At 41.9% G+C, this 139799-nt stretch overlaps 1 protein-coding gene, 1 long non-coding RNA gene and 1 other non-coding gene across 4 annotated transcripts; 1 reads left to right on the top strand and 2 right to left on the bottom strand.

The window, feature by feature from the left end:
• The first annotated feature begins 423 nt into the window (after window positions 1-423).
• LOC135967549 (uncharacterized) lies at window positions 424-23526 on the top strand. Its single transcript, XR_010581723.1, has 4 exons — window positions 424-569; window positions 15963-16070; window positions 19084-19200; window positions 23225-23526. It is a non-coding gene; the product is annotated as an uncharacterized lncRNA (long non-coding RNA).
• Window positions 23527-35482: 11956 nt separating this feature from the next.
• Window positions 35483-74761, bottom strand: UGCG (UDP-glucose ceramide glucosyltransferase). 2 transcript variants are annotated; one of them, XM_005581067.4, is made up of 9 exons: window positions 74249-74761; window positions 56221-56362; window positions 48299-48401; window positions 46369-46470; window positions 44389-44501; window positions 41215-41393; window positions 39521-39607; window positions 38525-38714; window positions 35483-38059 (listed from the first exon to the last, which is right to left on the bottom strand). In XM_005581067.4, exons 1-9 carry the CDS (start codon window positions 74344-74346, stop codon window positions 37889-37891), a joined length of 1185 nt encoding a protein of 394 aa, XP_005581124.1. In that variant the 5' UTR covers window positions 74347-74761; the 3' UTR covers window positions 35483-37888. The 2 variants fall into 2 exon arrangements, 1 of the variants encoding a protein (XP_005581124.1); XR_012424469.1 differs by having other exon boundaries at window positions 37719-38059; window positions 38804-39607.
• A 55124-nt stretch (window positions 74762-129885) lies between these two features.
• LOC123569335 (U6 spliceosomal RNA) lies at window positions 129886-129990 on the bottom strand. Its single transcript, XR_006692963.1, has one exon. It is a non-coding gene; the product is annotated as a U6 spliceosomal RNA (small nuclear RNA).
• Between the last annotated feature and the right edge of the window lie 9809 nt (window positions 129991-139799).

Consider the following 139799-nt stretch of genomic DNA (forward strand, 5'->3'; position numbering starts at 1 on the left):
AAAAGAAGGACGGGAGGCTGTGAAGGGCCCAGGTGCCCTGCTGACTGAGGTTTGATCACGACCCAGTGGGCCTGCATTTCCTATGGAGGGTAAAAAACTAAAGATTCAATATCTCAGCCTTCTTAGAAGGATACAGGTCTTCTTCTGACATGAAAACATGTTGAAATTAAGAAAAATCAAGTTGCAGAGATGTATAGAAAAAATGGTGTGTGTGTGTGTGTGTGTGTGTGTGTGTGTGTGTGTGTGTAAGAGAGGCTGAACTGTGCCTTGGCCCACCCCCGACCAATTTGTATGTTGAAGCCCTAATCCTCAGCCTCTCAGGATGTGACTGTATTTGGAAACAGCCTTCAAAGAGGTAATTAAGGTTAAATGAGGTCATTAGAGTGGGCCCTAATCTAACAGGCCTGGTGTCTTTATAAGAAAAGGAGATTAGGACACAGCCTCACACAGAGGGAAGACCATGTGAGGACACAGGGAGAGGGCGTGGCTACCCAAAAGCCAAGGAGAGAGGCCTGAGAAGAAACCAGCCGTCTCAACACCGCGATCCTGCACTGCCAGCCTCCACAACTGTGAGAAAATAAATCCTGTTTTTGGAGTAACTGGTCTGGGGTATTTTGTTAAGGCAGCCCTAGCAAACAGGATGTAATAAAATAAAACTTGAAGAGAATACGTAATTTTTAAAATTTTTTTAAGAGATGGGGGTCTCACCATATTGCTCAGATGGGTCTGGAACTCCTGGACTCAAGCAATCCTCCTGCCTCAGCCTCCTTAATAGCTGGGACTGCAAGCGTGAGCCACCTGGCCCAGCTTAAAACTGGAAGAAAATTCATCATTCTCTAGCTAAGGTTACTTCTGAATGGGTGGCTATATAAGGGACTTTTAACTTTTTTTTTTTTTTTTTAAAGTCAGGATCTCTCTCTGTTCCCAGGCTGGAGTGCAGTGGCACAATCAAAGCTCACTACAACCTCCGCCTCCTGGGCTCAAGGGATTTTCCCATCTCAGCCTCCTAAAGGACGACAGGCATGTGCTACCATGCCTGACTAATTTTTGTGTTTTTTGTAGAGATGAGGTCTTGCCATCTTCCCCAGGCTGGTCTCAAACTCCTGGGCTCAAGCGATTTGCCTGCCTTGGCCTCCCAAAATGCTGGGATTATAGGCATAAACCACCATGCCCAGCCTTAATTTTTATTTTTGTTTTTTGTTTGTTCGTTTGTTTGTTTAGAGATGGTATCTCGCTCTGTCACCAAGGCTGGAGTGCAGCGGTGAAATTTTGGCTCACTGCAGCCTCCGCCTCCCAGGTTCAAGTGTTTCTCCTGCCTCAGCCTCCCGAGTAGCTGGGATTATAGGCATGCGCCACTATGCCCGGCTAATTTTTTGTTTTTGTTTTTGTTTTTTGTTTTTTGAGACAGAGTCTTGCTCTGTAGCCCAGGCTGGAGTACAGTGGCACAATCTTGGCTCACTACAACCACCGCCTCCTGGGTTCAAACAATTCTTGTGCCTCAGCCTCCCGAGTAGCTGGGATTACAGGCACACACCACCACACCCGGCTAATTTTTGTATTTTTAGTAGATACAGGATTATGCCATGTTGGCCAGGCTGGTTTCGAACTCCTGACCTCAGGTGATCCACTCGCCTCGGCCTCCCAAAATCGTGGGATTACAGGCGTGAGCCACCATGCCCAGCTTAACTTTTAAATTATACATTTTTGTTTGAACATATTATACTAAGCATAATTTCTTTTTAATGGAAATAAGGAATCTTTTTAAATTAGCTAAGATAAAAGAAAGTTAAAATGCAGAGTAACTGACGCCTCTCTCATGTGGTCACACTTTTGCCTCTGAGCTGCCAATAATGCAACTTACACAAGCACATCCTGTTGGTTACGGTTCACTGTGTCTGTGGGAAGACGGCCTGGACCACTATTAGGAGATACCCACAGCTGGGCACAGTGACTCATGCCTGTAATCCCAACACTTTGGGAGGCTGAGGCAGGCAGATCACCTGAGGTCAGAAGTTCGAGACCACCCTGGCCAACATGGTGAAATCCTGTCTCTACTAAAAATATTAAAAAAAAAAAATCAGCCAGGCATGGCGGTGGGCACCTGTAATCCCACCTATTTGGGAGGCTGAGGCAGGAGAATTGCTTGAACCCAGGAGACAGAGGTTGCAGTGAGCCGATACGGTACCACTGCACTCCAGCCCAGGCAACAGAGTGAGACTCTGTCTCAAAAAAAAAAAAAAAAAAAAGATACCCACCTAGTGTTAATAATGGCATCAAACAACAATGCTCTCTGCTTTGAGGAAAACCAAAGGAGTGATACCTTTGACCAGCTCTAGGGAAACCTAATATCTACTTAGTAGTTTGCTCTGGGGAAAAGAACTGGGACTGGGAGGTCTTTATTGCAGAAGGTAGAGAAAAGTAATTAGGCTTTTTTTTCACTAACATGTATTGAGCTCTTATTATATGCAATCATTACGTTAAGTGATTTTCATTTATTATTTCATTTAATTGGAAAACAGTGCTTTGGGAGGTTGAGGCTGGAGGATCACTTGAGCCCGGGAGTTCAAGACCAGACTGGGCAACACAGTGAGACCCCATCTCTATCAAATTTTTAAAAAATTAGCCAGCCACGGTGCCATGCGCCTATAATCCCAGCTACTCCGGAGGCTGAGGTAGGAGGATTACTTGAGTCCAGGGCGCCAAGGCTGCAGTCAGCCATGGTCGTGCCATTGCACTCCAGCCTGGGTGACAGAGCAAGACCCTGTCTCAAGAAACAAACAAACAAAATAAAAATAAAAAAATAAAAGGGCAGCTGAATCTGAAAGAGGTTAATGAAATTGGTCAAACCTCTCAGCCAACAGAGAAGCAGTCAGGATTTGGACCCATGTAGTCTGGCTTAAGGCTAATGCTCTCTTAACCTACATCTTGTGTAAGAAGGCCTGGCATCAAGTTTTACTGCAGCTACTTGCTAGATAAATGACCTTGGGAAAATCCCTCCCTATCCGTAGTCCTAACTTCCCTCTTTAGTAGAGAGAGGGCTTCACCTAGATACCCTCTGAGGACCTCTTGGCAGGCCTGGCCCTATTCCATCATTTTGGCAAATGGTCTGGGTGGAGGAATCCAACAGACGGGGCCTCGGTTCCAGCACAAGATTTGCCTTAGCTTTGAAGAGGCAGCTGTGTCCTGGAAGATAGACATTGTCACCAGGAAAGAGATGATGCCTTGTCTGCAGGATCTGCTGCGGGAGGTAGGGGGACTCACTCATAGCCAGGCTGTGGTGCAAGACCTTGGGGATCTCCCTACCGCTCCTTCCCTTCTGAGCCCTACTTCTGCCTCTACTCTTGGCTCCACTGCCATTTTCTCAGCTCTGTCTTGCCCATCAGTGGTGATAAGTGATGCCAAGATCAAGCTGCTGGCAGTTTTTTGTTTGTTTGTTTGAGATGCAGTATTGCTCTGTTGCTCAGGCTGGAGTGCAGTGGCGCGATCTTGGCTCACTGAAACCTCCGCCTCCTGCGTCCAAGTGATTCTCCTGCCTCAGCCTCCCAGTAGCTGGGACTACAGGCATGCACCACCACACCTGGCTAGTTTTTGTGTTTTTAGTAGAGATGGGGTTTCACCATGTTGGCCAAGCTGGTCTCTAACTCCTGACCCCAAGTGATCTGCCCACCCCAGCCTCCCAAAGTGCTGGGATTTCAGGCTTGAGCCACCGCGCCCAGCTGCTGCTAGCAGTTTTTAAAATGTTTCGGTAGAGATGGGGTCTCACTATGTTGCCCAGTCTGGCAGTCCAACATCAAGGAGCTGCACTTCCAAACCAGTCAGATCTGCCCCAGGCCCATCTGCAACTCCAGGTATTGAGACCAGGGAATCTGTGAGGGGCAGAATGCCAATTCAAGGGCCATTCTTCGGTGCTGCTTCCATCCAAAACATAACCTCATTCCCACCCCACTCCACACTTCACAGCTTTACACAACACAGTGAATTCGGTGGAGCCACGCTTTCTCTAAAAGTCACTTTCTAAACAGTGCTCTGGGATAGGTCTTCCTTGGAGAGAGTTTTTGTCTTTGAGTTTCTTCAAGGTTTTTCCACCCCAGCATCACTCCCACCTGAGACATCCTCCAATGCACGCCAAAATCTACCTGGAAAGGGCAACAGAATTAAGGGGACTATGGTTGGTATTCTCTCTATCCAGAGATCTGGGTACAGCATTTTAGGACAGGAGAAGCTCCAGACATGAGGAAAGAATGGTGGAATGCGTTCATTTCATGCCCATGCTGGGGGCAGCAGCAGAGGGGCTAAGCCACCTCAAAAGGAAACAGAATAGAGTTCCCTGAACTTTCCATGCCTAAGGTGGTTAGGACCCTGAGAGGCCGCCTTGATGGGCCCCCCTCAGTGTTCAGATGGGAAACTGGGACCTGGAAAAGGGAAGGGATCTGTGAGTCAATGACAGAGGGAACAGTACAATCTGGGCTCCCAAATGCCATTCCAAGGCCATTTCCATGGCAGCCCTCGTCGTATTTGAGAGCTGCCTCCTCCTGTTCATCTCCTCTGATTGCACCGCTGTGAAAAGGTCAGTGCCTGGTGGAGCTGGGTAACATTTTTGTTTCTAGCCTCAGTTTTCCCTGGGATAGGCTTAGGTAGGGCCTTTCAGCACCTATGTCACCATTTTTTTGCTTGCCCCCTATTAACTTGGAAATTTTGTTTACAAGTTTCTTTTTTTTGAAAGAGAGAAAGAGATCAGAAGTTAGATGACAACCCACACCATTTGGTTAAATCATCGAATACTGGCTTTCTTTCTTAAAGTTAGTGGTTATTACACATTTGAAAAACAGATGACTTTTCTCCTTGCCCACCAAACTTCTAAGACTGTCAATGACCTCAGCGGAAAGGCAAGTCCTGTATGCTGACTTTATAACCCTCCAGGGTCTGGCCCCACAGAACGTTCTAGTCTTATCTCACAGTAGTCCCACCACCATCACCCCTACACACCAGCCTGTGCCTATCCACGCTGAACTTCATTCTTCTCCATGGACACACCAGCCTTATCACACCTCTGCACATTTCACACACATAACAGTCTCCTCTGCCTGCAATGATACCCACCCCTTTCTTCATATCTTTAAGCTTTTTGTTTGTTTGTTTTGAGACAAGTCTGGCTCTGTCACACAGGCTGCAGTGCAGTGGTGCGATCTTGGTTCACTGCAACCTCTGCCTCCCGGGTTCAAGCAATTCTCCTGGCTTAACCACCCGAATAGCTGGGATGACAGGTGTGCACCACCACACCAGCTTGTTTATTTATTTATTGAGACAGAGTCTTGCTCTGTCACCAGACTGGAGTGCAGTGGCGCGATCTCAGCTCACCTTAACCTCCGACTCCCTGGTTCAAGCTATTCTCCTGCCTCAGCCTCCTGAGTAGCTGGGATTACAAACATGCACCACCACACCCAGCTAATTTTTGTATTTTTAGTAGAGATGGGGTTTCACCAGGATGGTCTCAAGCTCCTGACCTCAAGTGATCCACCCGCCTTGGTCTCCCAAAGTGCTGGGATTAATTACAGCGTGAGCCACCACGCCTCGCCATCTTTTAAGTTGTTTTATACTTCTGCGGGTCTGGCTTAGAAGTCCCTCCTCCTTGAGGTCTGTCTTTAAATTGGAAGTGCCCTCTGTCCCCCTCTGATTGCCCATTGCATTTTATCAATCCCTTTCTTTGAGCAGGCACTACTTTTTCTCCTAGTGGTTAAATAGTCATCTCTCAACTGGACTGTGAACCACAAGGCAGGATTCCTGTCACATGAAGCATCTTGGATTTCCCCATGGCACCTAGAACATATTAATGAGTAACAAACATTGTGTACCTAAGTTCAGAGCATGAGTAACAAACTGAGTGACCTCAGTTGCGGAGACTCGGAGGCATGACACTTAAGAATGGAACACAGAGACGGAAGAGAACAGAACCCTTCAAGGGAACATTTATGGTGGATGGAAATCAATCACCTTGAGCTAGAGACACAGAGGGCATATAGATAAGGCTAAAAGGAAGAACAGCACAAGTACTGTCCTGGTGAACAAGAAATGCAGTCTCTGCTGGGCGAGGTGGCTCAAGCCTGTAATCCCAGCACTTTGGGAGGCCGAGGCGGGCAGATCACAAGGTCAGGAGTTTGAGACAAGCCTGGCCAACATAGTGAAACTCTGTCTCTACTAAAAATACAAAAAGTAGCCGGGTGACTCTTGCCTCGATCACCTAAGTAGCTGGGGTTACAGGCATACGCCACCACACCCGGCTAATTTTGTAATTTTGGTAGAGATGGGGTTTCACCATGTTGGTCAGGCTGGTCTCGAACTCCTGACCTCAGGTGATCCACCCCTCTCAGCCTCTCAAAGTGCTGGGATTACAGGTGTGAGCCACTACCCCCGGCAGAAACACTAATTTTGAGCCAGAAATCGTGGTGAATCTTGGAATTGGGATACGATGGGACTTCTGCTCTCAGGGGCTAGGACACTGAGATGGTAGGGAAAGGGAGTTACAGGTAAAATGTATGGCTATGTTTGGAAATATGTCCGCATGTAGCACTCTAGCCCTATACGAAGACACCTTGGGAAGAGGCTGTGTCCATGTGTCACCTACAGATAGAGCTGTGTGGCCAGAAATTTCTCACACTAGATGTGGCTGCAGCTGAGCATAACACTATAGAGGAGAAGCATTATCTTCTCCTCTGCCACTGGGTGTGTCTTGACAGCTAAAGCTTTGGTCAAGGTCCTCTGGATTTCCAGCACACCATATGTTGATGAAAGTGGTATCTGGGTGACCATCATGTGGACTTGGAAAACACAGACCTGCTGACACGGAAATAATTAGGCTCTCCAGCTTCTAGAGTGGAAGACAGAAAGGGAGGAGGTCTGGAATGGGTTTGTGTATGAGTTTTCTATTGCTGCTGTATCAAATCACCACAAACTTGGTAGCTTAAAAACACAAATGTGTGATCTTACAATCCTGGAGGTCAGAAGTCTAAAATGGGCCTCACTGGGCTAAAATCAAGGAGTCAACAGGGCTGCCTTCCTTCTGTTTTTTGTTTATTTGGTTTTTTTGTTTGTTTTTGTGGTTTTTTTTTTTTTTTTTTTTTTTGAGATGGAGTCTTGCACTGTCGCTCAGGCTGGAGTGCAATGGTACAGTCTCGGCTCACTGCAAAATCTGCCTCCCGGGTTCAAGCGATTCTCCTGCCTCAGCCTCCTGAGTAGCTGGGATTACAGGCACCTGCCACCATACCTGGCTAACTTTTTGTAGTTTTGGGTTGGCCAGGTTTGGTCTCGAACTCCTAACCTTGTGATCTGTCCACCTCGGCCTCCCAGAGTGCTGGGATTACAGGCGTGAGCCACTGCAGCCGGCCTGTTTTGTTTTTTTTTTTTTTTTGAGACAGGGTGTCACTCTGTTGCCCAGACTGGGGTGCAGTGGTATGATCACTGCTCACTGCAGCCTCCACCTCTCTGGGCTCAGTTATTCTCATGCCTCAGCCTCCTGAGTAGCTGGGACTGCCAGCACGTGCCACCATGCCGGGCAAATTTTTGTGTTTTTTGTAGAGATGGGGTTTTGTCATGTTGCCCAGGCTGGTCTCGAATTCCTAGGCTCAAGCGATCCACCCGCCTTGACCTCCCAAAGTGTTGGATTACAGGCATGAGCCGCCGTGCCTGGCCTTGCATTCCTTCCAGAGGCTCTAGAAGAGAAGTCATGTTCTTGCCTTTTTAGCTTCTAGGGTCTGCCTGCATTCCTCCTGTCTTGGCCCCTTCTTCCATCTTCAAAGTCAGCAGCATAGCATCTTTACATCTTTTCTTCTTCCCTGTTCTACATTCAAGGGATCTTTGTGGTTAAATTGGGCTCATTTGGAGAGTCCAGTGTGACCTTCTTATCTTAAGGTCTGCTGTTTAGCAAGCTTAATACCATGTACAACCTTAATTCCTTCTCACTGTGTAACATAAAATAGTCTCATGTCACATAACATATCACTCCTGACCAGGAGATCAGGACATGGACATCTTCAGGGTGCCATCATTCTTACTGTTACAGTTAACAAAGATTTTGTGCCATGGCAACATGAAGAAACAAACCCTTATCCTTATTTTCCTTCAGTCTTTCTCATCATGTAGAAAAATCTTTGGATCCAAAAGAGAAGACTCTACATTGTTAGACTCAAAGCTCAAAATAGGTGAAGAGGGAAGTACATTAACTCGCCACATGAATGAGTGCTGGGCTTCAGTATTGGAACAGAATTTGCCATGAGATACTGAAAGAATTTAGGATTGAGATTTCCCAGTTGCTCATACAGAGCTTTGAGAATGTATGGAGAATAGCCAAAGTGTTAGAAGACTAGAAATGGGCAAACAGTGTACAGTTTTTTGAAGGGAGGAGGAGGTAGAACCTCTAAACTATAGGTGAATGAGACTGACATTGCTTCTAGTCTCCCAGGCTGGAGTGCAATGGTGCAATCTCAGCTCACTGCAACCTCTGCCTCGCAGGTTCAAACGATTCTCCTGCCTCAGCCTCCCGAGTAGCTGAGATTACAGGCGCCAGCCACCACACCTGGCTAATTTTTGTATTTTTAGTACAGAAGGAGTTTTGCCATGTTGGCCAGGCTGGCCTCGAACTTCTGATCTCAGGTGATCCACCCACCTCAGCCTCCCAAAGTGCTAGTATGACAGGCGTGAGCCACCGTGCCCGGCCTGAAAATAATTTCGAATGAAATATGAAAGGAATGGTTCCCAAGCACCTAAAAGAATCCTTTGCAATTATGAAACAATATAGGTGCTCTGAGAACAAATCATGTCAGACAAATGTTATTTCCTCCTTTGACATGGTTTCTCCATGGTAGATTTAGAGGAGAGATGGACTCTGTGCATCACCACATTCTAAGAAACTCATGGAGCTTTCCTAAGGCAGAGACCATAGGTGGCTCATCTGTAAATTAACAGTGGTGTGCTGGGACTGCCTCATGCTGGCTCACAAGAGCTGTTTATGCAAATACATCTCTTTCCAACTCTATGTTCAATGACATCACCTTGGTAGTTTGAAATCTGCCATGGTAGGAAGTAGTTACGCCATGGAAATCAGCAAACATTACAAACTAGGGCTTTTTTTTCTTCTGGGTAGTCAGCTGTTAAAACACTCACAGCCACAACACGGCGTCCACGGCAAGTATCTGGTACAAGACACAGCAGGTGCCCAATGAATGTTGGCTGAATAAATAAATAACTTGACCAAAAAACTAAACAAAGTCTCCCGTAATAAAATTGGGGTCAAGATAGAGACATCTTAGCTACATGCCAGTGCAATGAAAATTTTAAAAACAAACAAACAAAAGGAAAAGAAAAGAAAGAAGAAGAAAACGAATCAATGTCAAGTTGGAGGGAATTTTCTAAGACTGGGAAAAAAAAAAAAAAAAAAACAAACTTCTGCCCTTGGTCTGCGAGTCTTGAGTAATCTTTGCCAATGTAAAGTCCTGTTCTTGGATTAAATGAAAACTAAAATAACAAAACAAATTATAAAATACAGGGTGGAGTAGAGGTAGGAGAACATAGCAGCATGAGGTATGAAAAGTGAATCTCACTATTCCCAACTGGCCGGAAGATGATGAATGCATTGTGCCCGGATCCAGGTGTCACACAGTTGAACATTCAGAGAAGAGTCACTAGGGTGATGGAAAACCAAAACTTGCCAGATGAGGCATGACAGAAGGAATTATGAGTGTTTTCATTGGAGAAAACTCAAATGAGTGTGAGGTTGTCACCAAATATTTGAATGATTATCACACTGATAGGGCCATCACACTGCCCAACTCCAGGGACACTGTTTACATACTAGTCTACGTGAAAAGCAGCAGATGCCCACAGCTGAGCAACGTGCAGTCTGTACAACCGGAAGCACTTGTCCTGCATATGACAAGGTGTCACTATTTCAAGTAGTAGGAGCCCCTGAGAATTACATTTCAGCTCAATTTCGGTAAGACCCTCAGAACTGCTGAAAAGGATCCCTCGTGCCTTGGATGGAATCTAAGCAGAGGCTGAATGGCCCATGTCTTAGAGGTGGCATAGGGGATTCTGACAACAGAAAATCTGAAGGAGGGATTTTGGTTTGGTTTGGTTTTGGGTTTGGGTCTTTTTTTTGGTTTTTGTTCGTTCGTTTGTTTTGTTTTGCTTTTTTTGACACAAAGTCTCACTGTGTTGCGCAGGCTGGAGTGCAGCGACGCAATCTTGGCTCACTGCAACCTCCGCCTCCCAGGTTCAAGCCATTCTCTTGCCTCAGCCTCCTGAGTAGCTGGGACTGCAGACATGTGCCACCACGCCCGGCTTATTGAAGGAGGGTTTTCTTTTTCTTTTCTTTTTTTTTTTTTTTTTGAGACGGAGTCTCGCTATGTCGCCCAGGGTGGAGTGCAGTGGCCGGATCTCAGCTCACTGCAAGCTCCGCCTCCCGGGTTTTTACGCCATTCTCCTGCCTCAGCCTCCCGAGTAGCCGGGGCTACAGGCGCCCGCCACCTCGCCCGGCTAGTTTTTTGTATTTTTTAGTAGAGACGGGGTTTCACCGTGTTAGCCAGGATGGTCTCGAACTCCTGACCTCGTGATCCGCGCCGTCTCGGCCTCCCAAAGTGCTGGGATTACAGGCTTGAGCCACCGCGCCCGGCCTGAAGGAGGGTTTTCTTGGATGACTTTTTACATTTTTCTAACTCTGAGATTCACTAATCCCAGAGATAGAAACTCTATCATTTATGGAGCTTCTACTTGCACTAGGTACTGGGTTGGGTGCTTTATGTACCTGATTTAATGTGATATTCAGAACAACCCTACAATGTGGATATTATATTTACAGATAAGAAATTGAGACTCAGATATTTATTCTTTGTCTGCACTCATTCAATGATTAAGAAATTTAGCCAGGATTTAAAGCTGAGAATATGTGATTCCTTTATTCTTCCTGAAACACTGGGGATTGGAAAGAAAGTTCACCACCCCCCAACCCCCCATCCCAGAACTTTTGGTTGGCAGCGTGACAAGTCTCAACAGTGGTGGTCATGTCTTATAGGCAAGACTTCATACATTGCCTGAACTGATGACTCAGGCTGAAGACCTCCTCTCCTAGCCTTAGGATGCCTAGTCTGTGGGACCAGACTCTTGCTTTGCTTCTTCCCTTGGGCTGTCATCGCAAATTCACAATGCCCTGAAGAAAAGGAAGATGCTCAGGAAAACATAGCCTCTGAGTTTTCCTCTCTAGATTAAAGGTTGCGAGTCAGATGTCTCTTTATCCTGCCTCTCCACCTACTCCACTGAAACTCAGGTCTTGACAGTGACTCTGTGGCTCACAATCAGCCCCAGGATTGCTTGCTTGCATGGAGCCAGTGACAGACTGGAGCCAGTCCCTGGGAGCTACCAAGTAGCTGACAAACTGGGAAGCGTGATCTTTGACTCATTCATCCATTACCCAACTAATCAGCACTGCATAGCTTGGGTGTTCACAGTGTGTCATCGTGCATGAGAGCCACACCTCTCCATGGCTAGAATAGCTTGCCTGGCTGGCTCCTGAAGCATTTAGAGGATGTTTGTTGACTGGGAAGAACCAGTGCCTTGACTATTACCTAATGAGTTGTATCCACCAGTCATGTAACTCTCCAGTGTGAGAATTTGGTTGTGGGCTGATGTTGTGTCTTAGGCAATTACTTTGGATTTATTTGGAGCCACCCCTGTTGACAGTGGCTAGCACTCACACCTAGGATTAAAGTCTATTTATTATCAGAGGGCAAAAACCTGTCCTCACAGTGAACACAGCTACAATTACAGTCAGGGATTCATATCTCATTCTCTTTCAGCCTCTCAAGGGCACAATTTATTTTTGGCCTTGCTATTTTTCTGTCTGAATTATTTCCTGCTATCCAGGCACTCCAGACCCCAACATTATTCTGTTCCATCCCACCACCACCATTGTCTGTAAATACACCATAGAACCATGTCTGTAAATACACCATAGAACCATGAACATTGGTGCTACAGACAAGACAAAGCACAGAAGGCTTGTCCAACATAAAACAGAAAGTACCATGATGTTTCAACTCAATATCATACCCTCCCCCACCTTAAATGAAGAGCTGTTGTAATGTGTGGCACAAACAATGGTAAAGAAATTGGTAAAAGGTAGTGCATATCTTTACTTTTCTAGAAGATTCTAACATTGTCTTGGAATTCACCAACCTCAGAACTTTGTAAAGACATCATAATGAAATGCTGAGAGTGACTGAAAAAGGTCTGTACTACACACTAGTTAAAAACCCACAATGAGGCCGGGCACAGTGGCTTACGTCTGTAATCTCAGCACTTTGGGAGGCTGAGGCTGGCGGATCATCAGTGGAAAGGAGTTCGAGACCAGCCTGGTCAACATGCTGAAACCCCATCTCTACCAAAAATACAAAAATTAGCCGGGCATGATGGCAGGAGCCTGTAATCTCAGCTGCTTAGAAGGCTGAGGCAGGAGAATCACTTGAACCCAGGAAGCGCAGGTTGCAGTGAGCCGAGATTATGACACTGCACTCCAGCCTGGGCAACAAGAGTGAAATTCTGTCTCAAAAAGCAAAAAAAACTTAAAAAAACCCACAGTGGGTTCTGATGTCCAACTCCTGCTCCTCTTCAGATGATGCCAGTGATGACCCTAAACCAGAGGGGCAGGTTGGGTCTAATTATTTGTAGGCAGCCGATGTCTCCTGGTCTCACACAGGACACCCTGCACTGGGATGTCTGCCTCTTTCTATAGGATCCTATTACTCAGCATCATCTTTCTGCACAAGCTGAAGCTGCAGTGTTTGGATGCTGAGTCTGAGAATAGCTGAGTGAGGCTGAATGCTCTGAATCTCTAACCCAAGGGCTGTGAGCATGTAATCTGCTGGGAACTTTCTCCTCTAGTGACTGTATTCATATATGTTGTGGCCAAGAAAAGGAGGTTTAAAGCCCCTCTGTCTGGAGGAGTTCCTTCCTGCTTGAGATCGGAACTGAAAACGACTTCTCCATTTGCACAATGCTCTGGCATTTACTGGGCAACAGTGTTACGTGCCTCTGCAGCGAGAGTAACTTGAGATACTGCTTTTTAATCACTTCTTGCCCAATATCTCATATTACACAGTCATAATCCTCTCATACTTATTAATCAGAAAGCAGAACAGTTGGTGAATAGCTTGAGTTCTTCAACTGCAATCTGTAAGGGATATAGTGAAGTGCTGTTTGTGTCGTTCTATTGGAGAAATCAGGGGAAGGTTTGATGGGGGAAATGTCACCTACCTATATCATTTTCTTTCTCTTTTTTTTTTTTTTTTTTGAGATGGAGTCTCGCTCTGTCACCCAGGCTGGAGTGCAGTGGCACAATCTCAGTGCACTGCAACCTCTACCTACCAGGTTCAAGTGATTTTCCTGACTCAGCCTCCCAGGTAGCTGAGATTACAGGCATGCGCCACCACATCAGCTAATTTTTATATTTTCAGTGGAGACAGAGTTTCACCATGTTGGCCGGGCTGGTCTTGAACTCTTGGCTTTAAGTGATCCAAGCACCTCGGCCTCCCAAAGTGCTGGATTACAGGCGTGAGCCACCTTGCCCAGTCATTGACTGCAACAGTAGACATTTCGTATTGTGGGCTGCAGAGAATTCCAAAGAATGCTACTTTCTCATTAGAGCCATCTTTAATGGATATTCCCTGAAAGAAAAAGATTAAAATTCAGTTTGCTACATGTACATCTGTAGAATGAATTCCCAGAAGTAGAACTGTTATATCAAAAGGCATGTGTATTTATTTATTATTATTATTTTTGAGACGAAGTCTTACTCTGTCGCCCAGGCTGGAGTGCAGTGGCACGAACTCGGCTTACTGCAAGCTCCGCCTCCCGGGTTCAAACCATTCTCCTGCCTCAGCCTCCCAAGTAGCTGGGACTACAGGCGCCCACCACCTGTATTTTTAGTAGAGACGGGGTTTCACCCTGTTAGTCAGGATGGTCTCGATCTCCTGACCTCGTGATCCGCCCGCCTCGGCCTCCCAAAGTAGGCATGTGTATTTATAATTTTCATATAGAGTTTGTACCAATTTCTGCTTCCACCAGCAAGTGTATGAGAGTGCTTATTTCCCCACATTTTTGTAAATAAAATGGGCTTTCAAACTTTGCCAATTTCATAGGTGAAAAAATACATTTGTGCCTCACTGTGAAAAAATTCATCTTTTTGTCACTGGAGACTTTTTGAAAGAGAGGATTGGGTCCTGCCAATGTTTCCTTGGGGTTTACTCATACCACCCAGGATCCTGAAGAAAAATGGAGTGGGCCATGTGCAGTGGCTCATATTTTGTACTTAAAGCTTGCATCGGGTGCTTTCCCAAGCATCCAGGCCCAGGAATGACACTGTATTGGGAAATGAGCTAATTAACCACATCCCTTCTTCCGAAGCCAACTCCAGGGCAACTGCAACATTATCATAGAAGTTGCACAGGTCAATGGCCAGGTGCAGTGGCTCATGCCTCTGATCTCAGCACTTTGGGAGGCCGAGGTGGGTGGATCACTCGAGATCAGGAGTTCAAGACCAGTCTGGCAAACATGGCGAAAACCCATCTGTACTAAAAATACATAAATTAGTCGGGCATGGTGGTGGGCGCCTGTAATCCCAGCTACTGGGGAGGCTGAGGCATGAGGATCACTTGAACCTGGGAGGTGGAGGTTGCAGTGAGCCAAGATTGTGCCACTGCACTCCAGCCTGGGCAACAGAGCAAGACTCCATCTCCAAAAAAAAAAAAAAAAAAAAAAAGAAAGAAAAGAAAAGAAAAGAAAAATGGGGGTAGAAGAGAGGAAGGAGATCAGGCAGAAGGAGAGAGGAGTAGTAGACAGCAGAAAAGGGATGGGGAGCTGGGCGCGGTGGCTCATGCCTATAATCCCAGCACTTTGGTAGGCTGAGGCAGGTGGATCACGAGGTCAGGAGTTCAAGACCAGCCTGACCAACATAGGGAAGCCCCGTCTCTACTAAAAATACAAAAGTCAGCCGGGCATGTTGGCGTGCACCTGTAATCCCAGTTACTCAGTAGGCTGAGGCAGGAGAATCACTTGAACCTGGGAGGCAGAGGTTGCAGTGAGCCAAGATCATACCACTGTAATCCAGCCTGGGTGACAGAGTAAGACTCCGTCTCAAAAGAAAAAAGAAAAGAAAAGAAAAGAAAAGAAAAGAAAAGAAAAGAAAAGAAAAGAAAAGAAAAGAAAAGAAAAGAAAAGAAAGGAAAGGAAAGGAAAAGAAAAAAGAAAAGAAAAGGGGTGAGGAGGGTGAGGAAGTAGAGTAGCAGTAGGTTGGGGTACTCAGAGTGTAGCTAGAGGTTATAGTTCCCAGCTAATCAGGTATGTTCTTGTTTTCTCTCCATTTGACCGATCGCCACCCATCAACACACCCATTTTCTACCCAGGTGCTTTACTTCCTGTGAGCAGGGAGTTGTGTTGTAGGTGCTAACTCATCTTGACTGCTCATGACATTCTCAGATTTCAAGACAGACACTAGACGTGGATGCACCTACTGCCCAAGAAGTTCTTTCTAGGAGGGCCAGGGGGGAAAAAAAGTGGAGGGAGTTGTTAGGGTAAACAGTGAGGTTTCTAATGCTACATCACTGATTATTTGGGATGGGAGAAATGACCACAGTGAATTCTGGGCTAATCAAAAAGACCTCAGGTCTTACTACCGGGAGATAAAAACCAGTGGATCAAAAGTTTTAGTACTAATTTATACGGTTTGTGCAGAGTGCAATTGCCAGAGGAAAAGCTAATCTGTTAGGCTCTTTGGGCTGTAAGGTACAAAGACGTTTATCCAGATTGCCTTGAATGTTGATGGTTTATGAAGCTATATGTATAAGACAGAGTGCTGACCATACAGCCAGGTCTCTAGTGAACTTTTTGCAGCTAAACAACTATCCTTTCCCATCCCCCAGGCCTAGAACATAGTTTGATAATGGGAAGATTATACAGCAGGAGTCCCCAACCAGTAACAATCTATGGCCTGTTAGGAACTGCGCAGCACAGGAGGAGGTGAGCAGCAGGTGAGCAAATGAAGTTTCATCTGTATTTACATCCCTGCTCCATCACTCACATTACCACCTGAGCTCTGCCTTCTGTCAGATCAGCGGCGGCATTAGATTCTCATAGGAGCGCAAACCCTATTGTGAACTGCGCGTGTGAGAGATCTAAGTTGAGCCCCTCTTGGGAATCTAACACCTGATGATCTGCCACTCTTTCCCATCACCCCCAGATGGGACCGTCTAGTTGTAGGAAAACAAGCTCAGGGATCCCACTGAGTCTATATTATGGTGAGTTGTACAATTATTTCATTATATATGACAATGTCATAATAATAGAAATAAAGGCTGGGCACAGTGGCTCACACTTGTAATCCTAGCACTTTGGGAGGCCGAGGCAGGTGGATCTCCTGAGGTCAGGAATTCGAGACCAGCCTGACCAACATGGTAAAAACCCATCTCTACTAAAAATACATAAATTAGTCGGGCATGGTGGTGGGCGCCTGAAATCCCAGCTACTTGGGAGGCTGCAGTAGGAGAATCACTTGAACCCAGGACGTGGAGGTTGCAGTGAGCCTAGATCATGTCACTGCACTCCAACTTGGATGACAGAGACTCTGTCTCACTAAAAAAAAAAAAAGAAAGAAAGAAAGAAAGAAAGAAAGAAAGAAAGAAAGAAAGAAAGAAAGAAAAAAGTGCACAATAAACAGAATGCCTTGAATCTTCCTGAAACCATGCCCCAACTCATGATCCCATCTGTGGAAAAATTGTCTTCCATGAAACTGGTCACTGGTGCCAACAAGGTTGAGGATGGCTGTTATACAGGATTCAGTGTGGGTCTAGCAACTGGGTGATACTGCCCTTCCCTCAGCAGCAGGAGGAGCCAATGGCTGCTTTAGCACCTTACCATCCTTTTGATTCAGCTTCTCCATCTTTTCCTCTGCTGTTCACATCTTTACCTGCAAAATGTTCTTTTTTTTTTTTTTGAGACAGAGTCTTACTCTGTCATCCAGGCTGGAGTGTGGTGGAGTGATCTTGGTTCGCTGCAACCTCCACCTCCCTGGCTCAAGTGATCTTCCCACCTCAGCCTCACAAATAGCTGGGACCACGGGCACACACCACCTTGCCTGGCTAATTTTTTGTATTTTTTGTAGAGACAGGGTTTTGCCACGTTGCCCACAATCTCAAACTCCTGAGCTCAAGCCATCTGCCCGTCTCAGCCTCCCAGATTGCTGGGATTATAGGCATGAGCCACTGAGCCCAGCTGCAAAATGCTCTTTACTCTCCATCTGACCCTTTAGTGTCTGCTCACTCATAGGTTCAGGTCATATCTTCTTACTACCTCTTCTGTGTGTCTTTCACCTTTCGCTCCTCTTACCAATTGCTCAATGCCTGGTGTCTTCTATTTTAAAATTCTCAGATGATCACTGGGGTCCTTTGTGGCTCTGCTGATCTAACTTCATTCTGCCAGTCCCCAAATACCATATCTGCTCTTCCAGGCTACTGGTCTTCCCTCCTATATGATTGCCATGTTACCTACTATTCTAGAGAAGACAGCAAAGACCATTGTCAGTCAACTATGATGTTTAAAGGGAAAAAAGGTCGCTTTTATCCCATTTCTCATCAGAATGGATTGCATTGCCGAATCAGCTGATGGCTCCTGATAGACTCAGAGGATGTTGCAATGTGAAAGGCAGTGTGGAGAGGGAAGAAAGCTTGTTCCCCGTTCTTCATACTGTCATGGAGAAGGGGAGAAAGTATGGGCAGACATGTTCACCCCCATTTTCCTCTTTTCCTTCACACAGTCTTCCAGAGGGAGGAAGAGTGACTAACTGGAAGAGTGAGGTTGGGCCGGTTCTCAGCCTACTCTCAGCAAACTCAGATTCTGTGTTTCTCCATGCAAAGAACTTACCAGAACATGGTCTCACTTTCAGAAAAGGAGGACTACGATTTTGGCAATAAACAGTAGGAAGCCTGGAGGGGTCAAGCCATGGTTTCTTTTCTCAGTCTTTTGATCTTGATCTGTGCAACTTCTTTTTTTTTTTTTTTTTTTGAGACGGAGTCTTGCTCTGTCCTGTCGCCCAGGCTGGAGTGCAGTGGTGTGATCTCGGCTCTCGGCTCACGGCTCACTGCAACCTCCACCTTCTGGGTTCCAGTGATTCTTCTGCCTCAGACTCCTGAGTAGCTGGGATTACAGGCATGCGCCACCATGCCCAACTAATTTTTTTTTTAGATGGAGTCTTGCTCTGTCACCCAGGCTGGAGTGCAATAGCACAATCTCGGCTCACTGCAAGCTCCGCCTCCCAAGTTCAGGCCATTCTCCTGCCTCAGTCTCCTGAGTAGCTGGGACTATAGGCACCTGCCACCACGCCTGGCTAATTTTTTGTATTTTTAGTAGAGATGGGATTTCACCATGTTGGCCAGGCTGGTCTCGAATGCCTGACCTCGTGATCTGCCTGTCTTGGCCTCCCAAAATGCTGGGATTACAGGCATGAGCCACTGCACCTGGCCATTGACCTGTGCAACTTCTATGATAATGTTGCAGTTGCCCTGGAGTTGGCTTAGGAAGAAGCGATGTGGTTAATTAGCTCATTTCCCAATACAGTGTCATTCCTGGGCCTGGATGCTTGGGAAAGCACCCGATGCAAGCTTTAAGTACAAAATAGGGTGGTTTGCTTTAAGAGTCCTAAAGCAACCTGAGGAACAACGCAAGATATCCTGCATGGATATCAGCCTCCTACAAGGGAGTCCCAGGTCCATGACTCTATCCAGAAAGATTCTCCATTCCTCATTTTCCTCTATGGCTACCAGTCAATTCCTGAGGTTTGACTGAAAGAATTATCAACTTCAAATCTGCCCAGATGTCAGTGCTATCATTTTCGTGTCTCCTGATGGAAACATTCTTTGATTGGTTACTAAGACCTCTAAACCAGCAGAGCCCATAGTTGAGGAAATGAGAATGAAAAACTATCTAAGTGGGTTATTAGATGTAATAAAGAACGATGTTAACACTGATTTCTTTTCTTTTTTGAAACAGGGTCTTGCTCTGTCACCCAAGCTGGAGTGCAATCATAGCTCACTGCAACCTCAACTCCTGGGCTCAACTCTCACTTCAGGCACACATGTGTCTTACCCAAGGCATCAAAAATACCTGGTACATCTGGCCTCCAAGTCCTGTTAGGTTTTTTTTTTTTGAGACCTAGTCTTGCTCTGTCACCCAGGCTGGAGTGCAGTAGTGTGATCTTGGCTCACTGCAGCCTTGAACTTCCAGGTTCAAGCAATTCTCATGTCTTAGCCTCCCTAGTAGCTGGGACTACAGGCATATGCCACCACACCTGGCTAATTTTTATAGTTTTAGTAGAGATGGGATTTTGACGTGTTGGCCGGACTGGTCTCAAACTCCTGGCCTCAAGTGATCTGCTTGCCTCGGCCTCCCAAAGTACTGGGATTACAGGTGTGAGCCACCACGCCTGGATGATATTTTGAAGACTTCATATAAAAATAAGTACCTCAATAAGTTTTATATTGACTACATATTGAAATGATACTATTTTGGATATCATGGGTTCAGTAAACTGTGCTTTTAAAATTAATTTCACCTGTTTCTTTTAACTTTTTAAAAATGCAGCTACTAGAAAATTTGAAATTAGACATCTGGGTCACATTATATTTCTGTTGGACAGTGCTGCTGTAAAGGCTTAATTTGCTTTTCTTACCACAATAGCCCTCATGACTTGGGTTAGAGGGTCAACTTGGAAATTATGCCAATTGCTGAACTTATTTATTCCAATTGTACACTCAACCGTGAGATGAGTTTGGGGTCTTATTAGAGCCCAATGTGAGGCTTACTGGAATCAAAGCTTTATAATCTTATCATGAGGCTGCCACTGACTGGTAATCCATGACAGTGTTCTAGTCTCCCATTATTTCAAAGCCGAAGTTTTAGATATTTTCCTTCCTTGGGTGTACACCTACCCCTATGAATAGCTGTCTATTTGGAGAGGTTGAGGGGGAAGAGGCTGAGTATATCCTTGTCATGTTATCACAGCCTTTTTTTTGAGGGTATGCACCTTTCCTTTTATTTAAGGGGCTCATAGTCTCTGAAATTAATCAGACCTGGGGATTGAGTGAGGAGACAGGATTCTATGGTGGTGGTTCAGGTAAGGCCTCTTATCACCAAACCTGGAGTTTTTTGGTTTCATACCTCAAATAAAACCTTGTGGTGGGCTACCCATCTGTTTCAATTCTGGATCTTCTGTTTAGGTAATTAGGTATCACCAAAGAGTCAGACTATTCAGATGACTACATAAGTATCTTTGGCAGTTATGACAACTGTAGATTCCATGCCTTCGAAATGAAATGCTGATGCTTGGCCTCACTTGTGTGTTCTACTCCCAATTCCATCACCCTGATTGGAATTAGGGAGACTGTGTCATCCCATAAGGAGTGCAGTTCATCCCATTTGCATCCATGGCCTACAACTGCTTTACAGAGATTCTAGCTCTCCTTGCACTAATGCATTTCTCAATGGATTGGTGATATGAGTATATTGTTAGTCTTTACTGGAGGGGCATGATTTTTTTTTTTTTTTTTTTGAGATGGAGTCTTGCTTTGTAGCCCAGGCTGGAGTGCAGTGGCATAATCTTGGCTCACTGCAACCTCTCTCTCCCAGGTTCGAGCGATTCTCCTGCCTCAGCCTGTGGAGTAGCTGGGATTACAGGTGCCCGCCACCACGCCTGGCTAATTTTTGTAATTTTAGTAGAGACGGAGTTTTGCCATGTTGGCCAGGCTGGTCTCAAACTTCCAACCTCAGGTGATCCGCCCACCTCAGTCTCCCAAAATGTTGGGATTACAGGCATGAACCACTACGCCCAGCCTAAAAGGACATAATTTTGAGGTGGGTGAATCACATATGATAAATCCACTCCCAAGTCCCCATCTTCCTGCCTTTGCATTCCTTCCTCTACATCGTAGGCAGAAATTTCTGTCCTGTTGGCTTCATTTGGTGTAGTCTATCTATGAATCACAGTTTCCTGTCAGTCAACTGAGAAAAATCGCTCCTAGATGCTGGAGCTGGCATTTTCATCCAAAATCTCTGGAAAGAATACCATATTAAAAAAATTACCCTAACCTGACAGATGTGGTGGCTCACGCCTATAATCCTAGAACTTTGGGAGGCTGAGACAGGTGGATCACCAGAGGTCAGGAGTTTGAGACCAGCCTGGCCAAGATGGCAAAACCCCATCTTTACTAAAAATACAAAAATTAGTCTGGCGTGGTGGTGTGCGCCTATAGTCCCAGCTACTTAGGAGGCTGAAGCAGGAGGATAGCTTGAACACCGGGAGGCGGAGGTTGCAGTGAGCTGAGATCGCGCCACTGCACTCCAGCCTGGGTGACAGAGCAAGACTTCCTCTCAAAAAAAAAAAAAAAAAAAGTTTAGCCTCACCTTTATCTATGTCCCTCTTTACTTGGTCCAGCCCTTATGCTCACAGGCATTCTCCAGGGTTTTGCTAATAAAAATGAGCAAATGCTTAACATCCTTCTGATGTTTTAGCTTCCTTTTTCGTTCTGGATCCTCAAGGTCATGCTGGCTATCATATGAAGGCAATCAGAGATGGTAAGAATGCCCAGTATAAAGAGAATTGGCAAAGGCAACTCCCTCTAGCAAGGTGGGCTCCCTGACAGAAGAGAAAAAGGAGGGAGAGCTGCATTTACTGGCAAGAGAGGCTCACTGTGACTTGGGATACTCTGAGTCACATGAATTCCCCCAAACCAATTCTTCTAGGCCGACTTCTTCTTTCTGATAAATGCCATAACTTTTGCAATAGACCTGATGAGGCTATGAACTCAACTAATGTTTTAATTCAACATACTACAGAATGAAACTTTGAGTGTTAGGAAGCAGCAGGGAATACCAAGCTGGTCATCAAATCTAAGTGAGTGGGAAACTGGAGCAGGGAGATAAAGTCAGTCGGACTGAGTCAGTCATATGCAGGAACAGATTGGAGAGCAGCGTTCTGGAGGAGTCAAGTGAAGGCGGGAAGTCAGATGAAGTGGGCTGTGATCCTGACATGGACTTTTTTTTTTTTTTGAGACAGAGTCTTGCTCTGTCACCTAGACTGGAGTACAGTGGCATGATCTCGGCTCACTGCAACCTCTACCTCCTGGGTTCAAGTGATTCTCCTGCCTCAGCCTCCTCAGTAGCTGTGATTACAGACATGCACCACCACACCCAGCTAATTTTTTGTACTTTTGGTAGAGATGGGCTTTCGCCGTATTGGCCAGGCTGGTCTTGAACTCCTGACCTTAAGTGATCCACCTGCCTCAGCTTCCTGAAGTGCTGAGATTACAGGCGTGAGCCACTGAGCCAGGACTGGACTTTTCTTAGGTGTCAGCCTCCTGGGACTTTGGGCAATCTGCCCCTCCTAAAGAAGGCTTAGGATTGGTATGAAACATTAAAGAGTTCCCATTATAGAAAGTGAGCAGTTTGTGAGTGGTACATTCCCATCTGACCTGTACAAAACTAAAAAGAAAATGTTTCAGCCACATTTAGGTCATAGGAATGGGGAAGAAAGAGAATTCCTCACAAGGATTAGAGCAACAACCTTCCTGCTGGGTGTCTTCAAGCTTGTTCTCTCTAATCCATCCTCCACATAGCAGCCAGAGAAATCTTTCTAACACACTAAACCTTCAATTACTTCCTACTGCCTTCACGACAAAGCCTAGAACTGGACGTTGAAGGCTCTGCATGCCCCGGAGCTGCACAGAACCTAAGTTCACAATCTGTAGTTAATTTTCCCTGTGTAAAAAGTGAGATGAATATGGGTAAGAACAGAAAAAGGGGGAGGAGCTTGGAAGGTAGGGAAAGGAAACTTTGAGACCAAAGAGAGAGAGAAAGGATACTACTGCCAATTAGAAATCCTTAATGGAAGAACAGATCAAGGATTTTTAGGACAGTCATGTCTAAGGAGCAACTTTTTTTTTTTTTTTTGAGGCAGACTCTCACTCCGTCTCCCAGGCTGGAGTGCAGGGGTACGATCTAGGCTCACTGCAACCTCTGCCTCCGGGTTCAAGCAATTCTCCTGCCTCAGCCTCCCAAGTAGCTGGGATTACAGGCACGCACCACAACGCGTGGCTAATTTTTGGTTTTTTGTTTGTTTGTTTGTTTGTTTCAGTAGAGATGGCATTTCACCATGTTGTCCAGGCTGGTCTCGAGCTACAGGATTCAAGCAATCTGCCCACTGGCTTCCCAAAGTGCTGGGATTACAGGTGTGAGCCACCGGCCCCAGCCAGGAGCAACTGAAAAGTTGTTTGTTGTGCACTGTAGAATGGCGTTGCAGCCCTTCCCTCACAATTCATAAACCTCAACAAAGCTTGAAAGCACTTTTACTTCCCCACTTTCTTCTTTCACACCCCTACTCCTGTGTTTTGAGATAATTTAGAATTTTAGCCAAGGCTATTAAATTTTCTTCCATAATAAGTGTCATCTGATTTAAAATTCTCATTATTCCATGTCACATTAGCATCTATTTAGAATATGACAATTACAAGGTTCTTGTATTGTTTGTCTTTCCCTGTTGCTGAGTTGTTTTTTTTTGTTTTTGTTTTTTTTAACTATTATTTTAGGCTGGGCACAGTAGCTCACCCTTGTAATCCCAGCACCTTGGGAGGCCAAGGCGGGTGGATCTCCTGAGGTCAGAAGTTCAAAACCAGCCTGGCCAACATGGCGAAAACCTGTCTCTTCTAAAAATACGAAAATAAGCCAGGTGTGGTGGTGTATGCCTGTAATCCCAGCTACTTGGGAGGCTGAGGCAGGAGAACTGCTTGATCCTGGGAGGTGTAGGTTTAAATGAGCCAAGATCATGCCAGTGCACTCCAGCCTGGGTGACAGAGCGAGACTCCATCTAAAAAAAAATAAATTATTATTTTAAATTGACAAACAATAATTGTATATATTCATGGGGTACAAAGTGATGTTTTTATATATATAATGTAAAGTGATCAGATCAGGGTAATTAGCATATCCATCCTGTCAAACATTTATCATTTCTTCATGTTGGAGACATTTAATATCCTCCTTCTAGCTATTTGAAACTGTGTAATATATTATTGTTAACTATAGGGATCCGATAGAACACTAGAACTATAGGAACTATGAATTCTATAGAACACTAGAACTTATTCTTCTTATCTGGCTATGATTTTGCATCCTTATTTTCTTTCTTTCTTTCTTTTTTTTTTTTTGAGATAGAGTTTCGCTCTTGTTGCCGAGGCTGGGGTAAAATGACACAATTTCGGCTCACTGCAACCTCTGCCTCCTGGGTTCAAGCGATTCTCCTGCCTCATCCTCCTGAATAGCTGTGCTTACAGTCACCTGCCATCATGCTCAGCTAATTTTTTTTTTTTTTTTGTACTTTTGTAGAGAGAGGGTTTTACCATGTTAGCTAGGCTGGTCTAGAACTCCTTACCTCAGGTGACCTGCCCGCCTCGGCCTCTCAAAGTGCTGGGATTACAGGTGTGAGCCACTGTGCCTGGCCTCCTTGCATCCTTATTTTCTTAAGTACTTTCTTAACTAATTTCCTCAGGTTGAGTACATGGGTAGTATACTTTCTGAGGTCCTACATGCCCATAAATACCTTATTTTTGCCCTCATATAATAAGATTTTGGCTGGATATAGGATTTTCCTGTCACACTTCCCCCCAGTAACCTTCAGTATTGCTGATAGTTCAGCGATGGTCTAACTACCTTTCCTTTGTCAGTAACTTGTTCTTTCTGGCTGATGACCATTAAATTTATTCTTTGGGTTAAAAAATTTAACCCTATTTAATTTTTCCCCATTTTCTCCTTTTAGGACACTTCTTTGTCTGCAGATGTGTCTTCTCATTTTACCCACCTGGGACTAGGAAGTCGTTTAAATCTAAAGAAGCAAGTCTTTGGTTTTCTTCTATCTCTTCCTTTTTCCTTCTGGAAATCCTATTATTCGACAATTTAAGTCTCCACCTAAATGGTCCTCTCTGTCTTGTATCTGTGTATTTCTCTTAGTATTTAGTATATTTTGTTTTGTTTTGCTCTGAGTCGTGGGGATCCCACTAAACACTATTTTGATTTTTGGAAGTAATCATTCTCTTTAATATCTACATTGAATTTCTAAATTTAGAAATCATACTTTTCAGTTCCACAATTTCATTTTTTATGCTCTAATTGTATCTTCTTAAATGTCCTCATTACGTTTCTCCTCCTCATTAGGTTTTAACTGAAGTTTACCTCTCTTTCTCTTATTAATTCTGCCTCTATGTTAGCCGTATTTTCTGGTCATGCAATTTGGTCTATCTCTGGGAAATTGCATGTTTCCTTTGCAAGTCAGCTGTTGGAATTCTTCAAGCCATAGTGAACTGACTGCCACTGGATGGGCCAGCAGTAATGAGACAGGCAGCTGGGACTTTCTGTTGAGGTTTTTGGGGGTGTGGTCTCTGTTCTCACATGCAAGAAGTGAAACCTTTTTTTCTGGTGCCACTGACTTCAATGGAATTGATCAGTTTCTCCCAGATGATGGTCATAGCAAGGGAGTAAGGCAACCAGATTTGGATCCTCATCTCTAGATACCAGACTATGAGCTCTGAGGTGTATCTGCACTCTTCATTCGGTGGTTGAATTGTCCTACATGGGAGGGACTGAAAATCAAAAGTGACCAGCCAATACAGGTTGTCATTTTCCCAGAACTTCCCAAGGATGGGCGAATACAGCACTGTTGGCCCGAATCAGTGGGACTCTGCAGGACAGACAGTGTTCTCTAGCTCCACTCGGCAGCTTTGGCTCAGTCTCAGTAGTCAGAGCAGATGGTACTCCTCCATTCATTTTTTGCCCCTTGGGCTAATCCATGAAAATAAAGTAAAAATTTTAAGTTCCACCCACCCTAGTGACAAAATTCAAAATCCCAGTTTTTGGGAGAAAAAATATGAAAAGAAAACCTTCTGTTAACTTTTCAACAAGTTTTCCTCTGCCTTACTTTCTCTATCTGCTACTAGATCTCTTACTTGTCAGTCAACATCTGCTGTTCCATGTGGCCTGGCTTGTAGAGTCCTGTGTGTTGTAACCTCTGGTGATTACAGGTCTATTACGCTTTGCCTAGAGATCAACAGAGTGACATTCTAGGGTCTGAGCCTCAACCCTCCAGGCCGCAAGGCTCCCACCTCCACTCCACCATCCTTGACTTGTGGAACATGCATCCCCCTGGGGATAAACCTCTACCGAGATGTTCCTGTAAGAGTGGCTGGAAGTGCCTCCATCAGAACCTCAGGAAAGCTGATAAAGTTGCAGAGTCCTTGCTTTCCTCACGTGGGAGGGGCGCTGCTGCTGGCATTTAAGATGATTCTGATTCATGCTAGTTTAACAACCTACAAAGCCACATGGAAGAAAACTCTCTTCCACATGGTCAGTTCTGCAGAGACCTAAGCACCCCTGTGCTCACTGCTCTCAGTGCTCAGAGAAGAGAACACCTGGGAAATTGCCTTTGAATTATGGAGAACCAGTTGTCCACTAAATGAACAACAGCTGGAAGCATTCCAACCTGGTAAAACCCCTTGAATGTTGCCTATGATGTGGGCACATCTGATTCCAGGTCATATGTGCAGTGCTCTGCTGCGGACACTTCAGCTTTCAGATTTTGTGGGCTATTCTTATAGGAACACAGGTCTATGCAATGAGGTCTTGCAGTTGCTTCCTAAGCTTTGCACGTCAATCCATTAGCTCTAACATTCTGGACAGTATTATTGCTGGCTACAATAGCACTGTTTATAATAGTTCAAATGAATCAGATTGATTTTCTCCTTGAACACTAAAATGTTTACTCTGAATCATCAAGGGCAAAAGGTCAATTCCCCTCAAAAAGATCATGCAACCCTCTCCATCAGAGGATAAACAATTCTTCAAGTATTGAGGAAAGAAAAATGACTTTGGGCCAGGTGTGGTGGCTCACACCTGTAATCCCAGCACTTTGGGAGGCCGAGGAGGGAGGCTTCACTTGAGGTCAGGAGATCGAGACCAGCCTGGGCAATATGGTGAAACCCCATCTCTACTGAAAACACAAAAATTAGCTGGGCCTGGTGGCAGGTGCCTGTAATCCCAGCGACTCGGGAGGCTGAGGCAGGAGAATCACTTGAACCCAGGAAGTGGAGGTTGCAGTGAGCCGCGATTGCACCATTGCACTCCAGCCTGGGTGACAGAGCGAGACTCCATCTCAAAAAAAAAAAAAAAAAAAATGGAAAAGAAAAGTGACTTTGTCCACTGGGTAGTCAAGCTTTCATTTTGCTTAGTGACAGAGTCTAGTACTTGAGATCCATATCATAGCAACACAAAACTTCTATTGAGGATGTAGCTTTTCATATGCATCATTCCATTAACTTCTGACATTGGTGCCCACTTAGAGACGTGGTACAAGATACAAACGGTGATGCTGGAAAGTGAACCTAAGTCTGGCTGTACAATCTACATACCTCACCACTGTGTGATCAGCCTGGGCAATAGTAGGCTTAATACTAGTGAGACAGGCATGCTTACCTGTATTTGTTCATTGATTTGTTCAATAAAAAGGACTTTGCATAAGGTCCTACATCAGGTGCTTGGGACACAAAGTCAAGTAATTTATGAACCCTCCCTGCCCTTGCCATTTCCAATCTAATGACAAACACAAAGAACTAAAGGGGCAATTAAAATGATTAGTGTAAGTGCTAGAGCAGAAAAAGGGTGAGGCTGGGGAGGCGCAGACACAGGGTGCATAACCACGTGAGTGTCAGTCGGAAAGCCCTCTTGGGGGAGTTGGCTTCTGAGTTGAGTGCCAAGGACCGAGCAGGGCTTACTTAGAGGAATTGGGGAACCCAGGTGAAAGCAACAGGCACCAAGGCCCAGAGCGGGGAAGGCCAGGCATCAGGAAACTGGAGGAAGTTTACTTTGAGGAGGGTTTAGATGAATAGGTTAGGAAAAGAGTTGAGAGACAAGCAGGAGGGGTTGGCTGGGGCCTAACCTAAAATGGCCTCTCTGCTGTGAGAAAAGCTTGGGCTTTATCCTGATGGCAACATCAAGTGTTTTAAGAGGAGGAGTAAGGGGGTCAGGTTTTCTTCACAGTAGGAAGCCGCTGATAGACACGGGAGGGATGATCTTGCCTGCAGCTCTGCTCTTAGATCACGGAGGTCCAAGTTCACCTGGCACGGGGGCTGCAAACCTCCTGCTCAACAGCATGTATGACCAGAAAAAGAAAACGTCTGAAGAGAATTATGAACATGCTATGTGCGTCTCCAAAGTATACGTGACTAAAACTGACTTTACAAACGCAGAACAGATTATTATCAATGAAATAAATTGAAAATATTATCAAAATGCCAGGCCCATAAAGTTTAATATAAATATAATATAAAATACATTCTTTCAAACTTTTTTTTTTTTTGAGACAGTGTCTTGCTCTGTTGCCCAGACTGGAGTGCAGTGGCATGACCTCTGCTCACTGAAACCTCTGCCTCGTGGGCTCAAGCGATTTTGCTGTCTCAGCCTCCTGATAGCTGGGATTACAGGCACTCACCACCACACCCGGCTAATTTTTGTATTTTTAGTAGAGACAGAGTTTCACCATGTTAGCCAGGCTGGTCTCGAACTCCTGACCTCAGGTGATCCGCCTGCCTCGGCCTCCCAAAGTGCTGAGATTATAGGCATGAGCCTCTGCGCCTGGCCTCTTTCAAACTTTTAAAGAACAGATAATTCTTAGCTATGTAATTTTTTTCTGGAGCATAGGAATAAAAATGGCCCAACTGACTTTGCACAGTTAGCATATTCTAACTCTGAAGACTAGAAAACACAATATAAAATAATAACAAATGAAGTTCAGGAATGTATCTAACAAACAGTACCCAAAGGCCAAATCAGCTTTATTTCACAAACACAGACTCTGAAAATATTGTTACTTCAAAGCTGAAAATGGTTTTATTTGAAAAGAGGGAGGGAAAGCAAATTTGGGAAGACTAATCTTTGATCTGGACAACTTCCATGGGCCATTTAGTTGCACAAATGCTAATTGATTATTTCCGTGCCTATTCTATCTTACCTTGAGGAAACACCTTCCTAAATGCAAAGGTTGTAGAAGAGTGAAGGGCTCAGCTTGGCAATATAAAAGCTATTTTATATTGCTAAAAGGAAAAGATGTGGAGCAAGCAATAAGAAAACATTTGGATCCTCATTTAAATAAGATTAAAGCCTGTAATCCCAGCACTTTGGGAAGCCAAGGCAGGCAGATCACCCGAGGTCAGGAGTTCAAGAACAGCCTGGCCAACATGGTGAAACCCCATCTCTACTAAAAGTACAAAAATTAGGCATGGTAGTGAGCGCCTGTAATCCCAGCTACTTGGGAAACTGAGGCAAGAGAATTGCTTGAACCTGGGAAGCGAAGGTTGCAGTCAGCTGAGATCATGCCACTGCACCCCACAATGGGCGACAGGGTGAGACTCGGTCTCAAAATAAATGAATGAATGAGTGAATAAATAAATAAATAAGATTAAGAAATGGAAGAAAATCCAATGGCTAAAAAATCATACATACAAAAATACTCAATCTTACCAGTCATTAAAAAGCCACATATTTAAAGAATGATGTACATTTTCATCTGTCAAATTTAGAAAGATTTAGAAAATAGCTATTCTGACTCCTAGCAAGGATGACAAGTAATGAGAAACGCACACACCTTCTCTGGAAAGCACTTTAGCAGTATGTGCCAGGATGTGGGAAGGAAATAATACATTGAGAGTGATATTTATTTTTTTCCTTTGCAAACATTCTTATTACCCCAAAAGAAACTCTGTTAGTAATGACTACTGTTAGTAGTCATGCCTCATTCCTCCCATCTCCTAGCCCACGGCAACCACTAATCTACTTCCTGTCTCTATGGATTTGCCTGGTCTAGACATTTCATACAAACGCAATCATACACTATGAGGCCTTTTGTATCCGGCTTCCTTCACTTAGCATAACATTTCCAAGGTTCATCCATGTTGTGGCATGCATCAATACTTCCTTTCTTTTTCTTATTCTTTTTCTTTTTTGAGACAGAGTCTCACTCTGTTGCCCAGGCTGGAGTGCAGTGGGGTGATCTCAGCTCACTGCAACCTCCGCCTCCCGGGTTCCAACGGTTCTCGTGCCTCAGCCTCCTGAGTAGCTGGGATCACAGGTGTGTGCCACTACTCCATCTAATTTTTGTGTTTTTAGTAGAGACAGGGTTTTAACCATGTTGGCCAGATTAGTCTCAAACTCCTGACTTCAAGTGATCTGCCCGCCTTGGCCTCCCAAAATATTGGGATTACATGCGTGAGCCACTGCGCCTGGCCCTTCATTTGTTTTTTAGGGATAAATAATATCCCATTGTCTGTATATGATCAAGTTTTGTTTGTCCATTCATCAGTTGATGGACATTTGAGTTGTTTCCACCTTTTGGCTATTATGAATAATGCTGCTATGAATATTCAAGTTTTTATGTGGACATGTTTTATTTCAAGTTCTCTTGAGTAGCTACCTAGAAGTACTTTTGTTTATTTCTTATGTTTCATGTTTATAGTAAATATGTACTATTTTTATAATCCAAAACCAACATGTGACTTGAAAATAAAACACAACAAGAATCAGTGGGCTTGTAGGATGTTGATGAGATAGATTTGACAGGGTCACCTCTTGATTCCTTCCCAAAACTGCTAGCTTCTCAAAGTTTAAGAAAAACAAAAAAACAAAAAAAAAACGAGGCCGGGTGCAGTGGCTCAGGCCTGTAATCCCAGCACTTTGGGAAGTCAAGGCGGGCAGATCACAAGGTCACAAGTTCGAGACCAGCGTGACCAACATGGCGAAACCCCGTCTCTACTAAAAATGTGAAAATTAGGCATGGTGGTGGGTGCCTGTAATCCCAGCTACTCAGGAGGCTGAGGCAGGAGAATTGTTTGAACCCGGTAGGCGGAGGTTGCAGTGAGCTGAGATCACGCCACTGCACTCCAGCCTGGGCGACAGAGGCAGACTCTGTCTCAAAAAACAAAAAACAAACAAAAACAACAAAAACCCAAAACCAGAACTAGAAGATTCCATAAGGGGAAAACAAAATTTTAGTATTTTACTCATGTGTAGAGAAATCTTTTAGTCAAGTAGAGTGAGCGTGGGGGTTTGGGAGCATGAAATAGCAAACGCCTTACTAACACAATGAGAGGGTGAAAAGGTTATTAAATGACATTGGTGCCAGAATTAATGTTTTGATTCTGGCTTGACTGTCAACAATAGACCTTTCCTGAGTGACTATTACATGAATGCACTGGAGGGAAGGGAAGGGTACAAAGAGAAAAAAAGCACAAAAAAGGACAACTAAGATATGCAAAGTCCAGGCCCCTGAAAACTAGAAATGACCTGCAGACACCTAAGTGAAATGCCTGACAAAATGAAAGGGACAAAATGTGGGCACACACCACTCTGGAAAGGTCCTGAATTGAATGTGAGTTGAGGTTTAAAGGAGGAGAGTATCTTGACTGGGCGTGGTGATGGCTCACGCCTGTAATCCCAGCACTTTGGGAGGCCGAGGCAGGGGAATCACATGAGGACAGGAGTTTGAGACCAACCTGGTCAACATGGTGTGAAACCCCTTAAAAATACAAAAATTAGCTGGGTGTAGTGGTGCACACCTGTAATCCCGGCTACTCAGGAGGCTGAGGCACGCTTGAACACAGGAAGTGGAAGTTGCAGTGAGCCCAGATTGCACCACTGCACTCAAGCCTGGGTGTCAGAGTGACACTCTGTCTCAAAAAACCAAAAAACCACAACAACAAAAAACCCCCCAAAACAACAAAAAACCAACAATAAAGAAGGAGAGTATCCCCATAGGCAGGGAAAGTGAGGATGAAGGGAGAGAAACTTTCAGGGCAAGGAAACAGCATGGGAGCAAGGAAGCTCTGGTTCCACATGGAAAAGAGTCAGCTGTTGAGAGTGAGCCATTGGGTTGGGGACGGAGAGCTCAGGCTGGAGATGGTGATGTGAAATGAGAATAGAAAATTAAGGACCACCTTTTCCTGGGCTTTGAGTAAGGCTGAGGAACATGGGGTCAGAGAAAGAAGCTGAAGTCAGAAGTCAAGCTCCAAGTCAATGTAGAGACAAAGCAGGAAGTAAAACAAGCAATATAACCAAAAACAAGTGAATCAGAACAAAATGAAAAAGGACAGACTGGGCAGGGCTAGGGTGCCCACAGCTGCTTCCGGGATGCTGATTATGCTGTTGGGAGACGGTCTAGGATAAAGTCAGGACACTGGAAGATGGGGATGGGCAATTCCCCTTCATCATCTCTTACTGACCCAACTTCTTAGGACATTTCTCGCAAATTCAAGTCGGGCTGTTTTTTGTCTTAGTATTACGGGGACCTTGGGTGGAAATGCATCGTTGTTGCAGTTTCCAAATATCTGTGCCCATAGCTTTCATGTCTTTCTCACATGCAGCCAAACCTAAAGCCTCTTGACTTCTGCTTCTTCCACTCTGATGAACTGGCTTCCTGGGAGCTGCCTTTCTTAAAACGTTTCCTTGGCATCAGAGTCATACGGGTGCTCTCAGGGTCAGGAGCAATTTCTGGCTTTGAAAGTCCCACCCCTTTGTCTCTCACTGTAGAAAATGTATCATTGTGTAAAACAAGAAAAATCATTCATAAAGAAGCTGTATTACTCCCACACAGATACTTCATCTATCAACATCTGAGACAATTCACTATGGCGGAGACCTACGCTGGTAACTCTACGGGGAGTTTCCTGCCCCGGAGTTTACCAGCCTCTTCCCATCCTTTACAGTCAACGGTTCCTCCCGTGACCACTTCCTTCTTGAAATCTCTCTTTCCAAGGTTACTGTGGCACTCCTTTTACTCTTTCTTTCTTCTTTTGGAGGGAAAAGGCACTAACTGCCCCTATGCTTATGTACATGACCTGGTCGAATCATCTCTACCACCTCAGAAGGTGCTGTAATATCTCCATTCTACATGGTAAGACAGCTTGGCTCAGAAAGATGAAGGAAGCTTCCCAAAGTCCCATAGCTACCAAAAAGCTCATTTGAACACCAGGTCTGGCAGCCTCTTTTCCTAGATGTTTTTATTCCATTGTCTCTCTAAATAGGTCCCCAAGATTCTGTCCTTAGTTGTCAACCGCTGACACTTTGACTTTGGTTATAGTCACTGTCTCAGCCATCACCTCTAGGGAAATTACTCCCAAGTCACCACTTCTAACCCATTCCTTTCCCCTGCTCCAGAGCTGCACAATAAATAGTCTGCTGGATTTCTCCAGCATGTTCCTTAGGCTGGCCTGGTGTTGGTCAGTCATGAGGGGAAATGATAGAGGTTTCATGGCTGGTGACAAGGGTTGGGAAACAAAGGTGGCATGACCGCAATGGGAGGTGTGCACGCAGCAGGGGAGGGGCGCAGACACTCTCAGTCCTATAGAGAAATAAATGATATCCCTAAATTGTTTAAATTAGATAATTACAAGTCCATGCTATTAGCATGGATGTCTAAATGATGATTAGTCTAAACAGCACCACCACATGAAACCATTCCAGACACCCACAGTCTCTGCCAATTTCTCCCGGAACTGAGGAGGGGCCATGTGAAAGGCTTAGCACATTTTGGTTCTTAGGCAACTAGCTGCTTAGGGATCCCTTAAAGATATGTATTTTTGTTTTTAGAAAATACTAAGATAGTGACTTTAAACTTTCTTCTAGGTATCCATCTTTTTAAAGCAAATTATCCAACTAAACACATATCCTTGCAGCTTTGCAGAGATAGGTGCTCACCATTTTGTGATGTTTGCTTTCTTTTCACCGAAATGAAGTTGATGTGGTCATAAACTATAACTTAAATGAATAAATGAATAATTCAAGTACTAGATCGTGATAAACTTCAGAAGGAAAGGTCTGAACTATTTTCATTCTCATGAACACAGTCTTGTGGTATGTATTAATCTTCTCTATCAATCATGTATGTAAAGCATTTCACTTTAAATGAGCTTTATAGTAATTTACATTCTTGTTCTACAGGTTTGAATCTGGTTCTCTAGAACAATTTTTGAGAGTTAGGATACAGATGGTTATTAAAACCGTGATATTCTTTCCCCCTTAAGGTCTAGGTAAATTTTAAAGCTAGTGTAGGCATAAATTTAAACAATGTGATCCAGTGGAGAAATATGCCACATTGAGACCAGATAGAGGGGCTACTCCCAGCTCTGCCACCAGCGCCATGTCTACCTAACCCTATGATCACAGCTCTCATCGTGGGTGTCTCAGCTTCATTCTAAAATAAGGGTGAGGGATCTTCAATATCCACCTAGCTATGAAATTCTAATACTGATCAACTTTTGTGTTGATCATTTCTTAAACTGTAGGGTTAGAAGTACACAAATGAGAAGGAATCAGTTTGTTTACTGGGCCAGATCCCTTTTAGATTGTGTCTTAGTTTCTTATGGCTCCTGTAACAGAATACCATAGACTGGAAAGTTTAAGATCAAGGCCCTGGCAGATTCAGTGGCTAGTAAAAGCGGACTTCCCGGTTCATAGCTGTTCACCTTTTTGCTGTATCCTCACGTGGCGGAAGAGGCAAGTAAGCTCTCTGGGGTTTCCTTTATAAGCATCAATCCTGAGGGCTCTGATCACCTTGAAAGACCCTCCTCACATTGGGGATTAGGTTTCAACATATGAGCTATGGAGAGACTAAGATATTCAGCTGATAGCAGATTCTTTCTACCCCAGATCTGTTCTCCAGTTAAGAACATTCTTTTCTCATGGGATGGTGGTAAAACAGGCCTGTGAAGGCCTCCAGCTTGGGAGGGACCTGGCCTTGGAAAGCACGTAAGGTTCATCTCCCATCTGGGTCTCAAGTAATAATGCCATTCCATTCCTTCCTTTGGATTTACCTTTCCTAGCCATTAGAGTGGTAAGATCTAAAAGGCTGAGTTCAAGTTGTGAGCCTGGGGAAGAGGGGCCCAAAGGACCACTGGCTCTTTTCTGAAGGTCATTACAAGCCAGCCATTCTCACAGTAGAATCACAGGTAGAAGAGCTCAGGCCTCACCCAGAATGATTACACCAAAATCTATGTGGGCAGGGCCCAGGGTGTGTGTGTGCGTGTGTCTGTGGTGTACAGGGTCCAGGGTGTATGTGTATGTGTGTATATATATATATTTTTACAAGTTCTCCAGGTGATTTTAACAGCCAACCAAGGTAGAAAAGACATACTTAAGTCACAGGACTGCCTATGTCCTTATTCATTTTACCTATGGCTCAAGTGAAAGGAAGATTTCAAAAGGAATACTTGACAGAACTCTTCTAATACTTCTGATGTGAATGCTGGAACATGCTATTTATAAAAATATAGAAGAAAAGAACAAAAAAAATATACTACTGCTAACGTTTTGATTGTATTCAAATTTTTATTTTTTGAACAAACATTTAAGACAATGATTTTAAATAATAAAACATGGTATATATTCTAGACAATGTTTTTTTTTTAAAGATTATTTATTAAATTTAGACTCCTATAGTTCTGTTGTGATGCTTTCTTCAACATTTATATTATTTCTTACCATTTTATCATCACTCCAAGCTTGCTAAACAAAGAACCACTCTGCTTAAGTGAAGCTTTACATTAAGGAAATACTCCACTAGCACACTGAACAAACCTACAGAACTGTCCTATTTTATATTTACAAAACACAAGAAGTCTGTCCAGCCATTTTGGTTTTGTTGTTACACTGTCCATAATGAGATCAGCAGAAAGCTAAGTAATACACAAGTTTACACTTCGGCAGTGCAAAGGATGGCATCAACCAAACTTCATTAAACAGACCAACAAGTACAAACATGGTGAGCAAAGTTCAACTCAGGTCATAGTGATTAAAAACAAAACATGTAGTGGGTCACAACCAGACTGGTTTTAACTGTGCAACTTTCCTCAGGGAACAATTCCCATTCACAGAAAGAAAGGAATATGCATCCAAGCCTTTGTTCATAAAGAAAATGCCCTTCAAACAAATTCATCATAAGGCTAAAAAAAAAAAAAAAAAAAAAAAAAGGAAGAAAAAAGGACGAAGCAGTTTGGCCCAGAGAAAAGCTTAAATACAATGTGTATACACACTTATAGATATGTTGCCATTTAAACCATGGATATAGACATTTGACAATTAAATGAATTGGCTCAGTAGAGTGAAAAGTGTTTTCTATGAATATGTAGTTATTGCTAATATGCTACACATTATGCTTTGACATGGAGACTGTAGTAACTCAGAATTTACAGCTGCCATATTGCCAGTATTAGCCCTGCAGTAGGCATTCCTATGGACAACATGCCATCCAATCCTGAAGAAAAAGCAAAACACCACTACTAAACAAAGAAAAGGCTTATGCACTGTCCCTTACATTTTTGTTTTTTTTTTTTTTTTAAAAAAACAAAAACAAAAACAAAACAAAAACAAGTCCAGTTCACCACAAGTTAAGCACAACCTGGTGAGCAAGTTTAGCGGCATGATGGGGAGAAAACAGTGGGGTACAGCATGCATTTACAACCAGCACTGATCTAGTCTATTTTGTCATATAAACTGGAATACAAAAATCCAATTTAAATAAGACTAGACTAACTATAATAGTAAAAAAAAAAAAAAAAAAAAAAAAAAAAAACACACACAGTAGACTTAGTTTGATACTGATTAATTTTAAGAGTAAACTCATCTTATCCCCTCTTAATACTCTACTGCAATTTATTTATTGATGGCTAGAATATTTACTGACTTAAAAAAGATATTAAATACTTGTATCATGAAATTACATTCTTATTAACAATAAGACATACTGTGTAAGAAAATAGCTCATGTGTGAAATGTGTCTGAAATGCATTTTTTCCTTACAACTATCAAAACATCCACTCACACTAAAACAAAACCACTCCCAACCCCCACCCCCCCCCGAAAAAATGTTAAGGGAAGATGGGGTGGGCTGGGGCAGGAGCAAGGAAGGAAAAGATTTAGCTATACTAATTACAGCACAGTGATTAACAATGGTTCAAGACAGAACCAACAAGAGTTGGTCAAAAAGATGCCTTCAATACATGGCTACAATTAAAAACCAAACTCAGCCCCTTTTGGTTCATTGCAGTGAGACCAAAATATCTCTCACAGATTCATATAAATACTAGACTCTAGCTCTTTTATTTATTTATTTTTTAAGTTTTTCTGTTTGTTTCTGCAAGGCCTAGCTACCTTATTACAATTTATATTAGCTCTGCAACAACTACAAGAGGTAGGCATAAAGCATGAAAAAGTTTCTCAGTTAGTACCTCGCCGTGTGTTGTTCACTGCACTAAACCATTCACTTTGGACATGAATAGTCATTCCTTCTAGTCTCTTCTAAACCCTAAAGCAAAGCTGCTGCCATCCCACCCGTAAATGTTCTAAAAGAGTGTACTCACAAATAAGAAACTTTCTCTACTGAAGGATACTGTCATAGTGTTTGTTGCAGAGCATCTATATATATATTTATTTATTTTAAAAAAATAAACAACAATGAAGAACAAACCCAGGTTCCTAGAACCAATTCTCTTGATTCTCTACTTCCACAAAATAAAGTGTATCATTTGGCCAAGACTACAGATGTGTTTTTTTTTTTTTTTTTCACAGATGCAAGTGCCATGCAAAATAAATTAAAGAACAGATACCAAAACATACATGTGATAAAACTACAGAAGGTAGATCTTTAAAAGCATTTATATAAACATAATTTATAATACTTCTCTTTTTTCCTTTATATACAGTCACAAAGCTGTAGTTATACATCTAGGATTTCCTCTGCTGTACCCCCACAGCGTAATCTGTAGCGACCAGTTCTCCAGCTTATAGTTGGGTCCCATAATGCAGACAAAAAAATGTATATTGTCATGGATTCGCGGATGAACCAGGCGACTGCATAATCAAGTTTTGAAAAACACAGTGTGCCACCCTACGAATGGAAAAACATTTTTTTAAATTTCACTCACTGTCAAACTAAAGACATGGCTAAAAAAAATTGCATTTCACTTTTCTAAGTATACTATGTAAAATCCAGTCTGCTTCCTTATGTAATTTAACTGCCATGTTATACCATTCAAGAAAACGCCAACTGTTACTAGAAGACGCATGAAAATAACTGCTATCTTAATGTATGATTAGTTTGAATACTCACTGATTTAATTAACTTCATGTTTTTGGAACCTTAATAAAAGTGATTATATAACCAACAGAAAGTTGCAAATCAACTTAAGTTTTGTGTCAACATCCCACTAGAGAAACTGATGTTCAAACCTGAGACTAACCTACAATGGGAAGCTGAAGAATGGCTCAGATAGATTTTCTTCAACTTTTTCTAAATTCAAATAGTTCTAGTTCCACCAAGTGACTGCCAACCTTTTCACGCCTATCCACATACCTGGACACCCCTGAGTTGAATGTAGTCAAATATAAACCATGCCAGGCAATGACACATGAAAAATACCATAATATCCCATCTGAATACATGGTGGGCTGCCCAGCCAATAATTAAACTGGCAACAAAGCATTCTGAAATTGGCTCACAAATTATCGTAGCAGGAAGCATGTTAATTCGTAGTTTGGTCCACCTAGAAAAACAAAAAGCATTTTCTTTAAAACAACATCCTGGTTACAAGACAAATCCATTTTTTTCTCCCCCAAATAATCAGTTTTTTACCTTGTGATAGAAAGGCCATTCTTTTTAAACTCTTTTTTTTTTTTTTTTTACTTGAGATGGGGTTCTGCTCTGTCACCCAGGCCGGATTGCAGTGGCACACACTGTAGCTTCAATCTCCCAGGCTCAAGTGATCCTCCCACCTTATCCCCACCAAGTAGCTGGGACCACAGGTGCACATGAAAACCATACTTGGCTAATTTTTCATTTTTTGTAGAGTCAGGGTTTCATCCATTTTGCCCAGGCTGGTCTCGAACTCCTGGGCTCAAGCAATCCTCTCGCCTTGGCCTTCCAAAGCGCTGAGATTACAGGTGTGAAGCACCACACACAACCTACATTTTTTTTTAATGACTCTCTTCTCTATTTTTGTCTAGGATGTCAAAGAAAAATGTCTATAAATTCATTTGTATGGCCTACGCTCTGATGAATACAGATTATAAAATTTAATCAGTATAGAAAGTTAGAAAATAGAGATCAGCGTATTAAAAAATTCAATCTCAACATCTCTCTATTGAGTGCTTTCAGTGTTATACAGAAAATAAAACATATTTAGACATTAAATTTATCTTAAACACAGAAGTTAAACTCTATTTTCGGGAACTAAACAAAAATCTAACCTTTAGGTATACTTATTTAACTACATTAAATCTGTAAAAATTACTAACCCCCCCACCCCATCTTTCCTTTTAACGAAGTATAAAAAGAAAACAGTTGATTTACCTGATCATTCTGGATTGAAACTGAGAAATTGAATATGAGCCAGAGTTTTGCATTGCAACTTGAGTGGACATTGCAAACCTCCAACCTCTGAAAATTAAGACAATTAGAAAGTAAGTTATGATGAACACATGCAAGCGTAACTGGTTATGCATTCAGTAATCATTATAAAGACCAGGCAATTGCCGGGATGGAGGGTGAGCCCAGCTTTCAGGATTAGCACACTACTTAAGGTCTACCATACGTATGGATGTTTCAGCAATTACGCTAGACCATGACAGCACCATCTAAGAACTAGAATTGTACCCTCCTTACTTTACAGTTTAAAAAACTTAAAATGCAGTCATTTGGAAAAACAATGGAGAGGTTCCATATTTAATAGATGAGTCTCTGATGACTACTAACCAAACAACAAACAAAGTTGTGTGAATATTCAACAAGACATGTAAACAGAAAGTGGCATTATGGGTCTCATGGGAGACACCAGGAAACCATGAACCACATTAACACAATCACGACAGAATTTTTATTTAAAACACACTTTAGTTTTTTTAAAATTAAAAAAAAATTCTCACACAAGGCAGTGATCCCCTTTAAAAACAAGTATTTTAGGTTGGGTGCCATGGCTCACGCCTGTAATCCCAGCACTTTGCGAGGCCGAGGCGGGCAGATCGCGAGGTCAGGAGTTCAAGACTAGCCTGGCCAAAATGGTGAAACCCCGCCTCTACTAACACACACACAAAAGTAGCTGAGCGTGGTGGCGGGCGCCTATAATCCCAGCTACTTGGGAGGCTGAGGCAGGAGACTCGTTTGAACCCAGGAGGTGGAGGTTGCAGTGAGCCGAGATTGTGCCACTGCACTCCAGCTTGGGCATCAGGGAGAGACTGCTTCAAAAAAAAAACAAAACAAGTATCTTGTGATACAGAAATGCTAAGTCAGTCATATGAATTTTTCAGTGGCTTCTTAGCAAAGTATTGTATAATTCACTGACAAATTTCAAATTTTGAAATGATAGTCTTTAAATTTTCACCTACTGGTTTATTTTTAATAAATAAAAATAACTGATAGTTTTAACTCTTCTAAAACACAGAAATTTATATCTATACAGTAAAAATTCTAATCACAAAGAAACTTCCTTTTAATCACTTTAAAACACATTAACTTGAAAAATGCAGAGGAATCAGAACATTTACTTTCTTCATTAGTACATACCTACAATTCTATAATTAGAATATGAATTACTCTCTAAAATTATTGATCTGCTGGGTGTGGTGGCTCATACCTGTAATCCCAGCACTTTGGGAGGTCAAGGTGGGCAGATCACTTGAGGTCAGAAGTTCAAGACCAGCCTGGCCAACACAAAGAAACCCCATCTCTACTAAAAATAAAAAAATTAGCTGTGCGTGCTGGTACATGCCTGTAGTCCCAGCTACTCTGGTGGCTGATGCACGAGAATCACTTGAATCCAGGAGGCAGAGGCTACAGTGAGCCAAGATTGCGCCACTGCACTCCAGCCCAGGTGACAGAGCAAGACTCTGTCTCAAAAACAAAAATAAAAAAATTCAAATTGACCTATTCTGTACTTACTAGCAAAAAAATAAAATTAAATTAAAAAGCCCTAATCTACAGGTTGAACAAAAAGAATAAACCAACAGAAGTTATGTAATAAAAACACTATGGCTTCATTTAGTTCTTACCGGTCAGCTATCGCTTTGGCCATAAAGTAATCTTCGGCAATGTACTGAGCAAAAGCTATAAGTCCTCCTGCTTGATCTAACACGTCTTTTCTCATTAAACAAGACATTCCTGTCACACATTTGAAGCCAGTTACATTGGCAGAGATATAGTATCTTGGATGTGAAGTTCCAAAATATACCTGCCCAAAAAACCACAAATGTGTACAATTAGAATTTCACATTAAAAGTATGGTGTTTACGAACTGTTTTTCCCAATGTTTTTTAAAAGTATGATTGAATGAATATCCTATTATTCTTATGTAAACTACCTGAATACAAAGTGGTATACAATATTGCTTTCATAGTGCAAGCACACTTAGTAATCTAAAAATGCATCCAAATAAAACAATTTAGAGACAAAATAGGGTAAAAATATCACTCATTGACATACAAAAGATGAACAAATATTGAATGTATCTTATTTTTAGGGTGTTCATGTAAATATACACACACATCTACTTTGTTTACTTGGATCAATATACATATTTGTATGTTACATATATGTGTTTATATATACATACATGCATACACATACCACCCATAGGTCTATCAACCTTCAGGACGATCCTATTTCTTTTTTTGGGGGGGAAGGGACACAATCCTATTTCTTAATTCCTTTTCTTGCATCCTTTTGTAGCTAGCTGCTCCCTCTCCCTTAGTCACTAAGACTCTTCCCAATTTCCCCATTTTTTTCAATGTATTTTTCATAAGGGGGATACTAAAATTCTCTCATCCCCTACTGCCATTTCTCTACATATACTCTGAAGTCGTAAGATACATAAGCTGATAAATCAATGGTAGAAAAGGACTGTTATTACCCTACTTAGCAGACACAAAATCCTATTTATTATTTACACCTCAGATATGTCGCCTTTTCTAATTAGCCTGAAATAAACAGTAGTGATCTTTCTCAATGTCTGGAGTTACACACACAGTGCAGCGCAAGACAATTCTAAGGGGCAATTAAGATTATGATTCTTGCTACCTACCCTGAACCCAGACTCCAGTGAAGTCCTAGTGTTGGTAGGACTGAATCGAACCTGGCTTCTAAGAACAGAGGCACACATCGTAATTCCTTAGCAGTTACTGAGGTCTTAGGAATGAGCTGTTAGTCACTGAGCTGAATGCACCCAGGATTTCTTTACAGCTGAGAATGATTCATTCTAAGTATGGCAGAGTGACTGCCAGAGATTAAACCTACACTAAGGGGATGGGTGTATTTTGGGAGATGTTTATTGACATATACATCATGGAGATGTTATTGACATCTATACCAATTTGGGTATTTCTAAGACAAAAATACAATTTGGTATATTAGAATAGATTGTATTTTATTTTAAAGCGGCTACTCAGTTTCTTTTTCTAAACAAAGATTCTGGCATTTAAGACTAACAATTTCTTGCAGTAGAACAAATACATTTACAGGCAATATTAAGAAAGAGCTCACAGTTCAAATTGCCAAAGGTCACACGCAAGTTCCCACAATGTACCTTTACCCCCTCAGATATGTGGCAATCATAAGACTGCAATTCAAGAGAATATAAATGCAGATATGCTTAAGAGCAAGTTGACATATTTAAAGACTGAAATCATGTATCTGTCCTTGTAACATTACAACAAATTTTTCCTCCCAAATGTTTAACAGTACAGGAATGATTAACTCAAGCATAGGACACACGCAGGATAGCCTACAATACAGCCAATAAAAAAGCTATTAATGATATGGGAAAAGCTTACAAAGTCACAAAAATAAGATATAGATTACTTTTAGAATACTATCTCAACAATGTTTTCTAAAGAGCCCAGAAGGGAGGGGGGGAAATAAAGACTCCAAAGTGCCCAAATGATATAACAAACCTTTATTTTTAAAGACAGAAACTTCTGGCTGGGCGCGGTGGCTCACGCCTGTAATCCCAGCACTTTGGGAGGCTGAGGAGGGCAGATCATAAGGTCAGGGGATTAAGACCATCCTGGCTAACACAGTGAAACCCTGTCTCTATCAAAAATACAAAAAATTAGCCGGGCATGGTGGCAGGCACATGTAGTCCCAGCTACTCAGGAGGCTGAGGCAGGAGAATGGTGTCAACCCGGGAGGCAGAGCTTGCAGTGAGCCGAGATAGCGCCACTACACTCTAGCCCGGGTGACAGAGCGAGACTCCGTCTCAAAAAAAACCAAAAAAACCCCCAAAAAACAAAAAACTCCCAAAAAATCCAGAAACTTCCTGTAACTGTTAGGGTTCTAGGTTGTTGGTTTTTGTTTTTTTGCATCTTATACTTTTCCATTATTTATAGTTTCCTATGCATGTTACTATTTCTAAGGTGGAGAAAAAATAAAATGAAAACATAACTTTCTCAGACAATTATTAGAAATATGTTTTAAAAGGACATCAAATGGGTTTTATAAGGACTTGTATGAATAAATTTTCTTTTCTGTATATTTGAAATACTTTGTGATATTTTAAAAAGATTCTTTTCAGGGCTGGGAGCAGTGGCTCATGCCTTTAATCCCAGCATTTCGGGAGGGCTGAGGCGGGCGGATCACTTGAGGTCAGGAGTTTGAGACCAGCCTGGCCAACATGGTGAAACCCCATTTCTACTAAAAATACAAAAGTTAGCCAGGCGTGGTAGCACACCTGAAATCCCAGCTATTTGGGAGGCTGAGGCAGAATAATCGTTTGAACCTGGGAAATGGAGGTTTCAGTGAGCCGAGATCATGCCACTGCACTCCAGCGTGGGCAACACAGCAAGACTCCGTCAAAAAAAAAAAAAAAAAAAAAAAAAGCCGGGGGCAGTGATTCTTTTCAGATTGAACGTTTGAAAGAACAATATGAAGAACTGAACTCTAGAACTGGAAGTGAATACTACAAGGCAGGAGGTTAGACTGTTCAGCTGGCAGTAAGACCACAGGCATTTCCTGAGCACAGCTGTTCACTGCCAGGGTACAGTCAGGGGCCCAAGAATTTTCTCACTAATGAAAACAGCTGCTCTCAACTCAGGGCTTCTAGAACATAGCAGGTTCCGAAATGGACTTAATACAGTTAACTTGAGATACCTAATTCTTGCTCCCATAGCCTCAAGCTTCTGGGAGATGAGGGGGCTGATACCACGAACATGATTTACAACCACCATACTCACCTGCTCTAAGGTGGCAGCAAAGCCCTGTCTGTCTGCCACGTAAGGCAGCCCGTGAACCAAGCCTACTTTTTCTGTCATTTGATTCACCATGTCAGTCAGTGTATCTGGAATTACTACAATTTAAAAAAAAGGCAGAGAGGGGGAGAAAAGAAAATTTCTTTTTAGTAGAATGCCCACTAATATAAAATATATTTGGTGAATTGTTATTAAATTCTTAATAAAAACATTATTTTAAACATATGGCTCTAATAAAATGAATCTCCACCACCTTTCTGAGGAGAATACAAAATTTCAAAAGGGCCTGATTCTTGAAAGCTAATTCATACATTTTTTAGCCCAGTATATACCTACTATGTACCAGAGGCAGAATATACTTTGAAAAGTATATACCAGGCGCAGTGGTTCATGCCTATAATCCTAACACTTTGGGAGGCCAAGGTGGGTGGATCACGAGGTCAGGAGATCGAGACCATCCTGGCTAACACAGTGAAACCCCGTCTCTACTAAAAATACAAAAAATTAGCCGGGCGAGGTGGCGGGCGCCTGTAATCCCAGCTACTTGGGAGGCTGAGGCAGGAGAATGGCGTGAACCCGGGAGGCGGAGCTTGCAGTGAGCCAAGATCGCGCCACTGTGCTCCAGCCTGGGCGACAGAGCAAGATTCCATCTCAAAAAAAAAAAAAAAAGAAAACAAAAGAAAAGTATATACCTACTATGTACCAGAGGCAGAATATACTTAGTAAAAGATTACCCCCCTGTCGGAACTTCTAAATTGGAGTAAGGACAATGTGTCCTAGTGGAAAAGGTTCAGGAGCAGAGGTAAAAGGACCTCAGTTCTCGTGCTGGCTTCTCTACTCTCCAATCATAGGAGATGAGACTACTTTCTCTGCGAGTATCAGATTTGCACACCGGAATGGAATGTGATTATATTGAACAGAGATCTGTACACTGAAAAACATATGATAGTGAATAATTGAAGATAGCAAATATGAAGAAGGAACATCATCTCTGACCAGGAGTTGATAGATTTGTAATAGTCCTGATTAACTCATAGGAGTGCGACGCTTATGTTCATTTTCTAATTTGCATTTTAAGCTGACAAAATATTTAAATTATTGCCCAATCTTTAAATAGCAAACATCTCATATCATTTTTACATGACTTTATTTTTCATTTCCTCCAAGTCTTTAAGAACTAAATCTACTATATAAAGAGAAGTTGTATTTGGACCTTAAATACTCATTCTAGGTCAGCGCTTCTCAACTGGGGGCAATTCTGCCCCACAGGGGACATCTGGCAACATCTGAAGATATTTTTGCTTTTACTACTGAGAAGGGGATACTACTGGCATCGCATGGGTAGATACCAGAGATGCTGCTAAACATCCTAGAAGACAGCTCCCACAACAAAGCCCAAGATGTGAATAGTATTGGGGTTAAGAAACTTAAGGCAATTAGAATATAACAAAATATTATAGAACACTGAAACTATTATAAGTGTTCACAAACGCAAGTTATAATTTCAGTATATGAAAGGCTTCTTGCTAAAATCATTTAAAAGTCATGCGTATAGTCTGATAAGTGTACGTGTTCTAATAAAATATGCACCTATTAATTTCTGTCCCTGTGTGAGACAGTGTATTACGCAAGCCGAAACACATTAAAGATAAGTGTCAGGCAAACAAGGGAAAAGTTACACCCATGGGAAAGCTTGTAGATTATATAATGAACCACGACCATTTTTAATTTAATGGTTGAAATTTTCTCTTCAAAATGAAAACATTTTAATACATGCAACATTCTAGTTTAGGATGAAAAAAATCAAAATCTTAGTAAGCATTAACTGGATGTATCACCATGAAATGATGAAATAAATTACTCTTTCAGGCAAATAAAAAGAACTCATGAATGTATCTGCAGATTGCTTTTAGTATTTTTCTTCAAATTAATAGTTTCATAAGATAAATAAGAAAAAAACCTCACCTCTTATTCCACTATCACAAATCCATATAAGATCATACTTTGCAACTTCATATCCTGGCATTAAATTATTAATTTTAGGATTAATGCCAACCTTTTTACCACCTAAAAATGTAAAGATACAATAGTAAAAGATTTATGCAACATTAAAAATATAGTATAAAGATACATGATAGAAATGAAAAGTACTTGCATATTTAACAATTCAAATAAACATTCTTTCATATTATGTAACATTCTCTATTATTCATAATAATATATTTAGGAAAAAACTCTCCATTTTCAAAAGGAAACCTGTATCATTTACCTTTGAAAATTCACTGTTTCACTTTTTCTAATTCTTAAGTCCCGGCCTTAATAGTTAAGTATGAGTCAATATTTAACGGCAATTGTACAACATGGCAACTATAGCTAACAACAATGTATGGTATACTTGAAAATGACTGAGAGTAGATCTCTCACCACAAATACAGTATAAGTACATGAGAAAGTATACAACAATGTGTTGTTTACTTGAAAACTGCTAAGAGAGATTTCCCACCATGAATAAATATGTGCAGAAATGCATATGTTAATCAACTTAATAAGCTATTCCACAATGTATATATATATATTTCAAAACATCAAGCCGTACACCAAAAATATATACAAATTTTATTTGTCAATTTAAAAAATAATCCTAAGGAAAAAAGCTATAGGTGTCATTTTGAAGCTATAATTAAAACAGTATAAATTCATAAATACAGTGAGATGATATTTAATAAAGACATATTAAATATAAATACACATGGCCGGGCACCATGGGCTCACGCCTGTAATCCCAGCACTTTGGGAGGTCGACAGGGGGTGGATCACCTGCCACCTGAGGTCAGGAATTCGAGATCAGTTTGACATGGCGAAACCCCATCTCTACTAAAAATACAAAAAAATTAGCTGAGTGTGGTGGCACATGAGTGTAATCCCAGTTACTGGGGAGGCTATAATCCCAGCACTTTGGGAGGTTGAGGCAGGTGGATCACCTGAGGTCAGCAGTTCGAGACCAGCCTGACTGACATGGTGAAACCTTGTCTCTGCTAAAAATAGAAAAAAATTAGCTGGGCATGGTGATGCACGCCTGTGATCCCAGCTGCTCAGGAGGCTGAAGCAGGAGAACTGCTTGAACCCAGGAGGAAGGGGTTGCAGTGAGCTGAAGTTGCGCCATTGCACTCCAGCCTGGGTGGTAAGAGCAAACAATCCGTCTTTAAAAAAAAAAAAAACAAAAACAAAGAAACCCCATAAATATATGATAGTAAATAGTTTAAGATCGCACATGTGAAGAATGAGCGTCTCTGACCATGAGTTGATAGATTTGTAATGGTCCTGATTAATCTGCAGGCGTGCTACACTTACATTAATTTTCAAAATTGCATTTTAAGCTAATAAAAAATTTAAATCATTGCTCTATCTTCAAATAGCAATGATCTGGTATCGTTATACATGACTTACTTGTTTTCTAGAGAGATCACATCAGTTCTATGTTAAAAAAAAAAAAATTAAGGGCAAATACACCTTAATAAGTCTTTCAAATAAGTCTGTAGGCTTTTGGAAAAATACCCTTCTTGTAATATAATAAAAGTGAATTATATCATTCACTCCAATTATAGTCAATAAGATACAGAAAACACCACACATTTAAAATATTGAAGAAACAAAAAATAACAGACCCTCATGTCTGATTAATGGGAAAAATATTTTTTGTGTGACTTTGTTCATCTCAGATATGAAAAAAAAACCTTTGTTTTTATAACTTTTCTCAAAAGGACATAAACATATTCAGTACTCCACCAAACATGTTTAAAACAAACATGGCTAACACCTTAATCTTCAGTTCAATGCAGAGGTTACTGATACTTTACACTATCAATGGAAAATGGTTACTACAGAATTTACTTACCTATAAACAATCTAGCATCAACATTTGGATATTTTCCAAGAAGCTTCTTACATACATCAATGGCTGGATCATCATGATCTTGTACACAAAGGAGTACTTCATACTAGTCAAAAAGCATTGTATGTAAGTTAAATTCTTTAAAAAACAAAAAAGCACTTACTAGCATTTATTGATTGAACAAAAAGCACAGGAATAAACAAGCAATTGTATTACGCGAAGTTTCAAAAGACAGCATTCACAACGGATGCAAACACTTATGATAACAAGTGTTGCTTTAATGGAATGAAGCTTCTCCTGATTAGGAGCCTATCTGCAAGCAGAAGAAATAAGGAAGAGACTGGCAGTGCCCATAACTGCAGTCTTGCCATTCCCAGATAGCAATCTCCTAGGAATTAACTGGATCTCAAGCTTCTCCATGGCCATCACTACTGAAGATTCACTAACTGCTCACAGGGTGCCTAGCAGAATAAAAAGTGACATTAAAAGGAAGCAAAATAAACACACCCTCTCTGTAGAAGCTTTGTCTCTACACTTAATATTATTTCATGAAGGTACAACAAATTTCATATAAAATCAAATTATATAAATTTAAAGGGCCCTTCCAAATTCATCACATGAAAAGGACAAAGTAAGATTACACTTTTTGTTTTATAACTTTATGAAACAAAAGAGAATTTGATTTGAATGGACATTTACTATCTTGAAATGAATGTTTAGTCTTGTAACTAAGAAAATACCCACAACTTTATTTTGCCCAGTGCTATGTTTAGATTTTTAACAGTAAATTAAGAAAGGCATTTCTTAACACTTGCCTAGCTGTGACAAAATTACCCTGGGGCTGGGCAAGGTGGCTCATGCCTGTAATCCCAGCACTTTGGGAGGTTAAGGTGGGAAGACTGCTTGTGCCTAGGAGTTCGAGAGCAGCCTGGGAAAAAAGGCGAGGCCATGTCTCTACAAAACATTTTAAAAATTAGCTGGGCACGGTGAGGCATGCCTGTGGTCCCAGCTACTTGGGAAGCTGAGGTGGGAGGACTGCTTGAGCCCAGGAGGTTGAGGCTGCAGTGAGCCAAAGACTGTGCCACTACGTTTCAGCCTGGGAGACAGAGTGAGACCCTGTCGCAAAAAAAAAAAAAAAAAAAAAGGAAAAAAGAAAAATAAAAAAAAGAAATTACCCTGGGGCATTTATTTTAAAAAGAGAATTGGACCCTATTCTAGACTTTTGAGTCTCTGGGGTGATTTGACATGCAGCCAGATTTATAAAATCCTGAGCTGAACCCCTAAATTTCCATTAACAATTTTTTTTTTTTGCTTGAGATGGAGTCTTGCGTTGTCGCCCAGGCTGGAGTGCAGTGGCATGATCTCAGCTTACTGCAACCTCTGCCTCCCAGGTTCAATCGATTCTCCTACCTGAGCCTCCCGAGTAGGAGTAATTGGGACTACAGACGCTCGCTACCATGTCTGGCTAACTTTTGCATTTTTAGTAGAGACGGAGTTTCATTGGCCAGGCTGGTCTTGAACTCCTGACCTTGTGATCTGCCTGCCTCTGCCTCCCAAAGTGCTGGGATTACAGGCGTGAGACTCCGCGCTCAGCCAACAACTAAATTTTTTAAGTATTTGTCCTTAACATACAAAAATACTACTCTATTATTTGTAGGATATGTATTCTAAGCAGTGATTTTATTTTTTTCCCCCAGAAGTGGTAATAAATTCATGTTGACTCAATGACAAATTTCCTACCAAATCTTTTCTAAAACTGTTTGAATGGCCAGGCACGGTGGCTCATGCCTGTAATCCCAGCACCTCAGGAAGCCAAGGCTGGTGGATCACTTGAGGTCAGGTTTCTGAGACCAGCCTGGGCAATACGGTGAAACCCTGTCTCTACTAAAAATACAAAAAATTAGCCAAGTGTAGTGGCACGTGCCTGTAATCCCAGCTACTTGGGAGGCTGAGGCAGGAGAATCACTTGAACCCAGGAGGCGGAGGCTGCAGTGAGCCCAGATCACGCCACTGCACTCCAGCCTGGGTGACAGCGTGCGACACAATCTCAAGAAACAAAACAAAACAAAACAAAAAGACGACAACATAAAACTGGTTGAACATTTTTAAGCACAGAAAGGAGGTTAATTATGTCCCTGAAAGCATAACAAAGCTAACTAACTCAAGAGAATGACAAAGTCTGTTATATTTACTTTCACTGATAAGCACACACAAGTAAAAAGTAGAAATAAAATGTTTATAGTGCTTGTGAGAATAACAATTGTTTGTCCACTACCTATAATCTCAGCAAAAATTGTCAATAAAAAAATTTGTGGGCCAGGCATGGTGGCTCATGCCTGTAACTCCAGCACTTTGGGAGGCCAGGGCGGGTGGATCACCTGAGGTCAGGAGTTCCGAGGCCAGCCTGACCAACATGGTGAAACCCCATCTCTACTAAAAATGCAATAATTAGCCAGGTGTGGTGGCATACGCCTGTAATCCCAGCTACTTGGGAAGCTGAGGCAGGAGAATTGCCTGAACCTGGGAGGCGGAGGGAGGTTGCAGTGAGCTGAGATCGAGCCATTGTACTCCAGCCTGGGCAGCAAGAGTGAAACTGTCTTGGGGAAAAAAAATAAAAATAAAAATAAAATAAATTTGCAGTTGATCACAAAAGAACCAAGACTAAAGTTAACGAAGAAGGTTTAGCTAGCAAGATTTTTTTTCAAATGAAAAACATGTTTTAATAATTAAGTTGATGGGAAAAACAATGTATATTCTCCTCGTACTTTCTACCTACCTACTGCTATTATTATCTATTCTATCCAATATCCACCTCTAATGACTGACCAAACTTGCCACGCAAGAGGTACTGAAACCAACTTGACAGTTACCTGGTCTCCAGAGACCAGATAAAATCTGAAAATGGAAAGGGCCCTACTTCTACCATCCTCCTGAAATTTCCTTAAGAGCTGACTCTAAGTCACGAAAGTGTCAGCCAGCCTCCCATTCAGACTCACAAAACAATGTTTGGTTGAGCCACCAAAAAAGCAACAACCTTCACAATAATGATTAGAGAGGTTAAGTGACTTTTCAAAGGACAAAAGTAACAATGAGCTTTCCTACTATAGGAGGCTGCTCAGCAAGGCTTGCTCTAAAGAGTTCCTTGTTTTCCCAAACATAGCATAGTTTCTTTAATGCTTTTTTTTTTTGAGACAATGTCTTTCACTGTCACCCAGGCTGGAGTGCAGTGGTGTGATCTTGGCTCACTATAGCCTCAACTTCCCAGGCTCAAGCAATCCTCCCACCTCAGCCTCCCTAGTAACTGCTGGGACTACAGGTGTGCACCACCATACTTGGCTAATTTTTGTATTTTTAGTACAGACGACGAGCTGGTCTTGAATGCTTGGGCTCAAGTGATCTGTCCACCTCAGCCTCCCAACATGCTGGTATTATAGGCATGAGCCACTATGCCTAGCCTTTAATGCCTTTTTAATTCTATTTTGTAAGTATGACTGCATATGATGAAAGGAAATGTTTATAAGTAATACAATTCCATAAAGTACAATAAAAAACTAATCTTAGCTTTTATTTTCCCCAGCAAGAGAAAACTTTGTAAAAATATAGTACTAGATATATACTCAATGGGAAGAAAAATGTTATACTAGTGTTAAGTAGGGAGGTCATAAGTAAGGGAGGTACAGTCTGCCTTTATTCAGATACAAGGTTAAAAGTTTTAATTTTTATTGATTACAGTGCTTAAACACAATTTTTAATTAAAAACAAATACTTTCTGATTAGCCAGAGCATAAAAGAGACTCATATTCATATTATCCAAAAAAAAGTTCAGACTCAAATACGTAAGATTCATTTGTTTTTCATATTGGAAATTACACCAAATTGGAAGCAGCATTCCAAGTATTTTCTAAAGTATCAGCTTTTAACCAGGAATCGTTTTTCAGCTATCAGCTCTGTGTCTTCACAATTTGATCAGATATTTTATTTGCTAAGAATCCCTGTATTAAAATTGTTAAATCAGGCCAGGCATGGTGGCTCACACCTGCAATCCCAGCACTTTAGGAGGCTGAGGTGGGTGGATCAACTGAGGTCAGGAATTCAAGACCAGACTGGCCAACACGATGAAATCCTCTCTCTAATAAAAATACAAAAATTAGCCAGGGGTAGTGGCATGCGCCTGTAATCCCAGCTACTCGGGAGGCTGACACAGGAGAATTGCTTGAACCCAGGAGGTGGAGGTTGCAGTGAGCCAAGATTGTGGCACTGTACTCCAGCCTGGGTGGCAGAGCAAGACTCTGCTTCAAAAGGAAAAATAAATAAATAAATTAATTCTATAATTGCAAAAAAGAAAAAAAAATCATAGTTATGATAGGTTCACTCTGTTAATAACTCTGATAGTTAATTTAGGTATTCTTCACATGGCCAGAATGTACTGAAGTAAAGCCATCAAGCCCCTTTAGATGCAGATTACTGACTATTCCTGCTACTGCTTAATCTCTCCCCAAATCCTTTCTATGCTGGTGACAAATGAATGTTCAATGTTGTGGAAAATGAACTGCATCGCCTTTTCATTCTTTTATGTCTTCCCAAGGAATGAGTATCAGTACAAAAGTAGATCTGTAAGATGTATACAGCACAGAGATCTTTCAGGGCAACTAGTATAGTCTTACAAAAATTGAAACCTAGAAATTCAGAGCAAGTACCAGTAGTAGCAAATTTTCTTGCACATGTCCAAAATCAAATAAAATTTTAAAACTCCAACATATGTTCTATTATTTCCCCCAAATGGCCTCTGATGGTCCCAACTGAATACGAGAAGAGAAAGTTATGTCCAAAATGAAAACATTTCCATACTCTGGTAAAACGATGTTCATACCAGGCAAAATGCAAATATGAAAGGACACTGCACCTGGCAGTCACGTAAATGTTTATTTTGTGTCTCCTTGACTTCGTGGTGACACAAATGCCTTGTCTGTTCACACTCAGATATGCGTGATTTCAGTGGTTTAACTTTAGTCTCCTGTGGAACATTTGTCATTGTATTTGGTTTTTACAAAGTAAATAAAATGCTGTGAGATCAAACATTTCCCTTAGATTGCAGGTACTTTGCACTTTTCTGCTTTCCAAATGTTCTATTTATACAGCTAAATATACTTTTATAATTAGAAAACAAAATTATGTACCAACAAAGAATAAAATAATCTGCAGATACTATTATTCATTTTACAATGAATGTCAAAATAGCTTTCTCCTCAACCCACTTAAATGATATAACTAAATGGAAAAAGAACTACTACGCTAAGTGAAAACAAGAGCTCTTGAGATCATTCTAAACTGTAATTTCCAAAAAATGTTTTTATTTCAATTTTTTAATTTTTATTTTTTTTGAAGGTGGGGTTGCCCAGGCTGGTCTTGAACACCTGGCCTCAAGCAATCCTCCCACCTCAGCCTCCCAAAGTGCTGGGATTTACAAGCACAAGCCACCACGCCTGACCAAAATCTTCATTCACAATAAATCAGTTATGGACTCATTAGAAATGTTCATAATCAAAGGATACATATATCCCTGGGGCTACTTTTAAAAATTCTTTCAGTACGACATGGTGGCTCACGTTTGTAATCCCAGCACTTTAGGAGGCTGAGGTGGGGAGATTGCTTGAGCCCAGGAGTTCAAGACCAACCCCAGCAACATGGCAACACTCTCTACAAAAAATACAAAAATTAGCCAGGTGTGGTAGCACATGCCCATAGTCCCAGCTACTAGGGAGGGTGAGGTGGGAGGACTGCTTGAGCCTGGGAGGCCGAGGCTGCAGTGAGTCATGACTGTGCTACTATGCTTCAGCCTAGGTGACAAAGCAAGATACTGTCTTAAAAATATATATATATATTTATACAACTAAACCCCTCACTAATTTCCTCAAGCATTTAAATCCCATGACTATTGTCTCACAAGCACCACAACATAAAAATTCCATAACCAATTTTAAGAGTGGTTGAATGCGGAAAATGAAAGAGGACAGTTAAAAACTGAAATGCGAGATTAAGCTTCACAATGATAATGCACAAGACTCTAAGCTATGCTCTAAGATTCATTCATAATCAATAAAAAATTTCTTTCATTCATAAACATTAATTCTCCTTTGCATTTACTTTTACAGAGCTTGAAAATCTTTCAGTTTTCTCACTGCAAAGCTTATTTTACAATTAATTTTATTTATATCCTTCTTTCTGAATTACAAAAGGCTAAGTTTCACATTTTTTAGTCTGAAAAAACAAGTATATACAATTATATCTTATTTTTTAAAAAACTATGTATTTAATTGATTGACGTTAACACATTTAATTCAAATTTCTAAAATTATTAAACATATAAACACAAGCTAGAACATACAATTTTTTTGCTTCAAAACAGCTTTCAATACTCCAAAATTGGCTTCTAAACTCCCAAACTCCAAAGCAGTAATATAAAAACACTAAAAATACAACTGAATGATACTCATGTCTACCTACTTAATAAGTGCTGCATTAAGGCTATCACATCTGTGTCTTCTCTATTCTTTTCATTGGTGCTACCGAGAAAAATAAAGGCTAAAAGAAAAGAAATAAGAGCATGAAAACCAGTCACCATGAGAAGTGTAGTGTGCATATCATCTTCCTTCTGACTATTTGAGCTACCCTGTCCAAAAAAATTAAGAGGGATGACTCCCCAGTAGCAAAAATAGCTATGGAAAAACTGAGGCAATAGGGTAAAAACTGAGGCAAGTGAATAGAGACTGCAAAGGGAAAATTAAACCGTACTGAGAGTCAAGTGGGTAGAAGCTTAAAGACACATTCTTCCCACAAACTGATCTGTTACCACTAAAATGACCTTTCAAAAGCAGTGTCTCAAATAAGCAATTTAATACAAAGCTGCTGTAAAGCTAAGTACGAAAATCAAAGAATATTAAGTTCTTCTAAGAAACTACAGGTGGACTACTAAAGCAAAGTGATAAAAAAAAATACTTTCATCTCAAGAAAACCGGAAGTTCTCCAATTAAGGGAGTACACTGAGTTTATAGATATACAGATTATAAAGACAAATGGCATAAGCAATACAATTAGCTATTAAAATCAGAACAGGGCCGGGCGTGGTGGCTCAAGCCTGTAATCCCAGCACTTTGGGAGGCCGAGGCGGGCGGATCACAAGGTCAGGAGATCGAGACCACAGTGAAACCCCGTCTCTACTAAAAATACAAAAAATTAGCCGGGCGCGGTGGCGGGCGCCTGTAGTCCCAGCTACTCAGGAGGCTGAGGCAGGAGAATGGCGGGAACCCGGGAGGCGGAGCTTGCAGTGAGCCGAGATCGCGCCACTGCACTCCAGCCTGGGCAACAGCGTGAGACTCCGTCTCAAAAAAAAAAAAAAATAAATAAAATAAAATAAAATAAAATAAAATAAAATAAAATAAAATCAGAACAGTAAGGAAATTAAAAATGAGGTAAGATGAAACCCTACCTTACCACTAATTGTAATCTACTCTAGGCTCAAAGCCAGTTTCTCCAAGGAAGTCATGTTGCGTTCTAGCTATACTGCAACCCATTTCAGACCACTAACATTGCTTTCTCCCTCTCCTTGTCTCCTCTTCCTATTGTTCACATCCAACTCTCATGGAAGAAAATTTTTATTTTCAAACTACCAGGCACTTGACATTGTCTGAGTTTCAGGTTTACTCAGGGATCTCTACTTCACACGGACATACAGGTGGTTAGAAAGGGAATTTATACCCCTTCCTCATTACATTTCTGTTCTGTGATGACTACTACTAAAGCTTATATTTTATGAGGCCAACCTCATCATGAATTTTTAATACCTTCACCTTTTACAGTATTAAAATCACTAAAGGTTCATCATGAGGGGAACAAAACAAAACAAAAAACCATAACACTGTACTTACTTTGGGATAATCCAATTCAAAGAATGTTTCCAGGTTGTTTATTAAGTTAGGATCTACTCCTTTCAGTGGTTTCAGAAGAGAGACACCTGGGAGCTTGCTATAAGGCTGTTTGTCAGTTGCCTTCTTGTTGAGGTGTAATCGGCTAAAAAGCAAATGATACAAAAATTATTTCTATAGAATACATTCGTGTCAAATCAAAGCACTTACAAGCTATCAATAAATCACTAAATTCTAAGTTAAGATTTTTAAAAGTTGACATCTTTCTAAAAGAAGATCTAAACATGAAGGGAAGTAGCACCAGGTAAGCATGACTTTGAATGTGGCCCAACACAAATTCATAAACTTTCTTCAAACATTGTGAGATTTTTGTGATTTTTGAAAGCTCATCAGCTATGGTTAGTGTTAGTGTATTTTATATATGATCCAAGGCAATTACTCTTCTTCCAGTGTGACCCAGGGAAGCCAAAAGATTGAATACCCATGATGTACTCTCTGACTATTGCTGTACTCACAGAACTACGCCAGGCACAGTGCAGACATTTCAATAAAATACATGGTGAAGAAACGAATGGCAGTGTTAGCCCAAAGATTAACTCCTCTTCCTCTTAAATTGCCATCGAAGTGGCCACAGAACTATAAAAACAGGTAAAATAAAACCCCGTCTGCAGCAGAAAATTATGAAAGGATAACCAGAACTTTCTGATAAATTTCTTTGCAGGGAGATAATACAGTTAAAAGAAGTATCAAGCAGTGTGCACGGCAAGCAAGATAATGGGACAACTGGAACTCCCAATATTAATAAGGTCAGAATGGCAGGGGTAGAACAGAAGGAAACTGAAAGAAAGAAAAAAAACTAAATGATGAGAAAAATGTCTATTAATGACACTGGAAGATATACCAGTGCCACCGGTTCACAGATAAGTGGCCAAATGGCCAACATTCTCACTGCTGGTCCATTGCAAGGATGCTGCAGCACAGCAAGGCTCCTAACGAGAAAAGCAATGCCAGGTGCGGTGGCTCACGCCTGTAATCCCAGCACTTTGGGAGGCCAAGGTGGGTGGATCACTTGAGGTCAGGAGTTCGAGACCAGTCTGGCCAACACAGTGAAACCCCATCTCTACTTAAAAAAAAAAAAAAAAAAAAAAAAAAAAAGCTGGGCGTGATGGTGGGTGCCTATCATCCCAGCTACTCGGGAAGCTGAGGCAGAAGAATCGCTTGAACCCAGGGGGTGGAGGTTGCAGTGAGCCAAGATTGCGCCGCTGCACTCCAGCATGGGCAACACAGTGAGACTCTGTCTCAAAGAAAAGAAAGCAGCAATGCTGGAGAACAGACAACATGCCCCAGTTAACATCAGGCTGTCGCAACAAGATGCCATTCAGTATAGTGGTGGTTTCTAAAGGAAGCCACTGAAGACTTCCTCCTACTTCTCATAAATACATGACGAGTACTTCTCATAAACAAGTCTCCAAGCATTCGACAGTAATTAGACACTAGAACAATCATGGGTCCATCTGCAAGATATTCTAAGACACATGTTCTTCCACATTTTAACATCTCTGACATCAATGGTACCTTACAATTGCTGCCAGCCAGATGGCAGCTCTGACTTACTGTGAAAATCAACCAATGAGAACTTTCAGATGATCAAAAAATACTTGCATCAACACATCTTGATTTGATAAAATCCACTATTAAACTGGGAGTGACTTTTGGAGGGACACCAGTACCACTACCCAGACCAGTTAGCCATGGGTTTTGGTCTCTAACTAAGGCAAGTGTGTGCTGTAGCAAATATCTAATGTTTCAGATAAAGCCATACAAACAGTTTTATACACACATGAACAAATGCACGCCCACACACACCAGGTTTACAATGGAAAAACTTAAAAATCAACAAGAAATTTCTAGAACAGGGTGGAATCAATTTCTGATACACCAAGTAACAGAAAACACTGGAGCACCATCTATCGCAGTGCTACTCAAAGTGTGGTCTGATCCAGTAGTTGCTTTTTACTGGTTTGCAAGTGAGAAACAATTGAGTGAAACCTTTTAGAAACTTGTATAGCAATTTAACATTGCCATGACATCAAGCATGTGATCAGCAATTTATTTTTATTGTAGTTACCAAAGTACTGGCTCATGGCAGATTGGAAATTTTTTTTTTTTTTTTTAAAGACAGAGTTTTGCTCTGCCATCCAGGCTGAAGCGCAGTGGTGCGATCTCAGCTACTGCAACCTTCACCTCCCGGGTTCAAGTGATTCCCCTGCCTCAGCCTCCCGAGTAGCTGAGATTCCAGGTATGTACCACCATGTCCAGCTAACTTTTTGTATTTTCAGTAGAGACAGGGTTTCACCATGTTGGCCAGGTTGGTCTCGAGCTCCTGATCCTACGTGATCTGCCCGCCTCAGCCTCCCAAAGTGCTGGGATTACAGATGTGAGCCACTACACCCAGCCAGATTGGAAAAATTTTAAAGAACAACTGCTTTGCCATAGATAGTTTGGAAAATATTGATCTACAGAGTTCATCTAGAGGACCAGATGGGCAAAACCATGATCTAAAATGCATATAACCACAAAAGTAATCACTATTCTGTTTCTAACAAAATAGCAGACTAGATGCCTGAAACCTACCGGGTAAAGAACATCTAGACTGCTGGGGAAAAAGTTTATATTACACAATTAATTGATTGAAAAGGAGATATATATATATATATATATATATATATATATATATATATATATATATGAGAGAGACGGGGTCTTGCTCTGTTGCTCAAGCTGGCATGCAGTGGTATAATTATCTACATCTCCCGGGCTCAAGCGATCCTGCCACTTCAGCCTCCCCAGTAGCTAGGATGACAGGTACACGCCACCAAACCAGGCTAATTTTTAAATTTTTTTTTATGGAGATGGGGTCTCACTATATTGCCCAGGCTGGTCTTGAACTCCTGGGCTCAAAGAATCCTCCTGTCTTGGCTTCTTAAAGTGCTGGGATTACAGGCATGAGCCACCACGTTCAGCCCCTGAACTGGTAATATACTGATATGGCTCAAATCACTAAAAATATTAAGAGGGTCTGATAAAAGAAATCTGCCACCACTACCCCCTCATCTGCCTGTTTCCATTACTGCTTCCCTAGCATTACTAGTTTCTTGTCCTTCCAGAGGTTTTAAAAATGCATATACAAGTCAAAATACATACACATATTTATGGTATACATGAGTTATATATGTACATATTCATAGATATAAACTTTTCTCTCTTCCTTTTTAATACAAGTGTAGTAAAAGCATGTTTTACAATACATAATTGAACCGTTAGGAAAATAAAGAGAAGAGCCTCTAAGGTCAGAAAGGAGAAAAAAATCTCTCAGCAAGTGAGTGCTGGAGTCCATGCTTGCCTCCTGACCATCCACTGGTCCCTGGTGACCTGGAGATGGAGAGAAGCCTGAGATAATACTGACAGTACAACTGTTCTGAGAGCCTTGTGTAAATCTGGACTTCCTGAAAGGCAAGCAGAAAAATCCTGATCCATACAGGGAAGATGCAGATGCTGTCTATCTTGGATTAAGTCCTCAGTGAAATAGAACAAAAGAAAAAAGTCTTGGCCAGGCGCAGTGGCTCATGCCTGCAATCCCAGCACTTTCAAAGGTGGAGGCAGGTGGATCACTTGAGGTCAGGAGTTCGAGACCAGCCTGGTCAACATGGTGAAACTCCGTCTCTACTAAAAAAGACAAAATATGGCCAGGCATGGTGGTGTGCACCTGTGGTCCCAGCTACTCAGAAGGCTGAGGCATGAGAATCCCTTGAACCTGGGAGGCGGAGGCTGCAATGAACCGAGATCGCGCCACTGCACTTCAGCGTGGGTGACAGAGAAAGACTCTATCTAAAACAAAAACAAAAACAAAAAAGAAAAAAGTCTTCTTGGAGAACACCTAACCACGTGGGTTTGGGCCAAGAATGCAACCTCCCTGTACCTGAACGAAACCCAAGAGAAGAGAAGGAAATGAGGGAAATCATCATATATGACCACAAATAATATGAAAAGAACCACACAAGTTCTAGAAATGACAGTTATGATCACTGACATCAGAAATTCAAAAGACAAGTAATACAGAATCCTGCATACTCACAGCTTACAAAAGAATTGGAATCTAGATTAGAAGAAGCTACCTAGAATGCAGCCCAGAGAGGGGGACAGGCAAAGACACAGAAATGATGAAAAAGTTTAGAGATGTGGACGACAGAACAAGGTCTAAAATCCCAGTGATTTTTATCTGTTGGTCCCACTGTGTGATCCTTAAGTGCTATTAAACTACCAAAAACATGCAGGTTAACTGCTGACCAAATAACAGAGAAACCTGGCCCACCAATAATCTCAGTGCCTGTGGCAAGGCTTTCGGTTAAAAACAGCAGCAACGAAGACCATCTAAACTGTACTGAATAGTCTAGAGGTGATTACATTTTGGTAAAGTTTAAAGTAGATCCTATTTTTCCCTTCTCCCAAGATGTTTTACTTTAAATACCATTAGATACACCTTCTCCTTTGAAGAACTTTTCGTGTTGAGAATGCAGTATTTTATCATAGACTCATTCTGACTCTCCCAACAGCCACAGAGGTTTATGGATGAAGAGAATTGTTAAGTACTGTGTCTGACATTTCTACTCAAAATAAGCCAGACTATATCACAGGACCTTTAAAAAAACATATTTGTGCCTCCCCTCTGTCCCTGTCTCTTTCTAATATTTTCTTTCCAAAACCCAACGGATCAGTTTGTTGTGTACCCCCTAGGGTACAAGATCCTACCTCGCAGAATACTGTTTCAACTTACACAATGCAACCAACAAGGCCACGTGGTACAAATTACTTGAAATGTTTGTCAAAACAATAAAAGAATATCCATTAGGTCACCAAATGAACAAAACACCTGTAGCACCATGCTTGGCACACAGTGGTACTCCATGACTACTTCGCAGTCACTTACTGAACAACATCTTTAGAGCCCCGAATGTACACTAGTCATTATCATATGCACTAAAGATGCAACAAGCAACAGGTGAATTCCCTGCTGTTGAGGAGCTGTGGCTTTAATGGGGAAGTTGGGTTGCACACGCCCAGAAAATCTTCTCCTTACAAAACTCTTAATAAACATGTCAACAAAGCTTTGCTCTGGACCATCATTCCACACGTGGAAACAATGCCTTTGGGCATGACCAGTGTGTTGGACGCCAATCTACAGATTTCTACATAGAAATCATGAAAGAGTTTGAGATGTGGATGACAGAATAAAGAGCTCTAAAATCCCAGAGATTTTTTTCAAAAATTTTTATAAAACCCCAGTGATTTCTTTTTCAAAATAATTTTTTAAATCCCAGTGGTTTTTTTTTTCAAAATAACGAAGTTTCCAAGGTCAGAAGTAGCCTTGGGGCTGGTGCAGTGGCTCACGCCTGTAATTCTAACACTTTGGGAAGACGAGGCAGGTGGATCACTTGAGGTCAGGAGTTCAAGACCAGCTTGTCCAACACGGCAAAACCCCGTCTCTACTAAAAATAGAAAAAGTAGCTGAGCGTGGTGGCACACACCTATAATTCTAGCTACTCGGGAAGCTGAGGCACAAGAATGACTTGAACCCAGGAGGCAGAGGTTGCAGTGAGCCAAGATCGTGCCACTACACTCCGGCATGGGTGATGGGGGGCGGGGGCGGAGGGCACTGTGATCAATTGCCTAGTGTTTCAAAAAGGCCTCAATGGTGGAGACCTTAAAGTGGGGCAGGATTATAAGTGGCTCAGACAGGGTCTTACAAGTTTTACTGGTTTCCAACCAGTTTTTCTTTTAGTGTCTCAGATCAGGGTTTCTGCATTTCCTAGACAGTATGAACTTGAGCCTATGATTCCTACACGTTGCACAAGCTTTCTCATGGGTGTCCATTTCCACCCTCAGCCTAGGGCAGACGACTTGCTTTCCAGGTTCTATACTGGGAATCCAGTTCTTACCTTCCTGTAATGCATTTGGCTTGCAGCCTTGACCTTTTTGTTGGGGAAGTGGTGTGAGGGGGTACTTTTTATTGATACATAATGTACATATGATGAAGTCACATGTAAGTACACAGCTCAAAGAATTTTCTCAAAGTGAAACTGCCATGTAACCAGTACCCAGATCAAAAAACGGTATTAGTAGAACCCCAGAAGTCCCCTCAGGTCTCCTTCCATGTACTACACTCCCCTCAAGGGTACTCCCTGTCCTGACTTCTAACAGTACAGACTAGTTTTGCTGGCTTTAAATTTTTATATAAATGGAATCCCATAGGATGTATATTTTCTGTCTGGCCTCTCTGGGTTGCCTTATGTTTGTGAGATTCACCCATGTTGTTACATTTAGCTATCATGTATTCACTCTTGTTACCGGATAGTTTTCCTAATATACCACACTTTATCTACTTTCTGTGGATGGATGTTTGAAGTTATTATGACTAGTGTGCAGCACTGACTCTGTACTCACACTAATACTAAAAACCCTACTCTTCCCACCACCCACCAAGCCTTCAACTTTTGGACAAGATGAAGAAACACTAACTGGATTTACTCTCTCCCACCTGAAACAACCAAAAAATCAGAAAAAAATACAGGAGACAACAGTTTTGAAGATATTGGACATCAAGCAAAGGAAGAGAGTGATTCCTATGACACAGAAAATAAGGTAGGCCGGGCAGTGGCTCATGCCTGTAATCCCAGCACTTTGGGAGGCCAAAGCGGGAAGATAATGTGGGGTCAGGAGTTCGAGACCAGCCTGGCCAACACGGTGAAACCCCGTCTCTTCTAAAAATACAAAAAATAATTAGCCAGGTGTGGTCTCGTGTGCCTGTAATCCCAGCTACTCAGGAGGCTGCACAGGACACTCACTTGAATCTGGGAGGCGGAGGTTGCAGTGAGCCAAGATCGTGCTACTGCACTCTAGCCTGGGCAATAGAGCAAGACTCCATCTCAAAAAAAAAGAAAAAAAAAGAAAAAAAAGAAAAGAAATTGAAGAACTCAGTCAAGAGTCCAGAAAAACAAAAACATCCAGCACCCAACACGGTGAAATTCAAAATGTCTGGCATCTATTAAAAAATTTCTAGCCATGCGAAGAAAGAATGAGGAAAATACGACCAATAACGAGAAGAAATATCAGTAAATTGAAACCTCCCCGGGATTCAAATTAGCAGACAAGACCAACCCACTACTTTGCATTCCCTCTTGGTTTCTGGAATATGCAGATTTTCCTTTCATATTTTCAGGCTCTGGGTGTATAAGTGTCTAATCATTATAGCATTTCCATGTGTTAATAGGAGAGGTGGTTCTCACATGTACACAGGCCACCTCTCATTCAGAAGTAAAGTCTGTACAGGACGCTGCAAATGCAGTGTGATACAGACTATCGTCAAAGTATGTTTAGAACACTTTGAGAGAAGAGAGATGGAAGCATCCAACTATTTCTAGGAGGCAGTCTTTCCAGACTTTCACACTCCAAGTGTGGCCCGTGGACCAGCAGCATTGGCAACACCTGGGAGTTTTTCAGAGCTTCGGAATTTCAGGCCTCGCCCCTCAGAACTACTGACACTGAATCTTCAGTTCAGTAAGATCTGTAGGTGATTCACAGGCACACTCAAGCTTAAGCAGCACTGCTTTAAGACTCATCTCCGCTATAAATTCTTCGTGACTTCACAGACAAGGCTGAAAAGGCCTGGAGCTCATCCTCTAGGCAAGAAATAACCATGAAAGACTAAAAGGAAGCAACCAGGATCATTTTTGTATTTATAGAAGTTAAGAGAATAAAGTACAGGCAGGGGAGATGGAAGGCAAGGGAAAAATATTACAAAGGTCCAAAAGAAAGAGAGAGACACACAAACCAGAAAGGTATAAGAAACAAGTGAAAGGCTGGGTGCAGTGGCTCATGCCTGTAAGTGGCTCATGGGAGGCTGAGGCGGGTGGATTACCTGAGGTTGGGAGTTCAAGACCAGCCTGGCCAACGTGGTGAAACTCCGTCTCTACTAAAAATACAAAAATTAGCCAGGCATGGTGGTACACACCTGTAATCCCAGCTAATCGGGAGGCTGAGGCAGGAGACTCGCTTGAACCCAGGAGGCGGAGGTTGTGGTGAGCCGAGTCTGCACCACTGAACTCCAGCCTGGGCAACAGAGCAAGACTATCTCAAACAAAACAAAACATACACACAAAAGAAACAAGCGAAAGAAGCAAAGTCAAGAGAAGGTGAGAACTCACAATCAAGGAGCTTAGCCAACAACTGATGAGGGTGTTGGTGGAGGGGGAATGAGGGAGAATGAGGGGTATATCTGAGTCAGGTTATGGTAACTAATGGTGCCATTCATAAAATCTAGGCACAATGAGAGATGGGAGAGAGTAATGAACTTTTGAACGTACGAACTTTAAGTTACTCTTAAGACATCAAGTGGTGATGTCTCATCTAGGAGACCACAGGTTTGCAACTTTCGGTATAAATAACGCCCACAGGTAGAGATCACAAGTGAATGAACCAGATGAAGAGACTAGGAATCTGCATTTTTCACAAGCATCCCAAATGATAAAGGCTGGCAGTAACCTACACTTGGAGAAACACTACAGTAGAATATAAATTCTCCAGAGCCCAGCAAAGCAACAATACATAGTATGTTCTCAATTTTTAAAAATAATTGTGAATAAATGAAGAGTAAATAAGTAAACAGATACAGAGAGCTCAGCAAGTAAGGTTAGCCTAGAGATAAAAATATAGAAGCCATCCACTGTAAGGTAAATACACAAGCTCTCCGAGGCACAGCATTCTCAGAAGATGGCCAAGGAATATAATATTATTGAATCAGTAATGCATGAAGGAGAGGCCAGGCACAGTGGCTCATGCCTGTAATCCCAGCACTTTGGGAAGGTGAGGCGGGTGGATCACCTGAGGTCAGGAGTTCGAGACCAGCCTGATCAATATGGTGAAACCCCCGTCTCTACTAAAAATACAAAAATTAGCCCGGCATGGTGGTGCGCCTGTAATTCCAGCTACTTGGGAGGCTGAGGAAGGAGAATCACTCGAACCTGGGAGGCAGAGGTTGCAGTGAGCCAAGATTGTGCCACTGCACTCCAGCCTGGACGACAAGATCGAAACTCCCTCTAAAACAAAACAAAACAAAACAAAAAAAAAAGAGTGATGCATGAAGAAAACTAAAAGTGGGGATCAAAGAACCAGAAAGACAGCCAGGGTGCAAGTAAAATGAGAGAAGGGTTTATCTGGCCAAGCTGTTTTCTTTCTCAAAGGGTTCAAGAAAGAGTAACACTGAATGCTGCTGGAGAGACCAAGATAAGAATGGAAATGTTCGGTAGATTACATATGTACTTACTGCTATCTCTGAGCACTTTTGGCAAGAATTGGGGCAGTTCATGGAGGATAACGGTAGAGAGCTAAAAATGGGTTAAAAAGTAAATGAATGGGAGCTGAGATGTGATAACAGTAAACAAACACTAGTTTCTACTGAAACCTGCCACTGAGTGAAAGGGCCAAAGAGTGGAACAGAGGGCTTCTACTTTAAATTTTTCTAGTTTTTTTTGAGATACGATCTTGCTCTGTCACCCAGGTTGGAGTGCAGTAGCAGTCATAGCTCACTGCATACCACCGCCTCTGGCTAATTTTTAAAAATTTTTTCTGTGGCAATGGGGTCTTATTATATTGCTCAGGCTGGTCTTGAACTCCTGGCCTCAGGCGATCCTCCCCGCCCTGGCTTTCTAGTCGAAACTCCCCCCCACCCAGATGAAGTTTTGCTCTTGTTGCCCAGGCTGGAGTGCAATGGCACAACCTTGGCTCACTGCAACCTCCGCCTCCCAGATTCAAGCAATTCTCCTGCCTCAGCCTCCGGAGTAGCTGGGATTACAGGCGAGTACCACCACGCCTGGCTAATTTTTTGTATTTTTAGTAGAGACAGTGTTTCCCCATGTTAGTCAGGCTGGTCTCAAACACCTGACCTCAGGTGATCCACCTGACTCGGCCTCCCAAAGTGCTGGGATTACAGGCGTGAGCCAACACGCCCAGCCTCTAGTTCAATTTTTTAAAGACTACTTGAAATTCTTTAAAAATTCAAGAAGAGCTAGCCGAAGGGCAAAGGGATAAAAGGAAAAAAGTAATTTAAGCATGATGGGATCCACAGTATGAAGTAGGAGCTAAGGTCATCCACCAAGAACGCGGTAGAATGAAGATTTAGAAGAGGTTTTTTAAAGTGATGGGTATCAGAGCTAACTACAGAAAAAAAAAAACACTGCCAGGCAGCACTGCATGCAGGTTTAGCTGAGCCCTGAGACTACCAATGTGTAGTAGTATTAGTCCACATGGCTGTGTGATTACCCTCTGTAGGATTTTCAAAGTTGAGCAGCTATCATTATTGGATGGATTCAGGATAACAGGGCAGACTGACATGAGGTGAGGCAAGAGGCAAGATAATGAAGTGATGAACTGTGGGCTCTGGGCTAAATGGAGAATTAAATAAAGCCAAGAGGTGGCAGGTGCTGGACACAACTGTGGACAGACAGCCCGTGGCAATCATTCTCAGTCTAGGCTGCACATCCATGTCACCTAGCGAGTTTTGAAAATACTGATGTCTGAACCAATTTCACCTTGTCTGTAGGGGTAAGCCCCAGGCAGCAGTCGTTTCTTTTTTTTAAGCTCTCGATGTGACTCCATAGTGCAGTCAAAGTTGACAATCACAGGTCTAGAAAGACTAGGTGACTGAAGAATGGAAAAGGCCTATAATCCTAGCACCTGTGGAGGCCGAGGTGGCCAGATTGTTTGAACTCAGGAGTTCTAGACCAGCCTAGCCAACATGGTGGAACCCCATCTCTACAAAAAAAAATACAAAAATTAGTCAGGCGTGCTGGCATGTGCCTGTAGTCCGAACTACCCAGGAGGCTGAGGTAGGAGGATTGCTTGAGCCCGGCAGGTCAAGGCTGTAGTGAACCATGATCGCACTACTGCACTCCAGCCTGGGTAACAGAGAGAGACCCTGTCTCAAAAGGAAAAGAAAAAAAGTCAAGGTGGGAACTTTTTTTTTTCCCTGAGGCAGAGCCTCGCTCTGTCACCCAGGCTGGAGTGCAGTGGCACGATCTTGGCTCACTGCAACTCCCGCCTCCAGGGTTCAAGCGATTCTCCTATCTCTGCCTCCCGAGTAGCTGGGATTACAGGCACCTGCCACCACACCTGGCTAATTTTTGTATTTTCAGTAGAGATGGGGTTTCGCCATATTGGTCAGGCTAGTCTCGAACTGCTGACCTCAGGTGATCCACCTGCCTTGGCCTCCCAAAGTGCTGGGATTACAGGCGTGAGCCACCGCGCCTGGCCTGTCTCATTTTTAAATAACTTCTTCTACAGTTTTGTTGTCAAATTTGGCTTTTGCAAGAGGAAAGCCCGGGATGCAGGGAAACCTACCGGAGGCAGGTAAAGGTTAAACAAGGAGGGTGGACTCCTTCCTCTTCAGATGGCGGGAAGAAGCCTCTGCAGTAACCTTAATACAGCTCTTCAGAAGTGAGGCACAAGAATTTCACTCGGCTGGGTACAGTGGCTCATGCCTATAATCCCAGCACTTTGCGGGGCTGAGACGGGGGAATCACTTGAGGCCAGGAGTTTGAGACCAGACTGGCCAACATGATGAAACTCCATCTCTACTGAAAGTACAAAAATGAGCAGGGCGTGGTGGCGCGTGCTTGTAGTCCCAGCTGCTTGGGAGGCTGAGGCACAAGAATCACTCGCACCCAGAAGGCAGAGGTTGCAGTGAGCTGAGACCACACTACTGCACTCCAGCCTGGGCGACAGAATGAGACTCTGTCTCAAAAAAAAAAAAGAAAAAAGACAGAATTTCCCTCTAGGTTTCTAAGGAAGACTATGAATTCCACAAGGGCAAAAGTTCACCCTGCTTAACAGCCCCAGAATGTGTTGTTTTTATAATTCCGCTGTGTGGTTCTGCTGAACCAATTTATCTGACTCTAGGAATTTATCTTCCCTGCTCCATGTCACAGAGCTTGTTAATATTTCGTGTAAAATTAGGTTCACTGCTATATCAGCAGGTCCCTAACTTCACATAGTCCATGCCAGCAATTTCCAGTGACTAATGACCTGTTATGTTATCACTCATGACTGTATTACTGTCTGTTTATAATCAGTATGTCATGACCAATTTACTACATATAGCACGTATTTCAAAAATGGTATTGCTTCAAAATGGGCTTCATAAGCAGTAAGTAATGCATGTAAGTAATGTAATAAGTAAAGCACACCTTCTTGTGCAAGCTTAACTTTGCTAACACAAATTCTCTCACAGAAGGCAAAATAACCAATAGTGAGTTATCTCTACAGGAAAACAAATTCTGCCCACTGGACAATGGGCTTACCACACTACAGAATGTAAAAGATTCCACCACCATAGAAAACAAATAGGAGATGGCTGGGTGCCATGAAGGGCACCTAACCCAACAAGGAACTAAAGTCCAAAATGACCTGAATGAGTAGGAGTTAATCAAACAAGAAAAAAGGAAGGAAAGAAGGAAGAGAAAGAAAAAAGAAAGACAATTCCAAAGAAAGCACACTGCACGTTTGGGGAAATGCCAGTAACACAACGTTGCGGAAGAAACAGGAACGCAGGGATGGCCCAGCTCCTACAGAGCTGTGCTTGTCTCATTAAGGAGTTTGAACTGTAACCTGCAGGCAATGAGGAATCATGGTAAGATTTTAAGCTACTGTGATCCAAGATTAGTAATCCAGAAGGATAAAGGCTACAATAAGAAATATAAAATGGAAGGGGCACAAGGCTGCAGACAGAGAGACCAGTGAGTAGACATAGTTTCAATATCTAGGGTAGATATGAAGATGTACTGAACTAATTAATGTCAGAGAGAAAGGGAGGGATAATGAATCAATAGAACCATCACTGAATATGAAAATCTTACAATTTCCACGTTGCTCTTTTTCTTTCCTTCAACTTTCAAGTTCAGGGTACATGCGCAGGATGTGCAGGTTTGTTAACACAGGTAAACATGTGCCATGGTGGTTTGCTGCACAGGTCATCCCATCACCTAGGTATTAAGCCCAGTATCTATTAACTATTCTTCCTGATGCTCTCCCTCCCCTCACTGCCCCTCACTTTGCTCTTTAAAGCTATCACACTATAGTCTAATTCTGTATCTTCCCAAGCTCAGGTTAAACGGGCAACTGCTGAACTGCCTTAGTCATTTCCCTGAAAGTAGCCCTGTAGCAATGATCCTGACTGATGAACGTTTGACCACAGTCCAAGGGCATCCTCAGGACTAAACCCAAAAAAGACGTTCTCAATTTACATTCCACTAAGGCTCAGAACACCAAGTATTCATGAATTTAAGGCAAAGATCATACTAACTAAAAATAATATCCCAAATGCTAATATTTACTTTAAAAACACAACCAGTTTTTGACAGGTCATTTATCGCAGTTATCCTGACACAATGAGTATGCAAATTCCATTCAAAAACTATGCATTGGGTATTGAAGTTGCTGTACATTAGAAACAGCATATTTGGGCTGGCTGCAGTGGCTCACGCCCGTAATCCCAGAACTTCAGAAGGCCGAGGTGGGGGGATCACTTGAGCCCAGGAGTTTGAGACCAGCCTGGGTAACAAAAAGTAGCCGGGTGTGATGGCATGCACCTGTAGTCCCAGTTACTTGGGAGGCTGAGGTGGGAGAATTGCTCGAACCTGGGATGTGGAGGCTGCAGTGAACTGTGATCGAGTCACTGCACTCCAGCCTGGGCAACAGAGAAGACTGTCTCAAAAAAATAATAATAAACAAAATAAAGGAAATATGTTTGCAGAAAACAGAATTAACTTTAAAAATCTTAAAAAATCTCCAGGGGGCCAGGCACGATGGCTCACACCTGTAATCCCAGTACTTTGGGAGCCAAGACAGGTAGATCACTTAAGTCCAGGAGTTCAAGACCAGCCTGGGCAGCATGGTGGAACCCCATATCTACAAAAAGCACAAAAATTAGCCAGGTATGCCTGTAGTCCCAGCTACTTGAGAGCTACTTAGGAGGCTGAGGCAGCAGAATCATTTCAGCCTGGGCTGTGGTGGTTGCAGTGAGCCAAGATCGTGCCATTGTACTTCAGCCTGAGCAAAAGAGCAAGATCCTGTCTCAAAGAAACACACACACACACACACACACACACACACACACCTCTCCAGGTAAAAGGACCTCTGTTTTACTTGAGGGTAGCTAATATTTAAGGACACACAAATTATTTCCACACTAGCCTAGCACCTCCAGTAGAAAGATAAAGCCTGATGCTAAACATTAGGACCTTATGTACACAGGGAAATAATAATAATCTGAGGTGGATGGGATAGGGGAGAGAGCATGAAGCAAGGTTTCTGCTCAGATCATTTCATCATGCAGCAACATGGCTCCCAAGGGCTAAAAGGGAAAGACGACCACCAGTTCTAGACTTTTACACAATTTCGCCTCAGGCCCCAAGCTATCAAGCCACACTAGCGCTCACAAAGAAATAAAAAATAATTAAGAAAAATAGGCCGGGCGCGGTGGCTCAAGCCTGTAATCCCAGCACTTTGGGAGGCCGAGACGGGCGGATCACGAGGTCAGGAGATCGAGACCATCCTGGCTAACACGATGAAACCCCGTCTCTACTAAAAAAATACAAAAAAAAAAAAAACTAGCCGGGCGCGGTGGCGGGCGCCTGTAGTCCCAGCTACTCGGGAGGCTGAGGCAGGAGAATGGCCTAAACCCGGGAGGCGGAGCTTGCAGTGAGCTGAGATCGGGCCACTGCACTCCAGCCTGGGCGACAGAGCGAGACTCCGTCTCAAAAAAAAAAAAAAGAAAAAAAAAAAAAAAAGAAAAATAACCCATAAAGGCTATTCAACTTGCCAAGGCTATAATCTTTAGTTACTTTTAGGAAATCTTCAATCTCAACAATAAGACTCTTGAATATGAAATGTCTCTAATCTGAATGTTACCTTTAACACGGTAGGCAGAAATCCTAAAAACATCTGCCATCTAAAATAGGTTAAGAAAGGGCAATGGAAGCTTTGAAACATACCCAAGTAAAAAGCAGAATTTAGTCTATAATAAAAATATTTCGAAACAGTGGAATAATCAAATAATCATTTGATAAGTAATTTTGGACAAGTCTCTAAATACTTAGAAGGAACTATAATTAGGGCTCTAGCTCTCATAAAACGAAGTAAAATACTGGGTGAATTAAGGGTAATATGTGAAAAAATTAAGAAAAAATAAAAATACTAAGAGGAAGCGGAGACTAACATATATAGTAATTTGGAGGAATAAGGAAGATATAAAAATTGTAAGTTAGAAAACGTAAAAGAAACAAAGACAGGCCAGGCGCGGTGGCTCAAGCCTGTAATCCCAGCACTTTGGGAGGCCGAGACGGGCGGATCACGAGGTCAGGAGATCAAGACCATCCTGGCTAACACGGTGAAACCCCATCTCTACTAAAAAAAATACAAAAAACTAGCCGGGCGAGGTGGCGGGCGCCTGTAGTCCCAGCTATTCGGGAGGCTGAGGCAGGAGAATGGCGTGAACCCGGGAGGTGGAGCTTGCAGTGAGCTGAGATCCGGCCACTGCACTCCAGCCTGGGCGACAGAGCGACACTCCGTCTCAAAAAAAAAAAAAAAAAAGAAACAGAAAGACCTATCTACCTAAAACACACATGCGCAAACACTTTTCTCCATGTCAAATATATGTACAAAGTTAAAAGACAAATAACAGATTGGGGAAAAGAATGCTACATATGACAGATAACAGAAAAACAACCTTTATATCACAAAGATGAATTCAGCAACAGATTGCAGCACAGGCAGGATTATGAGTATGTAATTTACATCTAAATGTAACTAGCATATAAACGTATTTTAAAAGTGCTCAATGTAACTTTAAAGGAATGAAAATAAAAACAGTGAAATGCCTGCTACTTAGTGTTTGTAAGGCAAAACGGGGCTATCATACAATGTTACCAGGACTGTGAATATATATAACATTTCTATGGGGCCAATATGTATCAAAGTTTAAAATGTGCACCACTTCTGGCCCAATAATTCCTCTTTCGGAAATATAACTAAGGAGATCATTTCTCAAAGATGTATGCATACAAATTCATCACAGTGTTGTTTGTAATCTAGATAAATTGGAAACAACCTACACATCCATCAATAATAATAAATTTCAGTACCTGGTAAACTAAAATATCATGCATCTATTACAAATGATGTAGAGATCATACAGATATTGACATGAAAAAAATGGTCATGACATTTTACAGGATAGTTCCATGTGAACAGGGGCCTTGGATGTTTGCTCTTCATTCTTCCAGCAACTAGAACAGTGCCTTGCACAAAACGGCTTTTCAATAAACATTTATTAAACAGATGAACTTTAAAGCAGGTTACAGAACAATAATCATAATATAGCCCTTTTCTCTCTTCCCCCTTCCCCTCCATCCTTTGCTCTCTCTCACACACACACACACAAATTGGAAGGACAGTCACAAAAGGTTGACAAGGTAATGTACTTTTGGTGTGTGCATGTTTTATTTTTCTCCATCCCTATCTATTGCATAAATTCCTTACACGGTAAGCATTTTTTATTTTTATGACTGTAAAAAGTAACAATTTTTTTAAAGGAAAAGAACTCACATATTTTAAATGAATTCCAGAATGTGCTCAGTGACTAAGCTCACAAACTCCAAAAACTAAAGTCAACAATATCCAAGTGGCATGTTTTCTTTCACTTTCAAAGAAATATCAGTATAACTTGTACCAGCAGCATCTTTCTTAGTACCAGGAAATGCCACACTGTACTAATAAAATACAGTGTTTCCAAAAGCAAAGGCACACTTCTTCCGCAGTAAAAAGGAAAAAACAAAAACAAAAACAACTAAAAGTAACTAATTTCTTAAAGTCTCTTCCACTAACATACACTCTATTCTAGTTCATGGTAACGATTACTATATACAATTGTTCTTTTTCTCACCCAGACTAAAAATCCAAGTGAATCGATATCAGTAATGTGCTCTATATAATTTTTTCATTTCTTTACAGAGGCAGACTTCACCTTAAACAGTGGATATACCAAACTAGCCACATACCCCATGTCTCTATTCATGCCATCACCCAGTTCTATTTCACTTACATGCTTCATCACAATCTCATAACCTTATTCAGATTTTATCTGCTTCTTCCTTCTAGAATGTAAGCCCCATGAGGACAGGAATTGTGTCCTGCTCACCACCGTGTCCCCTGGCCAAGAATAGTGAATGGTATCTAGTAGGCCTCAAGAAGTATTTGTTAAACAAAAATGAAAAGATGTGGCGGGCGGGGGGTGAGTACAAATCTACATAAGACAGTAAGACGAGGAATTGAAAAAAGGAAAGAAAACCACGCTGATATGTACAAGCTACAGGACTCAAAGCTATCATGCCAGCTCGCAGGTTTGGTGGACATTTTTCAGGGTGGACAGGTGCTTCACACCTATCTAAGCGCACAGAGCTCTTCCAGGAAGAAGAAAATCCACAGGGAGGTGTCCAGAGAGCTGTGAGCAGCTCCCAGAAAAGTGGACACAATCACCACCCTAACAGAAACGTGGCCCAGGTCGGAAGAAAAAAACAATACACCATACATCTCGGCCCAGATGAAAAATCACACGAATCCCCAGCACAACCAAACCGATCCACCACCTTCATTCAGCCTGACATGTAAGAGCAGTCTCCTTTCGCCTGGCTGGGCAGTCACCGGCAACCCAGCAAACCCTTCCCTCGCCCAACACTTTTCCCTCTCAAAGACCACCGCCACTGCCGGTCCGAGGGGCGAGGGAACGCGGGGGGAACAGCCTGAGGATCAGCTTTCTCCACCCCCGCCCGAGCCCAGTCCCCTTCAAAGCACAAACATTTCCCATTCTCGCCTGTCCCCGAGGCCCGGACCCCCGCCCGAGCCCCTCCTGCGGTCCCTCACTCACGTGTAGATGATGGCCATGAAATGCATCAGCCACAGCACCAAGAAGAGGACGAACCCGAAGACGGCCATTCCCTCCAGGGCCAGGTCCAGCAGCGCCATCCCCCGGCCCGCCGGCCCGGCCCGGCCCGCTGCGGCCGCCAACACGGACAACCCTCCCGCAGGAGGAGGACAGGGTGGGCGCCCGGTGCGGGGGCGCGGGAGGCGAGAAGAAGGTGGGGAGAGGAAGGGGCGGAGGGGGGTGGGGACGGAAGGGGCGGGCAGGGCCTGCGCGCCCCCGCCCGCGCGCTCTCGCCCGCGCGCTGTCTTCGGCGCGCTCGCGAGTGGCTGCGGGTGCTGCGGTCTCCCGGCTCTGGTCGGGGCAACTGCGGCCCCACGCCCCGGCTCGCCTCTCCCGACCCTCGCTGCCGCCGGCCAGACCCTGCGCGCCGGCACCTCCGCCGCCTCTCCGTCTCGCCGCTGGGCTCCCGGCCGAGCAGCTCCGCTGCCTGGCTCCGCCGCCGCAGCTCCGCGCACTAATCAAAACCGGCGGCTCGCGCCCCACTCCTCGGCGCGTCCCGCCCCCGGAACCGCGGCGCCCGCCTCTCCCAGGGGCGGTGCCCCCGCCGCTCCACGCCCACCCTGCCGCCCGCGCGCCCGCTGCGGCGCCGGCGAGAGCGCGCCGGGGAGATAGTGTCCTGCTGTCCGCCGGACGCCGGCCGGGCTTCCTCCGGCTCCTGGCTCCGGCTGCCGCCCGCCTAGGCGGGAAGCGTTGTAGCCCTGGGCCGAGCTCCCTTGGCGGCGGTGGCGGCTCGGGACCCTGTGCATGGCCCGGAGGCTGCTCTCCCTCCGTCCGGCCCTGCTGTTCCCGGGTGCCCCAGAAAAAGACGCGGGTTCCGGGCAGCTGCCGGAGCTTGTCTCGAAATCCCACTTCCAACGCCGCGTCTGCAGCCTCCCCGCCGGGCACTGCTCGGAGGAACCAGGCCCTCCTCCAGGCCACCTTCCTGGGCGCAAGGGTTGCCCATTGCCTTCCCTCTTACTGCTTTTAGTGCTGTGAGATCTTGGATCAAAAGGGACCTGAGAGTGAAATAATCTCCATGCGCCTCACAGATCTCTAAGCGCCTTAGCGACCGTGTGTATTATAAAAAGAAAATCTCAAACTCAGAATTAAAGAATCAGTTGATTCTGAAATCCCCTAAGACTGCTGTCCAATACGGTAGCCACATGTGGCTAAGTGAGGGTTGGAAAGGCAGCTCGCCACTCTGTGGAATACAGTGTAAACAGTACACCAGATGTGGAAGACCATCTCGTTAGTAAATTTTATATTGATTGCATGTTGAAAAGATAATATTTTGGACATATTACATTAAATTAGATAAATTATTAAGTTAATTTCTCTTTTTAAAGACTTTAACTGTGGCTAACTACTAGAAAATTTTGATTATATATGTGGACAGCACAGCTCTAAAATGGAAAGAAATGCCACTTGGGTAGTAGGGTAACTATTTGTCCTAATTTTAAGTAATTCCAAGAAGATGCTAGTACTCCATGTTTCTGTTTCTTCAATCTAGATGAGTTTATGCTATTTCTACATTGTTTTATGTTTATTGTTTCAAGTAATTTCCTTTTAAATAATCCACGACCTCCCTTGAGAGATTTCAGAATTGAATTCAATTTTGAAAAGAAGCTGTGGCCGGGTGCGGTGGCTCGCGCCTGTAATGCCAACACTTTGGGGCCGAGGCAGGTGGATCACGAGGTCAGGAGTTCAAGACCGGCCTGGCCAAGATGGTGAAAGCCTGTCTCTACTAAAATTACAAAAAATTAGCCGGGTGTGGTGGCGGGCGCCTGTAATCCCAGCTACTCCGGAGGCTGAGGCAGAGAATTGCTTAAACCTGGAGGGGCGGAGGTTGCAGTCAGCCCAGATTGCGCCGCTACACACCAGCCTAGGTAACAGAGCGGGATTCCGTCTCAAAAAAAAAAAAAAAAAAGACAGAAAGAAAAGTTGTTTATTATTGCTGTTTATGATAGTTAATAGTGACTGAATGATCTACCTCAATCTGCAAACAAATGACAAACTACAACTAGAAGAGTTAATGTCCGAACCATTCCTCGATTAACATCCTTGGTTCCACTGGTGTAGAATCAGTGGGAAAGAACAATGCTTCAAAATCAAATTCCCGCTGTTAAGAGTTTCTGGTTGATAAAAATAGCAGGATTGAGGGCCAGGCGCAGTGGCTCATGCCTGTAATCCCACCAGTTTGGGAGGCCCAGACAGGAGGATTGCTTGAAGCCAGGAGTTTGGGAGATCAGCCTGGGCAACATGACGAAACTCTGTCTCTACAAAAAAAAAAAAAAAAAAAAAAAAAAACACCAAAGCAAAACAATTAGCCAGGTATGGTGATGGCACCTGTAGTCCCAGCTACTGGGAAGGCTGAGGTGGTAGGATCACCTGTTCCTAGGAAGTGGCGGATGCAGTGAGCTGTGATCGTGCCACTTGACTCCAGCCTGGGTGACAGTGAGACCCTGTAAAAAAACACACAAACAAACAAACAAAAAAACCAGAATAGAATCCTGATACTGAAATAACATTCCAAACAAAAATTTACTGTTGTAGTTAATTCTAAAGCACACTTCAAAAAAACACTAATAAATTTTAATTTCTCTGAAATGGAAATGCATCTCATCATCAATGCCATATTACAATTAATTAGCGTGTGTTTTATCTTTTTCCCTTTTTTTTTTCTGAGATGGAGTCTCGGTCTGTTGCCCAGGCTGGAGTGCAGTGGCATGATCTAGGCTCATGGCAACCTCTGCCTCCCCGAGTTCAAGCAATTCTCCTGTCCCACCTTCCCGGGTAGCTGGGACTACGGTGCATGCCACGACGCCCAACTAATTTTTGTGTTTTTAGTAGAGACAGGGTTTCACCATATCGGTCAGGCTGGTCTCGAACTCCTGACCTCAGGTGATCCACTGGCCTCAGCCTTCCAAAGTGCTGGGATTACAGGCATGAGTCACCGCGCCCAGCCAATGGCTTGTGGGTTTTTTTTTTACTCAAATATAAAATAATAGTGCATCTTAGTGATATATAAAATAATACTGCATCTTATAATTAAATGCCCTCTTAGATTTAAGGATCTACACCAATTGCTTAATTTAAGCATTGTTTTATATTCTGCATTTTTTGAAAAAAATGTTTTCTGAAACCTTACAACAAAGGATTTTATACAGTATGACCAATAACACAAAAAAATGAGGCCAAAGAAATGTGAATGTAGATATTCTTAAGAGTTAACAAATTTGCTAAATTGAGTATAATCAGTAGATTAAAGATCAGTTATATTATACTTGACCCTAGTTAAACTATGTTTACCCAAACTTCGTTTTAAAACAACAGCTTTAGCAAAGGGAAGAGTATGAAAACAGTATAAGGATCTGTGGTTGCCATGGAGCAGAGGAAAGGGACAAATAGATGACAGAGGATTTTTAGGGCTGTGAGTGAAACTATTCTGTATGATCCTATAATAGTGTATACCTGTGAATACGGCGCTCTGGTGCAGGATGTTGATAGTGTAGGAGGCTTGTGGAGGGAATGGCAGGGGATATATGGGAACCCTCTGTACTTTCTGCTCAGTTTTGCTGTGAACTTAAAACTACTCTGAAAAGAAATTTTTTAAAAAAATTAGTGTACAAATATGTGTATAAAATTGGAAATGCCACAAATGTCTGAATAAGATGTACCAGTTTGTGGCTGGGCACAGTGGCTCAGGCCTCTAATCCCAGCATTTTGGGAGGCCAAGGTGGGAGGATCACTTGAGCCCAGGAGTTTGAGACCAGCCTGGGCAACATGGCGAAACCCTGTTTCTACAAAAAATAGAAAAATTAGCTGGGCATGGTGGCGGGCAACATGGTAAAACCCTGTTTCCACAAAAAATACAAAAATTAGCCAGGCATGGTGGTAGGCACCTGTAATTCCAGCTACTCGGGAGCCTGAGGCAGGAGAATCACTTGAACCTGGGAGGCAGAGGTTGCAGTGAGCCAAGATCTTGCCACTGCACTCCAGCTTGGGTGACAGAGTGAGACTCTGTCTTAAATAAATAAATAAAAAATAATTACCAGTTTGCCATCAAATTCCAGGGTTTAGCACCTTGTGGACACTTAAATATTTGTTGACTGAATGAATAGATAAAATGCTTATTTATCCATTGACAGAAGTCACTAGAAAAATTTCAGTGGCTTCTGAAATTTTCTGGAAAAATTTCTCAGCTTTCTCCTTTATAAAGATTTTTAAATGGTTTTTCTTTGTGAGAAAAATACCCGTTAACTTCCGTACCTCCTCCTTTACCTTATAAAATTAAGCCAAAGAATTAGAGTAATTACATAGTAGTTCAACTAATCACGCCCTGAAGACCTACTCCAAAGCCCATACTCTACTTGACAGTCAACAGCATAATTTTTGGCTCAATATCAGACATATTTTCCATCTTTGTCATTGTTATAAATTTTTCATATAAACATTGTAAAGATCACAATTCAGTTTTCTCTGGTGAGTGTATTATTATTTTTAAAAGATAGGCATACTGCAAATTTTCAGCCCTATAAAAGCTGAAAAAATAAGGTGAAAACAAGGTGATCCTCCAGAGAAGTTTCATAAACAAAGTTAGAATCAATTAACATGAAATTTGTGGTGCTAATGCCAAGAAAAAAATAATTCTTGTCTTTTTTCTAAGCATGTTTAGAATTAAGTAGAAAAATAATTATCAGCTCAGGTGATTAACTTACATTGGTTTGTTATGCATGAAATGGTAACTTTGTAAAAGCCTTCAGATCCTAAGATACTGTGTTACTGTAAATTGCCTTTAAATGATACAAAGGTTCCGGGCAAATTATCAGTTCAGCACCTAATCTTGATAAACCACTGGTATCCTGTATTTATATATGTGGGTGTGGTCCAGGGGAGTGACTAGAGTTGACTAGAGTTTACTAGAGTTCATGTTCTTCTCAGCTGCTATGCTAACTCATATCCAAATGCCTAATTAAAATCTTTTTTTTTTTTTTGAGATGGAGTTTCGCTCTTGTCGCCCAGGCTGGAGTGCAGTGGCGCAGTCTCAGCTCACTGCAACCTCCATCTCCCAGGTTCAAGCGATTCACCTGCCTCAGCCTCCAGAGTAGCTGGGACTACAGATGCACACCACCATGCCCAACTAGTTTTTGTATTTTTATTAGAGACAGGGTTTCACCATGTTGGCCAAGATGTTCTCGATCTCCTGACCTGTGATCCGCCTGCCTCAGTCTCCTAAAGTGCTGAGATTACAGGCGTAAGCCACCGCACTCGGCCTAAAGTCTTTTTGTTTTAATCACATACTTGGCCAGACATGCCTGTAATCCCAGCACTTTGGGAGGCCATTGTGGGTGGATCATGAGGTCAGAAGTTTGAGACCATCCTGGCCAACATGGTGAGATCCTGTCTCTACTAAAAATACAAAAATTAGCCAGGCATGATGGTGCGTGCTTGTAATCCCAGCTACTCAGAAGGCTGAGACAGGAGAATTGCTTGAACCTGGGAGGCAGAGGTTGCAGTGAGCCGAGATCACATGCCACTGCACTCCAGCCTGGGAACAGAGTGAGACTTTTTCAATAATAAATAAAAAATTAAATTAAATTAAATCACATACTCATTTTTCTTTTAAAATTTCATGCTTAATCTTGTTTTAATCCATACTTTCCTCGATCGAACCACTAATGTTTATTCTTAACGGAAGCTAAATTCAAAAGATGTTCAAATATGCCCCATGTAAATATCAACTGTTTTTATCTTTTCGTTTTGTTTTTTTTTTGAGACAGGTTGCAGTGAGATCACACCACTGCACTGCAGCTTGGGTGACAGAGCAAGACTCTGTCTTAAAAAGAATTACTAGTTTGCCATCAGATCCCAGGGTTTAGCACCTTGTGGGCACTTAAGCACCTTCTGTCACCCAGGCTGGAGTGCAGGGGCATAATCACGGCTCACCGCAGCCTCGACCTCCCAGGCTCAGGTGATCCTCTCACCTCAGCCTCCCAGTAGCTGGGACTTCAGGCACCTACCACCACATCAGGCTAATTTTTTTTTTTTTTTTTTTTTGGGCAGAGTCTCGCTCTGTCACCCAGGCTGGAGTGCAGTGGTGCAATCTTGGCTCACTGCAAGCTCCGCCTCCTGGGTTCACGCCATTCTTCTGCCTCAGGCTCCTAAGTAGCTAGGACTACAGGCGCCCGCCACCACATCCAGCTAATTTTTTGTATTTTTAGTAGAGACAGGGTTCACCGTGTTAGCCAGGATGGTTTTGATCTCCTGACCTCATGATCCGCCCGCCTCGGCCTCCCAAAGTGCTGGGATTACAGGCGTGAGCCACCACGTCCAGCCTATTATCTTTTTAAAAGTGTTTTTGGAAATTTCTTTCATTTTAGATAGATAGTTATGACTCATTCTAGTTTATTTAAGCTCATAATGTTAAAATCTTCACCTAGACTATGCAGCTTGTGTATGTGTGTAAACAAACTCAGTAAGTTTATTATGGAGAGAGATTGACTAATATTTACGGAACAAGGGAACATAAATGACATGCTAGGGAAATTATTTAACCTATTAACTTGATTTTCACAACAGTCATAAACTGTACAGTTAGAACCCAAAAAGATTATGTTAAATGCCCAGATGACATTCAATAAGTGAGAACGATGGGAGTTTGGACCCGGCTCTATCAGACTCCAAAGCCAATGCTATTTAAGTAAACAAGTACAGTATTGAGTTAATTTAAACAACATATAGTAGATGTTCAACTCTCAAAATTCAATTTGCAAAGTAGATTTTGGTCTAGCATTATTTAGTTTGATAACCAATGTAATGTATACTTCATCATCTGAGATTTAGGAAAGTCAATTTCACCATCTGAGACTTAGGAAGGTATATCATGTTTTTCTGCTAAGATGCGCTGGAAATTTAAACATCTTGCCCTTTCCTTCGACCATATAATCTGTTTCAGTTAAGAGCAATTTTATGAAACATAATGTCATTGCAGAACAGTTCATTAAGGGCACAAAAAAAAAGTGGAAGAATTTAAAAGAACAATCTTTTTCGTAAGTGCTTTTTTTCTCACAAAATAATTCAGGAAAATTCCAACAAAATCTGTTTATTATTGTATCATTTTACAGAATCACCAACAATATAATTAAAACTTGAATTTAACATTTACTAAGAAACAAAGGCTGTTACGATAAACTAGACCTCCTGGCTTTAGAATCTCTACAAAATACTTTATCTTAAGAATGCTTTGCTTTAGGTTACAGTATAAACTATTGGCTAAGCCTAAATACTGTGAAAGCAAGACAGGCCGAGTTTGAATTCTAGTCCACCATTTACTAGCTATGTGACCTAAGCAAGCACTTAACCTTTCTTGCCTCAGATTTTTTATTTTTATTTTTATTTTGTAGAGAAAGGGTCTTGCTATGTTGCCCAGGCTGGTCTTGAACTCCTGACCTAAAGCAATCCTCCTGCCCTAGCTTCCCAAAGTGCTAGGATTACAAGTGTAAGGCTCTGTGCCCAGCCTCTTGCCTCAGTTTCTTTGTCTATAAATAGGTTGTTGTGAGGACTAAACAAGTTAACATACGTAAAATATTTATAACAATTCCAGGGACATGGATATAAAGTTTTATTATTATTCCTTAATTGAGGAAGTACATTCATTCTGTCTCATTTCATCTACATTACTAACTTTTGTTTTCGCTATTTCTCCCTTTACTGTTTCAACCCATAAAAAATAAAATTACCTATTAGAAGGATTTATCTTTGGCAAATTATTCCTTGTGACAGAGCATACAATACTTTACAATTCTCAAATATTACACAAACCATATTATATTGTAGATCTCATCTTCTTGCTGATATACCTGGAGTAGTCAATCAGAAACAAATGCAATTAGATGACAATTGTCGGAAATAGGAGAAATATAATTAAATAGTAAAGTGCAAACCAAGATACTTTTATTCTATGGGAAAAATACATTTCAGGCCTTGAAAGAAAATATTTGCTACAAGTCAGCATAATATTAGAAAGGTACACAAATTGGCCTTCTGATGTTAAGAAAGTGATATCAAATAGTCTTTAAACTAGTTTTGGTAATAAGTACCTCATAAAATATAATTAAATGCATCAAGATTAACACGAGGCAAAGTTTTCAGAGTCAAGTTTACATAAATATATTATTTTTTGAAGCTCAGAATTGGCAAAAGGTGTTATAACATTTACACAAATTGGTACCAAACTAACAACTAATTTGTGAAAAAGATGCATCCTCCCCTAGTCTAATAATTTTATAGTTTGGAAATCACATCTGATTGTTTTTAGCCTTTTATATCATTGTAGGTATAAATTTGAAGTGTTGTCTAAAACGTGAAAAAGCACGAAACAATGCATTTTGCAATACAAGGAAATATAAACAACTATTAGGGCCTACCCTGTCACATAAGCTCATGCCTAAATTCAATTGCCAACCCACCTTAACTATTTTGGGATCCCTCATTAACAGTCATCAACAGTTAATGATGGAAGCCATCATTAACAGTCATTTCCTTTATAATGGAAAACACTGAGCAAAATTATTAAGACTGTTAAGATGACAAAGTAAACAAATTAATGGATTTTCTGTTTATTTTCCTTTATTCCTCAACAAATATTAAAATATACAAGGCAGCCAGGCATGATGGTCATGCTGGCAATTTTAGCACTTTGGGAGGCCAAGGTGAGAGGATCACTTGAACGCAAGAGTTTAAGACCATACTGGATAACATAGTGAGATCCTGTCTTTCTTTTGTTGTTTTTTTAGTAAAAAAAAAAAATACACACACACACACACACACACACACAACCTATACATACATGTATACATACATGTATACACACATGCACATATACACATGTACACATGCATATACACGTACATGCATGCACACATGCATACACATGTATGCCCATGCATACACACATGCACGCACATGTGTATACATGGCATATAGCCACATATATACACCTACATGTACACATACATGCATGCACCCATGCATGCATACAAACATGTATGGATGCGTGTATACACACAGATATGTGTGCTTGTATACGTACATGTATGCATGCATGTATACATGAGGCTGAGCACCATGGCTCATGCGTATAATCCCAGCACTTTGGGAGGCTGAATCTGGCAGGTTGCATGGGCTCAGGAATTAGAGACCAGGGTGAGCAACATAGTGAAACTCCATCTCTATAAAAAATGCAAAACAGCCTGCACCTGTAGTCTCAGATACTCAGGAGGCTGAGGCAGAGATTGCAGTAAGCCAAGATCACTTGAGGTCAAGAGTTCAAGACCAGCCTGGCCAACATTGTGAAACACTGTCTCTACTAAAAATACAAAAGTAGCCGAGATCATGCCTCTGCACCCCAGCCTGGGCGACAGAGTGAGACTGTCTCAAAATAATAAAATAATAATACAATAAAATATGTGATGTTCCAGATACACAGTATTCTCATGCTTTGGATACAAAGTTAAAAATAACATAGTTTTTTTCCCCCCTGGAGAAGTTTCACATTCAGCTAAGGAAGAGAAATGCAAAAATGTATCATTGTAATGCAATGAGTGTTGATATAGAGGTATGAGAAAAATTGGGAGTTGGGAATGATAACTTTTATTACAGAAAGTCTAGAAAGACTTCATGGAGAAGGTCATCTGGGTCCTGAAGAAAGACTAAGACATTGCCAAGAGTGAGGAAAGTGCAACTGAGTGCCTATAACCCCAGCATTTTGGGAGGCTGAGGTGGGCAGGTCACTTGAGGCCAGGAGTTCAAGACCAGAAGTTCAAGACCAGCCTGGCCAACAGGCAAAAACCCATCTCTACTAAAACTACAAAAATTAGCTGGGCATAATGGCAGCTACTCGGGAAGCTGAGCTACTCGGGAGGCTTGAACCCGGGAGGTGGAGGGTGCAGTGAGCTGAGATCGCGCCGTTGCACTCCAGCCTGGGTGACAGAGCTAGACTCCATCACAAACAAACAAACAAACAAATAAACAAAGCTTGGATGGCCTTGAGAAACAGTTGACCTGGGTTAACTAGTAAATTCATTGATCTGTAACTGAAAATCCGGTTATGGGGAGTGTGACCTTATGAATGACCATCTAAAGCAGGACTCTTTTGAGAAAGGAGACACTATTAATCAGGCTAGGAGAAACTGAGGCTGTCACAGGGTCACACCCTATATAAAGGAAACAAGAGTCAGGCACAGTTCAAAAATGGAGTTCTTATTCCATTTTTCCTTGATAGTCTTGGCTCGCCCCTTCTCTATGCGTCAGTTTTGTCTTTATTTTATTTTATTTTATTTTTGCAATAGAGTCTCATTCTGTCTTCCAGGCTGGAGTGCAGTGGCAAGATCTTGGCTCACTGCAACCTCTGCCTCCTGGGTTCATCGATTTTCATGCTTCAACCCCCCCCGAGTAGCTGGGATTACAGGCGTGCGCTAATTTTTGTATTTTTAGTAGATACAGGGTTTCACCGTGTTTGCCAGGGTTGTCTCAAACTCCTGACCTCAAGTGACCTGCTGCCTTGGCCTCCCAAAGTGCTAGGATTACAGGCGCAAGGTACTGCATCCAGCAGTTTTGTCTTTAAGCTGACCTCTCTCATGGTTTTAAGTCAGCTGCCAACAATTATCAGTACTTCACATCCAGGAAGAGAGAGCAAGTGTTAGTTATGACCTAACAAAAATCTTAAGCCTTTTTATTTTTCTAATGGTTACCCTTGAATACCATTTGTTAGGCTATGGCAAGGCAGACTAGAATAGTCAAATTAGAATGTATTGAAGCTGGTAGTAAGGATGATTCCATCCAAACTGCAAGACAACTTTGTAATGAATGGGGGAGGAATAGAATTGGAAAGATAACCACAATAGCCACCACACTGAGTTTTTCCAAAACAATAGAAAATTTCCAGGACATCTTAAATATGAAAGATTCCAGGTTAACTCTTCCAGCTTGTTATTTTTCTAAATAATAGTTTTATTGAGATATAATCACACACCATAACATGCACTCCTTTAAAGCATACTGTTCAGTGATTTTTAGTATCTTCACAGAGTTGAGCAACCATCCCTACCCAACCTTAGAAGATTTTCTCACTGCAAAAAGAAACCTCACACCCATTAGCAGTCATTCCCCATTTCCCCTTCCCCCAGCTCCTGGCAACTACTAATTTAATTTTTTTCTATATAGGTTTGCCTGTCTTGACTATTTCATAAAAATGGAATTGATGGGCCGGGCACGGTGGCTCACACCTGTAATCCCAGCGCTTTGGGAGGCTGAGGCAGGCGAATCACCTGAAGTCAGGAGTTTGAGACCAGCCTGACCAACATGGAAAAACCCCATCTCTACTAAAAATACAAAATTATCCAGGTGTGGTGGCGCATGCCTGTAATCCCAGCTACTTGGGAGGCTGAGGCAGGAGAATTGATTGAATCCAGGAGGCAGAGGTTGCAGTGAGCCGAGATCATGCCATTACACTCCAGCCTGGGCAACAAGAGTGAAACTCTGTCTCAAAAAAAAAAAAAAAAAAAAAAAAGGAGTTAACTTATTATGCAGCCTTTTATGACTACCTTCTTTCACAGCATGATATTTTCAAGGTTTATCCATGTCCTAGAACATATCAGTACTTCATTACTTTTGATAGCCAAATAATATTCCATTTTATGGATATTGTTTCTCCATTTATTAATCGAGTTGGATTTGGGTTGTTTCCATGTTTTGGCTATTATGAATAAAGCTGTTATGAACATCATGTACAGGTTTTTGTATAGGCGTATATTTTTTTATTTCTCTTGGGTATATACCTAAGAGTGCTGAGCTGTATGGTAACTTTATGTTTAGCTTTTGGAGTTACTGCCAGACTCTTCTAAAGTGACTGTACCATTTTACAATCCCACCAGCAATATATGCCAGTTCCCGTTTCTCCACATCCTCACCAAAATTTGTCGTAACTGTCTTAGTAAGTGTGAAGTGATTTCTCACTGTGGTATTGATTTGTATTTCCTTAATGGCTAATGATGTTGAGCATATTTTAATGTTCTTATTGACCATTTGTATATATTCTTTGAAGGAATATCTATTAAAAATCCCTTCTGATTTTTTAAAACTGTGGTTTTATCTTTTTATTATTTAGTTGTAAGAGTACTTTATGGGCTGCTTGTGGTGGCTTATGCCTGTAATCTCAGCACTTTGGGAAGCCAAGGCAGGTGGATCGCTTTAGCCCAGGAGTTCGAGTCCAGTCTGTCACATGGTAAAACTCCATCTCTACAGAAAAATACAAAAATTAGCTGGGTGAGATGGCACACACCTGGAGTCCCAACTACTCAGGAGGCTGAGGTGGGAGATCACTTGATCCTAGGAAGTCAAAGCTCAAGTGAGCCATGAGTGTGCTATTGCACTCCAGCCTGATTAACGGACAGCACAAGACTCGGTCTCAAACAAAAACAAAAACAAAAAACAAAAAGCCAAGAGTGTTTTATGTATTCTAGGTACAAGTTGCTTATCAGATATATGATTAGCAATTACTGCCCCTCATTCTGTGGATTTTCTTTTCCCTTCCTTGATAGTGTCATTTGAAGCACATTTTTTTTTTTTTTTTTTTTTAAGATGGAGTTTTGCTCTTGTTGCCCAGGCTGGAATGCAGTGGCGTGATCTTGGCTCACCACAACCTCTGCCTGCTGGGTTCCAGCGAGTCTCCTGCCTCAGCCTCCCAAGTAGCTGGGATTATAGGCATGCACCACCACACCCAACTAATTTTGTATTTTTAGTAGAGACAGGGTTCCTCCATGTTGGTCAGGCTGGTCTCGAACTCCCAACCTCAGGTGATCCGCCCACCTCAGGCTCCCAAAGTAAAGCATAACATTCTTTATTTTGATGGTCCAATGTATCTATTTTTTGTTTTGTCACCTGTTCTTTAGAATCATGTCAAAGACACCATTGGCTAACTCAGGTCTCAAGGTTTATGCCCATGTTTTCTTCTAAAAATTGTATAGTTTTAGCTCCTGTATTTAAGTATTTGATCCAGTTTGAATTAAGTTTTGTATATCATGTAAGATGGGTGTCTATCTTCATTCTTTTGCACATGAATATCGTGTTGTCCTAGCACCACTTATTGAAAAGACGATTCTTTTGACAATGGTGCTGAGAACATTGAATGATGTCAACATCATCGTCAAAAATTGACTACAGACGTATAGATTTATTTCTAGACTCTTATTCATTCATCTGCATGTCTATCCTTATGCCAGTACCACATGGTCTTGATTATTGTCAATTTGTAGTAACTTTGTAACTTTGAAACTGGGAAGCCTGAGAACTTTGTTCTTTTTCAAGATTGTTTTTGATTCTTCTGTGTCTTTTTTTTTTTTTTTCCTAAGGTGGAGTCTCGCTCTGTTACCCAGGCTGGAGTGCAGTGGTACGATCTTGGCTCACTGCAACCTCTGCCTCCCAGGTTCAAGCGATTCTCCTGCCTCAGCCTCCTGAGTAGCTGGAATTACAGGCATGCACCACTATGCCCGGCTAATTTTGTATTTTTAGTGGAGACGGGGTTTCATCATGTTGGTCAGCCGAGTCTTGAACTCCTGACCTCGTGATCAGTCTGCCTTGGCCTCCCAAAGTGCTGGGATTACAGGCGTGAGCCACTGTGCCCAGCCCATCTGTGTCTCTTGAGCTTCAATATGAATTTCATGGTTAGCTTGTTAATTTTTGAAAAAGAAAAGCTGAGATTTTGATAGAGGTTGCATTAAACCTGTAGATCAATTTGGATGCTCTTGCCATCTTTTTTTTTTGGAGACAGAGTCTCACTCTGTCGCCCAGGCTAGAGTGCAGTGGTACGATCTCAGCTCACTGTAGTCTCTGCCTCCCAGTTTCAAGCAATTCCCCTGCCTCAGCCTCCCGAGTGGCTGGGACTACAGGCGCCCACCACCATGCCCAGCTAACTTTTGTATTTTTAGTAGAGACAGTATATCACAATGTTGGCCAGGCTGGTCTCGAACTCTTCACCTCAAGTGATCTGCCTACCTTGGTCTCCCAATGTGCTGGGATTACAGGCGTGAGCCACCACGCCCGTCAAGTATTACCATCTTAACAATACTAAGTCTTCTGACCCATGAACATGGGATGGCTTCCCATTTATTTATGTCTTTAATTTCATTTAGCAATGCTTTCTAGTTTTCAGTGTACAGGGCTTGAAGTTCTTTTCTTAAATTTATTTCCGGGTATTTTATTCTCTTTTATGCTGTTGTGGGCTTTTGTTTGTTTTTGTTTTTGAGAGCAGAGTCTCATTCTGTCACCAAGGGTGGAGTGCAATGGTATGACCATGACTCATTGCAGCCTCAATTTTCCTGGCTCAAGTGATTCTCCCACCTTTGCCTGCCAAGTAGCAGGCACTACAGGCATGCACTACCATGTTTGGCTAATTTTTAAATTTTTTGTAGAGATGGGTCTTGCTGTGTTGCCTAGACTGGTCTCGAACTCCTGGACTCAAGCAATCTCCTCACCTTGGCTTCCCAAAGTAATGGCATTACACGCGTGAGCCGCTGCACCCGGCCTCTTTGATGCTATTGTGAATTAAATTATCTTCTTAATTTTATCTTTAGATTGTTCATTGCAAATGTAGAAATACAATTGAATTTTGTATATTGATCTTGTATCCTACAGCCTTGCTGACTTGCTTGTTCTAATAGCTTTTGTGTGTGTGTTTGTGTGTGTGTGTATTTGTTAAGATTTTCTATGTATAAGATCACGTTATCTTTAAATATAAGTAGTTTTACTTCTCTCCTTCCAATCAGGGTGTTTTTTATTTATTTTCCTTACCCAATTGCCCCCAGCTAGACAGCTAGAACTTCCAGTAAAACGTAAATAGAAGTGGTAAGAGCGGACATCATTGACCTGTTCCCGCTTATAAGGGGGAAAGCTTTCAATCTTTCACCATTAATTATGCTGTTGGCTATGAGTTTTTCACAGATGCCATTTATCAGGTTGAGGAAGTGCCCTTATATTCCTCAATTGTTGAGTGTTTTTATCATAAAAGGGTGTTGAATTTTGTCACAAGATTTTTCTATGTCTATTGAGATGATCATACAGTTTCTTATTCTACTAATACAGTGTATTATATTGCTTGATTTTCAGATGCTAAACCAACCTTGCATTCCTGGAACAAATCCCACCTGGTCATATTGTGTAATTATTTTTATATGTTGCTAGATTCAGTTTGCTAATATTCATTGAAGATTTTTGCACCTGTATTTATAAGAGATGTTGGTCTCTAGTGTTATTTTCTTGCAGTGTCTTCAGTTTTGGTATCAGGGTAATACTAGCTTTATAGAATAGTTGAGAAATGTTCCCTTTTCTTCCATATTTTAGAAAGTTTTTGAATAATTTGTATTAATTCTTCTATTTTTAAATGCTTGGTAGAAATCAATATGGAAGGCATCTGGGCTCGGGCTTTTCTTTTGGATAAATTTCTTTTTTAATACTATTTCAATGTCTTGACTTATTATAGGTCTATTCAGATATTCTGTTTCTTCTTGAATCAGCTTCAGTAGTTTGTGTCTTTCTGGGAAGTGATCCATTTCATGGAAGTTATCTAATTTGTGGACAGTTGTTGTAGTATCCCCTGGTAATTCCTTTTATTTCCATTTGGTCGTAATGTTTCTTCTTTCATTGCTGATTTTAGTAATATTATTCTTCTGTTTTTTTCTTTTGGTCAGTCTAACTAAATATTTCTCTATCTTGTGGATATTTTCAAAGAACAAACTTTTGGTTGCATTGATTTTCTGTATTGTTTTTCTCTCTTCTATGTCATTTATTTCTGCTTTAATTTTTATTATTTTCCTACTGCTGCTTATGCTGAGCTTAGCTTGCTCTTTTGCTCCAGTTTTTTAAGGTGGAAGTTTAATTTATTAATTTGGTATATTTTTCTTCTTTAAAATATAGGCCTTTATAGCTATACATTTCTTTCTGCACTGATTTAACTATATACCATGAATTTTGGTAAACCGTACTTTTGTTTCCATCTACTTCAAAGAGTGGAAATAGGGCACATGGAAATTCCACAAAGCTTACTGTTTTTACCTAGATGCACCACTTTTGTTTTTCTTTTCTTTTCTTTTCTTTTTTTTTTTTTTTGAGATGGAGTCTTACTGTGTTGCCCAAGCTGGAATGCAATGGTGTGACATTGGCTCACTGCAATCTCTGCCTCCCGGGTTCAAACGATTCTCCTGCCTTACCCTCCTGAATAGCTGGGATTACAGGTGCCTGCCACCATGCCTAGCTAATTTTTGTATTTTTAGTAGAGATGGGGTTTCACTATATTGGTCAGGCTGGTCTCAAACTCCTGACCTCAGGTGATCCACCCTCCTTGGCCTCCCAAAGTACTGGGATTAGAGGTGTGAGCCACCGTGCCCAGCCTCAACCATTTTTCTTGAATAAAAGCTTCTTGGATAGTTGTGGGTCTTTCGTTAATTTCTAGAGTTCTGAGAAAAGTTAATTTTGACAATTTTTGCAAAGTGTTCACATTGCTTATATGGAGGAGACGATTTTCAGAATTTCTTCATCTGCCATTCATTCTCAAGTGCTGCCTTCCAGCTTTTGTTTGCCATAAAGCATTTTTATCCTCCCTAGAATTCACTGGCAGTTCTGTTCAACTAGGCATAAGGTGGGGATAAACTGTAGATAAAGAGAGTTGAAAATGGTTAAAATAAAAATGGTTCAAAATGATTAGTCATCCATTGATAAGAAATGAGGACAAGCTTTTTTTTTTTTTTTTTTTTTTGGAGACGGAGTCTCTCTCTGTCGCCCAGGCTGGAATGCAGTGGCCGGATCTCAGCTCACTGCAAGCTCCGCCTCCCGGGTTTACGCCATTCTCCTGCCTCAGCCTCCCGAGTAGCTGGGACTACAGGCGCCCGCCACCTCGCCCGGCTAGTTTTTTGTATTTTTTAGTAGAGACGGGGTTTCACCGTGTTAGCCAGGATGGTCTCGATCTCCTGACCTCGTGATCCGCCCGTCTCGGCCTCCCAAAGTGCTAGGATTACAGGCTTGAGCCACCGCGCCCGGCCAAGGACAAGCTTTTTCGTTGAGACACCTGAGATTTTTAAAGCCCTTGGAAGCCATCATCAATTAAATTTAAAATCTGCTCTGTTTATTTTTACTTTTCTCAGCCCTTTAGTCTCACCGTTTCCACGCTGACCATGAATGGGCCTTCGGAAAGTTATCCTAAGGGTTAAAAATAATGGTGATAATGATTTTCTACTTGTTTGAAGCCACTATGCTAAGAGAAGAGGAACTAGTTCTTATATGACCTGGGATGCTACTCCTTCCGTATATTAGTGATTTCCACCAAATTTATTCTATGTGCAAGCATTAAGCATAATTAATACATTTGTTGAGCAATTTTCCAGTTAGATTACCTATTTATAGAGTTTTGTTCCAAGGGAGGCAAACGTCTCATTCCTCACAGCTAGAAGCAGGGCCCTGTCGGAACCATCATTAGTATTTATTAGCCAGTAATTTGTTAACTTTACAATAGGGTAGAACAAATACATAAAAATTAAAATGAACTGTATGACCACTTGACAGGGCAGTGCAAGAGGAGGAGGATTACAAATAATTCGTAGAGTCAGCAGTTAGAGTTTTTTGGATACCTTAGTGACAGCAGAGCCATATTAATGAAGCATGGGGAGCTAAATAATGTATCCAAGGTCAAACGGCTAGTAAGTGGACCTAAACCCTTCCTTTTTGGAATCTGGAAAGTGAGAGTAGAAAGGAGAGTCTTATTTCAACAATTTGCCCTACTACTGAGACAGCTTTGAATTCACTTTGGCTCCTCAATCCTCATTACCACTGCTCTAGGCGAGAGACTCTCAAACTTTATTGTGTATGTTAATCAGTTGGGAATCTTGTCAAAATGTAGATTCCAATTCAGTGGGTCTGGGGTGGAGCCTGATATTCCACATTTTTAATAAGCACCCAGGCAATGCCCATGCTGGTGTACAGATCTCACTTTGAGTGCCAAGGCTCTGGCCATCACAGCATCCATATCTGGCAGCAATATCTTTCCTCTTTTTTTTTTTCTTGAGACGGAGTCTTGCTCTGTCACCAGGCTGGAGTGCAGTGGTGCGATCTCGGCTCACTGCAACCTCCACCTCCTGGGTTCAAGCGATTCCCCTGCCTCAGCCTCCTGAGTAGCTGGGACTACAGGCGCACACCACACCTGGCTAACTTTTTTGTATTTTAGTGGAGATGGGGTTTCACCATGTTGGCCATGATGGTCTCAATCTCCTGACCTCGTGATCTACCCACCTCGGCCTCCCAAAGTGCTGGGATTACAGGCATGAGCCACCGCACGCAGCCAGCAGCAATATCTTTCTAAATATTCTTGCTGCCCTCCAGGCGGGTAGCAGAATTTTGCAGGAACTTTTTCTGTTTGTTTTTGTACTTTCTCAGAGTTGTTACCAGTGCTCCACTTATTCTTACACTATACATATCCTTTATCCCTCCATCCTTTATCCCTCTTGTAGCTATGGCAATTTAGCATTCCAAAAAGAGAATTTAGGCTGGGCGTGGTGGCTCCTGCCTGTAATCCCAGCACTTTGGGAGGCTGAGGTGGATGGATCACTTGAGGTCAAGAGCTCGAGACCAGCCTGGCCAACATGGTGAAACCCCGTCTCTACCAAACATATAAACGTTAGCCAGGCATGATGGCATGTGCCTGTAATCTCACCTACTTGGGAGACTGAGGCAGGAGAATCACTTGAAACCAGGAGGCAGCAGTTGCAGTGAGCCTAGATCATGCCACTGCACTCCAGCCTGGGTGACAAAACCAGACTCCGTCTCAAGAAGAAAGAAAGAAAGAAAGATAGATAGAACTTAATATTTTTACGTTAACTCGAGATATTTTATTGACCACTTAGCCTATGTGGTGCAATTGGAAGCAGGCTATGTCCTAACTTAAGACTAACTAGAAAAGGGAAACTTTCACTAGCATGTATAAGTTCCTATCTTACAGTGCCTTTCCTAATCTCTTCTCACTTTTATGCCCTTCCATCACCTTGACCAACTTATCTGGTTCATGCGTCTTGATTTACTCTATGATTTATATCATTAACTAGCCTTTGCTAGGTACACACATGTGTTAGTAGAACTAATTCCTGTCAGGCTATAAAATGTATATGCAAGAAAGAGATAGGCAATAACTTAATATTCTAAAGAAGGAACAAAAGTAAAGTACTTGTATTGTTCAGCAATTCACAGCTATTCCAAGAGGGACTATTATTAGATCCCTCAGAGAGAATGAATGAGAGGCAGATTCAAAAATTGCATGCGTTCCATTGATTTGCGATTGAACCACATCATGATTAATATTGGTGAAGGTGCTGCTCCACACTGAACCAAATTACCCCCAAGGTTTTAGTAAACATCCTCTTTTGGCTCCTAGTGTTGGAGCACCCAGTAGGTAGACTAAACATATTTATTTGTTTATTCAACAAACATTTATTGAACACTTATTATGTGATAGGCACTGTTTTGAGGGATGGGGAAATAGTAGTAAACAATACTAAGTTTCTGCTTTAATGGAACTTATATTCTACCACAGAAGACAAGTAATAAAAAACAATGCATAGGATAGTGTGATAGAGGGGATAAAGAGTAAATGTGGCCTGGATGTGATGGCTCACATCTGTAATCCTAGCCCTTTTGGAGGCCAAGGTGGGAGGATCACTTGAGCTCAGGATTTCAAGACCAGTCTGGGCAACATGGTGAGACCCTGTCTGTATAAACATTTCAAAAATTAGCGGGACGTGGTGGTGTGTGCCTGTCGTCCTGGCTGCTTGGAAAGCTGAGGTGGGAGGCTTGCTTAAGCCCAGCAGGTTGAGGCTGCAGTGAGCCATAATCGCGCCACTGCACTCCAGCCTTGGAGACAGAGGGAGAGCTTGTCTCAAAAAAAAAAAAAAAAAAGAGTAAATATAGGTGCTGCAGTGATTGACAGGGCTTCTCTAAATAAATGACATTTGAGCAAAGACCTCAGTGAAATAGGGGAGTAAGCCATGCAAATACGTAAGGAAGGGGCGTTCTGTGTATTGAGAAGTGCAACTGCAACGGCCTTGTGGAAGAGCACATTTGGCTTCTTTGAGGAAGAACAGATAAGCCAGTGGGGCTGGACTGGAGTGAATGAAGGGAAGAAAGGTAGGAAATGAGATCAGAATAGTGGCCAGGATTTAGATATTATAAAGTCCTCGTAAGAATTTTGGATTCTGCTTTGAGATATGAAGCCACTGGAACATTATAAGCACATTGATGACATGATTTGACTTACATTTAAAAGGATCTCTTCGAAGACCAAGGCGAGCAGCTCACTTGAGCCCAGGAATTTGAAACCAGCCCAGGCAACGTTACAACAGGGCAGCTCGTAAATGTACCTAAACTCTTGCATTTTTGGAATTTAGAATGTGAGAGTGGAAAGGAGGGTCTTATTTCAATAATTTGCTCTACCACTGGGATAGCTTTGGAATTCACTTTGGCTCTTCAATCCTCATTACCACTGCTCTAGGCCAGAGACCTACAAACCCTGTTTTTACAAAAAATACAATACTAAGCTGGGTTTGGCGGCACACACCTGTAGTCCCATTTATTCAGGAGGCTGACGTGGGAGGATTGCCTGAGCCTGGGGAGGTTGAGGCTGCAGTGAGCTGTGATCACACCACAGCACTCCAGCCTGGTCAACAAAGCAAGACCCTGTCTCAAAAATAAATAAATAAATGGATCTCTGAGACTGTTGTGTGGAGGAATCATGAGGACAAGAGTGGTAGCTGATAATCCAGTTGGGAAACTATGAAAGTAGTCCAGGAAAAAAATGATAGTGGATTGGACTAGGGTGATAGCAATAGAGGTAGAGAGAGTGAGCAGTCAGATTGAGGATGTATTTTCAACATGGCGCCAGCAGGATTTGCTAACGAATAGAATGTAGAGTATGGAACTAAGAGGACAGTCGAGGATGACTCCAAGAATTGGGGCCTGAGCAATTGGTCCAATTTACTGGGAGGGTGATCACCAGAAAGGAGCAGGTATAGAGAGGAAATTAAGAGTTTTGTTTGGACATGTCACAAATGAGATACTTATCAGGCATCTGTCGTAGATTAAAGATGGCCATAGCGCTGTGTTTCTCTTCCCTTTGAGAGGTGGTGTCTAATTTCCCTCCTCTTGAATCTGGGTTGATTTAATGACTTGCTTGACCTGCAAACAGTGGTAAAAATGACAATCTGGGACACCTAGGGTTGGGCCATGAGAAGCCTTGCCGTTTCTACCCAGGCCTCTTGGAACACTCATGGTGCCCTGAGCTCCCACATAAGAAATCTTACCTCTCGGCTGGGCGTGGTGGCTCACATCTATAATCCCAGCACTTTGGGAGGCCAAGGTGGGCAGATTACGAGGTCAGGAATTCGAGACCAGCCTGGCCAACATAGTGAAACCCTGTCTCCAGTAAAAATACAAAAAATTAGCTGGGAATGGTGGAGGGCACCTGTAATCCCAGCTACTCAGGAAGTTGCAGTGAGCCGAGATCGCGTCATTACATTCAAGCCCAGTGACAGTGTGAAACTCCGTCTCAGGGAAAAAAAAAAAAAAAAAAAAAAAAAAAGAAAAGAAAAAAGAGAAATCTTACCTCTCTGAGATCACCATGCTGGAAAGGATCCATAGGTATTTCAGTCAATTGTCCCAGATAAACCCAGCTTTCCAGCCATCACTGCCGGGGTGCCAGATGTGTGAGGGAAGCTGTCCAAGCCTCCCCAGTCATACTTCCTGTATAGCCTCAGAGCCATGAGCCAATTAAACCTCTTTTTTTAATAAATTACCCAGATGAGGTATTTCTTTATAGCAGTTCAAGAACAGACTAGTACAAAAAGGAAGTCAATTATATTGAAATGACATTCTATCCATAGGCCCAAAAGATTAAAAAGCCATCAGCACCAATAAAGTGTGGATGAAAAACAGATTGTTAAAGCCTTCTTGATAAAGAAGAGATCTCAGACTGAACTCTAAGGCACTTAAACGCAGCTGTTTAGACACTAACAAAATGAATTAACACAGGAAATTGAGACAGAATAACCAGTGACATGGAAGGAAAACCAGAAGACTTCAGAGTCATGGAAGCCAAGTGAAAAAAGGAGTAAAAGGGAAGGACATGACTAATTATATCGAATTTTGGTGAGAGGTGCAATAAAATAAGTCCTGAGAATTGACCATTAGATTTGGCAAAAAGGAGGCCATTAGTGACCTTGATCAAGTGGTTTTACCTTTTGTGGAGTGGATATAGATAACATTTTTGAGTGCTCTGATGGGGAACAGATAAACAAGGAGCTATATAAAAAGGGCATGGAGTGCAGGAAGATTTTTGTTTTAAGAAATGAGATCCTATATTAGTACGTTTTCACACTGTTATGAAGATACTACCAAGGTTGGGTAATTTATAAACAAAGGAGATTTATTTGACTCATAGATTTGCATGGCTGCAGAGGTCTCAGGAAATTTACAATCACGGTGGAAAGGGAAGCAGGCACCTTCTTCACAAGGCGGCAGAAGAGAGAGTGCAAAGGGAGAAGAGCCCCGTATAAAATCGTCAGATCTCATGAGAACTCACTATCACTGGAACAGCATGGGGGAACCTCCCGCATGATCCAATCACCTTTCTCCCTTGACACATGGGGATTACAGGTTGAGATGAGGTTTGGGTTGGGACACAGAGCCAAATCGTATCAAATACTAAGCAAGTTTTCTGACTAATGTAAATGATTCAATAAAGAGGAGTGCAGGTGATTATAGAAGGAAAGTACTAACGTAGAAGTGAATGAATAAGATACAGTTGACAAATGGCAGAATTGACCTTAATGCTTAGAACTCAAGCAAAATGGAATCACCCACAACAAGAAAATTTAAACTATTTTATTTTTAATATTTTCTTTAAAATCTCAATTTAGTCATCATGGAGTAACATCTAAAATTTACTATACTTCTTTAGATATAATTCATGGCTTGGGATTTTTTTCTTATTTTGAATTGCATTTGGTAAGGACAGAGGAACCACACTTCTAATGTTTAGGGCTTCCAAATATCTTAATTCAACCCTTGGTGCTCCCCAAATCTGGGGCTAAGGAGTAATAAAGGTAATTCAGTATTTATTTCTAGGATATCACTCATTGCCTGAGCTTTGTTTTCAACATTTTCAGCAAACTTTTGTTTCATTGTGATATTGTGTAAGCAACAAAGGTAGATGTTCCAAACTGTAACTGATTATTTGAAATTAAGTTACTTCTCACTAGAGCAAGTCTATCTACTATATTTGTAGTGACAGGACATGTTCTGCATAGAGAAAAATAGAAGAGAAGTCTCCTAAAAGTAAGAGGGGTCACTGTGTCACTCTAAGATCAGAACAGAATGACACAGTGACCCTCCAGGTCACATATGGCAAACTCTGGAGATATAGAAACTTTGTCTCCATAGATTTTTTTACTTATGTCATTTGATTTTCAGTAAAATTTTAAAAGAAAGAAATATAGGGCATATTACTTCTAGACACTGACTAGGTTAATGAACAGCAGAATTTATACCCCCATCCAAAGAGAGACTATTTGTGTGTATATAATGGTGTTACTTTCCATGTAAGAAAATAATTTCAGAATACATGATCTTTAATTCAGTGAAATTATTTTTCTGATTATAGCAGTGGTACAACATATAAAGTTACAATTTTCTCTTTTTTACCTCCTTTTTTATTGTTTGAATCTCAGCCTGAATACCACCTCCTCAGACCATCAGTTATCACTCAGTTTTCATTTTCTGGCAAGTATTTATCATGTGTGATTTTTTAAAGCGTATTAATTTATCTCCTTTTTTACTGAGTCTCCCAATTCAGAATTGTTGCAGATAGTGACTATCTGGGGCTGGTGGTGCAGGCAGTAAAAATAATTTACCAAGACAGTTATAGGTAAAGAAAGGCAGATCTGCTAGAGAAAATCCATCGCAAGAGAGCAATGGGCAAGTCAGCAAGAGAGGAGCTGATTGCAAGGAGACAAAGGCTTGCTGGGGATTTCATAGGATGGTGCTTGTGCTGGAGAGGGATACGTGCAGTTCTGATAGCGCCAATGTTGCAGGAGCTAACTTGCATTTCCCTATCAGCCAAGGGTCTGGTGATAGCTGGCACAGGAAGATTATGAGTTATTTGTGCAGGGAGGGCTGTGTGTCCTGGACCATGAAGAAAGGCAGACTTATAGTTTATCTGATTTTTCTTTTTGCTTTCCCCTGGTCCTGGCAGCCTGACTCCTTCTCCTTAGTTAGGACTCCACAAGAATGAAAGCTGTACTCCATGGATATAGGCACTTTGTCTTTCTTATTTATTGCTGTAGCCTGTCTCAGTCCACCCGGGCTGCCGTAACAAAATACCATGGACTGGGTGGCTTATAAACAAGAAATTTATTTCTCACAGTTCTAGAGGCTGAGAAGTCTGAAATCAAACAACTGTAGATTTGTCTGGTGAGACCTCATTCCCTGCTTCATAGGGGACATCTTGCTGTGTCCTCACATAGTGGAAGGAGTGAACAAGCTCCCTTGAGCCTGTTTTATAAGGGCACTGTGAGAGGGGGAAAAAAAAAAAGTTCTATCCTCTCACTCTACAACAACAATCAACACAGACTTCCGTGACCAAATGTGTGGGGGTTCCCCCCCCCCCACAGCACACAAGCAATCAATTCTGCAGCAAACATCAGCTGGGTGTCCTCCAAGTCAATTCAATTCTGACCTTATCTAGATGAAGAGAGCCTCCGAAACCACAGGTTCAGGGCTCAGTCCCACAAGACCACCCCCTCCTTCCCACCAGTCCCAAGTCTGGGCCTCTAGAATGTCTGACCAACTGGTTTCAATTTGAGGTTTCCACAACCTCCTCTTCGAGTTGATTAAGGGCTCAGGGAAACACTTATGTTTACTGGTTTATTACAAAGGATATATTAAAGGATACAAACAAACAGACAGATGAAGAGATAAATAGGGCAAGGTCTGGAAGGATCCTGAGTCCAGGAGCTTCTGTCCTTGCGGAGTCGAGGTGCACCACCCTCCTGGCACATCGATGAGTTCTTGTTCACCTTTCTATAAGCCTCTATGTGTTCAGCTATTGGGAAGCTCCCCAAACCCCATCCTTTTGGAGTTTTATGGAGACTTCACTATGTAGGCAAGGTTGTTTCAATCATTAGATATTGGTGATTGACTTAATCTTCAGCCCCTCCTTAGAGATTGAGGGATGGGGCTGAAAGTCCCAAACCTCTGATCTTGCCTTGGTCTTTCTGGTGACCAGCCTCCATCCTGAAACTGCCTGGGGGCTGCCCACCATCAGTCTACATTAGCATATGAAAAGACATCACTTTGGAGATTTGAAGGATTTTAGGAGTCGTATGGCAGAAAATGGGTTGAAGACCAAATAGATATTTCACACTATCACAGGCACTAATCCAGTTCATGAGGGCTCCACCCTCATGACCTAATCACCCCCCAAAAGCCCCACCTCAAAAAACCTCACATTGGGAATTAGGTTTGAGCTTATAAATTTTGGAGAAACACAAACACTCAAATCATAGTGGCCCCCAAACCTGTAATTATGCCCAACATGACATAAAGATTTGTTGACTAAGTAAATAAATGAATTAATGAATGAGTACTGAAAAAAGTTGGTAAACTTCTCATTTTGTTAAATAAACCTAACATAATCCTTAGACCCAAACCAGAGTCAGCACATACAAAAAGAATACTAGCCAAACCAAGCTTATTGATGAAAATAGATATGAAAATTCTAGGCAGGGCATGGTGGCTCAGGCCTGTAATCCCAGCACTTTGGGACACTGAGGCAGGTGGATCACTTGAGGTCAGGAGTTCAAGACCAGCCTGGCCAAAATGGCAAAATCCTATCTCTACGAAAAATACAAAAATTAGCTGGGCGTGGTGGCATGAGCCTGTAATGTCAGCTGCTTGGGAGGCTGAGGCACGAGAATTACTTGAACCTGGGATGGGGAGGTTGCGGTGAGCCAAGACAGCACCACTGCACTCCAGCCTGGGCAACAGAATGAGGCTGTCTCAAAAAAAAAAAAAAAAAAAAAAAAGAAAGAAAGAAAGAGAAAGAAAAAGATGTGAAAATTCTAAACAGAATGCTAAAATAACAAATACAACCAAAAATTAATAGAATTACTCACCATGACAAAGGGGTTTCTTTCAGGCTTCAATATTTTTCTTTATTTTTATTTCTTTAAAAGTTATCACAGTAACACAGGAAGACGATTTACAAATTTTTTAAAATGGGACAGACCACAGAAAATTAAAAGTTTATGTCTTGAGCCCCCTCCCTACTCCCCGCTTTTCCTTTTCTTAAAAAAAAAATCTTTTATAGATTCTTACTACTAACCCTAGTTCTACTTTCTAGATTTCCTCCATTTTCTCTTCCCCTCCATATCCCAACTTTGGCCAGGTACACTGATACTGAAGTGGCATCGTTGTCTGGGATAAATACCCGTGATTCATTGTCTCACGGCTATAGAAAACTAGGATGCAGACACACCAGAATAAGGTTAAGAGTGGAAGTTTAATAGGCAAAAGAGAAAAGCTCTCTCCTGCAGAGACAGGGAGTCCCAAGCAGTGCTTCTGGTCTGCGGTGAAGGGCAGGAGGTTTTACAGATGAGCTTAAGGAGGAGGTGTCTGATTTACATACGGCAGGAAAGATTGGTCAGACCAGGTGTGTCATTTGCATAGTGCGTGAAGAACTGGTCAGGACTAGGTGTGCCATTTTGTATAGTGCTTGAAGCTGGCCTTCTCACATAGTTTTTTATTATGCAGAGGGGTTCTCTACCTGGCTGGCACCATGTTGCTTGCTTTTTTCACTGTACACGTGGTGACAAAGAAAAGGGAAGATGGAGCCTCCAAGTTGAAGATGCCTGGCCCTCAGGTAGCCCTTTTCTATTGGCACAGCTGCTGGCATTCACCTGTGCAGGCTTCCAGCTTGCTTATCTATGTCTGCAGCTCAATTTTTCAGGCTTCTCTTTGTTAGAAAAGAAATGATTTGGGGGCTGCTTTTTGTTAAAAGGGAAATTCTGCTGAGGATTCTGTTGCCCTTACAATCTGCCTAAATAATTTCTATCATCTGTATCAATATTACCCAGGTTAATATCATTTCATCCCTTTCATTGTCATAAATAATACTGCTGTGATCTGTGGCAGAAGGGAATATAGGTGTAGCAGGACAAGCCTCAGACAAAACTCCTCAGTTAAAGAAGGAACGGGTTTATTCAGCTGGGGGCATCGGCAAGACTCCTGTCTCGAGAGCGGAGCTCCCAGAGTGGGCAATTCCTGTCCCTTTTAAGGGCTCACAACTCTAAGGGGATGCGTGTGAGAGGGTCGTGATTGATTGAGCAAGCAGGGGGTACATGACTGGGGGCTGCATGCACCCGTAATTAGATCGGAACAAAACAAGATAGGGATTTCACAGTGCATTTCTGTACAATGTCTGTAATCTATAGATAACAGAACCAATGAGGTCAGGGGTCGATCTTTAACTACCAGGCCCAGGGTGCGGCGCCGGGCTGTCTACCTGTGGATTTCATTTCTGCCTTTTAGTTTTTACTTCTTCTTTCTTTGGAGGCAGAAATTGGGCATAAGACGATATGAGGGGTGGTCTCCTCCCTTATTGGTACAATATGAAATAGAGTGATAGACAGTGGTCAGATAATTTAGGGCTTAAATAACTTTTAGTCTACATTTTAATATAGATCTGAAAGTTCTAGTCAATACTGCAAGACGCAAAATAGAAATGAGAAGTGTAACTCTAAAAAGAGATCAGAGAAATGTATAATTATTTGTAAATAAATTTATTATTTATAAAAAATTATAAAATACATATTAGGGTACAAATTATATTCTCATTAGTTTACTCATATTTATTTTATCTAAATTCTCAAACCCTATTTATTTTTATCTTGTATAGACTGAATGTTAATGTCCTTACAAAATTCATATGTTGAAATCCTTACCCCCAGTGTGATGGTATTAGGAGGTAAGGCCTTTGATAGGTGATTAGGTCTGAGTGCAGAGCCCTCATGAATGATATTAGTGTCCCTATAAAAGGAGACTCCTGAGGGCACCCTCATGTCTGCTGTCAGGTGAGGATACAGTGAAAAGACAGCCATTTATGATCCAGGATTGTCCTTCACAAGACACCAAATCTGCCAGTGCTTTGCTTTTGGATTTCCCATCCTCCAGAACTATAAGAAATAAATTTCTGTTATTTTTAAGCCACCCAGTCTAAGATGTTCTATTATAGCAGCACAAATGTACTAGAACACTGTCTACTTAATGTTACTAACTGATAGTGTTGAATTGCAATTCCTATTACACCTGTTGTTTCTTGCCATTTTGTTTTGTATTCCTAATAGTTTTTATTTATATATTTTGTACAGTTATATAGGACATGAGGTTCTAAAGTCCAAGTTCATTACAAATGTAATACATGCCTTGATTTTATTATACTGTATAGCAATGTATCTTGGAGTTACTTTCACATAATCTAATTCAAGTTTTAATCAGTCAGTTACATAGTTTTCTAGTTGCCCACCTTCACATGTATATATCAGATGTTCACACTCCTTCTCTTTGCCTGGAATACTCTTCTCTCAGATATTTGGATGGATGACTCACTTCCTTCAGGTTTCTTGTCAGATAACATTTCATTAGAGACTTGTTTCCTGACTGCTGAGCACTAACGTTAGTGAGATGCGCGTGCATGTGGGGACACACATACCCTCTCACACACTAGTTCTCTTCATTTCCTTTTTCATACATACAGACATACATATACACAGAGTAGACATCCTTTTATCTAATGAAGTCAAGATGATCAGTTGGTTGGTTAATCAAAAAGTTAGTAAAAGCACCCCCAGGAAATCCTTTAAAATGATACATTTTTGAATGTAACAATTTAATTTTAATTTAAAACCTTTTTTTGGTATAAATTTATTGATTAGTTTCACATTTTCTTTCTTACATAAACAACACATAAAACGCATTTTTATGCTTTTCTTTTCTTTTTTTTTTTTTTTGAGATAGAGTCTCGCTCTGTCGTTCTGGGTAGAGTGCAGTGGCACAATCTAGGTTCACTGCAGCCTCCACCTCCTGGGTTCAAGTGATTCTCCTGTCTCAGCCTCCCAAGTAGCTGGGATTACAGGCACCCACCACCACGCCTGGCTAATTTTTGTGTTTTTAGTAGAGACAGGGTTTCGCCACGTTGGCCAGGCTGGTCTGGAACTCCTGACCTCAGGTGATCTGCCCATCTTAGCCTCCCAAAGTGTTGAGATTTCAGGCATGAGCCACCATGCCTGGCCCTAAGCTTTCCATTTAAAGTAACACTCTAATTTTAATAACATTATTTGTGATTTTCCAAGTAGAATGAAGACTTAAACACCCTTAAAGTAATCTCAGCATAAATTTTTTGATTTTTCAGTTTTTCCCCAAATAATTTGTAGTTGTTTCTTCCACAGCTAATTTCATACATTTTTTGAAAGAACTCACCTTTAGCAAGTCTTTCCAAAACGTTTTGTACAAATAATAGTTTATTTTGCACTCATTTTCATCAGTTTGTGTAACATTTCATTGAATTACTTAAATATCATAATAACCACAATTGGCATAAATGGGCTTAGAATAAACACACTGACTTTTTTTTTTTTTTTTTTTTTGAGACAGGGTCTCACTCTGTCACTCAGGCTGGAGTGCGGTGGCAAGATCACAACACACTGCAGCGTTGAACTTCCGGACTCAGAAGATTCTCCCACCTCAGTCTCCTGAGTAGCTGAGACTATAGGCATGTGCCACCATGCTGGTTAATTTTTGTATTTTTTGTAGAGACAGAGTTTCATCATGTTGCCCAGGCTGGTCTTGAACTCCTGGACTCAAGCAATTACCCATCTTGGCCTCCCAAAGTAGTTGGAATACAAGTGTGAGCCACCATGCCTAGCCAACATGCTGACTTTTGATAAGCATATACTCGCCTGGTAGAAGCAGACATATGGATACCATAGTTATTCATTGTGTGTTTTACAGAGAAAGTGAAGAGTGTTGGTGAATCCTATGAGTTAGTTAAGTGGAGGTTTGATTAAGAAAGCATCTATTTCAAGTAGAAGTATGTGTTTGCATGTGTGTGTGTTTGTATATGCAGAGACGCTTTCTGGTTAGATATTCCAGAAATTGCTAACAATGGTTGCCTCTGAGGATGATGACTGGAGTATGATTTTGGAGGAAGAATTGTTTCTCATCGTAGACTCCTTTTATACTGTTTGAATTTTTTGCCATGTACATATGTTGCTTTTTTCATTAAAAACTGGTTTTATAAATCATCTGTATTTATACTATTAGGTGACTATTTTTGTTTATTAGACATTTTTTTTAGCCCCTTCCTCTGGTAAGAGATCCCTAATCTCCTGCCCCCATCCCAGATGAGGCCAGCCATAGAACCATCCTCTGTGAGGAGTGATTGGTGTGGGAAAGAGCATGTGATGAAGGCCAATTGTGACTAGGCCAATCAGATTCTTATCTGGGGGCTTTTCCTAATTGAAGCATCCTGCTGGTGAAGAAGCTATAGGAGAGAGTTCTGTTTCCACTTAGAATGCAGAAAGCCTCAAGCGAACACAACTCCCAGTATAACAACACAAAAAAAGCCAGAAAATCTATAAAATCGTGACCTTTCTTGAGCCTGTCACAGAGCTAAGATTGTAAGGCAACCAGGCAAACTAAATTCCAAAGAGTGACAAGCTACTCCAAAGAGAGGTGGGACATATAAACTCTTTTTTTTTTTTTAATTAATTTTGTTTTATTTCCATAGGTTATTGGGGAACAGGTGGTGTTTGGTTACATGAGTAAGTTCTTTAGTGGTGATTCGTGAGATTTTGGTGCACCCATCACCCAAGCAGTGTACGCTGCACCCAGTTTGTAGGATTTTATCCCTCACCTCCTTCCCACCCTTTCCCCCTGAGTCCCCAAAGTCCATTGAGGACACATAAACTTTTTCACTTTTGACAGATCATGAGAGAAAGAGGTTACTGCCATAAAAACAGGTAGGAGAAAATTAGCTAAAATGTTAACAATTCTTAAAGGCTAAGTGTGATCTAGTGTGCTAATTTGCTGTGGTTGTGGGCTTTTTTGGGGGGAGTGTTGGGTTTTTTCTCTTTTTTGAAACAGGGTCTTGGCTCTGTCACCTAGGCTGGAGTGCAGTGGCACAATCATGGCTCACTGTAGCTTCGACCTCCTGGGCTCAAACAATCCTCCCACTTCAGCCTCTTGAGTAGTGGCACCACAGGTGTGCGCCACCACACATGGCTAATAATTTTTTTCTTTTTTTCGTAGAGACAAGGTCTCAGTATGTTGTCTAGGCTAGTCTTGAGCTCCTGGGCTAAAGTGATCCTCCCACTTCGGCCTCCCAAAGTGCTAGAATTCTAGGCATGAGCCACTATGCCTGGCCTTGTGCATTAATTTGGAATGTCTAGAAACCCCAGATACAAGGGGAGTTTGCACTGAGTGCCAAAGTGCTGGAATTACAGGCACGAGCCACCATGCCTGGTCTTGTGCATTAATTTGGAATGACTAGAAGCCCCAGACACAAGGGGAGTTTGCACTCAGTGCCAAACTCTATTCCATGGCCTCCACTGGGTACTCATAAGAAAGATGGAAACAGGAGAGGATACTCAATGGGAGCCCCACCCTTGGGGGGTGCAGACATGAAGAAGGTGAGGTGATCAGCTGCTATTGGGAAACAGACACAAAAGCCTACCCAATTCCCCAGACCCTTCTCTCAAAGGAAACAAAAGCCTTAAAACACTGGAGAGGGACAGTAAATCTTTCCAATCTTAGGGCCAGGCAAAATTCCATTCCTTTGGGAGAGGAGTGGAGGCAAAATTGGTTGCTTCTGCAGTGGCAGAAGGAACTCTTACCTGTCTGACAAAGACAAAGACCTATTGCTGCTGGGGGAAGTACAGAAACAAAAATCCTTTGCCCTTGAGAAAGGAATAGGAAACTTTTTGAGGGCCCAGAATTCTGTACCAAAACCAAGTAGAGGTCACCTGCCCTAAAGGAAGTGTAAGAAGCTCTCATGGCCAAGACCAACCACAAATACAGGGCAGAGTTTAACTGACATAGGAAGCTGATGCAGAAACAGGAAGAGAGGCAGACATGCTGAGACACTAAAACTTTGAGCACAGGGCCTGCCTAAGACTTAGGCTGGATCAGGATGACAAAGAACCCTCTTGATCCTGTAAGCCTAGTACCAAGTAAAAAGCAACAGCAGTCTACTACTTGGAGAGGTATAAGGGCATGGAGAGAGACTCTGTGGCATAGGCATATAAGAACTCCTGAAAGTTGAGAGAGGAGCAAGAAAATGGAGAGAAATTTTCTAGCACCCTAGATCTCCCTATAAGCATAAGGTAACAACAGCCAATGCTGGAGGGTGTAAAGCCTATGGTGCACTAAAGGTTAAAAACAACAAAATCCTAATCCAGCTCAATTTATGACTAGGTTGACTCAATACCCCACCATATTAGCCTGACAATAGAAAACTATACCTATTTCTGGTCATAAACACTATTAACTCAGTCTTTTCTGTTTTTCTGTGTACAGTGTCTAACATTCAATAAAAAAATTTGATTATATAGAAATCAAAACCCAGAGATAAAGTACTCAGCAGAACCAGATAGAGATGAGCCAGATGTTGACACTATCAGATAGGGACTTTCAAACAACTAGGGTTAATATGTTAAAAGATATAGTGAAAATGGTAGACAATATGCATGAACAGATGGTAAATTTCATTAAAGAACTAAATAATATAGTCAAATGGAAATGCTAAGAAAAAAATGAAAGAAATAAAGAATTCCTTCAACAGTCAGCCTTTCATATTGGATACGCCAAAGGAAAGAATGAGAATTGAAGATAAGTCAGTAGAAATTGTCCAAATTGAAACCTTACAGAAAAAAAGTGAAAAATACAGAAGAAAGTATTCAAAATATGATATCAAAAGTCTAATATATGTGTAATTAGAGAAACAGAAGGAGAAGAGAGAACAAGGCAGAAGGAATGCTTGAAGAGATTATAGCAAAGAATTTTCTAAAATTAATGAAAAACCACAAGACATAAATCGACAAAGCCCAGAAAAATTGCAAGCAGGATCAAAGAAACAAAACAAAAACAACAACAACAAAAAACAAAATCACCCTAGTTTGACTGACCCATAGTCAACTGTTTCTGAGAATAAAAGTTTAAAGAGCAAATCTTGAATGCAGCCAGATAAAAAATTGCATTCAGAGTCAAAAATAAGAATTACAACAACAAAAATTGTTTATTTATTTAATTTATTATTATCATTTTTGAGATGGAGTCTCACTCTGTCACCCAGGCTGGAGTTCGGTGGCACAATCTCAGCTCACTGCAACCTCTGCCTCCCGGGTTCAAGCAATTCTCCAGCCTCAGCCTCCTGAGTAGCTGGGATTACAGGTGCCTGCCAACAAGCTCAACTAATTTTTGTATTTTTAGTAGACACAGGGTTTCACCATGTTGGTCAGGCTGGTCTTGAACTCCTGACCTCAGGTAATCCACCCGCCTTGGCCTCCCAAAGTGCTGGGATTACAGGTATGACCCACCATGCCCAGCCTATTTATTTTTTTGAAGGGGTGGCCTGCCCTTCCACACCTGTGGGTGTTTCTTGTAAGGTGGAACGAGATACTTGAGAAAAGAAATAAGACACAGAGACAAAGTATAGAGAAAGAAAAGCGGGGCCTAGGGGACCGGCGCTCAGCTTACAGAGGACCTACGCCGGCCCCGGTCTCTGAGTTCCCTTAGTATTTATTGATAATTATCTTTACCATCTTAAAGACAGGGGAGTGGCAGGACAATAGGATCAAAGAAAAAAGAGGAAATCGGCAGTAAGACATATGAACAAAAACCTCTGTGACATGAATAAGTTCAAAGGAAAATGCTGTGCCTTGAGATGCATATGCAAACATCTCCATAAACCTTTTAGCAGCATAGTTTCAGTCTATCACATGGGAAGAAACCTTAGACAATACCTAGCTTTCCTAGGCAGAGGTCCCTGCGACCTTTGGCCGTGTATGTGTCTCTGGGTAGTTGAAATTAAGAGAATGGTGATAACTTTTAACCAGCAAGCTACCTTCAGGCATTTGTTTAACAAAGACACATCCTGCACAGCCCAAAATCCATTAAACCTTGAGTCACCGCAACACATGTCTCTTGCAAAGGACAAGGTTGGGGGTAGGGTCACAGATTAACAGCATCACAAATACAGAACAAAATGGAGTCTCTTATGTCTACTTCTTTCTATATAGACACAGTAACAGGCTGATCTCTTTCTTTTCCGCACATTTTTAAAAACATTTTCAGACAGGGTCTCACTCTATCACCCAGGCTGAGGTGCAGTGGTGCAATCATGACTCACTGCAGCCTCCACCTCCTGGGCTCAGGTGATCCTCCCAATTCAGCCTCCTGAGTAGCTAAGACTACAGGAGCAAGCCATCACACCCAGCTAATTTTTTTTTTTTTTTTTTTTTTTTTTTTTTTTAGAGATGGGGTTTTCCATGTTGCCCAAGTTGGTTTTGAAATCCTGGACTCAAGTGATTCTCCCGTCTCGGCCTCCCAAAGTGCTGGGATTACAGGCATGAGCCACTGTGCCCAGCTTTTTATATTATATTATATTATTTTATTTTATTTTATTTTAGACAGTGTCTTGCTGTTGCCCTGGAGTACAGTGGTGCAATCAAAGCTCACTGAACCTTAAACCCCCTGGGCTCAGGTGATTCTCGCGACTCAGCCTCCCCAGTAGCTGGGACCACAGGTGTGTGCCACCATGTCCAGCTAATTAAAATAAAATTTTTGTGTGTGTGAACGCAGGTTTCCCTAAGAGCCCAGGCTGATCTTGAACTCCTGGACTCAAGAGATTCTCCTGCTTTGGCATCCAAAAGTGCTCAGATTACAGGTATAAGCCACTGCAGCTGGCCCCAAAATAGTTTTAAATTACTGTTTGAAAAACAAAATTGTAGGCATCACAATTCCGCATTCAAAATTATGTTACAAAGCAATAGTAATTAAAACAGCATGCTCTGGCAGAAAAACAGGCACATAGACCAGTGGAACAGAATAGAGAGCCCAGAAATAAATCCAAACATATGGTCAACTGATTTTTGAGAAGAGTAACAAGTGGACATAATGGGGGAAAGGATAGTCTCTTTAATAAATAGTGCTGGGAAAACTACATTTCCACATACAAAAGAATGAAATCGGACTCTTATTTTACGTCATACAAAAAAAAAATCAACTCAAAATGGATACAATACCTACATTTAAGACCTGAAACTATGAAACTCCAAGACGAGAATATAAGAAAAATCTCCTGGACTTAGCCTTGGCATGATGTTTTTGTATATCACATCAAAAGTTCAGGCTACAAAAGCAAAAATCAATGACCAGGACTACATCAAATTAAAAAACTCCTGGATTACAAAGAAAATAATCAACAATATAGCCGATAGATTAAGGACAAATAATTTGTAAGTCATGTATCTGACAACAATTTAGGGTCCAAAAGTTGTAAAGAACTCATACAACTTAATAGCAGAGAAACAAATAACTTGATTTAAAAATTGGCAAAGAACTTGAACATTTCTCCAAAGATGACATAAAAATGGCCAACAGTTATATAAAAAGATGATCAACATTAATAATCATCAGGGAAGTGCAAATCAAACCACTGTGAGATACCACCTCCATACCCATTAGGATGGCTATTACCAAAAAGTGAAAGGACAGCTAATGCTGGAAAAAATGATGTGAAGCAAAGGGAACTCTTGGACCCTCTTGGTAGGAATGTTGATTGGTGCAGCCATTATGAAAACCAGTGGGGCAGTTTCTGAAGAAATTAAAAATAGAACTGCAATAGGACCCAACAATCCCTCTTCTGGGCACATACCCAAAGGAAGTGAAATAATCACCTCATAAAGATATCTGCACTTTCATGTTTATTGCAGTGGTATTTACAATTTTTTAATGGGATATGTTTGGGAATATATCCCATTAAAAGCCAAGATATGGAAACAACCTAAGTGTTCACTGATGCATGAATGGATAAAGATAATGTTATACACACAGAGAAATATTACTCAGCCTTAGAAAAAGAAGGGGATCCTGCCATTTGCCACATCATGGATGAATCTGGAGGACATTATGCCAAGTGAAATAAACCAGGCATGGAAAGAAATATATTGCATGATCGCACTTAAATGTGGAATCTAAAAAAAAGAAAATCAAATATACAGAGATAGAGAATAAACAGTGGCTACTAGGGTCAGGGAAGGGGGAGTGAGGAGAGGAATATGGGAAGATGTAGTTCAGAGGATTCAAAGTTGCAAACATGTAAGATGAAAAAGTCTAGAGATCTAATGTACAACATAAAGACTATAGGTCATAAAATTGTACTGTATTTGGGATTCCTGTTAAATGAATAAATTTTAGCTGCTCTTGCCATAAAAAACAAAAAAAAAGGTAACAATGTGAGATGATGGATATGTTAATTTGCTTCATTATAGTAACCACTTTACTATCTATATGTATTCCATTACATCATACTGTATACCTTAAATATACACAATAAAATCAATTTTTAAAATAGAATAAAAATGAAAAATAATCACAATATCTTTCTCATTAGAAACCGTGCAAGCCAGAAGACAATAGAGTGGCATCTCTAAGGAAGTGAAATAATAATAAAAAGGCCGGGCGCAGTGGCTCACGCCTGTAATCCCAGCACTCTGGGAGGCTGAGGTGGGTGATCACCTGAGGTCAGGAGTTCAAGACCAGTCTGGCCAACATGGTGAAACCCTGTCTCTACTAATAATACAAAAATTAGCCAGGTGTGGTGGTACACGCCTGTAATCCCAGCCACTCAGGAGGCTGAGGCTGGTGAATTGCTTGAACCTGGGAGGTGGAGGTTGCAGTGAGCCAAGATTATGCCACTGCACTCCAGCCTGGGTGACAAAAGCAAAACTCCATCTCAAAAAATAAAGAAAAAAAAGAAAGAAAGAATAATTTTAAAAAACTGTAAGCCCAGAATTTTAGACAAAATATTTTTCAAAAATAAAGATTTTTTCAGATAAACAAAATCTGAAATAATTTATTGCCAGAAGTCCTACACATTAAGAATTGCTAAAGGAAGTTCTTCAGGCAGAAAGAGTATGATATCAGACGGAAATCTGGAGCTATATAAAGAAATTAATAACCAAAATGAGAAAAATGATTGTAAAAAAATGACTGTAAATCAAAGAGACATATATATAGATATTTAACTTTTTTTTTTGTTTTTTGAGATGGGGTCTCACCATAATTCCCAGGCTGGTCTTGAGCTCCTGAGCTCCAGCAATCCTCCCACCTTGGCCTCCCAAAGTACTGGGATTATAGGCATGAGCCACTGTGCCCAGTCTAAAAATATTTTTAATACAAGAACCAAAAAGCCGTAAGACCACAACTACCATTCAGCTTCACTGGAGAAGCGTGAAAAAATAAAGTCAATAAAGAGTGAAGGAGTGAGATGAGAGATGGGACAGGAGCGTGTACTAAAAGCATTCAACTACTTTGCTCCAGGGACCCTTAAGACAAACATCATTCCTCTTCTTTTGTTTTGTTTTGTTTTGTTTTGTTTTGTTTTGTTTTTGGGACGGAGTCTTGCTCTGTCGCCAGGCTGGAGTGCAGTGGCGCAATCTCTGCTCATTGCTCCCTGCAACCTCTGCCTCCTGGGTTCAAGCGATTCTCCTGCCTCAGCCTCCTGAGTAGCTGGGACTACAGGCACTCGCCACCATGCCCAGCTAATTTTTGTATTTTTAGTAGAGATAGGTTTTCACCATGTTGGCCAGGATGGTCTCGATCTCTTGACCTCGTGATCCGCCTGCCTTGGCCTCTCAAAGTGCTGGGATTACAGGTGTGAGCCACTGCACCCAGTCTCATCATTCCTCTCTTTACCATGATTTTATTACCTGAGCTTACAAATTCTCCTTTTCTGCTTAGGCTAGTGTAAGTCAGATTTCTGTCACTTTTAACCAAAGATTGTCCAACTTTCCACCTTCTTTAATATATATTTGTAACAAAGTCTGAGACTGGACCCTAAAATTTTGAATATTCAATAAAAAGAGACTGAAAAGGAACCAAGCTAAGTTTTACATAGACTCAGAGATGAGCCAGATGTTGAAACTATCAGACTTAACCCAAACTGGACATTGATTGCCTAAATATGACATTTTATACAAGATTTAGAGAATGTATTGATTATAGATATTGTGTGCTGGCGTCTTGTTGGTTCCATAGAACCAGACCACACACCTATGGGTTAATTTCTCTGCAAGTAATGTACATCCCACCAACAATTATCTGGGGAAAAAAGATATCTTTTTTGAACCAAAACAAAACAAAACAAACAAACAAAAAACAAAACAAAACAAAAACAACGGAGAACAAGGAGGACTTACAAGGGTTTTAGAATAAAGTAGGAGGGAAAAACAACCCTTCTTTCTGAGGGCTGAGGGCCAGTTTGGCCTGAACTCTGGGATGTGGAGGTACCAGCCGTAATTCCAGAGAGAGAGTTTGAACTGACCCTCCTACCATGGAGGCAGTTCATTAGGAGCCAAGAATTGGCCTTGCCAGGAAGAAACCCCAGGACAGATTTGGACTTGTGTGATGGTTATAATCATTATTGTGTGACCCTGCCAAGATCCTGAAACCATTAGTCACATCCCATTAAAATGCATAGACAGATCTCCTCTGAGCCATGGCAAATTACACAATTTCCAAAAAGTGTTTCCATTTTGGAAGAGTATCCCTTACCTCGAAGGTCTACTGACAGTAGCAGGTATGTAATCTCCAAGAGAGAACCCTGGGGTCAGTGGCTCAGCCAGAATCTAATGAGAGTTGTAGGTAGCAGAGTTTGCAGGGTGGGAAGTTCAGGGGGTAACTGCATGCAAGATCTTGAAGATCCTGTTCCGGAACACACATGAAGCAATACCCTGGGGAATGCTCAGGAATTAACGAGGAATGTAATTCCCTTCTCTGAGCGTCCCTGAAGGCAGAACTTAAGACGGAGAAATGGATACAGGTAATTTATTTGGGAGACAATCCCAGGGAGCAAGAGGCGGGGAGAAGGTAGAATGAGACAGAGCAGGTTCCTGTATATAGCAGAGTAAATTTGATTTGAAACAATGTTGTTTTTTCTTTCTTTCTTTTCTTTTTTCTCTTTTTTTTTTTTTTTTGAGACAGAGTCTGGCTGTGTCACCCAGGCAAGATTGTAATGGCATGATCTGGGCTCACTGCCTCTTGGGTTCAAGCGATTCTCCTGCCTTAGCCTTCCGAGTAGCTGGGACTACAGATGCGTGCCACCATGTCTGGCTAATTTTTGTATTTTTAGTAGAGATGGGGTTTCACCTTGTTGGACAGACAGGTCTCAAACTCCTGACGACTTCAAATGATCCGCCTGCAGCAGCCTCCCAAAATGCCACAGGATTACAGGCCTGATCCCAAAGGACTACAGGCATGAGCCACCATGACTGGCCGGTTTTTTTTTTTTTTTTTAATTTCTTTTGCTCAGATCATTCTCCCCACTATCCAAGAACAGGAAAAGAATTTTGTATACACACATACATACACACGAGTTGAATTTTTGCATTTTGAGCTTTCAAGTAGACTTTTGTAAGAAACAATAATCTTGAAAGTCATGGCTTTCAACTTCACAAGCCTGATGCTTGAGATTAAAAAAAACACTGGGCTTTAAAAAATAAGGGCAAAATTGGCCGGGCGCCGTGGCTCATGCCTGTAATCCCAGCACTTTGGGAGGCCGAGGCGGGCGGATCACAAGGTCAGGAAATCGAGACTATCCTGGCTAACACGGTGAAACCCTGTCTCTACTAAAAATACAAAACTTAGCCGGGCGTGGTGGCGGGCGTCTGTGGTCCCAGCTACTCGGGAGGCTGAGGCAGGAGAATGGCATGATCGCGGGAGGCGGAGCTTGCAGTGAGCCGAGATCATGCCACTGCACTCCAGCCTGGGCAAAGTTCAGGGACTCAGAGCACAGAATTTTACCATAAAACTTTTGGATCAGCCCCCAGGCGCAGTGGCTCACGCCTGTAATCCCAGCACTTTGGGAACCCGAGGCAGGAGGATCGCTTGAGCCCGGGAGCTCCAGACCAGTTTGGGCAACATGGTAAAACCGAAACCTCATCCCTACAAAAACTACAAAAATTCGTTGGGAGTGGTGGCATGTGCCTATAATCCCAGGTATTTGGGAGGTTGAAGTGGGAGGATCACTTGGGTCCCGGAGGTTGAGGTCGCAGTGAGCTGTGACTGCGCCGCTGCACTACAGCCTGCCTGACAGAGTGAGATCCCTGTCTGAAAACGAAATAACACAAAATTTTAAAACCCCAAATTTTTGGATCAATTTGAGATCAGTGAAGGTTAATATAAGAGCTATTTTGCTATCCAAAGAGAATAAGAATTTGACTGACTAGCATAGAAGGAAAAAGGAAACTCAGCTACTACCTGAGTTCCTGGGAAGTTTCCTAAAATGATACCTGCTTGTGATGGGTAAGAGGAGGCTCAGGGAAAGAAAGCTCTGACAGCCAGACCCAGGAACCTGGAAGATGCAACCCTCATAAAAAAGCCAAGGGTCCAGTGTGGGAAGTAAGAGGCAGTTGAATGGGGAGGATGAGCCTGAGGGCATCAGCCTCTCTGAATCCTACCCGCCCCGCCCCCCCCCCCCCCCCCCCCCCCCGGCCCAGTGTACTGGGAAAATTAAGTGAGAGGTCCTGAGTATTCAAGGGTGTGGCACCTGGAAGTGTTGAATTTGGGTCATTGTTCTAAAAAGGGCTTGGAGTTAGCATAAGAGACTGCAGAATGAGTGAAGAGCCTCATCCAGGGTTATGCTCCTTTCCTAGGGCAACCCACATCCAATGACGGATCAATATGGGGCTATAAAGACCCAGTCCTCTCACCCCAATTTGAGATGATTCTGATGGTCATCCCAGTCTCAGATGGGGATATGATGGCAGCTGAGGCCTCCACTGAGACTGTATTATAGTTCAGCTTCTTTCTCCATTCCATTCTGCTTCATTCCTCTCCCTTTCACAGTGTGACACCAAGGAGACTCCCTAAGAAACCTCCTCCATGCTAATCTCCATCTGACTCTGCTTCCTGGGAAACTCAACCTGCAACAGTCTTTCAGCCTGCTTTGGGAATACAAGGCTTTGTAAATCAGACTTTGTAAACGTAAGAATTTGGACTTTATTCTGAGGGCAATATGGAGTCATTGAAGGGTTTTAAGTAGGAGGGGATGAGATCAGCTTTGGGTATTAGATCCTCTGGCTACAGTGCAAAGAATGGACCCAAAAAGACTAGACTGGAGACAGGAACGCCACATGTGTGACAACTGATTTACACAATCGAAGATGGTAATGTCATGAATTTGGAGATGCGACAATGGAGATGGAGATAAGCTGAAAATCCTAGAAATGTTTAGGAGGTTTAATCAAAAGGACTAATTGATTATATGTGGGAGTGAAGGAGTGGGAAGAACCAGAGATGATGTCCGGGTTTCTGGACTGAGCAACTAGTGATGCCGTAATTGGCCTCAATTCAAGTAATGGCTCTTCAAAAACTAAAGGAGGACACTTCCTACTTGCTATAGCATCTAAGCAGCACTGTAAGTCAGTAAGGATCCTAATAGTTTCCTACATTCTGTATACGGCAACTTTCTCCCATTCACTCCTGATAGGACATGTAGCCATGCATCAGCCTTCTACTGCCCCAGTTTCACCAGTTTCACCCAGTTCAAAAGTGGGAGAACTAGGCCCAACTAGTTAAGCCCCCAAAGCATACATACAATTACTCATGCCCAGAAGAGAAAGTAAATGAAACATATAGGGAACTTGTGGAGAGGCAATACAGGGTAGAAGTTAAAAGCATGCACTCTGGAGTTCAACTATCTGAATTCAAATTCTGGTTCTACTAGTTATGACATATATCAATTTGGGCAAATTAACTTCTCTGTGTCTCAGTTTCCTTATCTGCAAAATATAGGTAATAATGGTACCTATCCCAAAGGATTATTGCAAATATCAAATAAATTAATACAAATAAAATTCTTCTTCTTTTTTTTTTGAGATGGAGAGTCTCGCTCTGTCACCCAGGCTGGAGTGCAATGGCGCAATCTCAGCTCATTGCAAACTCCACCTCCTGGGTTCACGTGATTCTCCTGTCTCAGCCTCCCGAGTAGCTGGGATTACAGGCGCCTGCCACTATGCCTAGCTAATTTTTGTATTTTTAGTAGAGATGGGGTTTCACCATGTTGGCCAGGTTGGTCTCAAACTCCTGACCTCAGGTGATCCACCCACCTCAGCCTCCCAAAGTGCTGGGATTACAGGTGTGAGCCACTGCGTCCAGCCCTTTTCTTTTTTCTTTTTCTTTTTTTTTCTGAGACAGGGTCTTGCTCTGTTGCCCAGAATGAAGTGCAGTGGCACACTCATAGCTTACTGCAGCCGTGAAGTCCTGGGCTCAAACAATCCTCCCGCTTCAGCTTCCCAAAGAGCTAGGACCTCAGGTGCATGCTACCATCCTCAGGTAATTTTTAAATTTTTTTGTAGAGATGGAGTCTTAGTATGTTACCCAGGCTGGTCTCAAACTCCTGGCCTCAAGTGATCCTCCTGCCTCAGCCTCCCAAAGTGCTGTGACTACAAACATGAGCCACTGTGTCGTGCCAGAAGTAAAATTCTTAAAACTCTGCCTAGCATAGAATAATCACTTAATAAATGCTATCTATTATTATTTCAGTAGAATGTAAGCTCTATAAAGATAAGAATTTGTCTTTTTTTTTCTTGATGAAAACTCAATATCTGGAATAGGGTCTGGTGCTAAATAAAAGTTATATAATACATACTTGTTGGATGAATAAAACCCTTGAGAAGAGAGTATTAGTTGCCTACCTCAACACGGATTCTTCACTCCTTCCTTAGTAACAGAATCTGGATTTTTGTCTGGGCATCTTACCATCTGGAATTATGTTTTCCAACTTTCCTTGAAGCCAGTTTTGGTCAATGAAATGTAATGTGGTCAATGAAATGTTTTGTAGAACTTTCATAAAAACCATGCAAAGAAAACTGCCTTATCTGGAAGTACCCTTATTGCTCTTCTGCCTCTTCTCCTTCTGGCTTGCAACTAAGATGAGATGGGTAAAGCCGCAGCTGCCATCTTGAACCATGAGGTACCTTGAGGTTGGAAATCATGTGCTTAGATGGTGGATAGAAATAGAGTAGCTTAAGTCCCTTCTGTTACCACAGAGCTGCCAAGCCAAGCCAGGAATACTTACTTCTTGATTTCTTTTACTTGACAGAGAAACACATTTCTGTATTTTTGAGCCACTATTGTTTTAGGGCTTTTGATTAAATGCTGCCAAACTAATCCTAACTCTAATACATTTGCCAATGGATGATTTTAAACTATTAGCGATAAAGCCCTTTATTCAGTCTCTGGTTACCATATAGCAACTCTTTAAAAAAAAAAAAAAAAAAAAAGATATCTTTCCTTTCTTTATTCCTTTTTTTTTTTTTTTTTTTGATACAGAGTCTGACTCTGTCACCAGGCTGGAATGCAGAAGTGTGATCTCGGCTCACTGCAACCTCTGCCTCCCTGGTTGAAGCGATTCCCCTGCCTCAGCCTCCCGAGTAGCTGGGACCACAGGCACCCGCCACCACGCCCAGCTAATTTTTGTATTTTTAGCAGAGATGGGGTTTCACCATGTTGGCCAGGATGTTCTCGCTCTCTTGACCTCATGATCCACCCGCCTCGGCCTCCCAAAGTGCTGGGATTACAGGCGTGAGCCACCGTGCCCTGCCTATTCCTTATTTTTTTAACTTTTATTTTAGATTCAAGGGGTACATGTGCAGGTTTGTTACCTGGGTATACTGCATTATCCTTGCAGCAATTTTTAACTATGTTTTAGTGAGAGAAAGATGAGAGATCAGAGATGGAATAGACAAGATAAAGAGATTTCCCGTAGCTCTTAAGAATTGTTTCTTTTGTACCATGCATTACAGGAAGACAATGATTATGTACGCAATTGTCAGGAAAGGTTGCAAAATAGGATTTTGAAAACCAATTAAAAGAAGGTACAGTGGTATTTGGTAAAGTGCTCTGAGAAGGCCATTTTACCATTGATCACTGATTATATGACTTTCACATGGGAGACACACTTTGTGGGAAGGGAAACCCATATATTCAATAGCTATAATGAATTAATTTCTTCCACATCACACCTGAAAGGTGGGTATTATTTGCTATATTTTACAAATAAAGAAATGGTGACTACAGACATTTACTGACTTTCCCTCAATCATAATATAAATAAGCAGTGGGACAGGATTTGAACCTGTGTCTGTAGGGCCCCAGCGCCCTTGCCCTTCCCCAATACCCCTCATTCCACACAACCACATTAATGCATTCTCCAAGGCCCAAGAGCTGTGTTCCTCATCACGTGGCTAAAGACGGTAAGGATACTTATTTCCTCTGGCATAATCTGCCTTTACTTTTCCATTTCCTGGCATTTAGGATACTTGAGGGCCATTGCTGTAAATCCGTTTTAATTTTTCACAAACTTTGTTTTCAAACCAGATTCTCATTCATAAGGTGACAGTGGTTCCTTAATACTTCCCCCAGCCACTCTGACTGGCTGGAGCCTGTCCTTCCAGTGCCAATAAAAAGCAGGTGACTCAAATTGAGATTATGAACAGCTCATTAGCCCAGGGGGCGAGAGTGGATGGTCTATGTGGCCACACCCAGTTCTTCCCCTTCCCAGAGTTTTTCTCAGTTACTGAATATGACCTCTAGCTTGTTCCACCTGCTGTGTTCCCCATCTCAGTGCATGTCCTCACCTCACCTTCCTCCCCCCCACCCCCCACCCCCCGTTGCCTAAGCCAGAATCATCTGAATCACTCTTAACTCTTCCCTCTCCTTCGTCTACCACACACAAGAAATACCAAGTTTCCTTTTACTTACCCTTTATGTGCAAAATTCGCTCACCCCTTATTTTAGGCCCCACTGTCTCTTACTGAGATAAATGCTCATTTTTCTCATCACTTCCAGTCTGTTGTACAACTAGAGTGGTCACTCTAAAATGTAATACTCCCCCCTTTATTTGAACTTGTATTGAGGTATAACTTACACATAGTAAAGTGTCTGTATCTTAAATATATGGTTTGATGTATTTTTAGATATATACATCAGATCCAGATATAGAACATTTCTGGCACTCCAGAAAGTTCCCTCATGCCCCCATTTGAGTCATATTCTGCCTTCAAGGTGACTACAAGTCTGAATTCTGTCACTACAGACTAAAAGATCTATGACTTTAAAAATTTACGTAAGTGGAATCATACAGTATATTCTTTTGTGTATGACCTTTTCACTCTACATTATGTCTGTAGGCTGGGTGCAGTGGCTTATGCCTGTAATCCCAGCACTTTGGGAGGTTAAAGTGGGCAGATTGCTTGAGTCCAGGAGTTCAAGACCAGTATGGACAACTTGGTGAAACCCTGTCTCTATACAAAATACAAAAAGTTAGCTGAGTGTGGTGGCATGTGCCTGTAGTCCCAGCTACTTGGGAGGCTGAGGTGGAGGATCACCTAAGCCTGGGAGGCAGCGGTTTCAGTGAGCCAAGATCACGCCCCTGCACTCCAGTATGGGCAACAGAGCAAGACTTTCTCTTAATAATAATAATAATAATAATGATATCCGTAACATTCATCCAGTATGTGGCATGTAGAAGTAATTCATTTTTTAAAATTGTTATGTAATATCTCATTCTATGAATACATCTCAATATTTTAATGCTTTTGATCATTGGTGGCTATCTGGGTCATATTCAGATTTTTAGATATTATGAACAAACCTGTCATCCACATTTTTGTGTACATCTTTTTGGTTGACACAAGCACTCATTCTGTTCAACATAGAACCTTACAGAAGAATTGCTGGGTTCATACAGCATTTGTAGGTATTGTATATCAGAATTCCAGTTTACTCCACCTCCTCATCAGCTCTTGGTGTTGTCAATCTTAATTTTAACCATTTTGGTGACTTTTAAAATCTTTCAGTGATACCCTACCTGGATAAAGTCCAAACTCCATAATGTGATATACAGGGCCCTTCAGAATCAAACTTGTGCTTACCTGTCCAGCCTCATATCTAATCACTACCCATCTTGAATTTTAAGCTGTAGTCACACGAAAGTACTTACAGATCCTTCAGTGTTTTTTGTTTGGTTTTGTTCTGTGGTTTTCTCTTGACCTTTGCACTTAGAATTCTCTTGTGTCTTATCTTCATTTGGATAAGTCCTTCTCATCCACTGAGTCTCAGTTTAGACACTTTCTAACACTTTCACAACCACCAAGATTCAGTTAAATGCCCTTCAGTGTGCATTCAGAGTGCTTGCTTACTTCTTCCCTAACTTGCAACACAGTATATTGTAATTGTATATTGCCTTGTCGATTTTTTCTGAGGTCAGGGACTCTCTTGTCCATTTTTGCATCCCCAGTGCTTAGAACAGTATGGGCACACAATAGGTACTTAATAATATGTTTATTTAATGAGCAAATAAATAAATGAAATTACTGAGCCCCAGTGGAGTAATTTAAATTATTATTATTTTATTTTTAGGAACTAAGTTATCAGGACACTTTGGGATTAATATGTTAATTTCTAAATTTGCATTCCTTAGGTTGTGCTTTGATGGAAAGGGGAAAAACAAAGTATAAAATGCAAATAATGAAAGGCAAGAAGCCCAAGGGATAACCAAAGCAAATTCTCCCAACACTGCTTCCTGTTTTGGCCACATCATGTCCCTCCAGGGAAAACTACTTTATTGCTTAATTTCTGCCTTTTCCTCTCACATATACACTTTGAAGCCTTTTTTTTTTTAATACCTGGAAAGAAACAAAAGAACATATGACCCCAGAAAACTGTATTCAAAAAGAAACAAAAATGACCATATGAAATTTGTTTCTGTCCAAACATTTCATTCGTGTGTGTGTGGTGGGGGTGTGTGTGTGTGGGGGGTGTGTGTGTGTGGGTGGGTGTGTGTGTAGCCATTCATTCATCTTTTTATATGGGGTTGTTGTCTCTTTATTTTTTATTTCTTTTTTGAGACAGAGTCTCACTCTGTCGCCCAGGCTGGAGTGTAGTGGCGTGATCTCTGCTCACTGCAACCTCCGCCTCCCGGGTTCAAGCAATTCTCTGCCTCATCCTCCTGAGTAGCTGGGATTACAGGTGCACCCGCCACCACGCCCAGCTAACTTTTTATATTTTTAAAAGTAGAGACGGGGTTTCACCATGTTGGCCAGGATGGTCTCAATCTCTTGACCTCGTGATCTGCCCGCCTTGGCCTCCCAAAGTGCTGGGATTACAGGTGTGAGCCACCGCACCGGGCCCCAATGGGAAATCTTTAATGTGGGATCAGGTGGAAAGAAGAGACCACATATACAAGGTAAAATGGCAGACATCTACTCTTACATTGGAACATCTGTTATCAAAGTAAGAAACTTATCTGTCTAACTCAGATATTCAACTTGATACAGGTTTTAATTTCCTGAGTGTGACATATTTGAAATATATCAAATAACAAAGTTAGATGTGGACCTCAGAGAACTGGACTCCCAAGCATTTGGACGAGTCTGTTGAAGCAATGGTTGGTATCAATCCAATCTATTCTTCCTTCCTCCAACTGCCCCTTTAGATATAAACGGAATGTACTGGCAGGATTCTCCACCTCTCCTCCATGGAGATCACGAAAACATTCCAAACAGGATTTATATCTACTCTTAACCTGGATCTCAGATACGGCCTCTTTGATCCTTGAGAGCTAGAGATAAAAGGGCCTCAACCCTCCTAATTCCATGGCTGGCAGGAGTCCAGAGCCCACTGCTGGGTGTCCGGACGGTCCAGGGGGCTTACATCTCAGAGCCTCTTCTGCGTCCTGAGCTTCTGCTTCCTCTGTTCCATTTTCCATCCTGAGCAGGTCAATCTACACGTGAAACTCAGCCCCTCCCCTGGCTTCCACACAAACCGCCGCCCATACACATAGTCTTCATTTAAAGAGCAGGGAGTTATTGGAAGAGATTACACCGCACAGGACACATAAAACAAGGTTTAAAAGCCACTTCAGATATTCCTGCTTTAAAATGTCTTTGTGGGTCGGGCGTGGCGGCTCACGTCTGTAATCTCAGCACTTTGGGAGGCCGAGGTCGGCGAATCACTTGAGGTCAGGAGTTGGAGACCAGCTTGGTCAACGTGGTGAAACCTCCTCTCTACTAAAACCAGAAAAATTAGCCGGCGTGGTGGCGTGCGCCTGTAATCCCAGCTGCTCGGGAGGCTGAGGCAGGAGAATCGCTTGAACCCAGGAGGTGGAGGTTGCAGTGAGCCGAGATCATGCCACTGCATTCCAGCCTGGGCAACAGAGCAAGACTCAGTCTCAGAAAAAAAAAAAAAAAAAAAAAAACTGCAAGAAGGAAACAGAAAGTATGTTCTTTTTTTCCTCATTGTATGTTGTCCCTTGTTTTTCCTTCTCACACTTTTCTCAAGCATTGTTTGTGGTCCTGAGATCTGGAATCTGGTGTCCTTGGGTTTGGTTAGATTCTGGCTTGATCCTTACATTCATTAAAATTTTGACATTTAATTTATCATGATTTTTTATATTAGCTTTTAAATGACAGCTTTATTGAGATATAATTCACATATCATAAATTCATCTTTTTAAAGTGTACAATTCAGTGGTTTTTAGTATATTCATATAGTTGTGCCACCATTTCCACTAATTTTAGAACATGTTAATCACCCAAAGCATTAATTTTTATGTTTAAAAATATTACATTAGCCGGGCACAGTGGCTCACGCCTGTAATCCCAACACTTTGGGAGGCCACAGCGGTGGATCATTAGAGGTCAGGAGATCGAGACCATCCTGGCTAACACGGTGAAACCCCGTCTCTATTAAAAATACAAAAAAAAAAAAAAAAAAAAAATTAGCAAAGCATGGTGGTGGGCGCCTGTAGTCCCAGCTACTCGGGAGGCTGAGGCAGGAGAATGACATGAACCCGGGAGGCGGAAGTTGCAGTGAGCCGAGATCGCGCCACTGCACTCCAGCCCAGGCGACAGTGCAAGACTCTGTCTCAAAATAAAAATAAAAATACATTACGTATTTCTCTTGATTACTAATTTCTTTGATAGCTCCTTAAATTCTGTGCCCAAGGAAAACACCTCATTCATCCCATCCTATTCGTGGTCCTTCTGGGTTCCCCTGGCAGATGAAGTTTGGGGTGTTCTCTGCCTTCATTGACTCTACTGGACAAATGGTACTTGTTAGCACAACAGGTAGAGGTAAAAGCATCTGCTGAAGAAGGAAATGGGGCACATATTTGCCTATGGCCTGCTCTGGGCCATACATTTAGTATATACACACTATTTAATTTTTATTTATAGTCAGTATGGTACTGTTTTATAGATGGGAAAGCTGAGACTCTGAGAGGTTAAGCAATTTTTCCAGGGTCATACAGTAAGAGATGGAGCCAAGATTTAAAGAGAGATCTGTTTGATTCTGAATTACAAGTTCTTAGAAAGACAAACATCACATGTTCTCACTCATTTGTGGGATCTAAAAATCAAAATAATTGAACTCAGGGACATAAAAAGTAAAAGGATGGTTACCAGAGGCTGGGAAAGGTCGTGCAGGGGAGGTGCAGGGGAGGTGGGGATGGTTAATGGGCACCAAAAAGTTAGGAAAGAATAGATAAGACCTACTATTTGATAGCACAACAAGGTGACTATAGTCGATAATAACTTAACTGTATATTTTAAAATAACAGAGTATATTTGGATTGTTTGTATAATTGGATTGTTTGTAACTCAATGGATAAATACTTAGGAGATGGATACCCCATTCTTCATTATATGGTTATTTCACATTGCATGCCTGTTTCAAAACATCTCATGTACCTAACAAATATATACACCTACTATGTACTCACAAAAATTAAAAATTAAAAAAAATTAAATCAATAAAATATAAATTATGGGTTCTTTTTTATTGCTCTACTTTTTAAGCAGTAAGAGGAAAAACCTTGGGATCAAAGAAAGGGCAGAGGAAATGACAGGTTTGTTAAAAGACTCAGTAAATTATTTTCTCTAAGTTCTCTAGTTAAATCTGAAGCCCAGTGAAAGGAATGAAGGCAAATTGAGGAAGCAAAAAGGGTGGAAGATTTCCTATTTCTTTCTTTCTTTTTTGTTTTTTGAGACAGGAGTTTCTCTCATCACCCAGGTTGGAGTACAATGGCACGATTTTGGCTCACTATAACCTCCGCCTCCTGGGTTCAAGCAGTTCTCCTGCCTCAGCCTCCCAACTAGCTGGGATTACAGGTGCCCGCCACCACGCCCAGCTAATTTTTTTGTATTTTTAGTAGAGGCCAGGTTTCACCATGTTAGTCAGGCTGGTCTTAAACTCCTGACCTCAAGTGATCCACCCACCTTGGCTTCCCAAAGTGTTGGGATTACAGGTGTGAGCCACCATGCCTGGCAGATTTCCTATTTCTTAAGCATACAGCTTCATAATTTGAGAAGACCAGTGTCTCTTCTTAAGACACACATTGATGCATTAAAACGTCTTTCTATACCAGTTGATATTTTTAGTCCATTATCTATTATAAAATTATTCTCTTATAAACGTGTATTTCACAGTGCCTTGTAAAGGTCATGATTGCTCATCTTTCAGTTTTCGTTGAAACTCAGGTGGCATATTTATCATTTCCCCCATTACGTGGTTTAAAGCTCCCTAGAATTTGAACCACCCTGTCATCCCCACTTTCAATCAAACTCTCAGATTCTGTTATAGCCACTGTCCTTTCCCCCATTATCCCAGATGAGAACCACTATCTAGAACACCTCTGAGGGTCTTTCCAGATCTAACATTCTATGGATCTACAGATTTCTGGGACAGAAGTGAATGAGATATTAATACTGCATATAAGCAAAGAGACCTGTGTGTAACATGGCTGGGACTCGGGAATGCCGAGAGGATGGCGGCACAAAGCCCTGAGGGTGGATACATCCTGGGTGTACCCTTTTCCCCTGGGCTGTCAGAGAGCACATGGAAGGCCATGCCCAGGGCACAGCTGAGGAAGAACTGTGTTGGCACCTCACTGCCTTCCTGTCTTTTAGGCATGACTAATCCATAGGGAGGAGACTAAAGGTCTTCTTTTATTCATGATCAGCTTGCTCTGAACCTGCACTTAGTATACCTTCCTGGTCTCTGGAGACAATGGAAACAGGATAAGCAGGTCAGACAGAAAAACTGCACAATGGTGACTTGGCTTTCCTTTTTCTGGGTCTCACTCACCATCACCATGGGGCCTACACCACACACACATTTGCCAAACAAGCACACTTGCCACAAACATGTATGCATTGGTCTACCACCGGACCACACACTGGGGCTCCATCCGCTACTTGAATACTCTGACCTAAATTCACGTACACACTTTCTCTGTCACATTTTGTTCAAACATAAACATATAACCTGTCCATACACCACTGACGCTTCAAAAACATACCCCATCCATAAATAAGCACACATTCCCCAAAACTACCTCCCTTTCAGTCTGTCTCTCTCTCTCACACTCACTCTGTTCACTTCTGTACACACTCATACACACACTACAGCCAATCCTCACTCCCACAATACCCTGTTATATACATTTAGGCTTTGTCCCTATCACTTTATACATTCCTCACATTTAGCTGCCACCAACAGTTTCTTTCATACACAAAAACACAAACGCACTTGTGCTCAGTCCTTTCACATAGACTTATTTCTCTTCTATAAAACTCAAACTTCTCTTACTCAAAACTGTGTTTTGGGTAACATAAGATTTTCCCCATGGACTTGTAGTCAGTTACCACACTTCCCACCTTCACCCTCATATAAACCCCGACCACTTACACATATATACACTCTGCCCACCATCCTACCCACCACAGACACTTGGTTTCCATCAACCATCTTTATTGCATGCACATACATACATACATTCATGCATGTGTGCACACACACTTGCACACACACACAGCCTATGACAGCGGCCTCCACTCAGCCTTCACAGGCACACAACATGCTAAGCTATCATAAACTCCCCACCATAGCCCCGTGGACATCACACATCTTGTCCCCTCCCCACAATACCTTTCTATCTCCCTACCCCCACCTCATACACAGCATATGCTGCTCAAATACGCACAATTACTTCACCCCAAACATCTCTCCCTTTCCCTCGCATATTACATTAAAAGAATGGTGAGGCTGGGCGTGGTGGCTCATGCCTGTAATCCTGGCCCTTTGGGAAGCCGAGGTGGGCAGATCTCTTGAGGTCAGGAGTTCGAGACCAGCCTGGCCCACATGGTGAAACCCTGTCTCTACTAAAAATACAAAAATTAGCTGGGCATGGTGGTGGGTCCCTGTAATCCTGGCTACTCGGGAGCCTGAGGCAGGAGAATCGCTTGAACCTGGGAGGTGGAGGTTGCAGTGAGCTGAGATCACACCACTGCACTCCGGCCTGGGTGACAGAGCGAGACTCTGTCTCAAAAAAAAAAAAAGGGTGAGATATATAAGAATTCCAGGGCTATTGGGGGGAATGTTTGTGCTTGCCTACACACCCACAAATAGTTTTTTTCTCTCGTGTTGAAGGACTAACGCAGGGTGTTCATTAGCAGCTGTGTTTTGAGTAACGCAAGATTTCCCCCCATGGACATATAGTCAGTTACCACACACTTTCAGTGGTTATGCCATGTTCCTTTTGAAAAGGCCAAGGAGAGCCTAGCCACACACAAACACAGAAACATAAATCAAAGATTAACTGAAAAGTTAAGGGCTTTTTACTCTCCATTACTAGAAACCACCTCTTTGTCTTTATGCTCTATAAGGCCTGAAACAAAAGGGAGTTGACACATCATTAACGTGTGCATGCATCTGTTATGTGTCCTTGTTCTCAGACGAGCAGAACTCAGTAACATGTGCAACTTTTAAGCTGAAAAAATAAAAGTGTGTGTGTGGAGAGGGTGCATTAGCATTCTTGATTCTTAGGTTTGGAAGTAGTTTAATAATTAATTCTCACTGCCCCTAGTCCAGAAATTCTGTCTGTGACAGCAATGCCATAGTGGTAGAAATTAGACCTCCTTCTGAACATTGCCAAGGGTAGGAAGCTCTTGACTTCTCAACACCACCACTTTGATCTCTGGTGTAAGAAAAGTTTCCAGATGTTGAAGTCAAAATGATTTCCCTAAGTGTTCATGCTATTGGCCCTGGTCCTTCCCTCTGGAATAAAATAGAACACAGTGTTCTATCTGTTCCAAGAAAAAAACCTATAGGGAATATTCTTTTTAATTAACTAATTGAATCACCCAACAGACATTAATTGAATTCCACTGTATGCCATGCAATACAGTGGCTACTGTAGATATATGGATGAGAAAACCGGTCAACATCTCTGTTGCAAAATCTGGTAACAGTTGCTTTTCTGGGGGTACTTGGAAATAGAATTACAAAAGAGAACTTGAGTAAATGGGAAGAATTGTTCAGGTAAATTGAGAAAGAGGCATGATTGTTCAATAAACCCAGGATTTGTCAGTAATTTCTGCTCTCTTGTTGAAGTGGGAACTTGAGAGGGGGCAGAAACTGCAGGAGCAGAGAATTTGACATCAGATGAGGCCAAGAGTGTTTTGGTCCCAAGAAAACTGAAGACATGCCAATGGCCTCCAAGGAAGTTAGATAGTAGGCATCTCCTGTATGTTCAGGGCAGCCCATGATCCATGGGTACCCATGATGACAGGGTCCCAAGGTAAAATACAGAACATTCAATTAATTTTTTTTTTTTTTGAGATGGAGTTTTGCTCTTGTTGCTCAAGCTGGAGTGCAATGGTACAATCTCAGCTCACTGCAACCTTCGTTTCCCGGGTTCAAACGGTTTTCCTGCCTCAGCCTCCCATATAGCTGGGATTACAGGTGCCTTCCACCACACCTGGCTAATTTTTTGTATTTTTAGTAGAAATGAGGTTTCACCATGCTAGCCAGGCTGGCCTCAAACTCCTGACCTCAGGTGATCCTCCTGCCTCGGCCTCCCAAAGTACTGAGATTACAGGCGTGAGCCACTGCACCCGGCTGAACATTCAATTAAATTTGAATTTAAGTTAGACAAATAATTTTTTACTATAAGTACATGCCATGCAATATATGGAACATATACTAAAAATGTATCCATTGTTTGTCTAAAACTCAAATGTAACTGTGGATCCTGCATTTTAATTAGCTAAATCTGGCAAGCTTATATTTTGCTAATAATAAGTAAGGAAGCCAGGGTTCTCCAGTTTGCATAACAAACTGACCTTTTCAGTTGGCTAGAAAACAGATATTAAGTAAATGCAGCCAAACTGAAGAAGTCAGAGCCCCGGAGATCTGAAATAAGTTGAAAGAACAGAAGGAGAGGGTCAGAAATGGGCCTAACAAGTGATGATGGAGCTACGGCCAGTGACGTAGGGTCTATTCCTAACATAGCCAGAATCCTACAGATGCTACAGTTTGGTTTTGTTGCCGAACAGAATCCATCTCAGATCCCATGCATATCTTTATTTAACATTTTGGGCAGCTACAAATGAAGTGGAAAGGAGCCAAATGCTATGGACTGTCTCTACAGTGCTGACTAATTCCATTTTTGGCTTGGTGCTAGTTCACTTTGAGATTCACCTGTAATCTGAAATTTTATTTTTGCTAACTCTTGGCATAGCCAACTTGTTTGTTTGCTACCTCATTTTCATATTAAAACTTCCTTTTGGAAAACTTCAACTGCTCAGAGAAGAAAAGGATGTTTCCCATACCGAGGACTGGCTACATAATTTGTGGAACTCAGTGCAAAATGAAAATGCCACAATCTTTATTCAAGAACTGTTAAAGCCAGGCACGATGGCTTGCATCTGTAAACCCAGCTACTCGAGAGGCTGAGGCAGGAGGATCGCTTGAGTCCAGGAGTTCAAGACCAGCCTGGACAACATAGTAAGACTCTCTGTCTCTAAAAAAAAAATGCAAAAATTGTTAAGAATTTCAAGAAGTTTCAAGAGATCTATTGCACAACATGGTAACTATAGTTAACGATAGTGTATTGCATACTTGAAAAATAGCCAAGAGAGTAGATTTGTAGTGTCTTCACCACAAAAAAAATTATTAGCATGTGAAGTAATGAATATGTTCATTAGCTTGATTTAACCATTCTATAATGTACACATATATCAAAGCATCATTTTGTACATGATAAATATGTATAATTTTTATTTGCCAATTAAATAAAATTACTTTTAACTTTTTAAAAAATTTTATTTTTTATAAATAAAAATATGAAATGCTTCATGAAATTGTGTGTCATGCTTGCTCAGACACAATGCTAATTCTCTGTATTGTTCCAATTTTAGTATATATGCTGCCAAAGTGAGCACAAAGAAAAGAAAAGAAAAGAAGAATTTCCAGAAGGAGGCATGAAACTGAGCATGGGGTCCATTTAAGTGCAGGACTCTGTGCAGCAACACAGATCGTACTCTCATAGAGCCAACTCTGTCCATACCTCAATCACAATAGAGAGATAAATCTGTATACTTAGAGAGAAGGACTGTGATGGGAGAAGTTTAGACTCATTTCAGAACTCACAAGGACAGAAGGACCTGGGCAGAGAGGGGAACACAGGTAGGAGGGAGATGAGGTCAACTGAAACTATTGCTATAATTCTGAGATCTAGCAGGTCTCCTCCTTTTTTTTTTTTTTTGAGAGAGTCTCGCTCTGTCATCCAAGCAGGAGTGCAGTGATGCAATCTCGGCTCGCTGTAACTTCAGCATCCTGGGTTCAAGCAATTCTCCTCCCTCAGCCTGCTGAGTAGCTGGGATTACAGGCTGGGATTACAGGCATGTGCCACGACACCCAGCTAATTTTTGTACTTTTAGTAGAGACGGGGTTTCACCATGTTGGCCAGCCTGGTCTTGAACTCCTGACCTCAAGTGATTAGCTGGCTTTGGCCTCCCAAAGTGCTGGCATTACAGGTGTGAGCCACCACACCCAGTGTTTACATCTGATTTAAATTTTGCTTTATTGATTTCATACAGCATTCCAACCAATTGAGATCATTTTGGATATAGAGTCTGTAATTTATGATCTTAGCTTTGAGTCACTGGCTGATCTGGTGATTCTGCCATGCACGTCTTCATACACATTTCTGTTAAAACTATCTCACAGGGCAGGGCTAGGGAGAGACTGAATCCTCCACAAGACTTGCATCTGAGTGACGCAAAGACAATAATCCTACCATTTCAGGTGTGGCTCTGTCAAACATAGGAGTGTGTAAGAAGCCATAAAAGGAACTTATTTGACAATCCTTGGGAAGTGAATGATCTGAAGAATTATTTGAAATATTTTTTAGGGAAAGTGTCATAAATACAAGTATCACCATTAGAAATATTAAACTACCTAGGGAAACACTGGTAGGCATAAGATATAAATTAAGAAAAAAAATAGGGGGACAAAAAAAAAAAAAAAAGAATGGGCAAAGAGGAAGGAAGCAGATCAAAAAGAAGGATAGAAAGATAAGAGAGAGAGACTCTCAGTGACATCAGTTCTAAAAGTCCTGTGTCCTTGTTTTAAGATTTGTCATTTCCTGTCCCTGAATGTAAAATGAGGCTAATAGCCAGTCTTTGAAGAGCCTTTCTTGTGAGTATAATAATTGGACTTATGGGCCACATCAAATAAAAGTCAGGATTTCCTGAAACTGATCCAAACTAACTTGGAACTCTTTGAGGTTTCGTTTCTTCTTGACACAGATGGTCATGCTCCCCTATCTTACGAAAAATGGAATTAACATTCTTCCAATTTGAATGAAATACTGCCAGGAAAATCAGCTGAGAATAATCGAGAAATTATTCCTTGACTGTTCCTATTAATAACCATTGCCCTCAGCAAATAATAACTACGAAGAAAGAATTGAATGGATGAAAATTTTCCTTTGAGTTTCCTCTCCTTGTATTTGGTTCTGATTAAATGACATAGAATATGATTTTATTCTTCTCAGCTTTTTAAGGATTCTACCACAGAAGAGGGTTAAAAATAAGAGCTAATTTTATTTTACTTAAATGTCATCATTAATAGCGGGGATGAGGACCCTCCTGTATCACAGTCACACAATTTGCTCAAGCCACGCCACCTATACGGTTTCACCATGTGCTCTCAGTTTTCCATGATGTTACTTACAACATGTCTTCTGCCTGGAACGCCCCTTTCCCCTTGCCTGCTTCCCCTAACTCTACTTGTCCTTTAAAGAATGAGTTCAAGCATCACCTCCATCAAGATATTGCCTGATCATCCAGCGGAGTTAAGGAACACAGATGTCCCACCTGGGTTTCTGGATGTAGTAACATCCTCTCTTTCCTCTAAACAGAGTATTAAAGACAGAAACTTGGCTGGGCGCGGTGGCTCATGACCGTAATCCCAGCGCTTTGGGAGGCCGAGGCGGGCAGATCAACTGAGGTCAGGAGTTCAAGACCAACCTGGACAACTCCTGATCTCTTTTCACCATCAAGAGATGGTGAAACCCCATCTCTACTAAAAAGAAAAATAAAGAAATTAGCCAGGCGTGGTGGCGGGTGCCTGTAGTCACAGCTACTCAGGAGGCTGAGGGAGGAGATTTGCTTGAATCCGGGAGGTGGAGGTTGCAGTGAGCTGAGATCATGCCACTGCATTCCAGCCTGGGCGACAGAGTGAGGCTCTGTCTCAAAACCAAACCAAAACAAAACAAAAATGAAAAAATAAAGGCAGGATCTGATTCTAGTCATTACTATATCATTCATCATTCATACTTATCATACTTAACATAGCATCTGGCATGTTATGGGTGCTCAGGAAATGTTTTGTGTAAAGAGAAGGAAAAGGAAGAAGAGAAGAGAGGAAAGAAGAAAGGGAAAGAGACAGGAATAGATTATAAAATATTATCCTTTGAAATGGCTTTTATAGTTTATTGTCTGAAAACTAGTAGGCAATCTTTAAAAGACTTTTCTAGTCTTATAATTCTCATCTATCTTTTTATTTACAGGTTTTCATCTACCTGTATAATGACTCATGATTCAAAGAGAAGACAGATGACCATTTGGCAGAGCTGCGTTGCAGATATTCAATGAATGCCATCCTGATAGTTTAACGAAATCTGATGAATGCCATCCTGATGAATGTCATCCTCATAGTTTAACAAAATCTTCAAGTTTCTGATGAATGTTCAAGTGCGCTTTGCAATGATATTTATAACCAAAGTGTGTTATCATCAAAAAGAGTGTGCTGATTTTGGTAGTTCAAAACAACATAAGATAAATTTTAAAATATACAATGAAGAAATGGAGACTGACAAATCAATTATCCATCAGAGGGAATTTGGCATATAATAACTTTCCAAGGAGTAGTTTCAACCAAAGGCCAAAGGCATGCTACCCAAGAAATCAGCATTTCTCAGCCTCTCCAGCAACCTACTTTCATTGTAGCATACACTATGTTAGAAGGTGGTGCTCAAAAGAAGAGGTGGAAGTATCTTTAGAATAGTTTGCTGTGACTCCCAGAGAAATAGCAAAATTATTCTCTAACAAGAGTTTTGGGAACCTTTTTAAAAACATGGCTGCACATTTCCCCTAAATGTTTCTCCAATGGTGTAAAAATATAGGAATTCCTAATAAGAACCCAGAGTGACACTGTCTTTCATTTCCTGTTCAATCATAAGACCAGAGAATTTTTTTTCTGGATTCCACATGTGGAGGTTGGGATAAAATTCAGTTGTAACATCTATGCCTTCAATGTCATGGAAATGCCTTTGAAATAAATGTGTTTATATGCTGAAAACTTAAAGGCCCTTTGGGAAAAAACTCCAGGAAAAGAAACACCCAGGGACACTTCCCCAACCCAGTTAATACCTAAGTACATGCCTTTGATGTCTCAGAGTAAGGAAGACAGTGTATGTCCGGGATTCATCTCTCTCCTAAAGATAACGTGTGCATTTACAAACTTCCTACCTGACATTTCTGCTGGAATGGCCCATCAAACCCTGTACTTTAAAAACTAAAGTCCCAAGACCAGGCACAGTGGCTCACACCTGTAATCCCAGCACTTCGGGAGGCCAAGGCAGGAGGATTGCTTGAGCCCAGGAGTTCAAGGCCAGCTTAGGCAACAACCTGATGTGGTGTCTCATGCCTGCAGTCCCAGGTATTTGGGAGGCTGAGGTGGGAAGATCTCCTGAGCACAGATTGAGGCTGCAGTGAGCTGTGATTGTGCCACCACACTCCAGCCTGAGTGAGAAAGTAAGACCCTGTCTCAAAAAAAAGAGTAAAGTCCCAATTCCAAATTCTCATTCCTAAAAATCATTCACCTTTCCGGGCTTTCTTCTGTCAATGGTGCCCCTGAAGAAATGGACAAAGAAGGTATTTCCCAGGCCTGGGGAAGGCCCAGTGAGCAGGGGCTTACTTGGAGCAGAAGTTTCTGAGATGCAAGTAGAGACAGAGACACTAATGACACCAGAGAGTTAACTGATGGAATCAGGCCCATGATGAGGTAGACGGGATAAAATTCAGAGTACAGGTGGCTCTAGTTTTAGATTAGCTTTAGGTAAGAGGATTAGCTTTAGATGAGAGGAAAGAGAAAAAGATATGAACAGATGAAGGTAATTTTGCATACTGGAGTTGAGGAACAAAGACTTAAGGTAATTACTCTTCAATACTTTTTATTTTCTTTGTAAGGTGTTAAATGAGGCCATCTTATAAGAGGAGGTAGAATGGGATACAGAGGAACCAGGGAGTTGAAAGAGAATGAAGGAGTTCATTGCTATGGGGGAATAGGAGAGAGAAATGACCAGGGACCTGCTTCATGGAAGGCCCAACTGTTTTTCCAGTTGGGTTAGATGAAGGGTTGAGGAGACAAAAGAATAGACAGTTTTGTCGACACAGTAATTGAGTTGAAGAGCCAAGAATTTAGGTTGGATAGAGGAGAGTCACAGGGGCTGAAAGAAAACGGAAAAATCAAAGGAAGGTCTTGTTAAGAGCAAAGAGTAAATCTAGAAGCAGAAAGGAGTGAGAGAAATGGAAAGTTGAAGTAAGAGGATAGGATACTAGAATTTAAGCTTCTGGAGGTGGAGTAATTTGAGGCAACCAGTGAGATTCAAGAATCGTCCAAGAATGGGGGTGACTAAAGTTACATGGAGGTCATAGGGTTGAGAAGGTCAAGGAGCTGTTGGATGGGTTATGTACATGGACATTCTAGTCACTTATGGTGATTGTGGGACCGGAGGTGGATCAGGGCCAGGACAATGGTAGTAGGTCAAGGAAGAGGGCTGTGGTTTAATGTGGCAGCCTGAAATTCAACAGAAGAAAGGTTTTTGCTTGCGGGCATAGGAGCAAGGGTCTGCAGAAGGCATTGGGATGTAAGATGAATGCTCATCTTGTTTCTGGTCCTGTGGTAGATGGAGTATGGAAAGGGCAGTGGGGGAAATAATGTCTTCAGGGGAAAACCTGCATCAGTTATGTCAGGAAAAAGAGGTTGAAGATATAGAGGACTTCAGGTATCACAGAATGAATGGTTCAAAAGTGGTAAGCTAGCCAGGTGTGGTGGGTCACACCTGCAATCCCAGCACTTTGGGAGGCTGAGGCTGGCTGATCACCTGAGGTCAGGAGTTCGAGACCCGCCTGGCCAACATGACGAAACCTCATCTCTACTAAAAATGCAAAAATTAGCTGGGCATAGTGGTGTGTGCCTATAATTCCAGCTACCCAGGAGGCTGAGGCAGGAGAATCGCTGGAACCCAGGAGGTGGAGGCTGCAGTGAGCCGAGGTCATGCCACTGAACTACAGCCTGGGTGACAGAGTGAGAGACTCACTCACTCAGGAAAAAAAAAAAAAAAAAGTGGAAGGTTGCTCTTATAAGTGGACAGAGAGGATGTGGACTACCTCCTCTAGGGAACTTTCCCCAACCAATCCTATCTTTATCTATCCCTTATCCTCTACACTGGTAAAAATTAATGTCTTTAAATGCAGAAGCCAAAAGGCATCCCTCGGTATTCAGGTTGCCTGAGTCATTGTAGAATGCAACCATCCACGCATCCTTCTAGATTCTGATGAGGTTATGAAACTCCCTGACTTCAGACCTTGTGAATACCCCAGCTTTCCTCAGCTGGTCCAGCAAGTTGAAGCTAATCAGGAGTGGGCAGTGATTGCATTCTCTGACTGCTGAGAAGCCTTTGTAATCTTAACACAACCTGATTCTTGCTTTTTTTTTTTTTTTGGCATGGCAGAGTAAACCAAAGCCAGAGGAATCCTTACCAACAGGTTCTGTGCTATATTTCTGAGTATTCAGGCTCTGGAAACCAGAAGCAAGTGTACTCTTAGGATTTAGATATGAGGTCAAAGCCAGCGCAGTTCTTTGGCCTTTTCCTGCAAGAAATCCTCTCCAGCAGGTACCCCAAGTCCTGGCAGAGCCAAGTGATCATGGATAGAAGTTTCATATACTGTTCACAGCAGCAGACTGAGCTAAAGGCTGTGATGCAGAAGTTCCAGAGGATGACTGGGTCATGGTCATCAAGACAATGATGCAAAGATGGCCAGGAATCCCATCATTCCGCGCATCCTGACCTTACTGTGCTCAGTTGGCCCAGCTGGCAGGAAGAGGGCAACAGAGTAAGACCTCATCTCTATTTATTTTTAAAACATTTTTAAAGAAAAATAAATAAATAGGATGGGTGTGGTGGCTCACAGCTGTAATCCCAGCACTTCGGGAGGTCAAGGCAGGGTGGATCACTTGAGATCAGGAGTTCGAGACCAGCCTGGTCAACATGGTGAAACACTGTCTATACCAAAAACACCAATAATTAGCCAGGCATGGTGGCACATGCCTGTAATCCCAGCTACTCAGGAGGCTGAGGCAGGAGAATCACTTGAACCCGGAAAGTGTAGGTTACAGTGAACTGAGACTGTGCCACTGCACTTCAGCCTGGGTGACAGAGTGAGTGTGACTCTACCTTGAAAAAAAACAAAAAAAAGGAAAAAAGAAAAATAGGCCGGGCATGGTGGCTCATGCCTATAATTCCAGCACTTTGGAAGGCTGAGATTGGTGGATCACTTGAGTTCAGGAGTTCGAGACCATCCTGGCCAACATAGTGAAACCCTGTCTCTACTAAAAATACAGAAATTAGCCAGGAGTGGTGGCACACACCTGTGGTCCCAGCTACTTGGGGAGGCTGAGGCATGAGAATCACTTAAACCAGAGAGGTGGAGGCTGCAGTGAGCTGAGATTACACCTCTGCATTCCAGCCTGGGTGACAGAGCAAGACTTGGCCTCAAAAAAAAAAAAAAAAAAAAGAAACATAAATAAATGAGATTAAGAGGCAGAATTGCACCCTTCATATTGAATAGTCATATCTTTCATCTGGTTCCTTCAAAGAGACAATTGGGTTTACTTCCAGTTACAATGGTGTGTCTCATGATAAGGTTCCTAGGACCAGTAGCTGGGTATGTTTCTGAAATTGCTCATTCAAGTTCTAGGTCCTGGCTTCTCTCTACCGACTCTATTCTGTTGCAGTTAACTGCACCATTCTCGGCTTTGTTCTAAGATATGACCACTTGTCATGTGGAGAAGAGATCATCACCATTATTAATAATTATTATTTATGAGAACTTATTACATACCAGGCACTTTATATATATTGAGTCATTTAATCTTTACAACAAATTTATCAAGTTGACCTCATTTTTTTAAGATGAGGAAATTGGAGCTAACTAGTTTACTCAAGGTCACGAAGTTGGTAAACAGCTGAACCACTCTAAATATGGACTTAACCAATATATTACACTCAGTCTCCTGTTTTATACAGATAGGGACAGTATATGGTTGTTGCAGGTTGTACATTTCTCTAAAAGAGACAGATGGGACAGCATAGTTGGGCTTCAAATCACAAATGAATGGTGGGAGAAAATCAATTTATCAGAGAGCCTGAGGTTGAAACTTCAGGGAGCTTCTCAATGCCATTTGAGCAAACCCATTGGATGCTAAGCTCCTCCAAGCACACACATAGGACAATTACATCTAATGTAACTGGAGGCACCCACCACTTCAGAGGGAAAGACATATTTTGGTCATTCTATTGAGACCTCTCTTCAGATGAAACTCATAATGAAAAAATGTCAGGGGTGAGAGTTTTCAAGCTGCAAACAGCCAAGTGCATATCTATTTCATGCCTGAGCTTGTGTCATTAGCCAGTGAATCCACTCCTCTAGGATGCAAACTTATAATAGTTTTTACTGACATGGGTGGGTATATACTGGATGAGGGAACAACAGAGGTGGGGAGTGGAGGTGGGGAAAGGAAGTTAATGCAGATCAGCCAGGTCCTGTTTGGTGTGGATTTTATATCGAATCTCATTTCCTCCTCACAGCAACTCCATGACATAAGCATTATTATCTCTACTTTACAGATTAGGAAACTGGGAATCAGTCACCTAACTAATAAGGGGTGAAACTGGGACTTCAAAACACCTGATGTTTTACTGTAGCATCCTGCATACCCACGTAAAGGTGGGAGGCATGTCAACTTCCACATGGGCTTAAGGAACAAAAGGAGAAGCTCCAGGTGAAGTAAGAACAGTCATATTTAGTATGCCAAAGCTAATTATATCCTTGATCCTCTTGGCATGAACTGCATAGGGAAAGAGGAACAGCTACCTGTGCCTTGGTAGCTCAGCCCTGTGAGCTCTCCCCATCACACCTTCCTTCTTATCCTAGATGCACCGTACAGGGGACTACAAGCAGGGTTTGCTGCCAACTCGATTTTATGCTTCCAACCTTTGGCAGCCAAAAGGTATAACTATGACCTCCCAGAACAAGAAAGGCCCAATCCTCTTATCTTACCAATCCAGACAATGGAGCCCACAGAGATGTAAAGACTTATTCAAGAGCAGGTACAGAGTTAGGACCACAACCACAAGTGGGACCTGGATCTTTTTCCAGGCAGATTTTTTAGGAGACAATGAGGCTGGCCTTGGGAAATCAGCATTTCTATGCCTCATCTCCTAAATTCCTAGAGTTTTAGTCCAGTTGGCTCTTTCTGGGGAATGCTCTAGAAGTTCCCATATGAAAATGTTAGGATGAAGCATACATGTTGACATTTAGGAGATATGTTTATTTGGGAAATAAAAATCAATAGGATTGGCCTGGCATGGTGGCTCATGCCTGTAATCCCAGGACTTTGGGAGGCTGAGGCAGGCAGATCACCTGAGGTCAGGAGTTTGAGACCAGCCTGACCAACACGGTGAAACTCTGTCTCTACTAAAAATACAAAAAATTAGCCAGTGTGGTGGTGCATGCCTGTAATCTCAGCTACTTGGGAGACTGAGGCAGGAGAATCGCTTGAACCCAGGAGGTGGAAGTTGCAGTGACCAGGGGTCGCACCACTGCACTCCAGCCTGGGCAACAAAAGTGAAATTCTGTCTCAAAAAAAAAAAAAAAAAAAAAAAAATCAGTAAGACTAATGTAAAGAGTGATTGGGTAGAAAACAGAAGAACCATCATGAAGTCTGGATCACAAGTTAGAAATGTGTCGGGACTTTCAAATGTGTATTCAGAAAAATCCTGGCCCCAGGCTGTTTCAAAGTAGGCAACCTGATGTGGATGGTGATGTCCACCCTGTACCTTGCCCTGTAAAGCTTGGGTCTCTCTGCAGTGGGTTTCCACTTTGATTCGTAAACTTCCTGACCTTCCCACCAGAGAATTACAATCAGAGAACACAGGTCTGCTTCCTAGAACATACAGAACCTCTGTGGAAATAAGAAAAAGGTGCCCTGTGCTCTGGGTCCTTAGCCTCATGGCTCAGTGAGTACAGCAGGTGCTAGGTTTCTGCTCTGACTTACCTTCTCCAGGCATGCCTTTGCATGGACAAAGTTGCACAACTACACGGGGCATCAACCCTTTCTATTCCTCCTTCCAAGAACCCAGAGGAAGCAGTGGAATCTTTCCATCTGTCATACTTACGATTGCCCACAGAATCCTACCAACCGAATCAGGTATGGCTACAGGAGAGGGAGTTACTTACGCAGATGCAACTCTTAATGAGAATTGCTCAGTTTCTTCTTTTTTTGGAACAGAATTGCACTCTGTTGCCCAGGCTAGAGTGCAGTGGTGCAATCTTGGCTCACTGCAACCTCTGCCTCCTGGGTTCAAGAGATTCTCCTGCTTCAGCCTCCCAAGTAGGTG

The sequence above is a fragment of the Macaca fascicularis genome, chromosome 15, assembly GCF_037993035.2.
Source record: "Macaca fascicularis isolate 582-1 chromosome 15, T2T-MFA8v1.1".
In the NCBI taxonomy this organism is placed as follows: Eukaryota; Metazoa; Chordata; class Mammalia; order Primates; family Cercopithecidae; genus Macaca; species Macaca fascicularis.

Excerpts from the sequence above, each read along its gene's own strand:
- UGCG (XM_005581067.4), bottom strand. The coding sequence starts at position 74,346 with ATGGCGCTGCTGGACCTGGCCCTGGAGGGAATGGCCGTCTTCGGGTTC. Across the intron at positions 46,471-48,298 it reads TGATGCTAGATTGTTTATAG|GTGGTAAAAAGGTTGGCATT; the intron begins GTAAGTAAATTC and ends TTACATTTTTAG. Across the intron at positions 39,608-41,214 it reads GCCAAAGCGATAGCTGACCG|AGGTTGGAGGTTTGCAATGT; the intron begins GTAAGAACTAAA and ends CTTAATTTTCAG.